Below are 144179 nucleotides of genomic sequence, written 5' to 3' on the forward strand. Positions count from 1 at the left end.
TCTGCCTTTTTTTGCCATTGTTCTATACTAGAACAGCTGATTACTTTATACAATAGTGATTCTATTTGCCCAAATCTCCTTTCCCTGAGGCAGCATTTCTATTTACTTCTTTCAGACTTCGTTTTTTCTGTTTCTTGCCCTGTAGTCTGGCTTAAAATCTTCTATTTTCCATATAGCTCTTCTTTCCGCTGTATACCAATGAGCATGGAGTTTGACCTTTATTCCTGCCCTCGCAAGTCTCTTGACTGCTAGTAGATTGTTCCCCTCTCCTCCTTTTTCTGCAGCAGATGAAATCAAATTCCTCCTCTCTCATTCCTATATCCCCTCTCCCCTACAAAAGTCTAATTTTCAGTTCATGCAGTAATTACTACTGCATTAAATTTAAAATGTAGGAGCATGTCCCTCATGGGGAAAAAAAAAGTATTCTGCAAAGGAAAACTCTTACAATCCTCCTTGCACATTTCTTTGGGATCAGTGGAATTCATTTTTTCCTCAAATGAGCATTGGCTTCGACTCCAGGCAGTGGGAATCCCCTGAGAGGTAGGGAACTGAATATGCAGGCATGTGACCTCAGAGGCAGTCCTCATCACAAAATAGAAGTAGCACATGGTAAGAATTAACTAACTGCTGAATCTCAGAAAGTTATTGTACATTCAGAATTATTATCCTTTGGGGATATTTCTAATCTCTCCTAGGCATCTTTTCTTGTATAATTAAACACTGAAGTATCTTCTATGTGTGATGTGCAGTCCATCCCGACGTTTTTAAATCACGTTCTCTAAAATACATATTTTCATTCAAACAACATATGGAGCTGATGCAGAAACTCTTTGGCCTGGGTTGCTACCATCATCGTAAGTGTCTCCTTTGAACATAAATCTAAAAGACTTTATTCTCTCCACTCAGCTCCTCTGCTTGTTCCCTTATTCTGGAACATGAAATGCCCAAGCAGGAGAAAGAATTCCTATATTTTTATGTTGTTTACTGAGACTCAAAATATTCTATAGAATGTCTACATAGAATAAATAAATGACAATTTATGACATTTACAATGACATAAGATTTCCGGACAACAACTCTGGAGAAAGTGTTTCTATGTGACAAACAACAGTGAATGTATGCTGATGGTGGTAGGGGAAACACTGGATACAAACAGAAGCAGCTTAGTTTATCCAAACATGCTCAGAAACAGAGGAGAGCTTTGTGGGTGAAGGAAATGCAGAAAAAAACTCAGAGGAAGAAAGAAAGAGTTACAAGCCCCAGGGGATCTCTAACGAAAGCTGCCCTTCAGCCTCCCCCATAGCAATACGCTCCCCATCTCTGCAGTGCCCCCGCTCGCTGCCTTCTCCCCCATGCCTACGGCCTGGCTCCGTCCGATGTCCAGAAACACGCACACCGGCTGCGTGGGCACGTCAGCATGCTGTGACTGCCCACCAGAAGGTGCAGGTGCTCTAGCTGCCCTCTCCTGCCCTCTTAGTTGCCTGACAGCCAAATGGGGGACAAATCGATTTTTGAACACTGGCAAGCTGAAGGAAGGGCTTTGTGGACTCTGAACTTTTTAGGGTCAGGCTAGACACCAGACTGTTGATTAAACAAGACAGAGAGACCCAAGTGTTGATCGTAAAACAGGTGTTAATGTATGCGGCTTATTGTGGCTACATGCTGAATGTTTCCCCCTGAATGGGAGGCAAGTCCAACGGCTCATTCAGCATCCTGCAAGTAGACACTCTTGGGGGGCAAATGCTTGTCAAGAGAGCACAATCTGCTACAACCTTCCAGCTTGACATATCCGTGACTCACTTTACTCCAGCCCTCGTTTAAGGCCAGAGACCCTGGCTCCAACGTAAATGCAAGGCTCCATATAATGGACGCATTGTACGCCGTTGACGAGCTGCCAGGTTAATTCACCAGCTACGTCCAGAGAAGTGCTCCGCCTTGTTTGTGAAAAGAGGGGACAAACAGAGGCTGTTATCAAACGTAATTACCACAACCATTCAGCACTATCCGTTCCTGTTCTAAGTGACCCTACTTTCTAATAATACTTCGTATTAATTTTGTGTTTACCCGTAACATCTCCTTTATTCTCTGTGCTGGAAGGCATAGCCCCAGTGCAGACAAACAGGCGGTGAGGCCGCCCGAACTCACAGTGTGCCCCCACAGACACACAGCCTCTGCGGGAATAAAACAGCAGCAACTGCTGCTGTTCGGCTCTCAAGGACAGGAAAGGAAAACAAGGGTGTTTACAGAGGCAGCACAGGCCAGGTGGCAGCAGCCTGGTGAGGTCTCAGGAGGTTCCTGGCTCTGTTACTGACCTTGGAGAAATTACTTTGGCATTCTGTTTTTTCTCCCACCCTTTATCTGTGCTTTGTATTTAAACCATGATTCTTCACTTCAGGTTTGGGGTTTTTTTTTCTAGTTCAGGGGGAAAAAAAAGTCCTAGGTAGTCCAGGAGCATTTTGAAGAGGGAGGGGAAGTAAAGAGTAGCGGAGAAAAGAAACTTAACTGCTCTCAGTCCTAAAGTACATTGGGAAAAAGGAGCAGCGCAGATAAATTAACACGCATTGAGGCAGAGCTGGGCTGAGATGATATCTAGTGCAATATCAAAAAGCAAAAGGGAAAGACTTGTGTCAGTAAGTGGTGAGATTGTAAAGCTGCTCAGTGTGGTAGGAAGCTGTGGTGCACTGAGATGAGTTTGCCTGGCAGTGGGCGCTTTGGGGCTAATGTGCAGCACACCACACTCCTCACTGTGGCCTTGCTTATAAAGTAGCTTCTTTTAAACCCTTTGCCGAGCTTCAGGGGTGGAGGAGGAGTAGGTGGGGGAAATGCCATGACCTTGGTAGGAGCTGGGGCCGTGACACGCCCAGCCGCGTGGGCTTTGCTACCCATCAAAACAGATCTGACAGACGTCAGCGTGCAGCCACTGGGAAACTGCAACCAAGTAAATATCCCAATGACACACAAGCTGCAGTAGCTTCTCCAGCCAACCAGGTCCTCCTCCCAAGGGACACGGCAGTCGCTGAGGCACGTGAATGACCGCCCTGCGCTGAGGTTACTAGCAGGGCAGCCAGGAGGGACACTTGGCTACAGCCCTCCAGCTGCAGCTGACAAACTCCAAGTTAGACAGCTGGTCCATGGGATAGATGCTACCACTTAACATGTGCAACACTGGACACAATGAAATCTGGTTTGGGATTCTTAAATACATCTATTAAAATTGTAATAAAACCTGTACCTTCAAGGCAAGCTGCAGATACAGACTGATACTGTATCCACAATACTGCCTGGTCATGCTGGTAATTTCTGTATATTAAAAAAATGAACTGACAATAGGCCAAAGGTTCTCAAACTGTGGCCTACAGACCACCGGTGCTCCACCAACCACTCACCGGTGTTCTGTGACACTAGGTTCCTCCTGATTGCTAGCTGTTTGAATTAAAAGATTGCTAGACAGAATGAAAGTGCTTTTCAATGTGCTTTTACAGCAAAACTCTAGGAGGTATAAAAGATAATTCCATCTAATTAAATCAGCTGTACCTACTAAGTCATTTAATGTGCAAAATAAACTGCAGATATTTTCAAAGGAATAACTAGTCTGCTAAAATATTTATTTTCATGATACTGATTCCTTAAGAAGTCTGATTTTTTCAATAAGATAGTATGCAATTAATCATAAAAATGAAAGGGATTTTACAGACTGTTTTGCTATTTTTGCTGCTATCTCTGCGCATATCACTTTGACAATTCTCCTAGGATGGTATATTCTACAACACAGGAATTTATTTCTTACAGTGTTCACACAAAATGAACATATGCTACACATGAATTGAAAGGCATCATTACCAAATTATGGTCTTTGTTGTTTTCTAAATATAACCCAAGTACAAAATACATATAAAAGAAGGAAAACGGAATGGTGTTTTAATAAAGTTAATTAAACTCACTGAAAATATTTTAATTCTGCTATTTTTCAATTATTATATTGGTTTGACAACACACAAGTATGTGGAGAAGGAAGAGTCAGACTTGTATCCAAATCTTGTAACAAAGAACCAAGCTGTCTCATAATCACATAAAAAACAGTAGCTAACACACAATAGCAAATCCAGAAATATCAAACAAACCAGTATATATACCGTAAGAATACATATCATTTCATAATCCTGTCCCTAGTGTCATACTTCCTCATCCATCTTCCATGAGATGCAAGGATGTGGATAACCAGAACATGCCATTTGGGCTAGTACTAACAAACCCAGCCTAAAAATGACCAGCACACTTCCCAGCTGCCCGCACAAGCCATGAAAACCTTAGTTTCTTGAGCCTCCTCATGCAAAAAATGTTCACTCAGTCTCACAGATGTCCTGTGTACCATAATACAGAGATACTGCAATAAACATTTTGACATCATCTGCAATTGTCTGCTGGCTCAGACACCTCAAGCACTTTTTCTGACATCTTTAGTACTTTAGAAGTGTTAGAAAATAACAAATGGCACTCATATGCATCTGTACTCTCCAAAAGGAGTCCAGAAAGCAGCCAAATAATTCAGTAATCTTTTCAGCAGTTTAGGAGATTTTTCTTGCCAATTTCCTATTGCACAGCACAGCCAGCCACTGTCAGTTTGACGCGCGAATGTCTGAGCTCAATGTAGTTCCTGAAGTATCTCTTTGCTAAACATTTTTATTTGCACCTCATGGTCCCAGCAATCCACAGCAGTGAGAATGAGGGACGTTTTTGTCACTACTTGCTTGCAGTATACTATAGCACATTTTTACTCACCATTTGCATATTTTGGCGAAGTATGTGTTTTTTTTCCTGAAATACAGAAGCACAGAAGGAGACTTTGGCTGTTATTTTTCTCCCCACAGTGCTTAAATTTTTTTACATTTTTTGCAGATCACTGTCCCTTCTGCATTTGCCTTTATTTTGTGTTGCATATGTTCTACCATTTTTAAAAGTTTGGTTTTATAGCAGCTTCTTTCTTTATTCCTGGCAGTATTAATACTAATCCAACTGCAACATACTTACTCTGCCTTATCTTTGATTCAGAAAGCTATCTCTTTTCCACTTCATTTGTTGTGCTCACCTTTGATGAAGCTCCTTTGAACAGCAGCCTATCATTTCAATTTCATTTTCTAATACCACTAAAACGGTTTTAAAATTATAGTTGTACCAGCATTAAAAGCTTCTGCTAATGCAGCTGCATTAAGAGACTACATCCTGAACAACTGCACTGGACAGTCTGAACGTGCATTTGAATCGCATGCTGTGCTTGAGGGACACAGAAGCACTGTTGGTTTTATTACTATTATTTTTCAGTGCAACTAATAATAAAGCAGAGGAAAAGCTATAAAATGATTATCAGTTTGCAGCACCACTTTAGTTAATCATACCAAAATAAGAACTGACACAAGCTCAAGCGGTGGGTCAGTCACAAAGGCGTAGCCTTCTTCTGTGAACTGTGGAGTCCATAGATTACATTCGCCTTGACATTTTACCTCCAAATAAGTGTTGAATACCATTTCTTTTTTTTTTTTTTTTAACCCGTATACCCCCCAGGAATGTATTTTAAAGTGCATTTAAGTAATGTTAACAGTATGTGTTGGTCAGCAGCAAGCACTGGCCAAGCAACTTCAGCGTTTCACTCTTTAGTCTTCTCCCATAGCAGAACAGCACGATACGCATGAAGCGTAATGCCAGTGTCATTGATCAGTTTATTAACTTTCATTATTTTTGGAAATAATTACTGGTTGGTCAATTATCAACTAAGAGTCCTGCCACGCCATGGCTCTTCCAGGTGCCTAAAGCGCTCTGACTACTAAAGCGCTCTGAGTACGCAGCACCACCGCTCCTGTCCCCAGCAGCGTGTCCACCACCCGGCACGTCCCCCGGCGGGGAGACATGGCCCCACGCCGGGCTCCTCGCCCGGGTGGCCGCAGGGCTGGACGCGGCTGCGGCCTGGCTCATCCCCGCCATCCACTCCAGAGCAGTGACCACAGCCAAGAGACGCCACGAGAAACTACAGCAGCGACAGGAGCAGGAGAGAGGGGAATGCCTTAAAAAGAAACGCCAGAAATGATCAGACTTTCGACGATGAAGCGGCAAGGGGAACCGGTGCCCAGCTCTGGCGTGAAAGTTAGGGGTCTGCCAGCTTGGAGGCACGGGCTGTGCCCCCACCCCGGCAAGCTGCCCGGCAGCACTGCCCACCCTCCTCTCGTGCCAGTCCATTCATGCCAGCATGTGCATATATGTACCCACGAGCGAGCCGCTCCCGCAAGTAACTCGTGTCCGTGCACACCCCAACGTGCCCTCCAGCCCCCAGGAAACCCCCCCAGCCCCGGGGCGGCGCCCGGCCCCCGCCAAGGGCGGGAAACCGCCTTGCACAGGGAGCCGCCGACCCCCGGCAACGTTTCCAAAGCAGGAGCCCGGGCGCTAACCGAAACGCCACCAAATAAGGCGATGAAGGCTGGCACGGAACGGGGAGGGAAGGGGGGGACGATAAAAACCCCAAAAGAGGGCGCAGCGCCCTCCCCCAGAGCCGCGGGCGGAGCGGACCGCCCGGCGGCGCGGCGCTGCTGAGGGAGCGCGGCCGGCGGCGGCGCGGGCTCGGCGCGGCCCCCCTTCGCCAGGCAGAGCCCGTCCCTCCTTCCCTCCTTCCCTGCCGCCAGCCGCAGCCGAGGGCGCCTCCCCCGCTCCCCCGCCCGAGGCTTGACGGCAGCGGGGAGGAATGTGTTTCCGGGGCGGGGAAACAGCGGCCGAGTGCGGCGCGGCGCCTCCCCTTCTCCGCTCCGCTCCCCGCGGCCCCGCGCGTCCCGCTCTCCGCGAGCAACTCCAAGGCGAGGGAGCGGCGCCGGCGCCGGAGCGGCCCGGGGCGGACGGACACACGGACGGGCAGCCGCGCCGCGCCCAGCCCGCGCTCCCGGGACAGAGCCGGGCAGAGGAGGCGCCGCAGCCGGGCGGGCCGGAGCGCGCCCCCTGTCAGGAGCAGGCAGCGCCGCGGCCATGGCCGAGGTAGCGGGAGGACGGGGCGGGGCGGGGGTGGGAGCGGGCGCAGCGGTGCCGCCGCGGTGCCTCCGGGCGGGCGGTGGGGGAGCGGCACGAGGCGGCTCCCGCCTGCCGGGAGCGGCGAGCTGCCGCCGCCCGCCCGCCTCGGCCCGCGGCGCCGTGCATGGCCGGGCGGGACGGCGGCCGCGCCGCGCCTTTGTCCGCGGCCCCTTCGGCCGCTGCTGGCGGCGGGAGCGGCCGCGCGGGCCGCCGGTGCCGCGCCGCCCTGGCGCCCTGCCCGGGACGCGGGTCGCGGGCTCCGTCCGCCCGGCCGAAGTTTGAAGCAACTCGCGCGCGTGCCGGGGCGCGCGGGGCGCTCCGCGGTGCTGGCGAGCAGCGGCAGGGCTGGCGTCGGGGCGAGGGGCGAGCTGCAGCGGTAAGAGCGTGCAGCGACTGGGTGCAGGAGCTCGCTGCCGCCCGTCCGTCTGTCCCTCGGCTTTGCGGACCTGGACGCCTCTGTCAAACCCCGCCGTTAAGAGCGGGCTCGTGAGGCGTGTGAATGACGGCGTGACCGTCGTGCGGCGCTTCGCCCGCCCCTGGGTCCGTGCGGGTTGCTGTGAGCCGGCACTGAGCTTTTACGGCTTGCTGCGGGCTTGCTGCGGGGTGGAGGTGCGGCTGTGGGGATGCGAGGCCTCTTCGTTCAGTCCAGTTCCAGTGGTGGTTTCTGGAGTAACTTACAGCGATAGGAAAGCAGAATTTTGACTAATAGCATTACCATCACATACACAATGATTGGAAGAAAAGATGAAGTGACAGAAAATTCTTTCCTGACTCACTGTTTAGGTCATGTTTTGACCCAAAGTCAGACTGATTTGTCTTATGGAGTGAGTGTCCGACTGCCGGTTGGACTCATTAAGTAGTCTTTGAGAATATTTTTCATTATGGGGAGAAAAAAAAGAAAAGAACAGCCTGGTTGTTTTATTTCTGGATTGGCCTTTACTATAATACAGCAGTCCATTCATGCCAGCCTGTGCATATGTACTTGTCAGGTGAGAATGATGATTTTTCTGCTAGATCTGCCCTTGTACTGTTACAGTCCTGTTCATGCCAACACACGTGTGTCTCTAGGAGGAAGGACTGTCTCCGTTCAGACCAGCGAAACCACTCATGGCTAATGCTGAGCATGTGCTTGAGCGTTGGAGCAGATTAGGACTTTACATGCATGCAAATAGTTGTAGATAATCTGTGCTCACGGTACATTAGTCATTCAATAAATGATGGTGGTAGTGTAATAAAACCAGTTTGCTGCTGCAACGTGAGATGACTTAGTAACAACTCATTTTTTTAAAGATGTAAATTAGAGTAAATTAAACTAGATTTTCAAGTGAAGACATCCTAACAGGGGCACAGAGTTCACAGCCGCTCTCATAATGAAACCAATGATGCAGTCGCTTGTCAGAAAAAATATTACTTGCCTCTGGCAAGTGATTAAATAGCATTTTGCAAGCTTGCCTAAGGCTATATTGTAAGAGTTGCAAAAACAATGAGCCGTTGGCAATAATGTAGGCAGGATGAGGCAAGTTTGCGATGAAGACGTTTTAAACTTCTGTCCTTTTCAGATATGTTTAATAAAGTGAAAGGTGCAAGCATGACAACCATGGAGAGTAGAGTCCTATCTTTATCAGATTTAGAGTTGGTAAGTGCCATATATCTGTTTGCCATCCATGTGGTAAATCAGTCCTATTTTAAAATGAAATTTGAACGTCAAACTGCTATTCTTCTTATTGCTGCTGGGGATTTCCTCTATGCAGCCAGGGAGAGCAGTCTGCTTTTTTGTACATTTGATAATCTGATCTGCATAATGTTCCTAGTTAGGCCCACTTCTATGAAGAACTGATTCAGAAGGATGCAAGTTTCTCTAGTATATTCATGAATTTCTGATACAAGGGCATAATTTTAGTGTTTGTCTTGTCTCGTTCTAAGTGACTCAAGTGGGTTAATCTTCCACCACTTCCTTTGGGAAGTGATTCCCACAGCTGAATACAAACTGTCCGGAAGCTTTTCCTGCTGTTCTTCCCGATTCATGATTTCATCCCTCTGCTCTTAGCTATCCCAGCTGTACTTCTCTTAGGGTAAATCTGCTATGATGCAGATTTAAAAGGAGCGCAGTGCTCTAGCAAGCAGCTCAGGCAGTAGATAACCGAGGTAGCAAAAGGGCAAGATCAGAGGGAGCCGTGCAAACACAGAGTTGATGTGTGCTCTGTTTTGTGCTGACCTGAATATAATTCGCTTGTTGCCTTTGGTATGAATGCTCCTCAGTTGTCTGTAAATAGCTGTCGTGCCTACCTTTCCACCAGTCTTGATTTAGTCAACTAATGTGATGCACGCTTAGCTCTTAGGTCTTCGCCAGGAAGGCAGTTCTTCCAGCCCTGTGCTCAGCCGGTTGCAGGCTTCCTGGCTGGCAACACCTCTCGGTAATGTGGCCTTTAGAAATAGTTCTGCTGAAACATCTGCTCTGCGACCGGACCCTTTCTGTAAGGCACGAAAGACTGTCGTTTTGAGCAGGATCTTCTGTTTTTTCTTTCTCTCTTTCAGACAGACCAACAGATTCCCTGGTGTCCCTTCTCTCCCTGCCACCCTGAGCTTCCTCAGGAAAGGCAGAGGCAGGTCTGCTGGTGATGCCTGGTGCAGCTTTTGCCCATGTCACCACTGCAAATAGGGAGTGGGGGCTGAACCGCACTGCCTCTTTTCCCTGTTAGTTCAGCAAAGTGTCACGCTCCTCACGTGGTTTGGGAAGTGGGGTGTTTTAGGGAGGAGCGGGGGCTGAAGGAAGCTTTGTTGCCAGTGGGTATACCCTTCCCTTCTTCCCTCCACCGCATACTTCCCAGGTGCATTTTGTGCCCCTTCCATGTGTGCACCACTGTTAGAAACAGTCCCGCACTGCAGAATTCGTGTTAAAACAAGCACTTTTTTTTTATTGTCAGTATTAAGTGTGGCAAGCTAACTAGCTTTAGGATGCATCGTTCCTTCTCGCGTGGCACTTGGAAGGGGCATTGGTTAGACGGACCCAGAAAAAAAGAGAAACCAGGTTTGGTGGTGGTGGAGCCTCTTATTCTGTTATTTTCTTTTCTGGAACTTCAAGTGTTTATTTATTTATTTAATTTAACGGTGGCCAATTCTCCCAGGCTTGGGCATCCTCTTAGGACATGCAGTCTGTGTTCCCTCTGATAGAGAATAAATGCTTTTTATATATATGTGTATACCCACACGAGCTTCTCAGAACCTATTGGCAGAGCTCATAAAGCAATTACAAAAATTAAATAAATCTTAAAAATGTTATTAAGGCAGCATGTAATCAGATTTTTTGTTGTTTTTTGGAAGTGTCATTAAAAAGTACTTGTCAGTATGTGTAGTGTTGCCCTATAACTAGACTTTTATGCCATCCACCACATTTTCTGCCCTTTAGAAATTTGCTTGTCTCTCAGCAGAAAGCTCAGAGTTAAGCAGTTACAGAGTTTTTTGGTGCATCCTTCGGCCTCACCTTTGTCAGGAACTTAAAAAAATTGCTGTTTGCAAATAAAGGAATTGGATCCTAGACCTTACACCATCCTTTCCTTCTGCTCCTCTCCCACCTGTGTTTGTGTTGCTGGTTCTAGGGTTCGTTTCCACCTCCTGCCCTGTCCTGCATCGTGCTGCAGCTGCGGCGTTCTCGTCAGCAGTTCTGGCATTGCCAGATAGACAGTTGATCAGCTTCTTCCAGGCTTTTGCTCAGGCTTCTGCTACTGTCTCTACGTGTGTGTACTTTTTACACAAACACCTGTTTGTGTAAAGGCTTTACAGGGAAATGAGGCTTTATTGTAAGGGAATGTAACTTATTTCTGAAGAGAGTACTTATTATTTTTCAAGAATGAGTGTCACATCATGATCTTCCAAGAGAGCGGTACTTAAACAAATTCTGCAGCATGGTCTTTTGGACAGATGTTGGCAATATCTCTGTCTGATGTAAGACACCCTTTGCGACAAAAAGCTGAAATTACTTGGCTTGTTTTTATGCTGGATAACGTCTCGTAAGTGGCCAATGTTGTCTCCTTGCTTCTCTCTAGTTCTTCCTCTCTCTGTGTTACTCCTTTTTGTTATGTGTTCTGTTGTCAACTTTCTGAAAAAAGGATGGTGTTACTTGCTATGTAGTAACCACAGCCGACCACAGTATCGATCACTGTTGTCTCTCAAATACAGTGGTTATGGAGATGATGGGGTGGCCTGCAGAGTCGTCTGCATGTTTACCCAGAAATGGGAAGACAAACTCAGCCCCCCCCCCCCCCCCCAAGTTATCCTCCATGGGCATGATTGGTAACCTGAACTGTTACAGTTGTAAGTCAGGATATATCTGTGACGAGAGAGGTCTCAACTTTCTTTCCATCCCCAATGGATAGCAGTGTGAGTCCCAATAAAAAGTATATACAACTTCATTGTGAGGAAACATCGTGAGCTTTAGCTGTGTTCCTAATGGACTGTATGCCTTTCTAGCCTGATTTAATATGTCTATGTAGGCATGTTTAAGCTCATATTGAAAATGTCATGCAGAGAAAATGAAAATTCTGAATTCTGTAAATGCGACAATAGACATTTCATTATGCATCGCTAAATAGTACGGATGTATTTTTTAGTACTGTAGGTGTTCTGTTAAACAGCATATTGTTATTTAACAAACTGCACTTATGTAATAGCCACTTCATTTTATTTTTCTATTTCTAAACTGATGAGAGTGGTTTTTGTAGACTTGCTAGACTATTCTGTTCTCCCATTAACAAGTTGAAGATGTTTTAAATCCACGGAGATGGAGAAGCCACCAATTTAGTGGAAAATTGAAAATTTGCAGTTATCCAAGCAGACGGTAGGGAAATTGGCCTGGTGAGACTATAATATTAATGTTTGCTATTGGGAAAGGTAATAGGATTCCTGCCTGATTCTGTAATCCTGTTTGGGATGTCACCAAGTAGAGGCAATTTAATACGTTAGAATAATCTTTTGTCTATATCTTTCTCAAATTCTCTTTAGTTGGGTGCAAAAAGGAATATGAAATATGTTTTCTATCTTAAAAGCAGTTTTGTTTTCTTTCTTTTCCAACAGCAGCGGCCAAATACTGTTAGTATTCTTGTGTTTTTTGTTAAAGGAGGAAGTTTTAAATAACAAAACTGGAGACTGGAACCTTAGCTTTGGTACTGCCGAGAACAGCTATGGCAGCAATTGGCTGTTCTGTAAAGATTGGTGGCTTCTTACTATCCTTTTCCTCCTTTTCTTTCTCCCAAAGAAAAATATCTATGTATCATTGATGAATGAATGCAGTTCTCAAATTTTGCTGAAATTCAATAGTTTTCTGTATACAGTCATTTTCCCTAAACTGTTGTGATTTGTGAGACTGTGTTTAAAAACAGATTCTTCTTAAAATGCTCAAACATTTGTGAACTGTAACATATTCAATATCCAGTCCAGTATTTTAAAGAAAAATAGTGAAAAGATCAACATATCTTAAGCTTATTTTTTTTCTGGTTTGTGCACAAGATTTTTTTCATGCTCAACTTAGTCCTAGTTTTGACTTAGCTAGCTGAGATTTAATTTCTGCTCTTGATAGTTTCTACTGCATAAGCAGGAAGGAGACCATTGTTCATATGGAGACATAATGTATTAAACTGTAAATTTCTGTGTGGCATACATATTAAGTACATGTAGTTACATTACTCACATGTAGTTATTTTTTTGTTATGGCTATTAACAAAAGTTTTTTTTGCTTTGGGGTTTTTTTTACGTACAGAGCTGTGCAAATAATAGCACTTTTGATGTGGGATCTGAACTGAAAGAGTGAAAGCTTTCTTTCTCTTTTCTATTTTTTATTTTTGTGGTAAAATGAAAAACAGAAATTATATGTTGGACAGAACTGAAACATTGAACTTGCCCTCAAGCAAAAATGACTGATCTGTGGTTATTTAAAAGAGAAGAAAAATATTTCTAATAAATCAATTTAGAAAGAGTTGGTACTTAATTTAGAGAATTGTGGTATTGTGAGTCAAAGGTAGTATCTCGGGTATTCTGCATACTTTTTCCTTGAGAATGTGGTTTTGAGAAACAAACCTGAGCCTGAGATGTCTGGTTTGCAAGCTCCTTAGCCTCCAAGTAAATACTGAGATCAGGATGTAAAGCCAATTCTTGTGGAAAAAGAAGAAGGATAAACTGCCATTCCATAGTTCATTAATTTTCTTTGATAGAATTGTAGTTAAATGGGTCTTAACACAATGTTAATCTAAGGCATTGGCACCAAGATTAAAATCTTTCCATGCAGCTAGCCCCACTGTAAAGCTGCTTGGTTTGTCCTCAGCTCTTGTGTGTCGTTGTCTATGGTCAGGATTTCTGGGGGGATATTTTGCGGTCATGGACTCTCCTGAGCTAGGTTATTGTATCCCAAGGAGACTTATGAGATAACGTCAGTGTCGTGAGCGTACTGGGCGCTATAGGAAGTCACTTGAAGGACCTGGCATTCAAATAGTTTGGCCTGCGCCTCTGCAGATTCAGTTGCTCAAGTATTAAATTGGGCAACATCCAAGCTCTGCCGGGGCCCTCAGCTGTCTAGTTTTATTGATCTTAGGTAAAAGGATTTTTTGTGAAGACAGGAGTACAGGTGAAAAGGAAAGCTTATTTCTGAAATGAAGATAGCTACAAAATAAAATAAAAATAAAAAATAAAAAAGCACTCTCCCAAGGATCTGAAAATCACATCTCAGCAGTTGGTTATCATTAATTTGGATTAAATTCTGCAGCAAGATGAATTCTCTTATTATTACCAGGTCTTCGATGGTGAGATGGCTGCAGACTTTTCCCTTGTCCAGCGGACAAGTGATATACTGCTGCTTTTGATGATAAAATGGGGGAATAAAGAAGTTTTTGTTAATGTGATCTACAAGATTAACTAGGGTAAGCAATGTTGATTACTAGCTGCCTTTGGAATAGTGTGTTTTGGAGGGGAGGGTTAGACAAATAGTCTGGTTTTCAGTGTATTAGCAAATTGCTTGTGGTGAGCCGTGGCGTAGTATCAAGTCAGAATGATCTTCTCTGAGGTTCTTCTTACATAGGAACATAATTTCGTAGAATTTAAGATGCTAAAGAAATACTGAAAAAACATTTGTAGAATTAATTTTCGCAAAGATGTATTTAGTATAAGGTAATGTTCTCAGTTTGTAGTGTTTGTTGAAGATTGTCCAGATACTGAGGTAAGTAATGTAGCTCATCTCCATAAAATACAGTAATTGACCACTTTTAAAATGTCAATTTGCTGTTTTTGAGGTAGAAATCTGCCCTTCAGCTGCGCATGAATGTAACGAATATGCATTTGCAAAGCATGATAATCTGCAAGTATGATATTCTGAAAGATAACACTTGTTCTTTGCTTTTATTGCACAGTTCAGAAATGGGACATAATTTTTGTGTTAATCATTGTTAATTAATCACTAATTAATCACTAACTCATTAATCACTGTTTTAGTTGGTTCTGTGCAAATGCGAATCTGCTGTGGAAGAAATGGGTGCTCAAGGATTTCAGTGTTTAATTTTTCTTGGGTGTGGACTTCACACCCAAGAGTGTACGTAGAAAGGAAATGAGTGTAAAAGGGAAATAGCAAATTTCCTTTTTCAGAAGAATGTACTATACATATCAGCTTTAGGTTGTTTATCAATTTTTATAATGCAGTTTGAACAGTGATGAACATATTTTTTCCTGCGTGTTCCCTCCTGCTGCTACAGGTGTGTGGTGGCCAGCTGCTCACGTAACTTTTTGAAGGTAGGCTAAAATGGTACACATGATGTTGCTGATATCAGCAGGTTTTGTGGAAAAACATTAATGAAGAACTGTAGTGTGCAGGATTGCTGCCAGCATTTTTTTCACTGCCAGCTGACCAATTTGGAGACTGTTTAAAAAGATAGCACAGATACTGGCTCTTTTTGGCGCATAATTCACAATGCGGTTTCACTTTCTAAATGAATAATACCTATATTTAATATGATTAACATTTAGTTGTAGCTGGAAGCAGTTTTAACAGTTTGTCTCTGCAGAGATTAAAAAAATATCTTGCTTGTTAGCGATATCTCAAAACAACGCAGTTGACAAGTAGTTTTGAAATTTTCAAATTTCATATTTCTTAAAATGTTTCGGTGGTCACTGAACCATGAATTCAATGAAAAATATGTTTTCTTTTCTTCGGAGCATGGCTCTGCAGCAGTTTATGCCAACATAAGTCATGGCTGGTGTGGTCCTATGCTGCCTCCCAGTCTTGCCATCCTCCTTCCATCAGCGGGGGAAATGACAGTATTGTGCAGTAAGTCAGGGATACATTTGATCTGGTTGAAAAATAGCTTGGCCAAAAAGACTGGCAACAGTTGGTGCTCGATAGAGAAGGGTGGGCAGCGGGGCCTGGAGGAGCGGAAGCGTCTCTGTTCAGTAGCAGCAGTCTGGTAGATCTGCTCAGCTCCTTCGAGAAACTTCATCCTTGGGAAGTCCATCTTTGGAAGATCCCTTAGAAGCAGTTTGTGAACCCCAGGCTTAAAACCCTGCCCTAGCCACCAGCGTAAGTATATGAATGAAGAGCTGGTTTGGGCAAGGGCGACTTTTTTGTTTTTTACAAAGCACCTTGTGGTGCAAAAATTGTTGTAAAAATTACTTATTTTAAGGCTGAAGCTGGTTTTCCCTGGGACTGAATTTTTTTGCAAGTGCTCAAATTGTGCAGGATTGAAATCTGGGAAGAGTCTGCTGTTTTACTGCGTATCAAAACTAGCCAGTTGCCACTAGTGCATTCATTACCATCATTAGTCATTACTTTTAGAATATGAGCAGTGGTTTTACGTCCTGCTTATGATTAGGAAGCCAAGTGTTGCTTACTGGCAAGGATATTCTGAGGTTTATATATATATGTGCTGTATAGGTCTGAATCTATCTATGTATGTTTATATGTAGACTACTTTTCTGTTATATTTCTGCATGTTCATCTTTCGGGCAGTTTGCTTGATGACTGTGTTGGGAACGAGCATTCTTTCGGTACAGGCCTCATTCTAAATGATGCTAGAACGGTGGCTCTTTAAAAACTAGCAATTAAAAATTTAGATTGTACCTATGAACCTTATGCTACGTACTAGTCATTATAATCCTAAATTAAGAAATAATGGATTAAATAACCAGTGCTTTATTCTTCAATTGTCTTAATTTTTTGACCAGCTAATTTAGTCTAATAGCTGATTAAGAAAATCAGTTTACTGTTTGACAGAGCCCAACCCTTGCATAATAAAATATGCTTTTTCGTAACATCCCTCATTGTACCTTGCTCCTTGCTCAGAGGCTGCCTGTGCTGTGCTGGATGCTGTGCAAATACACAGTGGAGCAGGCTTGCTATATTATGAGCTTCAGGTAGTTGTACTCTAGAATGAAAACCTTCGTAGACCTTTTTCTATGAAGACCTTTCTCTGATTTGAAAGATAGATATATTTGCTAGTTAGGGTTTAAGAATCACTTGAAGACTGCTAATTTAAAAATATTTAAAATAGATTTTCAGTTCCAGAAGTTCCTGTTAATGTCTTATGCTTTGTAATTTTAGGACTAAAGTTTGGTAGAGATGGTAGTCAGGTGCCCTCTTAAAATTAAATGGCGTTTCTGCAAGTTGTAGCTGAACTCACTGACTGCCATCAGTGGAATTTGTGGTTTGCATCGTGTGTATTTTTAAGTTTAAAAGTTGGTTAAAATCTGGTACCTTACGTGAGCTAGAAGGAGAGAGAATATGGATTCTGCAGCAGATTGAATCAGCCTAAATTGGGCTGTTCATGTCGTGCCCTGCTTGCACATTTTCTTTTCCTTCCGTTTTGCATTAATGCTGGTGCTTGTGCAGGTGTATGGTAACCAGCCAGCTCTAGGAGCTGATCTGTCTGAAAATGAATTGCTGTTTTTTCAGCTTGCTTTTGAACCAGACTAGCTCTGCAAACTGGGTCACTATGTTACAGGGCAATCACAAGCAATTCATCTGAGGACAGCAGAGGACGAAGGCGGGCCCACGGCAGCCGGGATTTAGATTGCTTTAGCAGCGCTAACAGAGAAGGTTGAATTTTGTAAGTCTGAAAACCAGCTGTGACTTTTAAAAAATTGTTTCTTTACCACTCGCCTGCCCCTTTGGAGGTCTGGTTCAGCTCACCGAGGCTTACATAAAATTGGTTTAGGTTATGAGGGGGAAAGAACAGCTTAAGGTTATCCTTTCACCAGCCCCGCAAGCTGCATAAGCTTATGGTGGCGTTGGGTGAGTTCCAAGAGCGGGAGCACAGGGCAGAGGTTGCTTTTAGAGATGGAGATACATAGCAGTCCCATGGCTTTCGGCAGCAGTTAGCTTTTTAGTTTGGTTTTAGCTGTTGAAACTACACCTTGAGAGGTCACGTAAGTGTAAATGGTAGTTACTGGTGGGTGAACGCTGCCATGTAAAAACTTAAGTTTCTGTTGGGTTTGCCCTTTGTGATATGCCAGCCTGTGGCTTCCTGTAGTATCTGTAGTAATACTGAGTGAAGGGTTTTCAAATATTTTCTCTTAAAGAAATAGCTGATAAATGATATTAACTGAAATTCTCTAACTTTTTACGTAAGAATGTACATACCCCTGTCCTGCTTTTCCTTTAAATCAAAAGCTTGGATTAATGTAAGCGTAGCCAGTCGTTATGACAGTTGTGGAATATCACTAAGGCAATACGATCTCAGAAGTACTAGTTATAGTCAGCTGTATAAGAGCTATATTTATATGCTTAACTAAACTTTTCTTTTCCCCATGTTTATGGATAAATGTGAGGTTCAAGTTGCACAAAATTAAATAACTTCTTTATGGGAGAAGTAAGTGGTACAGAGTATATGGGGATTTAATATTACCACAAAGAACAGACACCCATGTTCTTTACTAGAATGACATAAATTGTTATGTAGCATTCCTAATTTTAATCCATCTGAGATAGAAATGCTAAATTTAGCGGAGAAGTCTTGCAGACTAGCAAGACCTATGTAAACAAGCTAAGTATTAAATTCAGATACGCCACCACCAGAAAAAGAGTGCCATATTTAAGCAACAACATAGCTTACCATTTTGGAACATTTCCTTAGGAAAAGCGAGTAATGTTACAATGAATGGATGTGGTTTAAATTCACATAGCAAGTTCCCTTCTGAACTGCAATTGGGTATATAGTAGTCCTAGAGAAGAGATTATTATGGCAAAAAAGACCGATGGGTCTAAAAGCATTTGAAAAGTGATGCAACAGCAAATTTTTTGTCTTTTTTAATTGCAGTGTGTGTATAAGTACTTGTAAGAGTGAAATTTTAAAGTATATTATGGAAAAATGGCTACTGATAACAGTGGAAATGTGTACAGTGAGATTCTTGTAAAACAGAGTGCATGCTTTGAGTCATCCAAGCTATGATGGGCTTGAACTATTGGAAACTTCTGTTGGCAAGAGTATGGAAAACATGTTTTTGGCAGTGAAGATTTTAAAGAAAAAATCAGTATTTGGGGGAAAAAAATGAAGCGTGTTTTGGTTCTTAACACCTTAATGTCCTCATTACTAATGAGGCTATATATATTATATATATTTATCCTTTCTTTATCCTATCTAGGTGTGCATGTATACAACTGCTGTTGATATAGAAAATATTAGTTTCACCTGCAGTGCCTGTGCAAGTAGTCCAGATGATAGTGTTTAGCACTAAAGAAGCGCTGTTTTTGTGGTGTGCTTGCATGCCCCAGAAGAAGCATACAAAGGGGTTTTATTTTTTTGTCTGTGCTTAAAATTTGAGGCGATTCAAAATGTCCTTGTCATGATCCCATTTTTTGCAGACAGAATTCACCAACACAGGGTTTTTTAGAGAAGGGGAGGAGAAGGGAGAGAGGGGAATTCAGTGTTTTTATTCCATATTTTAGTAAACACAATAGTTTGAGAGTTGTAGAATAGCACAATAAAGTTATAAACTGGCTTTTCAGAAAGAAGTGCAAATGTTCGTGATGAAGCTAGGCATAAGCCATAAGTAAGGAAGAGTAAAAGTATATCACTAGTGTTTTAATTAAATATAGCTGCAGGTCTCTGCGTGCTATGCTTAAGAATATGAGGAGCTGTATTTCTCTCAGTTTAATACTGAACATTAAGCACAATGCACATACGTTAGCCTGATTTTTCCAAGATGCAGTTGTCAGAGTTTATCCTATAAACTGCCATCTGTGGTAATTTCTTTGTAAAAATGTCTGAGTAAGGAGTAAGTGTATGTGGAAAAAACAACATTCTCATGAGGAGGAGCACCTCTTGGCACTTAACAAACTATTTTCTGTATGTGGTGACCATGCACAGGTTGTTTGTTCACATGAGCTGTGTCTAAGTAGTACTTACCTTACTAACATCAAGATGCTTTCCAAAACACCTCTTAAATTGTGGAATCTTGGCTTAAAAGTGTGTCCCAGCTGTGCAAGAGAACGTTATACAAACAGGCTCTCTGTCTACATTAGGTCAAAGCTAAGGCCAAGGCTGGTTAACACAGTGAAAATGTTCTTATTAAACTAGCAGTTAGTAGTAGTACAGCAGTACCAGCAAGGTCTGCCTAGTCATGACTGGGAATCCTCCTGTGCCTGGCACTACATACACACACTATTTAAAAAAGCACCCCACTTCAAAGATGGTGCCGACTGACCACCCTTAGTCCTGCCACTACTTCGGTGCTCTACAAAGGGCATTAGAGCAAAGGGAAGAGATCGAGGTTGGTGTTTGGCTTTGCCCATTTCACAGGTGAAGTCTCTTTGTCAGTGGCAGCATCTTACCTTGTCCCTCTGCTCCTTTGCTCCTTCTTTTACTTTCTAGCACCGTCCCCAGCAGGAAATCTAGATTCCTGTGACTTCTTAATTTGTCTTTTCATAACATATTTCTATTTAAGTAGGCTTCGGCTGCACTAGAAATATCCTTTTCAATTATTATAGTGCTACACAACTTTAAAAGTTTGGTTTGCGGTGAATATTATTTAGTTTTGCAGCTGGTTGTGGGAGTTTTCATCATTAAGTGAAAGCATCAATGGGCCTTGTTAGTGAAAAGATGTATGGAAATACAGTGCAAATACAAGCAAAACATGTCATCTGATCTATCCTGCCTAGATAGGACTGCCATGCCTCATAGGAGTCTCCTTCAGTAGATCCCAGGGAGCTTTTGGTAAGCAGGAGGGGTATCTTTAGTTGCTTGTTACGATCGGAAGATGGAAGATGAGTATTCACCTTAACTTGCTTTAGTCCGCAGAGAAATCCATACAGTTTGCTATAGTTAGGTCTACAGTTAGTGATTTCAAGTTAAACTCAAGCTGTTAGAGGCATCATGCATGATGTGGGAGGTTCAAAGCTTAGGCTTTCTTCTGTGTCAAAGAGTGCATGGTTTTTCCCTCCGCTTTCCTACTGGTTAGGGCATTTGGTGGGAAAGGGATAAAGCTGGTACTCTAAGCAGTGACCTCAAGATTCATTTTGCTTTTATCCTTTGACAATGTATTGTAAAATATATACGTGTTACACGGAACAGGATCTGCAACTCCACTTTTACGTCTTTCGTCCACCTCCCACCATTCAAGTGCTTCAATAGATAAACTAGAGTTAAACCATTATCTGCTCATTTTCTGTCTCAGTGCCTTTCCTGGCTGTGTACCAGCTTTAGTTTGATGTGAACTGGGGCGAGTGCTTACTAGAATCTGCTATAGAGTGATAGGGCATTCCCTGGAAATGTGAAGTCAAACCCTTTGAGACTGAAGAGAAACTAGAAGCCAGCTGTCTTACTGCCTGGGTATACTTTACTACCATTAAAAATTATGGGAACTGTTACCGGCCCTTTGTGATAAAAGCAGCACCACAGGTGGACCTACCACCCCCTCTTGTTTTCATCTTTCTCAAGTTGGAGAGATGTCAAATATAAGAAAACTGAACTATCACCTGCTGTTGTTCTGAAATATGTACCTCCTTTTCCTGCTTGTAGAGGAAATGTAGGTGTTGTGTCAAGAAAAATCCACCCAACCCACCCCTCTACAGCCAGGCACCTGATTTAGGCAGATTTGTCTCCACTCAATGATTCAAAGTCAAGACCAACAAATAATTTTCAGTAAAATACTTAATTGCTGTTTCACTATTTAGAACCTTCATTAAGTTGAAGGCTGCCTTGAAATCAGGGAACAAATATCAATAAATACTATATAATAGGAATAATATGCTCAAACTGCAAGTGCCTGCAAGTTAGCTGTTCTGTTTTGTAGTAGCTGTGTCCTTTATAAACTAACAAAAAAAACCCCCAGTACTCGAGGAGCATAAGCAGACATTTCTGAACAGAGTTCTAAATCTCTTCTCATAAGCTGTGGTCTCAGCCTGCTCGTGTTTGTATGTGGCTGTTTCTTTACGTATTCAACCGAGGACAGTGTGACACAGGTACCCATACTTGGTTTTCAAAAGTGATTTAGGACCCGCAAGTGTTTTATTGGGACTTAACACCTATTGATTTCCCATTGAATCTGATCCTTGTTGGTGAATCTTAAGCCACTTGCTCTCTTGGGAACTTTCTACAGTTGTTAGGTATGAATAAGCTATGGAGAACAGCACTGTAAAACAATGCTGAGAGTCTTTTCAAACCAGTCATGCTATCGTGTGTGTTTGCCTGCCTTGCTGAGCCTAGGATGTGGATGTAACGGTTCCCTAGCAGGATCTGCCGCTCTGTGGTCTGTTTCCCCATGGTTCTGGCATGCAGAAAAACCTAGGCAGTGTATTCTTGTCTTTTTTTGGACTCCTCACTCTGCAGAGGGATTTTCTGAACTAAACATTGACATATGCTCGTTCGGATCCCTCAGATAACCATGCTGGAGGGCTTGTCTCCCTAACCTGAGCGGAAGATAAAAATCTACAGGAAACTAATCTCTTTGTAGCTAAAATTTAAGTCCTAACTGTTTCACTTTATATTATTTTAGTGTATTATGCCCTACAAAAATTAAGTGGTTATCCATGATAGTTTGGTTGACTATGCTTGTTTTATTCCATTGATACAGAGATAAGAGCTGATAGAAATGAAGTCCAGTGTGAACTGTTGCTAATCATTTTATCCTGTAGTTTCACAGCAGCTGCAGCAGTTGTACCCTAACTTACAGCTTTTGCAGGAGACATCTTGAGTAAGCATCCCTGATGTGATGAAATTTTCTTTAAAAGCTGTTTCAGTGCAAAAGAATGTGTTATTTTGCAAATTAATCTGGGGTAATGTCCCATTCTTTCCATATTACTACAAACAGCTCAAAACCTGCTCTGTTAATGTCTATTAAACTGCCAGGGAAAGAACATCTTGGTCTTTATGAAGCATACACTAGGCTATGTGAAAGCAGATGTGCTTCTAGATTTCCATTTGGATTATGTTGCTGTGAAGTCCTGCTCTTGAGACTGCACTTTCATTGTCCACCTCAAGGAGTTAGTTCATTACCTGGACGCTGTGTTAGCTAATCTCTGGTGCAAGGTCAGGATTTGTGAAAGGGGGCACTAACAGCGTTGTGCAAAAAGTGAACTCTGCATCCAGAAAAAAAATAGTTTTGCAGGGTGAGTTAAGATTTTGGTTCCTTGCTTAAGGATTTCCTGCTTTTCAACTGTTAGTGCTCACCTCAAATCTCCACTTCTGTGAAGAAGAATACATCTTTAGCCTGGCAGTCTTGAGTTTGTTCTGCAAACAAAGTTGGTAACTCCCAACTAGGATTCAGTATCTTTGTAATGTTTATATTGATCTAGGGTTCAGCATCTTAGTAACATTTGTATTGATTAAGTAAATAAGATAGCTGCTAAGGTCTCAAATGGAGATTTACCTATTTAAGAAACATCGACAAACCTACATCACAAACTTTGAATTTTTAATCAAAAGTAACTCCTTGATGTGAAACGCTTCAATTCTTGTACGTGTGCCTTTCTGAGTAACATAATTCTCTGAAGACAAAGCAGGAAGATGCCTTTTTTCCACTTAATTGGACTTGCTGTTTTATAGTGAATTTTTATACAAGCCAAGTGGTGCGCACTTAGAGTTGTTGCAAATCCAGGCAAATAAGGGTTTGTAGCTAATGTCTGTTGCAGGAGTTTGGGCCATCAGGAGTGCCGACAGAGGTGAGAATCGTCAGTGTTAGAGGTTTGTAGCATCTGTGTAATGGCTGTCCCTTGTCATTAAGGTCGTTTGATTTTTCCAGTTAAGAAAATTGCCGTGATGCTGTGTTCTCTTCTTCCCCCTGCAAATTATGAATGGGATTCATCTTGCCAGTCTCTAAAACTCACCGTGAAAGTTGAGGTCTCTAGTTAAAGCAAGCTGTCTAAAACTTCTTCTGGAGTGAATGAAGAAGGATAGACCACTTCTATCAGGGGATCCATCAAATCCTGAAATAGGCATCTCCAGAGAGTTTAATACTGCTTATTTTAGGAACCTTTCTCTTTCTGCTCTTTATAGCTGTGAGGACCAGAGGAGGGGCTGAGGATGTGGCCACTGCAGCCCAGCGTGTAGGCATGGGCTGTGGCTGAAAAGCAGCATCCTGCTCTTTTTCCCAGTTCTCTTCTCCTCCCTCCCCAGCTGATCTTTCCCACCGCCTCCCTTGTGGGAGATGGCTGAAACTAACCACTTTGCGGGGTTATTTTTTCAGGCAGAGCAGTTCCCCGCTCCGGCTCTCCTCGGTGGCTGCATTAACACTAGCAGTTGACGTAGAGGCAAGCAGCGCAAATAACCAGCCAGGGAGAGGAGGAGGGGGCAGCTCTTCTCTGTGGCTTCCCATCCTTATGCTAGATTCAAGTGGCTGTGTAGACATAATCTGAACGCTAGAAAGGATTAGTTCTGGACAGCATTTCTGAGTCCAGCTTTACACCCATAAAAGCACAGCTGATGTAAGGAGGTCTGGGTCTGCAGGAAGCACAGACACTAGTCCGAAAGTGTGTTGCTTATTCATTTCTAGGCACATACGTTTAATTAGTGTGGTCTGTGGGGATATGAATAAGCAGGCTGTCTGGTTATCGTCTCAAAATGTGGCTGCTGCCCAACAGTTCAACTTTTACTCAACGTCTGACCTCTAAATATTTCCCCTGTGTTCTGGATATTCAGTCTAAAGCTTTGCAGCAAGGCACAATTCAGTGCGGAGCAGAGACAGACCCCCTGTAGCCCTTCCTCTGCTCCGCGTTGGCTCGATCGATGCTGGAATACCAGGTCAGGTGAGGAGTTGCAGCGGGGGCGGTGCAGGGGGAGGCAGGCCGGCTCTCCTGCTCCTCCGGCAGCCGGGCGCGCGGTAGCGGGCAGCGCGGGGGCCTGCGCTCTCCTGATGTTGGTCTGAAACGGTGGTGTGAGCTAGAGGGGAGGAAAGTGGTGGGAGGCGAGCAGCTCAGCCCCGGATGTTTGATTTCAAAGCAATAACATTTTCATAACTTCCGTCTTTTTTGATCTTGCTTGCTCAGATAATTTTCTATATAGATGCTATTACTGTTATAATAATAATTAAAAAAAAAAACCCTTTAAATGGCTTTAGTGTTTTGGAGCAACAAACTTAGTTTCTAAACTTCTGATGATTAGCACGATACATAGGCGCTGATACTTGATTTGCAAATTCAAAATTAGTCTGACTAGAGAGGAGACTTGATCCCTCCTTTGCTTGCTGTCAGTTAGTCAGTCTCTTGCTTCAAATTAGAAGCTTCCATCAGGCTGCTTTTTATAATAAAAAAGTCTTTTCAGTTCGTAGTGACAGTTAGCAAAAAAAACCTTGGAAAGCAGTGAGTCCAAACGTTCAAGGTTATGTCCATATTTGTCTTCATAAAATATTTAAGAAAGATAGATTATAGTTAATGAACATGCAGAAATAATGCTTTTTTTTCTTTTCACAAGCACACCATTTGCAGTCTTTTAATAAAAAGGATCAAACCAGTGATTTAGAAGTTAAATAAAGGTATTTCAGTTCCTGGCAAGCTTATATTTTGTAAGCTGCTTCTTCAGGGGGAAAAAACACAATATTTTTCAATATTTCTGTTTTAATTAAAATGGGGAGGAGACTGTAATAGAAAATCCGTAAATGTTGCGCAAAAAGCTTCATTTATTTCCTGTAGCGTAGGTTATTTTCTGATCTCACACTGTGTGGGTGAGTACCGACACAGGATTTAGGTACCCCTCCCCAAATGGTTTCCAAAGGATTCCTTCGGCTCTCTAATGTAGTGAGGCATTTTTTTGTTTCGCTTTGTGTTTTCCCCTTCATATAAAAATCTGCAATAGGACAACCTAAAACACCAACCAGTGGCTTGCAGGGAAAACGTATTTGACATTGTGGTGCCCGCTTTGTGGCCGGGGTTAGGAGGGGTCTGCAGTGCGGGAGCCCACCTTGCTTCGCTTGCTAAAGAACATGCAGAAGCGAACTCAAATTAGCAAATCTTCACTGAGGTTTCTCAAAACCTCAGCAGACGGAAAAGCTATTAAGCAGTGGAGGTGAAGGAAGTGAGCAGCGTGTCCTGGCGGGCGGGCTCCTTGTTTTAGGAGAGGCCTTGGCTTCGCCATATATGGAAGAGGACGTTTCGGTTGTTAACTTTACGGGGAATCTGTGCCCAGAACTATATTCATCATGCGGATGCATTTCCACAGGAACGTTTCTTTTCCAAGTTGCCTTAGTCATAGTTTTAGCGCTGTGTCACATCTTTGCTGACTTATTTATATAGTCTGCACGGGCTTGCTGTGCATCCACTGTTAGCCTGCCCTAAAAAGGTGAACTGCTTATAATTTTCTCATTTTGGCTAGCAGAAGATACAGTCCTAAACCAACACCAGCGTACTGAAAAGAAGACCCCTTTCTGGGCTGCGCTTAACGTGAAACTTTTTGTAAAGCGATAAAATAATGCCTTCATTTGGGGGAAATAAAGATTGATTGTTTCTGCAGCCATGGGCAGAAGGAGAAATCAAAGTTGGATGCATGCAATAGGTAATGTTCAGAAGTTATAGAAAGGTATCATTTACGATACAGTTTTATTTCTTCGAGGTTCTTTTTGTCAGTAATTTCTTATGTGCTTATGCATAACATCTAGCCAGCTGTTCCACAACAGATTCTCTTATGTCCAGGCTTCCCTCCTTCCCTCCTTCCCTCCTTCCCTCCTTCCCTCCTTCCCTCCTTCCCTCCTTCCCTCCTTCCCTCCTTCCCTCCTTCCCTCCTTCCCTCCTTCCCTCCTTCCCTCCCCTGGGTACAGGGTCCACTGGAGCTACAAGCAGTCTGAAGTGATTTGACAGAAAAATGTGACATATCTAACGTTATTGCTGGATAAAATTTCTTAGCGAAGGGTTGGGCTCTGCTTGAAGCCTTCTCTGTGAGGTTTTAGAGGACCTATTGCCTCTATGTTAGGTCTGGATGTGGAAAATGACACTTATGAATGACCCTAAATCAATGTGGGCAAACCAAAGCTCAACTGCAGTGCTGATTTAAGGATTGCTGTCTTTGCTACTAGTTTATATGAATAATAATCTGTTTTCTAGAAGATGACAGGCTCTTTTTAAATGAGGTATTACTATCTCACTTATTATATGGGAAAAGATTCTACTGCCAAATTTACTTTTCCTTGGCTAAATTCCAAAATATTTTTCACAACATAAATGTATTAATTTTGATATTTTCAGGATACCTGGAAAGGCTTTAATTTGCAGTAACAGTTTAGGACTACCAAGGAAATTGGCAGTCTGAGTCCAAGGTCTCAGGATTCTTACATTGAGTAAAAGAGAGGTGGAATTTAAAATAACACCAAAGTCTCAAAGAAGTTGTGCAAACTGACGCTGGTTCACTACCTACTGCTAGAGTTGAAGAAAAACTAAAAGGAGGAGTAATGGTCTATTTGAAATCTATTCTCGGACGACAATCCCAACGCTGGAGTACTCGGGGAAGTTTCAGCAATAAATAGGGAAAATAACAATTCAGTAACCCGATGTTATGGTTCATAAGCGTTCATCTCTTGTCTCCATAAAATATATTGATTATATAGTTTGCAAGTATTTCTTTTTCATTAAGATCTAGAATGTTTAAAAAGATGGAAGTGTTTTAACGTCCTTTTTATAAGGAAGATATTAGTTCTTTGTTTAAAGAAGAAAAAAAATTGGCTGTCTTTATATCAGCTGGCTTTAGGTTTGGGGGGAAGGGAGAGGCTTTCTGGTTTGGAGACAAGACCCAAAAGTAGGCTGTAAAATTCTCCTTTGCAGATTCCTAGGAAAAGATTTTGGAAAGGGCCTTCAAATTTTTTGTACTTTGAAACAGAGACTTGTGTAGAGAAGCTCCATTTCTGACTTGCGTATCTATGATATCTTTTATTTTGAAGTCTCTGATAACATTCAGAGCATACACATTTTTGGACAGGATGTTAATAGATTGTGCCTTTTTTATTTTTTCTTTTTTTTTTCTCCCCATGATTGAACAGTATTTTAAATTTCTTGTGGCATGATAGTTTACCTAACCTAAGAGTATTTCAAAAGAGTTTAAGAAGAAACTACCCCCTGTGATGCCCTCTAAATACAAAATTTAGTCTACAAATATGGTTATATTAGATAAAAACACATCTGTCCAATGGGCAAGAATAAGAGCATATCGTCAATGTGGTGTATCTACACCATATTCCTTGTCTTCTCTGAAATATAGTTACATGTCTGTACTTTCATGCCTTTTTTTTCTTTTGCTTATTAATTACAGTAAATCATACAATTTGGTATTCTATTTTTATTTTTCAGGCTAATTTAAAATTGCTCACCTGGGCTGGATGCCTGTATTGCTTGATATGGAGTGCATTTGCTCAGCAAGGTAAATGAGCTGATTTTTTTGCATTACTTTAATGTTGCTTTAAAATGATGTATATTTAGCAGCTATTTGTGTAGTTAAATATATCGTTATTAGACAAGTGCTAGTAGCAATATATCACTCATTTCTATTAATAACATGTTTGTAGTTAGAACCTGATTTACAAGGCCAGAATGAAACAAACTAAAATTATATTGTTATTAGCACCCTTTTTAAAAATGAAGTGACTGACCTGTGTTCCTTGGTAGGTGGTAGTGACTGCATAAAAGCTAATGCAAAATCATGTGGTGAATGTATACAAGCAGGACCAAACTGTGGTTGGTGTAAAAAAACAGTAAGTATTACTGCAAAATTCTTTTTATAGTTTGTTTTTTCCTTAGTTTCAAATTTAAACAAATACTCTGAATGTATGGAAATGTGTTTTCACCAGTAATTGTTTCTTGTAGCTCTTCAATTTAATGTGTGTACTTAAAAATTCAGATACCATGGATTTAATGAAGAGCTGATTTTAGTAGATCTGCCATTCATAATGTGGTTACTTTTCTGTTGCTAAATGTTAAGTCTATACAGACCCTAAAGGCTGTCTCATAGTTATTTAAAATCATTCCAGCATGGAGTCTGTCTGGGTACATTTAATTATATTCTTACAGTGACATAAGAGTAGAGGTAATTTTAGACAGACATAGGTGGGGTAGGGGAAGAGATTGAAGGTTTGCTTTTAAAATGGAAAGATGTTCAAATTTTAGTATTCTCTTGTTGGTAGCTGAGGTGTGATAGGTTGGTTCGTGGAGGTGGGTTGTTGTTTTAGTCTGAAACACAAAGAGAATGGCAGCTTGGGTAATTAAAGATTAAATTTGGGAAATACAATATTGAAGACAGACTGCAACATAATCGGTATGTGCTGAACTGTTTTCTTTAGAAACAGAAGAAAATCTTTAGAATGTGTTCATTTATAAGCAAATATTTATTGGAAAAATATTTTTTCAGAATTTGACGTTTCTCTCATAGAAGCCTTATTTATTCATATTTGAGGTTAAAGTTTTCTGTGGGTTTGAGGTAATGGTAATTTGTGTTCAGGGCAAAGTAATCCTTTTTTTATGTATGGATCTTGCTTTTGTACTGAACTTTCCCAAAATAAGAGTTGTTGTCTGTCTTTTCCCTGCCTTGTCAGCACGCTGCCCTTTTTTGATGTATACTACCCATGTACTCTTATGTAATCTTTAATTAAAGCCTTTCAAAAAAAAAAGTTAAAAGGAAGGGTAGTTGCAAAGTAGGCTGAAGAAATAGGTTCACGTTATTGGTGACTGCTTGAAGATACAAGCTTTTTCCATCTGCTGGCACTTCTAGAGTAGCTGATTTAAAAGGACGTCCTGCTTCTGTCAGAGATGACATTGGGCATATTTTTTCATTTCTCCTACATATATCTTGTGCACAGATCAGCATAAGTAAACGCAAACTGCTGGACTGGTAGTCACTACTTCATTTAGTAAAATTTAACATATTTCAGGACTATGTTTTATTATGGGACTTCAAAAAAAAAAAGGGGGATGTGGTCAATGTAGGAAGTGTTATAGTGTGTAGGGTGTAACAAATTGCAAATAGCTGTAAACTTGATACTCTTGCCCCTGTTTTCTAGGACTTTTTGCAAGAAGGAGAACCAACGTCTGCCCGATGTGATGACTTGGCAGCACTAAAGAGTAAAGGCTGCCCTACAGAAGATATAGAAAATCCCAGAGGTAGTAAACAGGTGCTTGAAGATAGAGAGGTAACAAATCGTAAGATAGGTGCTGCAGAGAAGCTGAAACCAGAGGCCATTACACAGATCCAGCCACAAAAATTAGTACTGAAGCTAAGAGTTGGTAAGGAAGGTTTGATTCTAGTCTTCATATGATTTTTTTTTTTTTTTGGTCACATCTGCATTTTATGTTTTGATTGTTTTATTCATTTTGTTTCAGAAATTATTATTGTTCAGACAGCTGAATGAGAGCAGAGCTGTTCAGGTTAACCCCATATGTTCAGATAGTCCAACGTCTGATTTTTATAAAAGCTTGGGTACAGATTTTTATCACTTGTATAGATTCAGCTTATAAAAGTGTGAGCATGGATTGGTAGATATATTGGAAAGCTAAAATGATTTTGTTTCCAAATATTTTGCAGTTGATTTTCTGTAGTATGGCTTCTTGGAATGAGAGTAAAAGAGCCTGCAAAACCTTAAAGAAGTTTTTTAGGATTTCCTATTTCTTGAAGTACCGCTGTTCCCCAAAGTCTGCAAGTCTGAGAACTGAACGGTTTTGCAATCATGCAACTAGATTGTCAGATTGCTATATAAAGTATTTTGTTTTCAGAGGTTAAAGGTGTGGAGACAGGACTGTAGTAGTGAGAGCAAGATAGTTGTCTACCATTTCCCATGCATAAAGGCAATTTAATTTCATTCAGCTGGGGAGGATAAGACATAGGAACAGGAGAGATCAAGAAAAACTGTCTGTGAGTCCTGTTTTGGGGATGTATTGAAAAATATATCATAGCTTGCTAATACTCAGAGTTTAATGTTTCATGTTCTGAGCCTGAGAGAGGGTCAGATTTTTACCAGTTGCAATGAAGCTGTGAAGTAGAGTAGAGAAACTTTGTGGAAGTTTTAAAAGTGGTTGTATGGGATCCCGCCCTTGGAGGGGAATGTTGTGTGAGGCTTCAGGTCCAACATAGCTCCTGGGCAAAATGGAAGGTGATGCAGTGAAAAGGATGTTCCGGCCAGGTCAGAGCCCCAAAAACTGGTGGTTAGCTTGTGATTAATGAATTAAAATAGCCAAAAACTCTTCTTCTCATGTTTTATTTAAGTTTTTCAAGCTGAATTACTCTCTTGAAATTGGAAGTAATTCAGGTTTTTCCATGTGGTTCTAGGTGATTTCAGGGCAGAATCTTAAAAGCTTTCTTAATTACAAACCCTAGAGTAGACATTAGCTGTGGTTATCAGTTTTTCAGTTCAGGGCAGAAATATTCACACTGGCATGAACTAGGCAGGAGACTGCTAAAGCCTGTTTACAGAAACCAGTGAGGATTACTACTGGGACCAAGCTGCCACCTGTGACAGTGCTTGGAATGAGTATTTCCACCTCCAGGGCATGGAAAGCTGTTGGGAGGATTTCAAAGGCAATAGTATTCTTCAGCCACGTGTCCTGCAATGAGACAGGCTTCTCTGAGGGCTGCTTTTGCTTTTTTAAGAGTTTTGGTGGGGGGGTTATGGTATTTTCATCCAGCGTCTGATTATATTAAAGCATATCACAGCAGAGGGAGATGAGTGTAAGGGTCAGTTGCATGTTGTGTTTTTTGTTTTGTTTTTTGGGTTTTGGGGTAGTGGGTTAAGTTTTTGTTTCTTAACTCTGGTGTTTATAACAGGTCATACATTACTTGAGCATGATGGAGATTTTATCCTTGAGTAGAGTTGCTAGGGACTGCATCAAAAAAACTACTTTGCATTTACCTGGTTGAAGAGCCTGCACTAGGAGTCAGCTGCTTGGTGGTGGCTGCTTTAATAAATGCAAAATGATCTGAGGCAGCTTAGCGCACTGAGGAGAGGGAAGGAAAGGAATGAAAGTTATTTTGCAATTTTGATGTTATCTCAGTTCTAATGGGAACGTTTCAGCTTCTGGAGACCATATTCTTGTCCTTCTGTCGAGGCAGAGGTTTATTCAGCAGAACATATGAGGGATCTGAGCAGCCAAAACATAATTTCCCAAAAGATCATTGCCCTGTTTATAAGCACTTCTTTTGGTCACAAGCTCTCTGCACCCTTGAGTAGTTGTGGACCATGTATGTGTCAAGGGGATGTTTGTTTTCCATGAAGAGTTTTTGAAACACAGCTCAGGAGAATACAAAGCTTTGGGCTTTTAATATAACAGCCAGACTGCTACTGCATAGCTGGATCCTTATGGTTTCCCCTGCTTGCTATTTTGTTGAGTATTAAGGAAATATTTTCTAAATATTAAGCAGACTTAAGCAACAGCAATATCACTATTTAGCACCCAGAAGGAAGGAGGGGAAACAAACCTTATAATTCCACTCCTTTTTTCAGACATAATAGGCAAAAGAGTACTTTCTTCATTTCACATAGAAGTAATTCTTCTGCAGTCTCTTTCCATGTAGTTTCAGTGGGTAAGACTACATATTTCTGTGATCAAGCTCAGGGTTTAGTCCTGCAGTTCAGACACATACTAACTCATCTCACTGTTGTGTTCTCACCCCATACTTGATGCAAAGTAACTTGAAATATCCTATCCAGAATTGATTTTTCTTTTTTACAACTGATTCAACACTATTTTTCCTACACTAACCCCTGAGAATTTCTGGAGTCATCTTGGATGCAAGTAAATATAGAAAACTGCTATTATTATAGGAACCTTTCTAAAATTACTGCATACATCCAGATTTCAAATTGAGGCAACTGAAAGGCTTGAGTTTAACAGGCTAGAATTTTATATGGAGAAATCAAATATGTTAAGTGTGCAGCTGGACATCGGAAAGAAATAATTGCTTCTTGACACTTTTTCATCATACTTTAATGCTAATCGTTTCAGTTAATAGGAGAAAAATTCACTCAACATTAGTTTAGATCTTGCATCTTTATGGAAAGTCGTCGAGATACTGATGATTTTTTTCTTACCAGTGCAGTTATTCTGGAATGTCTAATGGCTTCTGTGTAATCTCTGAAACAGGGGAACCCCAAACATTTTCATTAAAATTCAAGAGAGCTGAAGATTACCCTATAGATCTTTATTATCTTATGGACCTCTCCTATTCCATGAAAGATGATTTAGAGAATGTGAAAAGTCTTGGAACTGCTCTGATGTTTGAAATGGAAAAAATAACTTCAGACTTTCGAATTGGTAAGAAAGATATACATATTCCAAACAAATGAAGTTTCTTTCCTGATGTTTTTCATGTGATTACATATGAAGAACTTTTTTTTCGCTAACAGTGTTATGGCAGGTATTCTTCTGACAAATAGATCCTGTTGAGGAATATAACAATACTTGGTGTTGATGGAGAAAGTGGAATGTAAACAAGAATGAGGAGTATTTTTGAAGTCAGTTCAGCTATAATGAATTCGTATTCTTTTATATCAGGATATAAATAAGAGTTCCGTTCTTCAACTTACAGGGTTTTTGTTGTTCTGTCTTAGGCTTTGGCTCTTTTGTGGAGAAAACTGTGATGCCATATATAAGTACAACACCAGCCAAACTCAGAAATCCCTGTACAGGTGACCAGAACTGTACAAGTCCATTTAGCTATAAAAATGTGCTCAGCCTTACCAGTGAAGGAAATAAATTCAATGAACTTGTAGGTAAACAACACATTTCTGGCAATTTGGATTCTCCTGAAGGTGGATTTGATGCAATAATGCAAGTTGCAGTTTGTGGAGTAAGTGTGTATCAATTTTCTTTGCTGCACTATTAAATAAAATTGCTTTAGTACAACCTTATTGTTTTATAGTGGCTGACTTCAAGATTAATATCAAATCTTCAATGCTTCATTTCATTACTCGAGACTGTGGGACACATCCCTGTGCTTGCAAGACAAGGTAGACTAGACAGACTGCATAAATGCATGAATTTGTCTTTCATAGGGACCTTTAGTGAGTAAAATATGTATATACAACCGGGAAATGTAAAATGCTGATTACAGATCATGTTCAGAGCAGATGGATGCATTCCAAAGACAATATTTTTAAAGATTGCTGTAAAAAAAGAAAAGAAGTCAAATTCTGCTCACAAGTGTCTAGAATTTTAAATAGTTAGGCAGCTCTTCTCAAATGATTTCTAAACTTCATATATTTTTATAGCTCTTGTTTCACTGTTTAAAATGGCCAGAATAGTTTATTGAATTGTAATTTCTACTACGTTCTCAGATAGAAGTAGATGAAAAGCTGATTTGGGGTCGTTTTTGGGAGATCTGATCTAGGTCAGTGAATTCTTTGATTTTTTTCTGTAGTCCAATAGACCCTTCTATGCACCTGCATGACATAGGCTCCTCTAAAAATATACAAGTTTACTGCTTTGCTACTGTATTACTATTTTGTTGATCAATGGAGTCAGGACTCTCTGAAAAATAATCTACAGTCTTCATTTAGAAGAGCAGTGTCAATCAAACCTTCTGAAAAAAAATGAGGGTTACCTGATTTTTATGCAAGATTCTTGTATTGCGTTCTCCCCTTAAATTAATTAGGGCTTCAATTCTGGATGAGTTTCTAAAAATAGGAAAGGACAACTTGCAGAATTAGGCCCAGCAATTACAGGCCAGAATACAAGCGGAACAGTGAAAAAGGCTGATTCTCTTGCAGATACTGCGCGGAGGGTATGAACCTCGACCAAACTGGCAAAGCCTGATGGTTCTTCAAAGCCTAACTCTGGGCAAGCCATTATTTTTCATTTGAAAATTGCTGCAGTGCTTTATACATTGTTTTCCTATATACTTGAGCTGTATGGTAGTGACAGAAATGGGCTTGGGGAAATTAGAGAGCTGGACTGATGTGCGTGATTTCTAAAGCCCTGTCACTCTTCAGATATTGTAAAGAGAACTGAGCAGACCAAAGTAACTCTCAAAAAGAATGTTACTTGCCTTTGGTGAAACTCCTGCAACAAACATTTTGGAACAGACATTTAAATGCAAGTGCTTTTAAGGTTTGAGCAAATTATATAATTTCAAAGGTGATGTTTTTGCAGTATTGTTTCTTCTAAGTGTGTCCGATTTTTTGTGCGTTTATCTGTTGGTCTCCATTACTTTAAAGTAAGTTGGTGCAAAATACTGAAAATTTGTGTGTTTGTGTCCTAAGGAACAAATTGGATGGAGAAATGTTACAAGACTATTAGTGTTTTCCACGGATGCTGGATTTCACTTTGCAGGAGATGGTAAACTTGGTGGAATTGTTTTGCCAAATGATGGGAAATGTCATCTGGAAAATAATATGTACACGATGAGCCACTATTATGTAAGTCTTTACATCAGCTTCTAGGGAAATGAATATTTTGTGGTGCTTAAGCTGAGAGAAATCATTAAGTCATCTAGTGTAGTTTCAGCACTCTACATCTTTTGAACTTAACCTTTACTACTTTTTTAAGATTAATTACCCTTTTTGTTCACTGGCAAACTGTGGTGGCTCTGTCTTCTTCTTTTTTTTTTTTATCATTTCATCGGTCTTTGTCATACCTAGTTCTTTTCTTTCTTTGGGACTTAAGAGGTAGAAGTACCTTTAAGTAGTCTCCATCCATGAGTACTTTTTGAGTCTGTTAGCCATTTTGAACCATTTTACCATGAGTTCTGTTGAGAGTGTGTTGGGGGTTTTTTTTTCAATTTGATATTAATTTTTAATTAAAATGTCTTACAGTCCTGAGTTCACCCGTGCAACTAAATGACAAAGTAGGAAAGCATGAAACCACAGTTACTGCCATTAGTTTGATTAGTCATAGCTTATTTCTACTCCCTAGCTATTTGCTTTTTTTTTTAAATAAATAATTATGAGGATCATCCCACTTCTGCTTTTTGAATATTGACATGGTATTAGCATTCTTGAAGTCTTCTGAAAAGTTCTCAGTATTTCAGGGTTTATTGAAGAACATCACTCAGTTAGAGAGCTCCCCAGCCAGGTCTTTGAAGACTGCTTGAAATTTTATGATGCAAAGTTTTTGATAAAAGTGTGCTTAACAACTTTGCCTTTATGGTTATTGGTAAGTAGATAGGTGTAAAGAAATACATTCAGTGGATGGGGTAAATACAATAAGCTTTGCAAAGTTTGTGTGTTCATGTATTCCTAAAATTAAGAGTATTATTCAATAAAAAACAAATAAATTCAGCTTTTCTTTATGAAACAGTGCAAAAGGTAGTAGTTTTGTTTGAAGTAAGTTTTATGGAAAACTATTAAAAGTTATTTTCTGAGAACACTGAGGCTAGGAATTTTAGCTGGAAACTTTAAATGGCAGGGAATTTTACTTCCTTCTTTAAAATAAAATATATATATCTTTTCATATAGGTATATATGGATCGTTTTCAGTGCCTAATTGTTTACAGGGGTTGTTTTGTCTTAGATTTGATTTTCTAAACATAAGACTTCTAACTAGTCAGCTTATGCCATATGTGTTTATAAAGATGATTTGTATTTATAATGTCAGAATCTTTCTCATTGTTTTCTAATGTGTGTCCCAAATTTGAATTGTATTTTATGCTTGATTTTTATAGGATTATCCCTCTATTGCTCATCTGGTACAGAAGCTTAGCGAGAACAATATTCAGACAATTTTTGCTGTTACTGAAGAGTTTCAAGCAGTTTACAAGGTAAAGCTAAATAATACATCCCTCTGTTCTCTGTACTTCTCCCCCCTGCCCCATCTTCTGTCCAAACTGATCCTCAGTGTGCATGTGCTTTCCAAGGAGAAAGTGACCTTGTCCTTCTTAGGTTCTCTGCAGGGTTTATAGGTAGGAGGGATTGGAGAGCAGATTTGCAGTGCTACTTTTCATGGACACTTATGGCAGAATAGCTGAGGGGAATGCGGACACTGAAACAAAAGAGACAGTTTTGTCCTTTGTGCTCTATTTATACTCCTGATATTTAAAGTCAGCTAGACTGCTGGATGTGATTGTGAAATAGGAAATGACTGAGTAAAGGAGGTGGATATTTTTTCCCTCTTTTATCCAAACAAGCTGTTTTTCTATTTTAGCTATATTGAAATTGTAAAGTGGTGATGGGGGCGGGTTGTTTGTTTTTCCACCCACTGGAAATCATCTTTCACCTGCCTCTTTCTAATACACTAGAAGCACTGTGCTTTTACTTGTGCGAGAGAAGGTTTTGGTGTTCTATTACCATAACATGAATGGCTTCCTTAATTACTAAATATAAAGTGAAAATGCAGAGGGGGTGGAAAAAAAGGCTAGATATTTGTCTTTATTCTAGTAATGCTTTGTGTGACTTCAAAAATCGTGAAGACCACTGGCAACATTTTAGCCTTGTTTTTGAAGCAGTTAATCCTGACTCCACTATAGCATTACATCGCCATACAGTTATTTATAGTACAGTTTATAGTTTCTTTTGTAGAAAGATTGTAATTTTCCTTTTCTTTTTGTAAATATTGAAAGGAACTGAAAAATCTAATACCAAAATCAGCGGTGGGAACATTGTCTTCAAACTCTAGCAATGTTATTCAGCTGATCATAGATGCATACAATGTAAGTTCAGATTTTATTTGTGTAGTATTTTGTTTTTCTTGTTTTTAAGTTATTGTGAGTTTTCAGGCAGATACTCCAAGGTGGATTTTAAATTTTTCTACCAAATAGGAAGTTAGTATACTAAACTATAAATATATAGCAGTTGTAATAAAACCACATTTGTTGACATAGCATCTGAATGCCTAGAGATTAGACAAATAAAAAGACATATTTTTAGCGCCACTTAGGACACAATTACAAAGGAAATGGTAGCAGCCATGTTTTTTTTAAAACAAAAACACTGTTTCTTCAGTACCTTCAGTTCATTACCTTCCTTCCATGTGGAAGAGTAAAGAGTCGTTTTCCAGGCTCTTGTCCCCAGTGAAAACATCTCCATCAACCTCAGGGGCTCTTGGATTTGGCCCCAGATCTCTCTCTTCAGATCTGTGTCGTGTAAATGAGCAGCCGTTCTCCTTGGGAAAACACGAGGCTAACTAGTCTCTGCCAGTGCCCTGCTGCGCTTTCCCTGCGTCACAGTGCTCCGTTGTAAGACGGGGTCACCACGACGCCATGACCATGTCGAGCCCTGAGCTCGCGTTTCTTGGCACATTGGAGCTGCCCAGAGGGGCAAACTCCACAGCGTTTGACTCCATTCAAAACACAGCTGGAGGAGAGCACCTCGCCCAGACCGTGTTGAGTTCAGAGCCAGAGACCACTTGTGTTTCCCACGTGAGAGTCGCTGGGCAGCACACGCAGTCAGGACGGCGAGCAGGTCCCAGAGGCTCTCCTTCACTCATTCTCCTGCATGTCTTGCCTTATCTGCTGTGCGGTGGCAGTAGGAGGGAGGGAGACGCTCCTTGCCTCAGACTGTCCTGCAGGCCAGCAGCGAAGGCACTGGCCTAGGAAGCAGTAGATGTTTCTGAGCAAGTACCCTAATTCCAAGGCATCCTCACTTCTGCTTGTAGCAGAACTGGTGTTCTTAGTTCTAGTATGCGCTTGGGATTGGTGCCTAGAGTGTGTATAGTTTTAAAATGTCTTTTTTCAGCAAAATACTTTTATAACTCCATTCTAAGTTAGTTAATAACTAGCCTTTGTTTTAGTCCCTTTCTTCAGAGGTTATCCTGGAGAACAGTAAGCTACCAAAAGGAGTGACAATCAGTTATAAATCTTACTGCAAGAATGGTGTGAATGACACACAAGAAGATGGAAGAAAATGTTCTAACATTTCAATTGGAGATGAGGTAACTTAAAGTATATGTGCTGCTCTCAAATAAAAAATTCATAGAAAATATGCAACACTTTTTTTTAATTATATAGACAAAACTCCTTTTAGTAATATGGCGGTCTATTAATTTTGTTTGCAGGTTAAATTTGAGATTAGTGTAACAGCTAATGAATGTCCAAAGAAAGGACAAAATGAAACAATTAAAATTAAACCACTAGGTTTCACTGAAGAAGTGGAAATTAATCTCCAGTTTGTCTGTGAATGTCAGTGTCAAAGTGAAGGAGAAGCTAATAGTCCAGCCTGCCATGAGGGAAATGGCACATTTGAATGTGGTGCATGCAGGTAAGTAAGTGGACATTTTGTTTATTTTTGGAAAGGGGAAATACGAGCAAGACCTTTGTTTCCTTTGTTTGTTTTAATATTTATGAGTGAAGGGGCAGGAATTAATGTTATGGTTCTATTTATGTTAGGATGTTTTGCCCATAGTGTCTTAGTTCTGCAAGGAATCCATATATTGGAACTGATAGGATTGTTCATTAGTTTGGTACTATTGTACAAGTTAGAATTAGAATGTGGCTTTTGAGTGTGTCCTTTAAAGGATATAGGTCTTACTGCTTTTTCTGTTCCCTCATTTAATTTTAAGATCCATGTAGTATGGAAAAACTATGGAATTATGAATGGATGTAATTCGTGATATTTTTGCAAGCGTTAATGCTGATCTAATTTTGTCCTTCAAATATGAAGTCTGCTGATCTCAAGAAAATCCAAGGCTTCCTAGTTTTTTGTAGGAGCTCCTATTCAGACTCTGAACAATTGTTTAATAGCAGGGAGAAGTCAACAGTTGTAAAAGAAGACCCTTTTAATTTGAATGACTTCCCCAATCTCTTCTCCCTACTTTATTTGTAGCCTTTTGAGGCCGTGTTGCAATGTTCCTTGTAATTGTATACATCTTTAAATCCTTCAGAATATATATAATTTTTGTATACTTACGCGTTTGAAATTTCCAACCAAGAATTAGAATTATTTCCATTACTGCCTATCACAGGCAGTAGATTAGAAATGTACTCCTCATCACATATTTGAAAATCAAGTAAAATGATACTGGATTTCTGGAATAACACACAAAGGTAAAGCAAAATCTTAGAATTTCAGAAGACTGGCTGAAGATCAGTCTAGTAAGTCCAGGTTTAAGCCTTTATTTTTCAAGAAACCTACAGCAAAAACAAAAACTGCTTCTTCTTGGAAACCCTTGAGATGAGAATGGTAAGAGCAGAATGAAATATAGTACTTCTCTAAGAAAACTAAATCCAGGTCTTTAGAAAGCAGTATTGGTCCCTGCTCAGTGAACTGTACCTGAAGTAAAATATATAGATCTTGTTCCTCATGCTTTTAATATGTGGCTGCTTATTAAATATAGAGGAAAAGATACTGACTTTAAACTTATAGGATTTCTAGGACAGGACTGACTAACATCTGTCTAGTGAAGTTGATGGCAGAAGTTAATTGAATATTGGAAGGATTTGAGAGTATGGCTCCCTACCTACTTAGTATTCAGTATATTGAGGAGTAAGCCACTTTAGGCCATAAATACTGGTTAAATTGCTTCATTTTGCAGTCACTTTCTTGTGCTTGCTTGAAATAAAGAAAGCAGATTTCTCATCTTTGCCTATAGAAAGAATTATTGAGCTCTGTATTACTGTCCCTAGTGTCCCTCTGGTTTCACATAGGGCATAACAGACTTGTGGATAAGAATAGCTTTTTGCAACAGTAGCAGCTTCCTGATGGAAGCATTATCTCTGATTGATGCCTGACAACAACTTCAGTCAGTCATTTCTGATGATGCCAAGAACCTCTGTTTGTTTATTAATATTTTAGCCTTGAGGCTCTGCATGTCGCATTATCAAAGATGCCAGCTGAATTTGCTGGTGCTCAGCAGCTCTGAAAATCATCACCTCCCATGCCTAATGGCTGCTCATGAGGAAATTCTTTCACTGAGAGATGACCGCAGCTACAGTGCACAGTCACTGTCACTTAAAAGTAATTATGGTTTTGTCACATTAGAGAGGGTTTAATAGTGGCAGTTTATTATATTATTATTATGTGGCAATTTAGTTAGAGGTGGTGGCACTTAGCTTCTCACCTGGAACAAGTAATCAGCATAGGAACAACTTAGTCCAGTTATCTCCAGCAGCTCCAAGAACTGCTAGGTAGGTATCAGCTGGGAATCTCCTTTGAAATTGAACTCAAAGTTCCTTGAAAAAATAGTCACTATTACTCCTGTTACCTGTGCTGTTTTTTGCAGTCTTATTGTATGAGTTTTAATTGCGTTTACAATTTAGGTCATGTTTTTACTTTGCAGATGTAATGAAGGACGTATTGGAAGACTTTGCGAATGTAGTACGGATGAAGTAAATAGTGAGGATATGGATGCTTACTGTAGGAGGGAGAACAGCACAGAAATATGTAGTAACAATGGAGAATGCATTTGTGGACAATGTGTATGCAAGAAAAGAGAAAACACCAATGAAGTGTATTCTGGCAAATATTGTGAATGTGATAACTTCAACTGTGATCGATCAAATGGTTTGATTTGCGGAGGTAAGAAGTTATTTCAGAGTTTTCAGCAGGAAAAAAGTGGCTAACAGTTTACAAATCTATCAACTCCACCCTGTAAAGTAGTGATACGTAGCTTAAAAATATATAGCTAGTTGATAACAGAGAAATGAGAATATGCCCAAATTTATAGTTACTGAAAACATTTGCCTATTAGTAGAACACCCATTTGTCTGTGATCATGAGAATATAGTATGTTAATTCAAATTGCATCTTTCTTGAATCACAACTCTAAGAAATGACATAAATTACCTTGACTTCTGCTGTTTATTACAAAATTTACTTTAATAACATGAAGTTTGGTAGGATGAATGAGGTCGTAGTAGTTACAGCAGCAGAATGGTAGTGTTCTAGGGAGACAAAGGTGCTTCATTTTTCTGTGTTGTGAAGCTAAGTTGGTAGTGCATTCATCACCTTTTTGGAGCTTGTTTTAAAAGCTTATGTAGTGATATGTGCAAAGATATTGGCAATCAGGGCCTCTATATGAACATAAAGTTGTGAACTGAAGCTGTGCTTTGGCGCTCTCCACTCCCAGGGAATGGCCATCACGTTATACTGTTCTTGATCAGCTTTCCCTAATCTTCCCTAATCTTTTTCCCCTGTATCTATCCTAAAACAGTAAACGTTTTTTTCTTACTGTCACCAATTGCATGTTTTATATTAGGCTTCATTTCACTGAAATACCTTTTTAATACACAGGAAATGGTATCTGCAAATGTAGAGTGTGTGAGTGTTTCCCCAACTTCACTGGCAGTGCTTGTGATTGCTCTTTGGATACTCTTCCATGTATGGCATCTAATGGGCAGATTTGCAACGGAAGAGGAACCTGTGAATGTGGAACTTGTAACTGTACAGATCCCAAATTCCAAGGCCCCACATGTGAAATGTGTCAGACTTGCCTTGGTGTCTGTGCAGAGCACAAGTAAGTACCTGTAAAGTCAAATCTCTAGTTTCCGAAATGCTTTATATTGGGGCTTGTGATACTTATGTGCACAGTTTTGAAAATGAGGGCCTTGATACTGTGCTTTATTCTGCTCTGAAATGTAGAGATATCATATCATACCTTCGGAGAACAGAAGTGACTGGATGAGAACTAAGAATTACAAATTCTTCCCCCTGCCCTTTTTTACGTTACACATGGAAATGTGTACTTTAGGTTATATCACTTTTATCCATTCAGATTGACTGGCGCAGGTTTCAGCCTTCCCCTGTTTCATATATGATTGTCAGCAACCAACCTTCTGCAGGGTTTGAGGGCACATTGGTCTGTAATGTGACAGACTGTAAAGTCTTATCATCTTGGCCTTTTGAAATGAATGCAGCAAGAGTAAGCAAGCTATGCTGCCTGATTTTTTTCAGACTATTTAAGATTTCAACTAAGCTTTTTTTAAAACTTCTGTTCTATATTGCTTCAAAACTTATGTTCTACAAACCTATTGAAAGAAGTCAGATTATTGTGAAAGTCGAACAGTAAATCTAGATGTGGGCCAAAAAAGTTTGCATATCTGTCTGTGGAAAACCAGGCTTTTGGAAACCAGGGATATTCTGCATGGAAAAGTTTTGAAATACATTTATGATTAGCATTTATGATTAGGTGACTACTGGCTTTGTGCAGCTGCCTTTCAGGGTCCTTTTCTTTTTACTGTAAAAATCCTGCTCAGTCTGCTTTACTTCAGTGAGTTATTCAGTCATATCTCATTGTAAGGCTTGTCACTCAGTTTGTTCTTAACCCGCCAGTCTCTCAGATATCTTTTCATTGTGTCTCCTGTTCCTATACTGCCTTCTTTGAGAGAGTGTTCATATTCCAGGTGGGGATATTTAGAAAGTTTTAGTATTCTTTGCTTTAGAGATTTAGGTCTATCCTTGGAAGTTTGTGGGTTATTCAGTGAAAGAGCAATTTAGTAAAAAGGTTTGTTTTTGTTTTGTTTTGTTTTTTGTTAATCTTAAGGTGCGTAAACATTCCAGCTTGTAAAAAGCTGTGTGTTGCTTTATTTTTTTTTCCTGACCTTTACGGCAATAGAATTTTTATTTCTTTAGATTAAGTGCTACACATCCATTGTGCACATATTTAAAAGCATTGCTCTGATTTTTATTTCCATAGGGACTGTGTTCAATGCAGAGCCTTCAATAAAGGAGAAAAGAAGGAAACATGTTCTCAGGAATGTATGTATTTCAACATGACGCGGGTAGAAAGCCGAGACAAGTTGCCGCAGCCTGGACAGCCTGATCCGTTGTCTCACTGCAAAGAGAAGGATGTTGATGACTGCTGGTTCTACTTCACGTACTCCGTCAACTCCAACGGTGAAGCCAATGTCCATGTGGTGGAGACGCCAGGTATAAATGTGATGTTTGTCTATGCTCCCTTCACCATTGTTAATTCTTCCTGTCACTTGTGTTCTACAAAGTAGCTCTGATTGATTTGGTTGGATGCATTCAAAAATAGTACCTCACCTGAACCACAGGTTGTGGACGTCTGAAACTGGAGTAGCTTTATAAAAACTTTCAGATTCAGTTTTTAAAAATTTTTTAGATCCAGTTTTTTTCAAGTCTGCTAGACTGACAGAAACAGGTTTTGTTTAAAATAAACTAAAAAAAATCAGATATGTAAATTTGTTCAAGTATTTCATGTTTCCATTTGGTGTATACTTTTGCTTGTTTTACATATCCTGTAACAAGTCCTAGATACCTAAATTTTGGTACCATTTTTTGACTGGGCTTCTCTTACAGGTTTAAAACAATGGCGTGTGGGGTTTGTTGTTGTTTTGGTTTGGTTTTTTCAATTTTTTTTTTCCCTTCCTTAATAAAATGGGAGCAGCCTTGCACAGAAAGCCAAAACTGTGTTCTGTGTTGCAAACTGCTTGAGTTACTTCATCCCAGGAGCCTTTGCTTTTACTTAGCCCAGTTACCTTCAAGAATAGATCTGAAAAGCCTTTTGCTTAGTTGATCCTTAATATTCAGCCCTCTTTGAGTATATTGTATTAAAAGACTGAACAAGAGACAACAAATCTATAGTTTAAGCAACCATTTCCCATTTATTTACCAGGAATTTTGCTAATTCAGATCCCTGGACATTGCATCTAATGATGCAAAAACTCTGTTCTTGCACATTAGCAGTGTGTGCTTTCCTGGTTTTTATAAGCCTGATATGAAATATATACCTTATTTGTGTGTGAAAGGTTTAGAGCTGTATTCTAGTCAGGGGATTTTAGGAATTGGTCACTGGGTGATCAGCTTAGTACAGTCTGCTGGTTAGTACCTCTTAAAAATAGCTATGGCTTCTGTTAAGAATGTTTTAAATTCTGAAAAAATGTAGTCCAAAACATAAAAAGTGGACAGGGCTCTAGGTCTTCTGGACAAGCCAGCACATACATTATCCATCTGGAGTCTGATTCTTTTTCACGTATTCATGTCTGTTGGCTTAGTTAAGAGTTGAATCAAGCCTTTATGCACCAGGAGGCGCCATAATTTTGTGCGATACAGATGCTCATCAAAGAGGTGGAGCTGTTAATACAGCGGTGGAGCAGGTCTTTGCCCCTTGCTGGCTCCCCAGGGATTGCAGTCGGGGCCCTTCCCCGCTTGCCTTGCTCCTGCAGAGGCAGCTTGCCAGCATTAGGCATCTACGGTTTGCGTGGCAGCAGTGTTCGTATTGACAGTACAGGAGGTGCATTTATTTGCTTCCAATTGCTTCATTTTATGCATTGAGCTCTACAAAAGTCCTCGCTCAGTTTGTGATTATTGAGAATTTTATATTAATAAAAGCATTGGGCTGTATTTTAGAGAACTATCACTTTTATCTGCCAGTCACCTTAAATCACTTTTCCTCTGTATTATTATTTTCAAACACATACTTCATTTATTTTGAAAGTATATGATACTTTTACCACAAAAAAGTGTGGGTTTTTTTTCCAAATTCAGCAGAGATCAATTTCCAGGATGAGGAAATATCATAAAAATCTGTCTCAAAGGAGCAAAGTGCTAGGTGCTAATGTATAGAGATAAGTAATAAATATAGCTGTCAGAGGTAAAACTAAGCTCCCTTTTTCTGTAAAGCTATTAATATGGCATGTGAAGACTATTTTGTTAATCTGCATTTGTAGTCTAACTAGTTTATCCCTTCAGCACCATCCTGACTTAGAGTTGTTGCTTGTTGAAAATATAATTGCTAGTTATTTTACCCAGAAATAACCTAGATCAATAGCTTAAGGGGTTAGCTGTGTGTAGACTTAATCATCAGAATACGAATTGCTTTGTTGGTAAGGTAAAACATTAGAAGAATAAAAAATAAGGTGGAAAAATGTTACAGGACATATACATTCCAGAACTTATGCTAATATCAAGCCTCTCTGATGCTTCAAATACTGGCTTCAGTACAAAATACAATTTTAAAAGTATCTGGATATGTATTGCCTTTACCATTTTGTAAAATCATGTTTCACTTGCTTTTCTGCCTAGAATGCCCCAGTGGCCCTGACATCATTCCCATCGTAGCTGGTGTGGTTGCTGGAATTGTTCTCATTGGACTTGCATTATTATTGATTTGGAAACTACTAATGATCATTCACGACAGAAGAGAGTTTGCTAAATTTGAAAAGGAGAAGATGAATGCCAAGTGGGACACGGTAAGTCAAGAGGCTTTTACTTGTATAAAAGTTACAGTAGTTAAGGAAAAATAAAAACTTTTGTTCATGTGCTTTAAATATTTCAATTGTTTCTCTATAGGGGAAAAAGCTGGAATACAGAAATAACCTTATTTTAAGTTGTTTTTAAACATATGTCATTTGTTACCAATAGCAAAAAATCCTCCTCTTTGAGAAGTACATCTTTGATTAGAAAAGTGAGTAGTAACTTAGGCTGAAATAAAACTCCAGGGAGAAAATGTGATGAAGACAGAATAGTTCAGCTTTGCAGTTGCATCACACTCTACAACATACAATTAAAATGCATACAGCTTCTGTCAGAAGATGAGAGTTACTCTTGTTTAAAAAAAAAAAAGGAAAATTTCATGCTTATGAAAGAGATCTTGTAAATATTCATATAAATTTGGTTGAGAGATTTCAGTAATTGGTCACAAAACATAGATGATAATGGTGTATTGAAATCTTCCCAACCCCTTGTCAATAGAAAATTATCTAAGAAAAACAAGCCTATGGTCTGCAGGCTTACATATGCTTATAGGGTCTCTCCTCCCTGGGCAAATTTTAAAAATCTACTAATCAAAACCCTTCACTACTGTTCTATAGAAATCAAAGCCCATATACACTTCATAAAAAGATTTTTTATTATTATTATTCTCTTAAGTTTAAATTAATTCATTCTACACTGGGAAGAAATTACTAACTTTTCTTTACATATAGCATGATTTTTTGGTGATAGTTGAGAATGTTTCCTTCTTTCTTTCTATTGAATTATTCGACACTGACCATTTCTTTTACTTCAGCAAGAAAATCCAATATACAAGAGCCCTATTAACAATTTCAAGAATCCAAACTATGGACGTAAAGCTGGTCTCTAAGTCTCAGTTTGTATTTTCTTTCATTTTCTTCCTTTTTTTCCTTTGCATGTCACTTTTCAAACTCACTGTGTGTCACAGTCGGTTAATCACAGTTTGAGTCTTGCTCAGTTGATCTACTGCTGCTTTGATTCTGGGGTTTTACAGAATGCAGCTTGAAAATCTTTCATTTGTTTTGACAGCAAGATTGCTTACTTACTAATACCACAAGTATCATCTTAAAAATTATTCTACAAGTGATTAAAAATTATTCTACAAGGAGCTACCTGTGGATAAATACATGGAGATATATATATATAATGGAACAGCTCTTTGAATTAAAGCTCTTTAGATTGTGGAGAAGCCCAGAGCTGGGGGGGGCAGGGGGAGGTTGTCTGTGACTTCCTCTAATCGGCAGTCAGTTTGCTTGAAGTTGCTGTGTTTGCAAAGCTGCTTTAGATGCTCCTCAGATTTCCCAGCCTATATATAAATTCATTAGCATAACTTTGGAAACACTCAGAGCAGCATTACAGATTTTTATTAACTGCTTTGTCATATTAACCTAGCACAGAACTAGCCTATATTTAAAGTGTGAAGTGCATATACTCTGTTGGATTGATAATTCGATATGCATCTTACTTTTCCATCCAGTTCTAGTGAAACTGGCAATATCATAGTCCTTGTATCTCGGTCAGCTTGGGGTCCTCCACAGGATGTGAGAGGAGGAAATATTCCTGTCCCCTCCAGTTATATTTTCCTCTGATTTCTTTGTCCCCTCTAAACTCTGACTGAACACCTCACATTTTTTGAGGAAATGCTGGCTTCAGTTGTCTTCACACACAAGGAGAAACCACAACACGCAGAGGAGCAAGTCTGTAAAGCAGAGGGAATGGATATCTTCAATGGACTTGGCGAGTGCTTTCTTGTATGCTTTAGGTTAGGTGTTCTCCCCCTGCCCTGGGCTTCTCAGTTGATGGGGAAGGAGTGAGAAAGGGAGGATGAGTTGGGGAATAGATGTCAGAAGAGTATCAAGAGATACAGAAGATCAGGTCAGAGGAAGGGAGTGGGATCTGAGAAAGTGAGGAAGGCAACACATCCATTTGAATTTCAACGGGATTTTGCAGGGGCCAGTGGAAGGGAAGGATCTGTACCTCTAATTTTATTCTGTCTGCTATCTCCCTATTTCAGTGTTGCACTCAAAATTTGATTTTGAAAAGGAAAAATCAGTGGAGAAAGCAGGAGATAAGGATATTTAAACTCATTATCTGTCCTCACTGTGATTAACATTTTCAAATACTTTGTCAAGCATTCTGAGCTCTTGCTTAATGAATTATCTTTCCTTTTTTTCCTACAGTCACCTCACTTTCCGTTGTCTCCAAAACTGATTGTAAAAATGTTTATTTTGCTTGCCACTTGGACCACATTCAGCTCCTTTCCATTTTTCTTCTCAGAGTTGATTATTCTGGAGAGGAAATTAAGTTTTTTCCATCCTAACATTTTACACAGTCCATCTGGTTAAGGCTCTGTTACCTTTTTTTGTGCTTTTCGCTTGCATATTCTCTGCTGCATGTAGGACCAGCATCTAACAACCCAGCTCGTGTGTAACTTCCATTCTGTGTTCTCTCCCCTTTCCTCATGACTCTCCCAGGGTCTAATGTCCTCAGTGCTGCCATTTCACCTCAAAACGTACTTTTTCAAGAAAGGTTTCCCCCCCTTCCTTCTGTTTCATTCACTCTGAAGATCAAAAGAAGTCTGAGGTGTGTCAGTTTTTAAATAGGATTTTATCCTCTTTAGTAATCACAGGAATTTCTGAACCTGGGCAGGGGGAGAAAGTGAAGAGGAGACGGTTCTAACTCTATTAGCTACCAAAAAAGCAGGAGATCAGTACTGTTAGAATGGGTCAGTCATAGGAAGGAAAAGGAGAAAGTCCTCTTTCCCCTGTAACTAAGATTTCTGGGCATGTTGGATTGTTGAAGTAAGCTTCCGTTTACTGCAAGGTGAAGATAGTTGCCTGTGTTACCAAAGCAAGGAAGCAATCTGCTATCCTCATTACAAGAAAAATCCACTGGAAGAGATTGCATCCAGGTTTGTATGTATACACAAAACCCGACTGCAGTTTCTATAACCCTCCCCGTGCCTGGTTGCAGTTATACATGTATGCAGCTTGATTATTGCCATGAGTAGAACTGCTGCGGCACGGAGCACGCCACGGACGAGGTGCCCGAATACTTTGCCAGTGTTGGGTGTGCCATGGGGAGGGAGCTATCACCAGGGCTTCTTTGCAGTTGATGCTCAAGCTAGGTAGCTTCAACTGGGTTCAGTTTGTCCTAGGCCTGCAGCATAGATACTCTCTTAGTGTCATTCCACTGCTGTCTGACCTTACGGTCTTCACTGCCTGCCTGGTTTAGATTTGAACTATTAATATACCATTAAACTTGCTTAATAGTGGGTTAGCTGCTCACCTGCAGTCTTCCAGTAGAGCAGTAGATGACACCCTGTCATTTCTGTTGCCCTTAAGCTAGGTCTTCGTTTTTTGCAATTGCCATTTTACAGGTTGACAGATGACTTGTATTATATTGATGAAAAATAATGATCATTTATGAGAGCTGAAAATAGTAAGACACGGCTCTTGAACAATGTATTTGGACAAGTTTTGAATATTCAAGAGTTCAGTTTCTTATGGTGACATAGGATTTAAACCCACTATATAGGTAGTTTAGGTGACTGTTGAAATAGCAAGTTCATCGAGAAAAATGGTAAGCAAAAATCCTATGTAGTAGTCTTTATAGTATGTCTTTTTCCAGCAGTAGGGTAAACTTACCCTCTGAGCAGCCCAGTCTAGTTAAAATAAATATTTCTTTATTCTTTATTCTCTGTAGGTACTTTTTTTTTTTTTTAATAACTCTAGCTTTATTCTAATATATTCGACTCTTTGTATCTTGCATATAGCTATGGCTTGTCAATTCCATTTCGGTTCAAGTGTGCATGATATTTTCATTTCTAAGGGCATGTGGCAAAAGTGTTTTCTCTAACTTTGCATGCTTAAACCAGTATATTTTCTGCATTGATGTACAGCAAACAAATATATTTAAAAAACAATAGTATTTGTCTATGACAGGAGGTTTGGAACACCATGTTTTAATGTCCAATTAAAAATCTAGAAGGTTGTTTTTTCTCTAAAAGCTCTTAACATGTGATAGCTGTGAGGTGACCTAAGAGAAGTGAGATCAGTGTTAGACTAGTAGACATTTACATACTATGTCCTTATTAGTTTTAATGATACGCTATCTGTAGATGACCTCTCCAAGCCAGAGCTGAGACCCAGTGACCGACTTCTACTACCATGTAAAAGGAAATATCCAAGTAAAGGGAAACATAACCAAGATGTTTGTATTGGTATAAAAACGTACCTATGAATAAGGCACTTCCTTAGAGCAACACTATTTATTCTAAGTCATGAGATACCAAGGTCACGCTTATGTCTTGCAGTTTTAGCTGTGTTAAATTTAAGCAGAAGGCATTATAATACTTACACTCTGAAGGACTACCCAACACCTCTCTCTTTAAGTAAGAAAAGTGAATGGAAAGCTTTCTCATCTGGTATTCAGATGAGAATACTCCTTTCAGCTGTCCCAGCACTGAATCCTCAAGTGAGTTCCAGACACACTCCTCTGGTTAAGCAACAGAGTCCCAAGTAGAAAATGTTATATTGAGCTTTCTTAAATAGCAACATAATACGAAAGGAAAAAAAACACCACAAAGTTCTGTATTTTCATTAACCTCTCTTCTACTAATGCTGTTGTTACAAAATATGGTATCTCCATTTATCACTTAGGAAAGGTGGATGACTTTTTTTAAAATAATCTGTCTTGGTTTAAAATTTGACCTTAGTTCCCAATAAAAGTCCTTCTTGAAGATTCAGTCTGCTGACTCTTGCAAGAAGAACAAGGAACAAAATTATTGCAATTCTATTTTATTAAAGCTGCAAGTTCAACAGACCCACTTTGCTCTACACCCAAAACAGACTATCAAAAACTGGCATCCCAAGTTGGGGGATAGAGGAGGAAGAGGATATCCTTTAATTCACTGTACGAAAAAATTGTTTCAACCTGAAATATTTAAAATGCTTTGTAATTTCATAGAGTAGAATTAAATTAATATGCTACAAGCTGTATCAACTGGATAGTACTTCAAAGGCACAAGTGTTCCCTTACTGCTGATGATGGCGAGATACGGTTCTGGCCAGAACTACATTCAGGCTGACATTTGCACTGTACTGAATTTCCTCAAGAAATATTCCTTGTATTCACTGAAGAACTTTTATGTTGGTAAACAACATTTATTTAGGTTGAAGTTTAGGTTGTGATAGGAGTACAGCACTGAAGATCCACACTGTATCAACAGAAATGTAGCAGTAGCTCTCTTTCTAATAGGATTTATCTATTTGAGTTCAAGCCATTCATCTTAGGCATACAAGGACTTGCCATAAATTGAGTAAGATTTACTGAGGTAAAAGTCATACAGAAAACTTTGGAACAAAGGAAGCTTAAAATAAGCTTATTTTAGAGGTTTTCAAATGTCAGTAAGGAAGAAATAAGCAATTATTCAGTAGGCATATCTTACATCAGTAGAAATAATGTTTTTACTACAGCATTTGCACCAGTCTTAGTTTTAACTGTGCATTTTATGCATATCAGAAAAAAAATGCAGGAACAAAGTGAGAATGACAAGTGCTAAACACTCAACATCAATACTGAATGTGTATTATTAAAATACCTCAAGCCTTTGTGCTTTATTTCTAGAATTAAATTATTGTAATATGAAGTAGGTTATTTAAATGTCTGTTAGAGTAGCATGTGGTCTGTAACTGTCAGTCATGGTTTCCAACAAGGTTGTTTGCAATTCTTTTCCTCTCTAAAAGGTATCGTGGGCTGCAGCCTTGTGCTGACTGCTCAGCCCTCTGATGAGCACACACGGCTCATCAGCTCTGAGGGAACCTGTGGCATAAGCTGAGTAGGATCATGCCCTAACCCTTTGCTTTAGCAGCTGAGCATGCCTTTGTTAGAGTTGCTAGAGGGAAATCTGGTTTGACTTAAGCTGTTTGTGTGTAAAAGCAAAACATTAATGGGTAATTTTCTAAGCTATTTTTTACACTTTTCACAAATGCCATGCTTTTTTCATCTCTTCAAATGCTAATATAAATATTTTTCTTTTTCTAGGGTGAAAATCCTATTTACAAGAGTGCAGTGACAACTGTGGTCAATCCTAAATATGAGGGAAAATGAGCACTGCTTGTATAACTTCACAACACTGTATGCAGCATAGCAATTTTTGTAGTCACAGTAAGATAGATTTAGGGCAAACTGCAGTGATTTTACTAATTCATTACATATAGGTTTGTTTTCCTGTGCAGGTTTTGAAAATGTACCATATGTAATTTTTTTATTTTTATTTTTTTGCAAATAAAAATAATCAGTGCCAGGGTCTGACAAAAAAACTTGAGACTGCATAGCTTAGTCAGCTAAGGTCACATGGTGCCTTTTTGATGTTTTTTTCCTCCTGTGCTGTGAATCTAGGTCTTCTACAGGATGTGATACTGCTATGACATGACTGGGAGGGAAATGGTTAAAGCAATCAGTATGAGGGCTCTGCCTAGCCATTTAGTATTAAAATTTTAAGCTTTACAGGGAAATCAGGGCTTGAGTTTGCAGACATAATTAAACTCACTTAGTACGGAGCTGATGAATAACTGGTCTTCTACTTGCTAGATGTGATTAAGTATATAGTAAGTTGAGTAAGCTGGAAATGAGCAGTGTAAATGACTGAAAAGTGTGTGCATACTTAAATTCCTTAATGCCAGATTATGGTTAAGATGAAAGGTGTTGGGAAGAATCTTAAGAAAGAGAAAACAGCTTTAAAACACATGCCATTACTGAAAAAGTTGCTGACTGGTAACTTGCTTAGTTTTTCTTTGTAAATTCAAGTCCTGGGTGGCAGTATCATGAAGTACTTTTTACCAAGACATCCTCAAAACACATAAGAGCCTTCTGTCATACGGTGTCTTTCTTCTGTAATGTTTCCTTGGTTTAAAGCCTGGTGCTTTGTCACCTTTCTAATCTTTTAACCTATGTGGTTGCAATTCTTTTTGTAATATTTTTGTATCGACACAAGCGCTCTTTTTTTTTGGCAGTCTTAGCTGTAAATTTGCCTTTACCTTGTAGCTAAGATTGCATAGTTTGTCATGTGACATGAGTCACACATCATTTTTGACATGTGCCATGTATATTTGCCTTTGACCATTCGAATTGCCTCATAGTCATATCCTTGTTTTAAGTGCCTTTTTATTTTAACAGATGTTCACTTTTTACAGTGCTATTACTGAAGTTATTTATTAAATAAAAGTATCTTAAAATATATGAATGTCATCTCTTTATCTTGTACAGTGATACTATTCAACAAACTGAGATGGGCAAGATGCAAGACATGGTAATAGTACCGTATGTGTCCCTTTAGATGAGGTTTGAGAAATGAGTTAAATAAAAGTGATCTTGGCAACAAATGGTAGCTGTTGTATAAAATGCACAAAAGTCAGGGTGCAGCACAGTGCTTCATATTCCATATTAAGTGGTAACTTACCTAAAGCTATTGCCTTTCATGTACTGCATTTGTGCTAAATAAGTCACGTGAAGTATTTTGATTAATCTGCCCTACCAAATAGACCATTTGTTTACAACACCACACAGAGCAATTGAGAAAAATACTGTATTTTGTAAGAAAAGTGTCTTATGAATTTTTTGTTATGGGTATGGTGTTCTACATTGAGTACACTTGATTACAAAGTGGTTTTGATAATCTGAAGCATGTTCATGGTATCTACCATCTACAACTTTTTTTTTTTCTCTGAACTAAATTCTAACTTTCTTCTGATTTTTTCCAAATTATCCTGTGGAGTTGGGGGGGCTGTTCCTCTTCTCTAAATACAGGCAGGAGGAGCCCAATTGTTTTAATAGAGTCTAAAATCAACAGCACTCATAAAAGCATAGAGGTGCATTAAAAAGACTTTCTTGCACTCATGCCCCCTACCCCCCCCCCCCCCCAAATGAGCACAGAGCCATGGAGGGGGGAACCTCAGTAATGCTGTTGGAGAACTGACCTCCAGGGCTGTCCCAGGAGAGGGATCAAGACCCATCACCCTAAGTCAAGAGGAGGAGCTCCCTGGAGCACCATTCCCACTGTGTGTGTTGAGGGGGTGTCACAGCCTAGGGCTACAGGCAGGACTCATTATGGGATGCAGGGGAAGAGCAGCATGACACTGTACAAGACTCACTATGGGCTGTTCAGGGTGGAAGCGAAGGGGGGGGTCAAGGTGGTTTAGGAAGGAACAAGCAGAGGGAAAAATGCAGGGATAGGGGGATAAAAGGGTTCAGTCACATAAAAACAGCTTGCTGGTCAGAATGCTTCTCTGGTCCTTCCCTGTGCCTAATCAACGCAGTTTGGCAGGTCTTCTTATTAAACTGCATTTTGAACTACTTTCCTGGGTGAGAGGCTGCAGCGAACAGCTAAAGGAGCAAGAACAGCTGTCTTACAGTCTCAGACTCAAGACACATGGTTCACAGAAATCTTCAATTTACTTTAAATCAGGACTGGATGATTTAGCAAAGAAAGGAAAAACCATACAGTGCACCTATTTCTCAGTCCACTGTTGACTCCAGTGTATGTTTTCCCATCTCTCCAGCAGATGCTGTGGTTTACAGTTCACCTGTCAGAGACATAGGGTAGTTGCAACCAACAGACAAAAAATTTCCCCCAAAAAGATACTATTTTAACTAGTTTGTACAATGTGTATATGTAGCGAGGGCTGGTCAGATATGCTTATGTGTTTAGCCTTAGTCCTAAAGATGCCTAGATCTTTCTCCAAAAAAAGAAAGCCATTCCCTTAAGTCAGCCCCTTTCAGTCTCCTGCCCGTGCTTTCTTTAATGAAGACTCCTTTATTTTATGTTCTTCCCACAAACCTGCGTCCCCTACATGACAGAGCGTGCTACTGCCTGTTACATCAGTTTGTTTGATTTGGCTGCATCCTCCAGTCTACCTTGTAATGCCTATGTTGCCTTTTCAGAGGTCAACAATTTGTCATAGTCCATTCAATGCAAACACACCTCCGTAAAACATACTAACACATTTCATGATTTTTTTTGGGGGGGGGGGAGGGGGAGGGGGCAGGGGATGGGTGTAGAGGCATTTGTCAGAAGTTACTACTCTGAGGTCTGATAAAAAGTGTAAAACTAAGCACATAATCATTATTCATGAAAGGACCGACTTCCAGAGCTTTTGCAGCATAGCAGGAATGAGCAGTACAGTCCAAGTGGTCTGACTGTAATTATCCTACACCACTTATATACCCAAATATAGACTGGATATAAAATATGAAGTGTCCAGGCTATAGGAGAGTGACAGAGTGGTATTTTATTAATGCTGTAAGTCTACCATCACAACTATTCTAATAAGAGGAATATGAGAGAATCTTGTCAGAGATGTTTCACCTCCTTTTTGCTTCTTGACTCTTTGAGCTCAGCAAAGGGTAACTCTTCCCACAAATATACAGTGCACCCTGGAAATTAAAGATATATATATATTTGCTGTGCATTATAGGACTGGATACTGTATAAAATATCCACTTACACCTCTTAAATTCCATTGTTTGGTTACTCACAGAAAAAACCTTATAGCAAAAGTTTTTGTAGCAAATAATGGTATAATGATACAAGACAGACACTTGTAATGCAAGGAATTATTAGCAGTAATAGCAGTGGAAATAATTAACCTTGAACATACCAAAAAGAACATACACATGCAATGTTTATCTTCAGAGTCTAGACACTACTTAGATAAATAGCTGTGTATGTGGATGCAAGGTAAGTAATATGGAGTGAGATTCATTTGGTTTATTCTAAGACATTTCTAAGTTAAATATCTAAGCCTAAGCTGGTCATTCTTTGTCCTTTTCAGTTAATGAAGAAAAAAAAAAAGGATGAAGTAAACCACATTTTGGACGCAACAGTTTTAGGATGAATTATAATCTCTGTCATCTACTTCTTTCAACTGATATTAAAAGCATTTAGGATGACAAGCACAAATTTAGGCATCTAAAGGTTAGGTACCTAAAGTTAGGGCAAATTAATCCCATGGTAGAAACTCCATTTAAACAGAGCTTCCATCAAGCAAAATCTGGAAGCTCTGCCTAACAAATATCATCTTGTAAATGCAGGTACATGTCTACTCAGCTTCCCTAGAAGTTAAAGAGACAGGACAATTCCTCCTACAGGCTCAAAAAAGTGTAAGACTGTAAAATACATTTCTGAAATACTACCACTACAGAGTGAGAAAATAATTGCTTATTTGCAAATCTTGCTGCTTCATGGGTCCTTGTGGAACTAAAAGAAAAAAAATATACATTATTGCAAGGCTAATATGAGATCCTACCCAACCTGAAAAATTCTCCGATTATTTAAACAGCTGATGCTAAAGTACTGAAACACAGAACCCAGTCAATTTTCTAAACTGAAGATCAAGGTGAAACTTTACCACTTGGAAGCAGAATAGTTTTTAATAAATTACTCAGATTAAGTAAGTGAAACAAGACAGTCAGCATCCTGACAGTTAAAAGTTCTGGTATGTCCAGGTTAACATCTGACCATTGCTCTTGAAGATGGTTAAGCAGAAGAAACTGGATTTAAGAGAATTCTCAAACACCATTATAGCTTGTGTCATGCTGGTAACAATAATCAGTTAAATTTTACTTTTTCTAAAATCACTGTAAGGAGAGAAGGTGACAGCTACTACAGGGAATTGTGTCTCACTGCTAGGAGTAGCTATAATGAATTGGTAATTTCGGGTTCGCCATGCCATAGATGAAGAACAGAAGACTTATCCAGGGAAAAGTCATGATCTCCATAAATTACTGCTAGCAAAGAACTGCCTCACCCAGTAGGGGCACATGAATATCATGTTACCCCAGGAATATCACTCAAACCTACAACAAATTTAACCTTGATCTCGAAAGAATTTTCTGTAAACAAAAGCAGGCATATTGTGGTTTACATGCAGAAAATGTTTAAACTTTCATTTCCACATTCTGACAGAGAGGGAAAACAAGTGTTTCCCATTACTTGCTAATGCTAGAACTACAAGGGAGCTGAGAGTTGAAGAGAAACAATGTTTACACGTATTCCTGGTTATCAGGAATAATTTTGCTCAAGTCCAAAGATATTTAGAAAGGAAACATTTTAACATTTAAGTCTTTTTTTATGCCATTTCAGTTTCTCCAGAAGGACTCTTGATGCAGTCCTTTGTTTATGAGACCAGTTCACAGCTCTTATCCACCCAGGCCATGTTCCCTAGTAGGTAGTGAGCTCTCCATTATCATGTCTGTGTACGTCTGTGTGTGTACACAACCTGGACATTACTTCCAGCTCCACAGAAGCTGCCATAAAGGAAGCACTGCGATTCTATACAGCTCATAATTAGGGCTAGTTATACTTCGTAAAACACTCGTAAACTTCATAAAGCACCTACTCGAGTGACTCAGTCTGTTCTTCAAGAATGTAATTTCAATTCAGTTAATTTGTTTGAGAGCACTGCTGGAAATAGTTGAAGTGAATGATGGTATGTTTTCAAAAAAGTTGTATTTACCTACCCATTCTGTCTGGTAAGGAGTTGAGGCATCAAAGTCTCCTAAAACCAAAACCAATACTTCCATGAGATCCAGCATGAAAGCTTATTTAGACTTTTTGATATTTAACATAATAAAGGTAACATGGTAAAATATAATAGTTTTGTATAATATACATTTTAAGATACTCTAATACACTAAAATATATTTACATTAGTTACATAATCTGCTACATATTTTAATTTTCTGGAATGAAAATTGTACAATATAGCCAACTGCAAAGGTCCTATCCTATCCTGTTATCCAGAGTACATGCATGCTACTTGACTTCCGGTGACTACACCTCCCTGTGGAGAAGGAAAGATATTTGTGTCTTCTGAGCCCACTTCTTATCTCACACTCAACATGGGTCTTTCCCTCATTATCTTCATTCATTCCAGATGCTCTTTTCACTTCTTTTAGACTTACGGTCATACAGCAGTGAGGCATGGAAGAAGACACAGCCAGCCAGGCTCACAGGAGAACAATCAGATTCCCTCTTCCTCCAAAAAAGCCCTGACAAACAGAGATCCTGCCAGTTCATCAAACAGCTGTTTTCACAAAATATTCTGATTTTGACAAATCAGCCTTTTTGACCAATTTTCCTGGAAAATTCCTAGCTCAACCTAGGAACAGTCCTTTGGGCAGCAGGTGAAACCAATGCTACTAAGAACTTAAACTCTCCATGTCATATCATGCAAATGCATAACTGATTGAGATCAGCACCACTAAATTCTAACACTGATGTTAGTAATTTAGTATATAGTATTCTGACAAGTGAGCTCTGACACATGAACTGACAGGATTAGCAGCCACAGTCTAAGACTGTTGATCCAGCTTCCCTCTTAATTCTCTTACCAGAAGTTAAAACCTCCAGAGACACCAGTAATAACCTCTTACTAGCTCCCCAGCCATAATTCACGAACTCTTGTGTATTAAATCATCCTCAATAGTTTAGGTAATAAACTAGGCTTTGCATTGCAGTTAAGGAGCTGACCTGTGCTGCTGTCTTGTGCTACCCCCCAGTCCTCAAGGAACAAACCTATAGGTGGGAACAATAACTTCTTAAACCTCCATAGCAAAAGTCAGCAGTACAGTTTCATGGTGGTACAAGAAAAGGAAGTAAAACATCTTCAGGTAAGTATGAATAGTGAGCTGAAATGCTGCATTTTTTCTGACTAAAACACTGGGTAGATTTAGATTTTTTGTAAGTATGTTAGAATGTATATATATCAATAACAATTTTGTAAATACAAATAAAAATGTTACTTTTATTCTCAGAAATGTCTGGGGGTTTTTTCATCAGCTTTCTCTTCTGAGGAAGTTCAATTTCTGATGCCTTCTGAACTCTCCCTTCTGAACAGAGTATGTAAAAGCATATAATCAGAATACAGTTTATGGCAAGTCATTTAATATATAAAAAAAGTAAATTCTCAATTCTTTAAGTTTCGTTTTAATAGTCATAAAATTCAGTTTAAGAACAGAAAAGATGAATACTGTTTCAAGAATATGTGGATTCCCATTATTAAAAATATATATGAAATTTAAAAAATCACAAAAATGTAAAATCTGCCCAAAACTAGTATTATTTCATATCAGTGATCCAGTTTGCCCAGGACTAGTGAACACAGGGCCTGAAACAGTATCAATCCTACATCAAGCCATATGGTATTCACAAGAAACTTCTCCTATTTAGTCTAGAGGCCCACCTTCCGCTGCAGACTGAAAGGGTACAGTACCACTGCAGCCTTTTGAACCCACAGAATTGATCCTGACAACCACTGTTTTCAGCAGACAAATGCTGAATTACTTTATATTTTATAACTCTTTCATACATAGTACTGGCTTTCCGAGTTACCTGGTACTAAGCTTGGAAGTGTAGAAAAGTCAAAATGTATTTTGGATACAACTTTGCTTGGCATCATTTGATGTGATGTGGTCTCGTTGTCATAGGTTGGCTGTGCAGGTGCTTCCGAAATAAAAGATAATATACAAGATTTTTTTAAAAAAGTTTTCAGAGGCAAAAAATTGGTCATTTAAAATCACACTATTTCTACTAAGAAAAAAAATCAAGACAACAGCATCTCTATGTAAAAAAGACAACGAACGGAAGCAATGGTAACTAGCAATAATAAGCACAGAGATTGCAAGCAATTATAAATTAGCTCTGTTGGTTAATTTCAAAGAACTTGTGCCTCATACTGCTCAGAGTGCATGCAACTTAAATGTTATAACAACTCCAAAATCCTTAATGATCAGTGTTTGTTTTGCTCAATTTCAATAACATTACTAAGAAATGTGTTAAGTAAGAAAAATGTTCTTTTGGATCCGAACTGTAAGCAAAATATATAAAACAGGTGATTTTGTGATGGGGCAATCTCTAGCAGTATCTGCATTAGCTACCAAATGTGTTTTCAGAAAAATAGGCTTGACAAGAAATTTTATTTAATCAGAAAATCTATTCATGGATATATCTATTTGAATTCTGGTACATTCTTCTTTACAAACTGAGTGCTGCTCATCACTATGATTCAGAAACACTATCAGCATTTACGACGGGATAAATGGATAAGTGCAAAAGCAAAAGTATACAACTGACTGAAGTCTTGAATGCATCACGTGTTTTAAAAACTACAAATACAGAATATGTCCACTGTTTTTTGTTCTCATATACATACACACATATCAGCATCTGAAAAGGATATAAAATATAGAAAGATAAGAACCTGTATTTGCCTAAGTGATGAAATTGCATTTTTTCCTTTCAGGAATCATACTGAATTCTACATTCAGTACAACACTGACTACTAAGTCGGCTTTTAAATAAATCACTAAAACTGTAAAATTCTTTATTTAATAAGATATAATTGAAATAATTATTTCAATATTTGGCTTTTTAAGGATAATATTGCATATGTATAGCAAAGAACAATACAGCTTAAAAAGTGGAATGAGGAGGGCCGGGAGTCTCAATTTCACCTCGTACATGCATTTGTAACTGTTGATATAAATAGTTAAGAGTAACAAGAAAGAATAAACATGAAATAGCACTATTTGGTTAAGTGGTGACATAAATGATTGTGCTGAATTCACTGTGTGGAAAATATATAGAAAGATGGAGTTCTCTGTGCCAATTCTCTATTGCCAATTGCTCAACTGTTCCCTGCTGAGACGATTTGCTAAATTGTTCTGAGTACCTTCAAGATGCATAGTAACAGGAATAATTTAAGACTGGATATTCCCATGGCTGTACTATAAAATACGAAAACCTGCTGCAGATAAGGGAACAAAGACTGCAAGGGTATGATGGTGCAGGGACACCGTGGTCTAAGCACGAGTGGGTAATGTAACAGCAATAGTTAACAGCAAAACTTACTGGAAACAATTTTGCACCTTTTTGTTTGACAGTAGAGAATGACAGCTTGCAGTAGTAAAAATGTTCAGAGGTTCACAGAACATAGTAATTTGTGGTTACCAGTCTACCGCCTGGTCTGTTAACTTTTTAAACAAGCTCTGCCATGGTTTGGACTTCTCAACAGAGAAACCCTGGCTGACTTCAGAATCATTCTGAAGAATGACATCTCCCAAGTAGGAAGAAAGGTTCAGTCTCCAGTTAGCATGATTGTAAATTTGAAGTTGAAAATTATCCTTTTGAAGATAGTCATTTGGTAATGAGACTTGCGTTGGATTAGCTGACTGCTGACACACTGAAGGATGGGAAGATAGCCTTCCCTTAAGTGACAGGAACTCAGTATACATTCACAACACCCTGAAATGTCCAAAGAATTTCTGCATTTCTTGCCACAGAGTAACATGGATCTTGAAAGTCAAGAGGCACAAGCCAACCTTGGGAAAAAAGGAATCTAGGGTGACTATACTGAATTTAAAATTAAATTACCATATATCAAACCTAAGGATAACTGCTTAGTTTACCATGGGCTAAACATAGATAAACTGTCAGTCACTAAAGCTTAACTGTTATGAAGTTACTCGTTAATCTTCAATAATTTAGTCACGTGTCTAGGTTCTCAGCCATCAATTAGTCTTGTGAGAGAACAGTCCCAAATTCATCTTGCACACCCTGTCGTAGTTCATCCATCATTTGGAGGCTTTGCACAGAACTGTTTTGCACAAAATTGTACTTGGCTAGCAATGCTTTCTCATTCATGCTAATATGACTAGCAATTAACTGAAATTTACATCAAGACTGTTTAGGATTGCAGTTGTGATTGAGCAGCAGCAGCTGTCTCATTTAGATATGGAAGAAACAAAGAGTTGTATCAGCCAGTTAAAGGTTCAAGGATTGCCAGTGAGGCTGGTGGTGTTGCTGCAAAATATTAACCAACATATGGAATTTCTTTTGAACTATGCCTTAAGGGCATAACCATACTGCTAAGTATTTCAGAAGGAGTTCAAACATCTTAAATGTAAGAGTGGAATTAACACGCTTTTGGGGTGAAACTGGTAATCACCATGAGCTATGGATAATCTATTACTTTCCACTACTTGGACTTTTATGAAGTTCCAAATTACATTAAGATATTCAAAAGGACCGATCTGTGTTATCACATAAATAACATATGCTACATCCAGGAAAGACAGAGAACGACTATCAAGTTTGGTCAACACTGGTCTCCCTCAACTATTACTGAGAAGGTAATCTGTGTTCTCCTTCTGGCAGTCACAAGAATACAGAAGGCAGCAACAGGGAACATCTCTTTATTCAGGTATGACAGGAGAGAAAGAAAAGGCACTAACGCTCTTCAAAGAGTAAAACTGTTCTATCGTCAAGTCATCTACCATAGAGTACCTCATAGGATGATTTTCAGTTTAGTAACATGCATTTCAGTACCAGTAGGTTAAGACTGTCTGCCTGGCAGCAAATGACGTACTTGTTTTTTTAGTTTTAATTTAGTCATACAGTCTGCAAATATCATAAATCTGAAAGGCTGGCAATAAGGCTACTCAGAGCTAAGGATACCAAACCCAACAACACAGAGTAAAAAATGAGGAGAAGCAATTACTCCAGGCGTGTAGTTGCTCTTGAACATCACAGAGTTTAATCTTTGGAGTCATTTCAGCTGTAGTGGAGCTGGAATTCTGACTTGTTGGCCTCTTTTTCTGGCATCAGGGATGAAAACTATCAAAGTTTCTTTAGTCCTTCCTGTAATGATCACTATACAATACATGCTAATCTGTCACTTAGGTTCTTTGCCAGAAATAAACTTTGGATCTAAGTATTCTTTACAGACATATTTCAAATACAGATTTTAAAAATATAAGGTACATGGCAGGAACCTTTGCTTACAACTCAAGAAGCAATTAGACTCAGAGTATGCAGCATGATATTCCTCCACTTCTCTGTTTTTACATTCAATGACTTTGGTCAGCTACATAATTTAGCCAAGTGCCTTTCCTTTCCTTCTGTACAGTCCAATGCATTCTGTGCAAGTCTTACTCAAACATTACTGCCTTACAGACCCCTCTTGTAGCACCTGGACCTCACACATTCACTAGCTATTGCATTAGGGCCCCTTTCTCCTCATCATACCAGCTGTGCTGGCTGTACAGGACCTGAACAGGGAAAATGGCTGTGACATGCCACAGTATGCAGGGAACATATGACTAAATAGAGCCACAGAAGTTGCTTGTAAGATTTAAAAGGTGAATTAATGTCCAAAAACACCAAAAACACCAAAAACACCAAAAACACCAAAAACACCAAAAACACCAAAAACACCAAAAACACCAAAAACACCAAAAACACCAAAAACACCAAAAACACCAAAAACACCAAAAACACCGACAAAGAACATAGAAACCTACACCATTCATTACCCGGAACCACCCCTTTCTTACCAATGGATCTGTCTGCACTTTGAACAGATGACAGGGCTGATGGAAGACTTGGAAGCAGGATTCTTTTTTTCGTTAACAATTCATTCTCTGCAAAATCAGGTTACATAACACACAACTAATGGAGTGAATAACAATTAAATAGTATCTTGCCAAATGAGAGTTTAAAATCAACAAATAGTATTATAACTCAGTTATTTTGTATATTTGTATGCATTATCACAGGTCATCACCTAGATTAAGAAACATTCTTTGGGATTCTGTTCTTTTTCTTTCTTTTTCTGTACAAAATGCAGTATTGCACAACCTGACTTTTTTTTTCTTTGCCATCGCAAATAAATATCCATTATCACAGAATCACAGAGTAGTTGAGGTTGGAAGAGACCTCTGGAGAATGTCTAATCCAACCACTTGCGCAAAGCAGTATCAACCAGAGCAGGTAGCCTGGGGCCATGTGCAGCTAGAATATGAATATCTCCAAGTATAGAGACTCCACAGCCTCTCTGGCAGTGTTTCACTACCCTCACAGTAAAAAACAACTTTTATGTTTAAGATGAGTTTCTTGTATTTCAATCTGTGCCCACTGACTCTTATCCTTTCACTGGATACAACTGAGAAGAGTCCAGCTCCATTTTCTTTACATCCTCCCAGCAGGTATTTTTATGCACTCATAAGAGAGTATAAATGCCCAAGCCTTCTCTTCTCAATGCTAAACCCCAGCTCCCTGGGATTAGTAAAAAATACTAGAAACAGTAAAATTTGTATTACTGTTTCTTATTTCTCATTACTAATATGAAGGAGAGACTAAAGAAAAATATACATAAAAAGCAGATAGAGTGGGGCAAAGGAGAGCATTTGAAAAGTGCTATTAATCAGATGGATTTTGGAAAAAACTATCGTCTATGGTCAAAAGGTTGGTATCTCTCCATTTTTACCCATTTCTCCTAAACAGAATATGTCAACGTGTGACAGCTCAACTCAGTCATTAACTAATGCTTTCATTTTTTTCTTAGTTAAGTAGCACTCTTTTCTCTTATCTAAAAGGATTACAGTAACCAATCCTGTCCAAAACACATCATTATCTTAGTTTTCTAAAATGTGAAAAGAACAAATAAATAATTACGTATTTTTAAAGTAACACTCTTTATTTACCAAAGCTTCTGTCTTGATCAAGTGGAAGTGCTGAAAGACTACATTCTACCTGCAAAGTTCTACTATTTAGAGGCTGTTTTCCAGGCACTTCTGATTTTCTTTCAAAAAAATCAGAATTGCTGCCAAAGCAATTATCTAGCAGAAAGAAAATATTTAGAAGCAGCCATCAATGTACCAGAACGCTAAGTACTGGTAAGTAACTCAAGTGAATGCTCACTGATGATAATAAATACATCAGCACCATGGGATTATCTCATTAGAAAGGATAAATTACAACTAGAAAAAAACCTGTAGGGCAGAATTTTAAATAATTTAAGAATATCTGGGTTAAATATTAAACAGAAATATTAAAGGTAAGATTTTTTTAAGACAGATTAACAATAAATCAAAGAGTTTGATACAAAGCAGTGTAAGAAATAATTTTTAAAGTATTGAGAACTCAAAAAAGTAAGTCTCAAATATTCTATCAACAGAAAAGGATCAAAAATATTGTTTTTATTTTAAAATATTTATTTGTTGATTCTTCACAGGAAGGTTATATCATCTGTCACATCTTGCTTTAACACTGCATTACGCAAAACAAAACAGGTTAATTATTTTGATTCACAATAGACATTTGAAAGTACTATACTGTAGATTCTCTGCTATGTTAAAGTCTCAAGTACACACCAAGAGAACATCTTTCAAACTCTTGCTTCTATGCCTCATTTTACATACGTGATTAGGATTGCCAAAACAGACAGTCATACACATGCTTAAAATTTATTCTCATTCTTAAGTGATTTAAAGAGCAAAATCCTTCTTATGTCTTGCATTGCAAACTATTGAATTTTCTTTTACATAATAAAGATTTTTACTTGCTATTTGAAAATTTCAAGAGATATCTTCTCATCAGAATATTCATTATCAGCTAAAGACATCTTATTGCGAAGAATGAGCCAACACTGCAGATGAAAGTGTAGACTATTTTCCACATATACTAGATCTTGTGGTCAGCCTCTATCCATTTCTATGCACCAACTCGTACTACTAATCACAACCTGCTTTTTTCCTTTGCTCTATGCTTACTGAAGACATGAAGTACCAAGGGGAAGGATAGAGCTAGCAGAGGTCATTTTTGGCAGCCTCTTGCTGCCAAAAGTGGTTGTAAAGGAGTCAGTGTTGAAAGAGTGAGAGTTTCAGAATCAGGGATGAATGTGAGTAATCAGGGGAATGCCTGAGGTATGGAAGCAGTGTACAGAATGAAAGGGTATATAGGAAGAGAAAGAGTTGGAGCAATTGGAAAAGTAGAGGGAAATCCAGCTGTTTCCAGTAAGCCACCATATTCAGCTATCTACATGTTTTCTTTCAATCCACTTTTATTAAGTTATTTACTTTGGACTTACCACTGAATCTGTCTGTGATTAAATGGCTTGTTACCACATTCTCAACTTCCTGCAGGCTCTTTAGATTTTCTTCTATTTCAGCAACCAAAGTCTCTCTTTCCTTGATGAGTTCCTTTGCTTTGTTTCCTACTGAAAGGGGATGATTTTAGTGTATTTATTCGAGAAAATTCGAGAAAAAGGATAACTAGAGTAATGAAATAGGAGAATATGTAAATTCATTCTTTCCCTCTATATTCACTCTGGAGAAGTTTCAGGAGGCTGTCAACTTAAAATACCAGAGAATTTATTCAAAATCAAATGTCAAAAGAAAATACTTTAGAGATAATCAACAAAAGGAATAGCAACGAACTGCCAGGAGGCAATGACATTCATTTGAGAAGGCTACAGAAACTCAGAGATGAATACTAGATCTCTGTACCAAGACAAGAGAACACAGCTAACATAGTCTCAATTTCTGGGAGGTTTAAAAGGGTTTTCTGGGAGGTTTAAAAAAATTACAGATGAGTTAGCCAGATGTTTGCGCTGCTAATTGGTAGAAACAGTAAGATCTAGTGGTACATGGATAAGTATGATGTATTGGGGAAGAGTCAACATGGGCAAAGGGAAGTAATGCCTCACAAATCTACCGGACGTCTTTGAGGCAGATAATAAACATGTAAAAAAAGATCATTTCATACAGATGGATTTCCAAAGGCTTTCAACAATGCCTTTCATCAAAGACCTTTAAGAAACTTGCAGACAATATTAGGAAGGTCTTCAAACGAATAACTAACTATTTAAAGATGGAAGACAGGGAACAAATCATAGGAATTAATTATCAGTTTTCTAGTTTGAGAGAGGTCATGGATGGAGTCGAAGAGTGATCCACGGTAGGGCCTGTACTGTTCAACATACTTATAAGTATTCTGGAAAAGGGGTGAATAATGGGGTGACAATAATGTTGATAATCAAACTTTTCAAGTCAATGTTCAGGAACTTGATGAGAAGGCAGATAAATTTAATATTTATAAATGAAAACCAAGTGAAATGTACAAATCAGTCATAGTTGTACATAGTGGTGATCTCTGAACTACCTGTTGCCTACTCAGGAAGGAAAGCACAGGGTCAGCTTAATACTCAGCATCAGTCAATAAAACATACAGAATACTAGGAATAACTGGAAAAACAATAGAAAACAACATCACAAAGACTGTCATGTGTGTGTGTATATATATATACACACATACACACACACACACATACATATACATATGTATGTATAAATAAGTAGTTTTTATATATATATATGTTTATTTATATATGTATAAAAAGAATAAGACTGGCATGCCCACATTTTGAATATCGCTTTGGTCCCAGCCATCTCAGAAAAGATGCAATAAAACTAGAAAAGACACTGAGAAGGATGACACAGATTACCAGATTTGCCTACCAGTTTCTGTACAGAGAATGCCTAAATACAAAGAGATTTTCAGCCTGAAAAAAGGCCTCTCAATGGGGATACAATAGTGACTTATCACAACAGACAATGGAGAAGGTGAATAGGGGAAGAACTAGGAGCTATCAGACAAAAATGGTGCCAGGCTCAAAACAAACAAAAGAGACTTCTTCCCTAAATACACAGTTAGGTGGAAAAAAAAACTCTGATATCCTGCGGACACTGTGGATTTAAATTTGTTTAATGTATGGTTGAAAAAAAATCAATAGACAAATTCATGGAAAGAGAATTAATCACAGGATATTAACTACAGGACACACCAGCCATGACTCAGATAGAAACTGGACAATATTCTGGAAAGAATCATATACTGTTCCCTAAACATCTGCTTTTGAACACAGCTGGAGACAGGACACTGGGCTATATGGAACTTTAATCTGCCCCAGGATAGCCAGAAGATGATGTTCTTTAATACTTACCATTCATGCCATGAAGTTGGCTAGCAGCCAGAGCCTGAGTCTGTTGCAGATCTTTCCAATTCGATTCCAGGCTGGTAAGCAAAAGCTTTCTTTTTTCTGTTAGGTCCTTCATTTTTTTCTCTGCCACAAGAGAAATACTTAGTAACAATACTTGGAAGTAAATTATATTTACTATTTTAAAATATGATTCAAAAAAGATAATAGACTTATTTCAGTATGTTTGTTTGGCCTGCTACTTTGTGTCACACTAATGGGTCCATTGAAACCTCATACTGCCTGGAGCAGAAGCCACAAATCCTATTTCAAGGTCGCCACTGATATAAAATCTCACCACAAATCTCTCAAAGAGCAATAGTAAAAGAGTGTACATCAAGAGTTCTGGGAGCTACAGCAAGAGGAGACAGGCCTGGCAGAAAAGAGCTGAAAGAGTCACAAACTTGACTTCACTCTAATACATTAGAAAAAAAAATATGCTTGCAATTAGCAGTACATGACTAGGGAGATACCACCAGTCACCTCCTTCATGTTCTATTCTTTCACTTGGTGAATGAACTTTTACCAGTACAGAAAATCTAGCTCGTCTGGATACGGCATATAGAATCTGAGATTTTCAAAACCACCTAAAACTTTGAAGTATCCAAATTCATCTGCATTTCTATAAGAACTGGTGTTTTGGAGTGAAATGAAGAAGTGCCAAGCCATTTAATCTGAAAACTAAAATGTGATGAATTAGTGCTCCTGTGTAAAGCATAATCTACAGTCAGCAAATAGGAAATATTAAAAATAAAACTGTGTGTAAATTGGTGCCTTTTATTGGCCCACAGGCATCCTCTGTCATTCGGGATCCAGAGCACTGAATCCTCCCCTGGGCATGAAAAGACATAATACAGTTTAGTAGCTGGAGCGAACAATCCAGTAGCAGAGTTTTACTGGACTCCATTCCTTGTTGAAACAGGCTGTGCAGTCAGTAACTTGAAAATCCTATGGACAGTTGACAAACAAAGAATGCATAATACTCTATAACAAGGTAGTTTAATTCATCCAGCTTCCGCTGAACTGCTCTTTGACTTCGGCACTTCAGTTCTTCTATGGATGTCCCAATTTAAGTGCCAGAGCAGGTAGGGTCTGACTTTGGCAATGAATTCAGTCTCCTGTACAACACCACTAGTCATCAGTTTTTCCTCAAATAATTTCTGTTTGAACTAGAAAATTAAAATGACCCATTTTCATTTTATACTGGTCAGAAATGGATCATAAATCCTGTAAAACTGGCCCAATCTTCATTTCTCATTCCTTCTCAGAATTTTTCTGGTTTTAACTTTACTGACATCAAGGCCTTTCTTTCTCTCTAGACGTCCCCTCCTAGAAGATGGTGTGCTTGTTCTTGAAGGAACGACTTTATATTTGGCTACCTAAGAGAACAAAGCTGTTTGCTCTCACTCAGTTTTCTAAAAACTAAAGGCTTTTCTGCTTAAGCAGCTTGTTCTTCTTATTACTTACTATTTACTCTATTTTATTCAGTGAATCTGCAAATGGTCACCTATCATTTTGCGGCTTTTCCCAAGTCACTGTGGAAAACATTAATCAGCCAAAACTCAAGTATTAATCTCTGCAGGAAATCACTTGATTATGTTCCCCGTTTACATCAGCATTTTGAAAGCCACCAGGTATTCAGCTGCAGTCTGTCTGACAGGACAGATGATTTCGTATGTATCTAATTTCGTATTTATCTAATTTCTTAATAAAAATATCTTTCCGTAGAACTCTTTTAGAAGTCTGTTATGTCAACATTATAATTGCTATTAATCAACAGGGTAATTTTAACACCCCTGGGGGAAAAAAAAAAAAAAAGATTTGGCTTGCATGGATCTTCCATAAAAGAGTATTGACCGACATCATTATTTCCTTCCTTTAGTTTTCTATTAATACATTCCTGTTAAATTATTCTATCCAAGATCACTGTCAAACTGATACCGCTCCATACATCCTTTGAAAATATCAGCACATCATTAGCCTCATTACAGCTTTCTGGAAACTTGCCAGTTTAAAGAATTACTATCACTTAACATTAACCATCCAGACAACTCCTTAATTACTTCATTTATTAAGTATCTTTATTAGACAGTTTTCAGCTCACACATATGTAATCAGCTAATGCATAGGCAGACTAGAACACTGCCTATGCCCCTATGGTGCAAAATTCTAATAAAAAGTTTACTATTTCTCTCCCTTATACAGCACCTTTTCTGAAATATCGCATCAGTTCCATTAAAGTTTAATAAAATCTGAAATTCTGACACAAATTGGTAAAAATACCTTTCTGAACAAAGCTATTCCTGTTCCCAGAAAAGCTTTTAAAATTAAAAAAATTTCCAAGGATATTCTGAATTTAAAGTCTATAAACATGTTTATACTAAAATGGTTTCTTATAATTACAATATTAGGGCATTACATTTTCTTGTTAAAGCTATAAAAATGCAACTATCCACATAAGAATAGTGGTAAGTAGTTATTAAACTATGATTTGTACATAGATTCAGAACACATTCAAGCTAACACCTCAAACCATGGTACTGCTCTTCAGATTCCTGTATAAACAAGATAGAATCCTATTAGGCAGCTGAGTAGAAAAGAGAACTACAACCTGTAGTAAGTATTTTAACATATACCGAGAATTTTAAAGGTAAATTTGCCTATTGTTAGTATTACTTAAAAACATATTTGGACCTTTAACTATATTCTTCAGTTCTATTAAGCACTGAATTGAGAAGAAAAGTTAGAATCTTCCAAAAATATTTTACACATGACCCTTCCTTTAATTCCAGATAAATTTTTTTTACTGATTAAAACATAATTAACTACAAAGTTTCAGCTTTCCATAGAGATTAATTTTTCCTTTAAAGTATAGACTCAAAAACTTTTAACATTACAGTACTTCTAGCTTTTTGAACTTTGACCATGTATTTGTTGTTTGCAGTTATCCTTCTTCTCTGATGCCTCCAAAGTATTCTGTATTATAAACTATTATATCTATACTATGCTTCATATTCATAGAAAATGGTAGATTCTTCCCAGTTCATATAACAAATCTTAATTCAGAATTTTAAGAAAAGTAAGCAGAAAGGAGACAGAGACAAACAAGGAGAATGAGCACAGTCATAGAGACAAATCTATCTGTAGAAACCTACTGGACAGTCAATAGGGAGTAAGCAAAACTCTCTGTATTCATATGATATAAAATCTGCACTCACCATAAAATCTGTAATTGTCTTCTTGGTCTACTACAATAGTCTGTGCTTGTTGCAAATCTTGTGAATTTTCTTCCAGACTTGACAGCAAAATATTTTTTTGGTTGATTAATTCTTTCAGTCTGTCCTCTACAGAGAGACATTTTAGTAAAGAAAAAGTATTTATATTTTGCTAGACTTTTAGCATGAAATAGAGGAAAATATTCAACACAGAAAATCACCTTAACATAACTTCATTAACAACATTAAATACATTTGTTCAACATCTTCAGTAGATGTTTGGAAAGAACATTCAGGTTACAAACTGATACTGCTTCAGAAAAACCGCTGTGTTCTACCACACTTACAATATGGTATTTAAAGAATTTCTCCAATATAACTATAATTTAAAAAAAAATATTTTGTGTGTGTGTGTGTGTGTGTGTGCACGCATGTGCATGTGTGTGATTATTTCATCACTGTTTGACAGAGGCAGTAAATGATCCAAAGCATATTAATTATCCAGCTAGCTGCTGCTTGTTGTCATCACAGAATGTCTTACCTCATTTTCAGTCACTTGCAGGAACATGTACCTGGAAAACTAAAACACCTAATCGTTGTCAGTCTGCTTTTTCAAAAAGACCAAGCTGTCTCCCAACCAACAGTGCAATCTCTTAGTGCCTGATATATTGTCTCCATTTCAGATTATCCTATTTTCTTTCACAGTTACTGCCATTACAATCCTCATCATCTGGGCTCATAAAAAACTGCAGCCTATTTACACAGTGACAGCTTGTTTTGTATTAGCTAGAAGTAATCTACTCTTAAGGTATGGAATTCTACATAGCTAGCGAGAACATCTGCCTGAATTTAACTCACTTAAAACTCATTTGGAACCTCAAAAACACAACAGTAAAATCATCCAGAACAGAAACTTCCATTACTATGCATATCACAGCTTAGGAAACCAAAAATAAAACCTAAGTTTTGAGTTTTCTACTGCAATGTACATATCAGCCTAAATATCTTCATTTATGCTTGACAAATGACTAAAATCATGCAAGTTAGTAACATCTAACTTATCAGATGACCCCATGATCATCATCTGGTAAGGAAATAATTTCTGGTTTTGAAAGGTCTCACACACGCTTCTTTTCTGTAAGTTCTTTCTTGAAAACCAGATGAATAGTAGTGGTCTCCTCTTTCTGTCATCTTTAATAACACTTTAATAAAAATGTCATGACACTAAGATATTAAAGATTAGATTCAAATGAGTGATTTGCTGACAGCTGACCAAATTGTGTCTACATCAGCAAGAAACACAGCATAATAGAAGCAGATACGTAAGACTTAAATGGTGGTAATGACCAGACTTCCACACTATACATATTCCAGTGGGTTTAATTCAGATGAGCTCAAGTCTGATTCCACGGCTTAAAAGTCTATTAGCAGTTGGAATACATTAGGTGCACTCCTGCAACACATCTTTTAGCTTAGTTTCTTCTGGAAAGAATCAAGTTTACACTCTGAGATCATTTGATGATGTGAAGCAAAGCACAGTAAATTGGGGATGACTGGAAGATTCACTTTAACGGCACACTCCTGATCTGAACTTAAATGCAAACATAAGTATGCCTGCTATTAGCAATAGGGACCCGATTAGGCCAAACCAAGCCATGTATCATCAGATTCCAAACTGCAGTAAGAGAAAATGAAGCATGCAATCCTTCTAATTCTACATATATAAAGAAACATTACTGAACCTGTAATTGTATCATTATGTTTCTTCACATAAACTTAGATAACCATACAGCTTTGTTTATTCCAGACAGGTAAAATGAGACAGAACAGGAGGCAGTTGCTTGTTGCTTCTGTGAAAACCAGTATTACTCATTAAGAGTGTTAACTGTAGAGTTAGCACAGAAATATTTAAGTATTCTCCTGTAAGAAATTATACAAGTCTTGGAGACGCATTTAAATCAAAGATCTCAGCTCAGTAAATTATCTCATATGTAGAAAGTTTCAACTGTACTGAGAATATCAAAAACCCAAAGTGGAGAAGTCCATGATTTTTAAGAGAAAGTTAATTTAGATTTTCAGTTTGAAAGTTAAATTAATCAATTTTATGACTAAATTATTAACTTTGTACTTGCTAGAAAATCTGATTTTTTTCTATTTGGCTTGCTGCAAGACTCTACTGCAAGATTTGTAGATTTGGCTTCAGATTCACTGCTAAGTTCCTTCTTAACTCATTTAATGCAAAGTTTATTTTCTTCAGAAAGAGAAATATTTAATTGCTCTCTTTAATAGGCAATGCAGAAAAAAATAACAAAACAGATTTTGCTTATATGCTAATTACACTACATACACTTTTACAAAAAAATGTCTGAAAGATCAGTTGGTTTATAGAATTAAGTAACTCCCCAGAAATTCCTGTGGTGTGTCAGATAAAAACTTCACATACAGCATATCAAAGATTTAATGCATCTTCAGAAATTTAAAAATAAATCCTATTCTTATTTTTGCTTTTGTGTTCTAATGATACTATGGCAAGACAAACAATGAACAAGGCAATGCAATGAATTGTGACTAAATAATCTTGAACCTGAAAAAGCTTATTAATAAAGGGGTTCCCTGCATTTAAAATAAATTCTTTCATTTTATTTTCAAGTAAAGTATATGTAGTTGTAATCAATTATAATGAGGAAAGTCCGTTACCAGTATTTGTAACTTCATATCCAAGTGAGAAAAAATAGAGGTATTATTTTCATACAATTTATTACAGAAGACATTTAAAGAAACAATTCCAGAAATGGAATTTTGGATTAATAGATCTTTAACATTACAGAAGTCCGATTCTCTCATTCTGTTACTAAACTCCTCAGTAGAAAGAGCAATTTCTAACTAGACCTCAGAAGTTTACCCAAATTACAAACGCAGGCTCAAGTTCTAACTCTATCCTCACCATTTATGCTGTCTGGCAGGCTAATTATATTAGCCTCTACAATTTGCAGGTCTTTCAGAGTTAGTTCCAAACTCGACAATAGAAGTCGTCTTGTTTGTCGGATGTCGTATACTTGCTTTTCTATGCAAATGAAAGTATTTTATAATCAGCCATACACAAAAATGTTAATTCCAGCTTTCAAAATACATAAGATAAACACTTAAATTCAGAACACTAGTTATTTATGCTATTTTTACAGTAAATAATCATTTCTTTTACTACGTAGGATACAATTTTAATCTCTAGTGTAAGGAGAGGAGGAAAACAGCATGTAAACTTCCAGGCTCTCAGTGTAGTACCTAAGCGAGGTCAATTTTCTTATGCCTTCCCATACGCACAGTTCTTCTGAGAAACTACTGAAAGGCTTTTCTTGTTGTTGTTGTTGTTTAATTTTGCCTTGGTACTTGTATTGCAGTATTTCCATATCCTCCATTTGTTTTCCATCTCTCCCTCCCGTTATTTTCTACTCCTTTTTGTAACACCTTAAGATCCTCTTATTTTTGTCCACATTCTGCTGAATTTCTTTTCTCACACCTTTATTTTCTCTGTTCACTATGCTGTTCTACAGAAATTCCTTTGCTAACACAAACACCAAAACATCTGGAAAATCTTCATCCCCTAAAGACTGCTATCTCAAATCCTTTGTATCATATTCATTTTCCTTTTATTCTTAGTGTATTGAACTTTGAATGATCTCTTACCTTTCACTAGGCTTTGCCTTGTTTGTAACTCTTCTTTGATGGCTACAGAATCCTTTCTTTCTCTACAATCCCACAATTTTCCAATTATTCCCCTTTAGCTCTCTGCCAATTTCTAATCCCTCTACTTATGAAGAGCAAAAGCAGCAGCTTTGCAAAAAACAAGCCAGGGAACCTCCCTCCTTGCTTAAGTGCAGCAGAAAGTCAGAAGTAAAACTTCAGAGATGCTTCCTCTTGGTTATCAGGAATACGTTACATGTATATCCAAATGACAGCTCTTCAGATATGAGTGGCTCAGAAAGAGGAAGAATTACTTGCAGGGAATGCAGATGCTACTTTTTACAGCAAGCTGATCTGACATCTAAACTCTATCATCTGGCTAGTTGGGCCAGTAGCAGTTTAGAAAGCTTCAGAAGCATAACATCAGCAGACATAAGCAGTCCTCCTTAAGGCAAGGTGTTCTGTTTTCTGAATTGATTGTAGCTGAGGTATCGAGTTCAAATGAAGGTACACTTCCCGCTACACGCTATCGGACCAAACAAGCCAATGTGATATTGCCAAGCAGAACAGCAGTATGGCTGACTGTGATTATTACAGTGTTGTTAACTATTTTTTTTTCTTCTTGAAGTTATGTGGAAAGTGAAAGCCCTTTGCAAGCTATATGAAAGCATGCAAAAGTCAATTACAGCCAATTACAACTAGTGTATGTTATGCCTCCCTCATGAATGCTTGGGTTCCACTAACAAAAGGTCACATCAGCAGCGTATAGAAGTGGTCCAGACAACCTCAGAGGTAAGGAAGATGATGACACCACCAAGAGATCATCATCAAGAAATCAACACCTCCTGATGAGAACTTAGCATACTGCCATGACATCTCACCCAAGGAAGACCAGTTATTGACCTTGAGAATCTACAAGTACTTGAAAACAGGTAAGGGGTTGGAATAGCTTTCTTGTTGTTTGTATATTGCTGCATTCTCAGTGAATTCTTGGATCCTCATAGCATGCGAGTTCCTTTGGGCTTGGTGAGTATCCTGTTAGGTGTCTTACTCTGCAGACAAATCTGTGCCCTTTATCGGCTTCCCTTGTGCCATATGATAGAAAATAAGACACATTTTACTTTCAGTGACTAGACCAGATTGTCTGTTAAAGTTATGATTTGCTCAACAGTGAGCATGTGTGTTTGTATGTGTGGGAGACAGAAATAGGTTGAGGGATTTATCAAGAAATAATTTATAGTTTTTTCTGATTTTTTTTTCTTTTGCCTATCTTTGTATGCTTGGATAGAGCAGAAAATTCTTAAGGCTAATTCTCCTTTCTGGTGCATAGGTCAGTTCAGAATATTTGCTCACATACCTTCCATGACTAGGAAAATACGATCATTTAATATATTCCGAATCAGACTACTCTTCTCAATTTATAGATACAAATGATAACATATATTAGTTTTCAGTAAAAAATTAGTACAAATTTTCAGTACAAAAACCATAAAGATCCATCCTAGGACTGCCTACCAAAGTTATATCTACATACAGATAAAATTTCCTCTCACCATCAAGCCCACGTATGCCTAGCTGATCTGCTATGAAAGCCTCCACTTGCTGCAGGTCTTTCAGTTTTGCTTCCAGACTTGTAGCTAAAATCCTTTTTAGCTCATATCCATGTCCTTCTATAGAAAAAGGATGATTTTAAACTCATAAAATAGAGAAAAATATATTATGTATTTTAAAGTTTTACAAGTTATTGTAATTCAAAAATTTAAGCTATAGTATTTACTGTTGAAAAGTTGCCTTTGCATTCTCATAGTAAATACATTATACTAAATATCACACACAGCAACTACTCACACTATTTTAAAAAATATATAAACTGAAGAATTAAACCATTCTGTAAACTGCTATGGACTATCACATATGAAATAATGCATGTATATTAAAACCCTGTCTTTGTACAGCTTAGGAAATAACACCAAATAACTTCTGTCTGATAAAACATTTATAAGATCTTTGATAACATTTAACAATTATAGTGACAATGGCAGACCTAGATTAGAAGAATATTTCTTATGCATATTCAACCACTGTGCTCCTAAGTTAACAATCACTTAAAATGTGTTTTCTTTAACAGTACCAAAGTAGCATTCAGTCAGCCTAAAACATTACGCACCAATGTGAGACCAGCCCTCTCCTTTGGTTGATGATCTTTTTCACATAAGTAAGAAGAAATATTGCTTTCAATTCCTTAGGTTTTGGGGTTTTTTTTTGTTTTGTTTTGTTTTTTGTTTTTTTTTTTTACACAGGTCTCAAAAGAATTCCAAACATTAAAATTGGCTAAAATCATTTCCATGTTTATAAAAATCCAATCCTGCACTGTTACTGCAGAAAGATTCCTAGTAAGACTGTCCCAATGATTCTACAATATGGACATACAAAAACTGTTACTGAATAAACAATTTGGTATCGGACTTCAGCTCTGTACTTACCACTTATATTGCCTGTTTGGTCATCTGCCAGAGCCAGTGCTTCCTGCAGGTCTTTCAGATTTGACTCCAAGCTTGCAAGAAGTTTTGGTAGCTTATTTAATCTATCCTCTGCAATAACTGCAAAATATCAATCATCAGCTGGAAAACTACATTTAGGTATTTCTTTTAAAAATTATATCCTTTCAGATGAATCTTGAACTTAAAAGTACTAAAAATAATAGTGATGTAATAAATTATTAGCCTGTATGTCAGTAATATTTAAAAGATGTTTCTAAACCTTGAACATAAAGTGTCATCTGTTCATATGTAAGAAACATCAAAATTGTGTGTAATGTATAAAAACAATGATACTTTACTATCTTCTTTTTCAATACTGTCCTCCTAAATGTGTTACATTTTAAAATTTTAGACCTTCAGAACAAAGATTATCTTTTTGTTTGTAGCACAATGTAACTGTGATTCTCATTCCAGTCTCTGGATCATATAATTAAATCACATAATTAAACCAACTGCAGAAGTCTCATTAACTGCAGTGCAGTCCATTTTTAGTCTAGTCATTGACCAGCATGAATCATCTGGGCCCTGGGTCCCCCTCTTCTGGGTTCAGCTACCTGTGCTCAAGGACAGCTCTGATGTGGTGCAGCTGGGTAACCCGGGCATGAGACTACTGTAAGGAGACCTGTGTGAGAAAGTGCTGCGAGAAGCCTCTTTGGGGGTCTCCCTGCTTAGCTTGGGAGTTGTATGAGCCTTCAGACCCTTGCCCTTGGATCTTTGCCTGAGCCACATTGCAGGCATGCCTCTGACCATGAATATCACTAATCCTGACCTGCTGACTTGATTTCCTAGCTTGACCTTGGACTTGCCTTGTCATTATAAATTTGCCTGGCAATCACTGAACTGCTAGTTGACCCTGGTTGCTGTCACCAGACCCGATTTCAGCCCTGAGGTGCTGACTTGACTTGCTGACTTGACTTCCAGCCCCGTCTCATTGGTTTGGATTTGTCTTGTGATCTGGACTGTTAGCTGACCATAATTATCATCATCAGACCTGCTTTGCTTGCCTTGCTCAGCAGCTGCAGGATTGTGCCCTTGTCAGTGAGGACATTGCCCCTGCTTGCCTTGCTGTCACCCTCATCTCCCACTAGCTTTCCTTTGTCGGGCAACCCACTCTTGCTGCCTGACATAAATAATCTCACTGCTTTTCATCTCCCATCTTCTCTTTCGCCTTCTTCCTATTTTTGATGATATTTGTCATTCTTGCTTCCTGGCATTTTACACCTACTATACTTTGAAGATCCTTTTTTCTGCTCCAGAACTTTCCAGACAGTTCTTTTCCAGATTGTTCTTTTAGCTCATTTTTGGATGAGTCTTTTTACTCTCTCCCCACTCTCTCATTTTTCCATTCTCTCCTCAGGGCTGTGCCCAAAGCCTTTGGCTCATCTTCCATTAAGTTCTGTCTCTAAGCGAAATCATCAGCTGACACATCTTCGGTTTTCATTTCCATGCTGATGACTAACAAATCAAGCTCAACACCATTAATTGCTCCTCTTGTAAAATTCTCCATCTGTCCTTCTCTCATTTCAAGGTTTTATTAGCTTAAACTAAACTTGCGAAAAAGAGCTAATACCTTTTTTTCCAAAAACTCTCTGCACTTCTACTTTTCACTACTAGCTTTCCTGATACTCAGGCCCACAAGCTCAGGATAATTTTTAAGTTTTCCCCCACAGTGTTAAAAAAACAAAAAACAATCAAACAAAACCCTTGGGATCCTGCTGTTTTCTTTTTTCAACATTTTTCCATTTTATCTTTCATCTCCAAAGCCTAATCTCCACTCAACGTCCTCCTTCCCTGTTCATCCAAACGCAGAAGTTGCCTCTTTTCAGTCCTTATAAAATGCAACCTTTTGCTTTGTTCATGTAACACCCTTGCCTCAACACTGTCCCATCTGAGTTCTTCCACCAACTTCCAGTTCTCTTTTACATCAAATGTAAAGTTTTCAGTATTGCTTTTGTCTATGCGATATATAAATCTACATCTTACTTAAAAAAAAAAAAAAAATCTCTATTATGTAGAATGTTTACACTAGTTACCAAGCTGAAGAGGTATCTGAGCTAGTTTTAAACTAGCCAGGTATTCAAGAAGCAACAGTGAAGTAGCAACAGTGGTACTGAGCTTCTTGGCAGGATATATTATCCCACACTCAACTTTATGCAGTTGTGCATACATATTCTTCCTATTCTTCCATATAGCTCTACAGTTCCCTATATATTCTCTCATTAAACTTCATGGTGATTTATGTGCTGTACATTCTTCCAGTATTCCCATCTTGTTTAATTTGACAGTCTGTCATCTATATAGCAAATAATTTAAAGTCTTTTAGCCTATTTGTATTTAAGTTCCTCTTAAAATAATTGTGCTTTTCATGACGTCTCCAGGAATTCTCTCTAATCTACTTTCTTGTCCTTAGACTTGGAGTTGCTAGAGTAGTAACATTTCTTAAATATGAGTGCATATGAGATGTTATAGTAAAATAAACATGTACCTAAGTAATAAAACACAGATCTCTACATTATTCTGTATTTACCAGTAATGCTGTCTATTTCACTGTCTTCAAAAGCTTCCATGTCTTGCAGATCTTCTACACCTGGTGACAGCTTAGCAAGCATGCTGTGCAAAAGCTCTGTTGTTTTCCTCCCTAGATAAAGATGAAAGCTATTCAGAAAGACATTCAAAAGACAAAACTTCTAGACAGTATCTAATGGGTTTCCTCTAGAAACTGACATAGAGTACTTTCTAAAGAGAGCAAGTGTAAACTTTCTATAACTCTAAGAATCAGCTATTATCACATTTCTTTCTGCAGGAATGTCCTGTGAGACCTTGGTGAAAAAAAGAGAGAAGAAGAAGAGACTGAAATACGTAATTTTTATTTACCAGCAATCAACATAAGTAAAGTGGGATGACCATGTGCAGCCAATGCTGGGATCCAAAAAATAATTATTGCCTATTTCACACATACCATGCCCTGAACAGCATGGTTGTAACTACAGAGGTGCAGCTAAGGAATAGTGAAGGTATTCACAGCTTCCCAGCACAAGCAATCAATACCCCATGCTCTCTCATTTCTCAAGTGAGGTCTCTTGAGTTGTCTTGTGTAGCCAACAATATTTGAAGCGACCTTCTGGACTCTACATCTCCGAATTGCTGTTGGGTAGGTAAACACTCCAAACAGTTTCATTCGGCAAGGAAGACAACGTATATACCAATATGGACAGGACATTTTGACCCATTTTGGAAAGCACACGTGGCACAGATTTTGTTCAAGTAATTAGGTTGTTCTAACAACATATGTCATTTCTTCCCCACATGAAAATTTTAGATTTTGCATCCTTTATTATATCATCCTTATTAGCCATATTATACAGATAGATGAGGAAATAGCACAAACTCAATGGTGCTTGGGATTTTTTGAAGTTGGTCAAGCTTTACTAAGTTATTAAAAAAACAAACAAAAACAGAAGAAAAAACACTTCACTGGGGGTGAAGTGTCAACGTCATTAGGAAATATATAAGTTTTCTTACCAGATCCCTAAATTATCAGCTTTCCACTTACTAGTGTTCAGGTCAGCTTCTGCCAGAGAAAGTGTTGACGCTTGTTGCATTTTATTCATTTGAGTTAATAATAGAAGTCTTTCTGCATTTGAAAAAAGTTCTATCGCATTGGGAATGTAACAAAAAGCATAAAGTTATTTAATGAAAACACATAGTTCTTAATCTAGGACAGAGAAACAGAGTAACACATTTTACTTTAAAACTATGTTCTATATTTAATAGTATGATCTTTTTGGAGTAGAGTGTTTTGTATACAAATGCATAATATACTGTAGCCTTGATTATCTTTCATATTAAATTCATTGCATACTCTCCTGTTAATGTAATGAAGCTTTGAAACAACTGAAGCACCTTTAGTATAAAACATGTTCAGTCTTATGTTTATCCTTAGTCTGAAGATCAAAATCACTAATAAAATCAATGATATTTCTGTTCTTACTCATTTACCTAAAAATGAGTGTTTAATTTATATTACTTCATATCTTGCAACTTATTTGCATGATGAGAATAAGTTCAAAAGACAATGCAAAATTTGCTCTTATCAGAACACACACCAGCTCAATTAATTATGGTTCTTCTCTAACTCTTTTATAACAGCTTATCTAAATACTGTCCATCTACGTGCAAGGGCTGTTACAGATATAAATGCCCAGGATGTTGCTGGGCAAGATCAACATCCTTGATGGCATTAAATTGCCTGTGTTTACCCGTATCTTCTATAAATACTCAATTCAGTTAAAAATACATTCATTGATGTAAGAACGTCCCAGTGTTTCAGAGAAAAATGCTTCTCAATACACTTAAAATAGTGAATTTGGGACATCTCTGGTAATACATTCCAGCTTGATGGCACTAGGATCAGACATAGCCTATCTTCTTTCTTTCAAAAGAGAAGAAAATATTTACCTTTGACATCTACTACTTCTTTTTGAGTCCACGGAAGATTTTTTTTCTCAAGTGAGTGAGTTTCCAAAGTTACATTCTATAAATAAAAATAACAGCATTATGTTATATTGTCTGCTAATAATTTTCAAAAATTTACAGGACATATGTTATCTTTATATGGAGTCTTAGAACACGTATAAAAGTGAAACATTCTACAGTGCTAATAGGAATAAAACAAAACTGGAAAAATAGGTCAGTTAAGAAAATAAGGGAATTTTTTCTACTGCAATCAATTTCTCCATGTTTAAACAGCTACAGTTCAGATGACAAACAAGATGGTTTTCCCCACAGAATGAAGCTATGCTAAGTGTCAATTGTTAACATAGGGAGAGTACTGACACAGCAATACTGTATCAATAAAAAAAAATTATTAAATTCACCTGTATGGTGTACAAGAGAAATGAATAAACTGTCCTTCTCATTTGCCTCTGCTTCTTCTCAAATATATCACTACTATACAAAGTTCACAAAACAGACTTCAGATTAAGACAGACAAAATGTATATGTAAATTTGCAGGGACTGTGGTTACCAATATCTTGGAAAATAAACAGTTAAGAGTATTTAGTTATTTCTTCTCAAAATCATCTTTTGTTATCTTGGGACTGCAGTTCAGTGGAACATTTTTTTTGGCAAAAAAATCAGTCTTAAAAGTTTCTACCATCCCATACTCCCAGCCACTATTCTCTCCACAGCACAACAGTTTGCTGCCTTCTCAGCTGTACTAATTGAATGTTTTGCAAGACTGTAGTCTAAAATGATCTATATTAAAGATGAAGTTTGCTGGTTATACTTTTTAATACTGCACTGAACTGCAACTAGTCCCCAGGCACACTGCAGAAACCCTAGAATCTGGCTCCTTCAGACTTGAACACCAGACTGAATGTCTTTAAATCAAAAAAATAACAGTATCAAAATGTAACATGGAACATTCTATTACAAAAAGAAAGAGTTAAATTCAAAAGTCTATTGCTACTGAGCTAAGTACTACTAATTCAATGAAAACAGAACATCAGGGTACATGAATTCCATCTAAGTTTCGCCATAAGCAGTATTCAACCGACCAACTCTGAGATGAGTTAAAATAGCCTTATTGTCCAGCATCTCTCAGCACTAGAGACATCTCAAATTGAGAAGAGCTTCCATATCGACTCAGAAAGTTTTCTGTACACATGAAGCTTCTGGAAATCTGATTACCCGAATTCTATCCAAGTACCATCATTAAAAGGAGACAACAAAATGCTGCTGTCCCAGGAGGATTATCTCACATGTGCATTATAGGATGCCTGGAATAATGATACTTTTAACCCTCCTGCTAATGCTGGGTTTTCTTCAGAATGGTATGAAAGATTTAAACTGTCAGAAAGAAAACAAATAGCTAAAATAACAAAACCCAGAGAAGTCTCAGATCAGACAGCCAAGTTAGGACAGTGACTAAACCACATAGTTGGGGAAGTTTTCTTTCAATTTTCTTAATGCAAATGAGAATGCTTGATAGTTTTTAGTGGAGCTGTGCATATCTGAAAGACACATCCATTGGAAAAAGAAAAAAGAGAAAATAAAGAGAGAGGAAAAGAAAAAGAAACCAAAAAACCCACTTTTTGAACACAATGGTAGCTAGAGAGAACCTGAAACTTTGAACCAAAAAAAACCAGCTTCCTTCCTTTCTTTTAATTTCTTACTGTGTGCAGGGGCAGGCTATTTTGTGTATTTATTTTTGTTAAAAAATTCCACATTGTATCAAAGGAATACTTAACTATCATCAGTAATTGTGCATAGTACATTGGGGATTAACTCTCAGGGCTAATGATGATCCAGTTATTCAATTGTTGATTAATAAATCAAAAGAAATATATAAATATCTACTCACTAGTATTGGAGTTACAAAATCTAACTCAAAATCACCAGAAAGTATATAAAATGAAAATAAATAATACTTTACTGTAGCGTGTGTGACAGGAAGAACTGGCATAGGTGCCTTTTTGTCTTCTTGAGTAGTAAGTGCAGGCATTTTTTCTTGGGTCTCCAAAGTGGGTATCTTTTCAACAGGGAAAACAGAAACTTCTTCAGCATCCTGAGATTCAGAAGATGTTTTATGACTGGACAGGGAGCTTTTAAGAGGAGCCACATCTTGATATATGGGAGGTAAAACTGATGGTAACATATTGTTTTCATACAATGGTAAAGAATGCCCTTGACCTTGGACACTGGGTTTAGCAGGCATAGCAGTCTTCTGTCTTTCTGATATTAGTTGGGGTGAATCTTCATGTACATTTAAAGACTTGGGCAATAATTGATCTTGATAATTTAAGGAGAAATGTGACTCCGACTCTCCTTGGATTTTTGGAAGGTTCACAAAATCTGAATCGGTGGTGCCACATGCCTCTTTCTGTGTGCTGCAGGGTTTTAAAATAGTCAGCATTAACTAAAAGGTCAAAGAAGGTATGCTCTTATTTGAGAGAAACATATCAGTGTGAAATGCATTAAGCTTTAAGTTGCTCTACATGTAAAATTAAGATTTCTTTTGCAATACCATTTAAGTTTTCCTTCCTCTTACTTACCTGCCTCTACAATCAGGATTACCAGGAAAGGGCCGAGCCCTGCTCTTACCAGGAAAAGATGGTAAGAGACATAAAAGCGCACCTACTCTAGAGTGCAGGAGTTTTGACTCCTGTTGTCTCAGAGTGGCAGGAGCACAGGTAACAGACTCTGCTTCAGAGATGGTCCTTAAGAGCTTCCTGACCATCTCTCTGCAACAACAGTTGTCTTCAATTAGAAGACAAGGATCATTTGTTTAATCTAGAAGATGTAATTCCTATCTTGAGCTGTATAACTAAATATGCTCAACTCCCACTGCTTCTATCTCCCTTTCTTTCCATAAGGCTATTCTCACTTCCTTGCCACTAACCCATATAGATCAGAAATACGTAACACTACCTCATGCCACGTAACAGCCCTTTGGAGGACTGTGGGGTTCCTGTGACTAGCTAATCTCAGAAAGACGTTCCCAGGAAGAGATAAAGGAAGGTACAAGCTATAGAAATCTTGTTACAACACTATGTACCATTTTTCCTAGCACAAGTAATATAGTTTAATACAAAAATCCTTCTAAACTACATTACAGAGATTAGTTTCACCATCAAAGGCTGCAAGGAGAATAGGGTTAGCAGTGAGGGCTGCATAACACTTTATACCAAATACATGGAAGAATAAGGATACTCTGGATTCACGTGCACCCTAACAGGAGCCTGCCAGAAAGATGACTCCAGTCTCAAGCACAAGTACCAAAGGTAGACTACATTTATATGAATAGCTCTCCACATGCACAAAAAATCTCCATATATACATCCCCATATATAAACATATCTATTAAATATCTATATATAGATATCTATAGCTCTCTCTATATCTAGATATAGAAAGAGAGGGAGATGAAGCAGCACTAAAACATAATGCTTTTTTCTATAACAAAATGTTTCAAAGATGCCTAGAACCCTTGAACTCTGGATTTGCATAGGGACTGCTATGAAATAAAAAGAATATGAACATCTGAGATCTGAAACTAATGACGACGTGATTGCATTATATTTACAGAAATATTTAAAACTTCAACAAATTTTTATCAATTTAGCTGTAAGCCACTGTAACCTTGCTCATCTTCTACCTTGTGAATAAAATACTAAAGATTTTCCCCACTCTAAGCCTCTAAAATTGTTTTATGCAAATTAAAATTTCTGAATCTTTATATTGGCAACTTCAGACCCATTCAAGAAATACTGAAGAATTAAAATACTATAGGCCATAAAGCTATACTTTTCATTCTCTAAACTATTCCTACCTGTTATCCAGGGAAATGCCTTCATTTGCTTCTGTGGTTTTCTTAGCTGTAACCAGTCCTTTGGGGTCTAATTTCAAAGGCTGCAGGAAAACGATATACTTAAATAACAGGAAAATAATTGACAAGTTTTCTGTATTAAGACAATTGGGAAACTGTATTAGCTAATTTTTACAGGCATTACTTTGTGAAAAGAGTGAAAAAGAAAACTGATACGTGGCTTGCACAAAGCTATTTCAGGGCCTATGTCAGGTAAATTTAAACAGACAAAAAGGAAATCAGTGAAACAATACAATCTGAGTAATCGATATGGCTCAACTATTTTGAACAGCTTGGAAAGGAATGGTATTTTTAAAGTTACACTGCTAATGCAAGAGTCAATAAAGTCATGGCTATAGTCATTTAGAGTATTTTGGTACTACTTTTGTCCACAGCAAGGAATGAAACATGGTCCCTGGACTAACTGAGACAAACCAGTTTAAGCTTAGGATCCTGCAGAGCACACTAGCTGCTTTCAATACTTCCTTGGAAACAGAGCACACTCTGCGCCCATACACCTATGAATATGCACTACAGTCACCATGCATTTACCTCATGCACAACAGAACACCATGCCAGTACTCTCAATACAAGGAATTTATGCTTGACACATGCCCTCAGTTATTGTTTCTCACCTGTGAGTACACCCTACTTCATCAGGTCTACCCAGGGGCCAGACTAATCCTCCAGGAAAAGACCATCTAAGTGATTACTAAGTGGACAATTAGGGACATCCTGGAAGAACTAGTGCTACTAAACCTGCGGAAATTGGAAGAGATGCTATCAGGGCATTTCACAGCACTCTGTTTCTGGCATCACCCTGAGAAATGAATATGAACCTACGGTCAGCTTCCCTCTGTTTACAGGAGACTTTGAATCCCAAAAGAATGGCATCCCCTTGCCAACACTATAGCATGCTATATCTCTCATACGACCTAGGAGAAAGTATAATTTGGTGCAAAGAACACATTTAGAGAGAGAAGAGAAGCCCCACGGAGCTTCAAAATCCTTGACTTCCACCAGCTGGCAGATTACCTGGGCAAGACCCTTATAAGCTAGCTGGTGACTTCCAAAAATCAGCAGAATGTCCAACTCTGCATTCACTAGCAACACCAGTTAGGCTGTGTGGGAATGCCCAGCGTGGACTGAAGACAGCTGCAGAGAGAGAGACAGTCTATGATTCACACCTCCCACTGAGAAGCAAGCTCACACTTCAGTTGTCTTCAGGGTGAAGACTGAGCTAGAATTGAATTAACTGACAGACAAGTAGAAAGATAATCAAGGATTAACAAAGATAAACAGGATGTCAAATGTGGAACACTTCAGCCTGTCTCACCTCATAAAGCTCATGCCACGAGAATGGTGAACCAGCACTTTCAGAATAGGATCTCTATGCCCTGCCCACTACTGCTATTACAAACACCCCAGTCTCCTGCACAAGCAGGTAGGAACACAATGTCTCCTGTGCATCTCCAGATCAGAACTAGTTCTGCCCAAATAACAGACAGGTCTCCAAAGGTAAATAATATGCTTATTCTTGACACTGTAATTTATAATTATCATTCCTGAAAAGTAAATCTTAACTGTAAATGGAGTAGAATTTTCTATCAATTCATCCTGTTTTTAAGGGAAAAAAATAAACAAACATAGAAGATACAAAAATGTTCTTACAGACTCTGATTTTCTGTTTGCTCTGGTTGCTGTTGACATTTGCTGGGTTTTACCAGATAACAGTGATGTTGGCTTCTCATCAGTATGTTTAGAAGAATACTGTATGTTTTCTTGTCCAGATGGATAAGCAGGAAGTCTTGGAGTCTCTCCCATGCTAGAAAGTAATTCTTTAGGTTTATATGACTCTCCTTGCTCCTGAAAAAGGTATTTTCCTTTTAGCTCGCTTGCTGAAACACCATGATCTTCAGACTTCTTTCCCTCCGTTAATCCTTTTTTTCCTAGTTTAACATCCTTCTTTTGAGACAGTATTGCAACTTCTTCAGTTTCCTCCATTTCTCCAGGACTTTTCGTTATTGCTTGTTTCGCTTGATTCTTTGCTAGCGATTTGTGTACTAATTCATCAGCTTCACTAATGGACTTGGATGGTGACACTTTATGATCCTCTCTGCTGCCTTCATTTTTAGTTGGTTTTTGGCCTTTTTTAGATGCATCTTCAGCACATTTTTTCATATCAATGTCAGAATCATCATTTTTACCCTTTTCTGCATTTTTGTAACTGATGTGTGCATCTTGAACAATTTCTGTGTCTTGAATAGGGACAGATGTTGCTAAGTTTGTAAGTTGCTTATTAGCATTTTCAGCTTCCTATATGATAAAAATATTTGCATTAAAATTAGTGTTGCTGTTTGGGCTCATTTCAATGCATGTAAATACTTCCCTAAATCCTTTTCAACTCAAGCATGTTCTCCAATACATTAAATTTAAAAAATAAGTTTCCAGTCAAATATACACTTATATAATATCTGTAACACAGCTATAGCAAAGCATCTTTTAAAATAGAAGTAATACGTAACAAGTGATTAAACCATTATTTAAAGCTTTTCATGCTGGAATAAGCTGAAAATATAACAGCCGAATTAAGTTTTCACAAGAAACTACTGAAAAATTCACCAAGAGCTCAAGGGCACATTCCAGTTAAAACTTCTTTCATACAATAAATTGTAGCATCTTCCCTATTATTATTACACAATATTAAATATTATTATACAATATTAAAGTCATGAAACAGACTTTTAAAATAAAAGCTAGAAAACACAGATTAATGTCCCAGTAGTTAAATACTTTTTCGATTCTCATGAAATTTGTTAATTTCTATATTGTTAAACTTACACCATTAAGTACAGAGGATAAAGTCTGATCAAATCAATTTCCTATTTCTTGCTTTTTTTTTAGGCTGCTACATTTTAGTGTCTCATCATTGTTTTCAGTATGCAGGGTTTTTTGTTTGTTTTTGTTTTTAACCAATGTACCAAATCATAATATAGGCAAGTTATAATCTTGTGTAAGATGACAGAATGCCTACATTTGAATTATTCTCAAATTAACCTTGCTCATCCTTTTAATCAATGGAAATATATGGACACTTCTAGAACACAATCTTATCAGAAGATAAACATCTAAAACAGTTTCATATAAACTGTTCATTAGAAGAGCCCAATTCTCTCTGCTAACTATAAAAAGAGCCTAGTAGACTAACTACCTCAGATGCAAACATCTGTGATAGATCATTAACATTAGGAGAAACTAATCTCATGCTAGTTTTCCCTTTTCTCTGAAAGGAGACAAAAAAGATCACTACAGTGATTTTAGTACCTTCTAGGAATTTCTCTTCTTCATTTCTCAACTTAAAAAAAAAAAAAAAAAAAAAAAAAAAAAAAAAAAAAAGTTGTTCCTTATAAGGAACACATTAAAGCAAGAAGCCCAAACTAAAAATAGGACAAATTAAAGGGAAAATAAAGAAGGTTAAACTCCTTTCCTCAAGTACTACTTCTCCAGAAATGTGTCTCTTTTCCATTGCCTTATCCTAGACATACTCAATATCTACCCATTAAAGAATATTATGGGAAAAATTCTCTTTTCTTTCCTGGAAGCATCTGGTGTTACTATAATTTCTTAAGGATACAAGATTAACAGAAGACTGATGTGAACTAACATGGCAGTTGTTAAGTTCCCTTTAGAATCTGTTAGCAAATGCTTTTAAAATTAAGTATGTTGTAATTCATAGTCCTGGGGATGCTGACATGCACAGAAGAGAGCTTTTTAAAGCAAAAAGCTAATTATACATTTCTATCTGAAACAGACATTATGAGTTGATTATTTTCCTGACATAATGGAACCTAAAAAACAAAAAACCCACAAAGTATGTTTTCTAAATCAGTACCTGTAAAGCTCTTTTCAGCTTTTCCTCAAGGATTATCTTCTCTCTTTGAAGAACATGCAGATGTTCCTGTGATGTATGAAAAGGATCTGTCAGACACTAATTCTTTCATGTTTATCTTTTGAATCTAAGACACTAACCTCAGAATTTTTTAATAATTAGCAAACATAAGTTAAAAAAAATTTTTTTCAATCTGATATGATGCTTCTATAAGTAAAAATCATTCTGTAGGTGTACCAATTACAACATTTTGACACACAAATTTATTTTGAAATATCTAGATTAGGGCTTGCAGCAATATAAGCAGGCCGTTTTATCTGATGCACTGAGACATTTTAATTTGGCTTGAATAGTTTTGCAGTGAAATATATCAACAGAGATTAATATCTCAACACGTACTGGCACTAATCTATACTTGTCCTCACATAAAAGTAACAGCTATGCTGCTGCAGAGACACACAGTGATCCTGTATTCTCAGATCTCCTAAGTCACCTTAGGTAATTCATAAAAACTCTCCATGCCTCAGTCTCCCCATCTGTAAAATGAGTATACTATTCTCCTACTTCACCAAGATGTAGAAGCATTTAATTAATATTTGTAAGGCACTCAAATACTACATAAGCCATAAAATACACTATATTCTAGTTTAATTTTACAGTGTTCTTAAACTGACGAGAATGAAAAAATATGCTGCATTCACGGATAAATAGTAAAAAACAGTGAATGATTTATTAACAAGCTCACTATGCAAAATCATCTATGCTACTATACAAATGTAATACAAGAAAATTGCTACATATATAAATCACAATGATAAACACAATTACACACTATAAATTAAAAGCATACTTAAAATATACAGAACATCAACAGATGGAATGAGAGGATCTACTAGCTATGTGAACACCCTTTTTCATAGAAAGGGAGTGATTCTGAAAAGAACTTAACAGTAACCGGAGAATCTTCAACCTGTGCTGCTTCTATCTAACAGCCATACAGCAGGTGTCTAGGCACAAAAAAAAAATCACACACTTCGTCCTAGCAGGAATCAGACAATACCCACTTTTTCCTCTTTCTGTGCTTCACGCATATGGTATAATGGGAGAGCGCACCAAATTTTTGGTGTGTTTCTACCTTGGGATTCTCTTGTTTGAGCAAAACTTTACTATATATTGTCACAAATGGCTACATAAAGGGAAGAAAGGTATGAAGGTTGTGAACATGCATACGTGAACAATACATATGAGGATATTCTAGATGCTGAAAGATAACCCTTCCTTCTTCCTCAAGTGATTGCCCATATGCTTATTAACAACGTGGATGATTCCAAGTACCACCTTCATAATACATGCAAGTTACCAGGAAGAAGGGCTCAAATTCTTAGGGAAAATGCAAGCAGAGAACCTCTATGATGATAGTTGGCTCACCCTCCAAAAGGCTCAGTTATGGCTTAGTCTGACTAGAGCTTTGAGTACTAGCTCTACGGATCTCAGAGACAGGAACCTTCCATCAGAAGGAGAATCTAAATAAAAAATTCCATTAGGCTGGCTAAATTTCAAAAAGGGTCTACAGAGTAAGTCAAATACCAGAATTTTCCCAGGCCTCTGTTTTCTGGCTAAAGAGACAGGAACTGAGGAAGCCCTCTGAAGTTTTCTAACATTTCTATAAAATAAACCTGTGATAGGTAGAGGCACAGAACTGGTGAGAGAGATTACAAGAATGCCCATTTATTTCTGAGTAATAATAAAGCCCCCACTCAGAGGCAGAAGACAGTCTCAAGACAGATTATTCCTGATTAAACTATAAGACACTGTCCTGTGTATCCGAAGGAATCATTTACTATTCTTCTTGTCTTTGCTCATCTTCTTCAGATTACATATTCAGACTGGGGTTGGAATCCTTGAAGCCAGTCAGGAGCCTCCAAAACTCTCTCCACTCTCCTTCAGACTAGAAGATCTCAGTCTCCAAGATCTTCTAATTCTAACACACGTTCATGGCTATACTACACAAGACATACAGTTACATACCCATTCAGCAAATGTATTTCTTTGCAACGCATCATATTTCATTTTCAATGCGTGCAGCCAGCTCCTATACTCATTAACAGTGTCCTTTTGGAGAGGTATATGTGCTGCTAACATCTCCACATCAGTAGCCCAGTTTATAAGGGCTGCAAGCACTTCAGTCCACCCTTAGTTCATCTGACACTGAAAATGAAGATGCCAGCCTCTGGAGTAATAGGAAAGGAGGCAAGTCACAGAATACATAAATGCTTAAAACATTGAAGAACTACATCTGTTGTACAGGGTAAGCAATGGTTTGTTGGTACTTCTTATCCATCTTTTAGGTATTTTTTTGTGATTTGACTTTTAATTTTAGTGCCTGGTCCTTGGATATGACTCTTTGTCCTGGACAGTGGGCTACACTGCCCATCTCCCCACACACACTTTTTTTTTTTTTTCTTCAACGTAGTACTTGGTACGGATTTACCTGAGCTTTAAGTAAATCTTCTCGCATTTTCAATTTTTCATTTTCTTTTTTAGTCTGACCTGAAGAAACTTTCTTTGATTGCCTGCAATTAACAAGGTATTTTTATATAATCACTGTTTAATGTTGAACCTCGCTAATATAAATAATGCAAGAACTTTAATAACAAAGTCCTCAATGAGAAGAACCAATTCCAATTCCACTATCTTTTATTTCAAATGCCGTTACTTAAATAGGGATGTGGTGAACATGTAATATTCATGAGACATGAGGCTACTATAATGATGGGAAATGAAACATCTTACGAGACAATTAGTTCTGTATTCATAGCAGTGTTTGAATAACATACACTAAATAGGGTCTAAGACCACCATGATCAATAAAGAAAAAATACTATATACCTATTCATGAATCTGAATCCATTTTATGCAGAGGCAGATATTCTAAGAAAATGTATATAAATAAAGTTGTATGATCATGTAATTAAAGATGAGGTCATAATACACACACCCACATAGAGGTCAAATTACAATCTGAAATGCAGTCTTATTTCACTTTTTCCCCAATTCTGAATGCTTGTAAACTTTAATCTTTTTAACAAAATTTAATATAATTTCTGCGTAACAACATTCAACTGACAGATTTTTTTTTCCTCAGCCTTCTACCAACCTATACACCTTCAGTGGCTAGGCAAAGCATCCGTCCCTCCCCACCGCAAGCTATTGGTAAACTATTATCCCAGAATTCAACAGCGCTATTTGGAAAATCTGCCCCAGTACTGTGCAGAAGTTTTGAGTATATGAATATTCTTAATACAGAGCTCCTTAACAGTTTGCTAACCTAATTAATCTACTTTTGTAAGGTATCTATCTTCACAACGTCAGTTCAGTGTTACTTGCTGTTCCTTGTCCACTTAAACAAAAAGATGTAAATACAGTCAAGAATGTTCAGCAGTTCCACAAAGGACGTTACTTCCTGATGCCCAAGATCTTCCTTAAAAAGATTCTGTCCTGATATATCCTACTTTCAGCCCAGCTGCAGATCACTGACTGAAATTGTGTGGACTAGTAAAGCCTAGCTTTGTAGGAAAGCAGCCTATTGTGAGACGACCAACATTAGAGGGAGAACTTCAAGATAAGGATAAAAATTTTCATGGAAATTTGTGCCTTAGTAATTCTGGCCACTTAGACCACTAACATGAGACACACTTTAAGTGCATCTACATTAGCATTTTACTTTGGATCAGAAGTGTGTTTTTGAAGCTAATCTCCTGCTTCTGCTAATTTACTGCACTTCAGTTCACACCATTTAAATGTTTCAAAGAACACAGGTTTGATTCTTTTTCAAGAAAAATAAATCAAAACATGAACTCTAGGAGCATACATAATGCACTCAGAACACTAATGGTCATTCAGACCACGGAACCAGACTACAGTCCAAATAAAAGCCTTCAAATTGCATATGGAGTCAGACCCTTTGCACAAATTATTTTGTTTTACAGATCCAAATCTACTCTGTAGCATTAGTATTACTCACAAGTGTAGACACAGCTTTTGAGTTTATTTTAGAAAGTAGCATTATGGACTTGAACAATGCCTCTTCCAGTTCTTCAACAGTCAGCCTGTCATAAACACGTCAACAGACTGTGCCTTCTAAGATTAAGATCTCCCCTTAAATATCATGGACAGCTTTGTATGAAAAGCTTCTCTGCCAAATAAAGGCGACAGATGAACCATGCATTTCTATTCCTTATCACCTTTTCTCACTCTCCATTAAGAGAAAAAGGATGGGGGGGAAGGGTCTTAGTTAATCTTCACGGAGTTACAAAAGAGCCCTCCACTTCAGAACCGGATGATCCAGAAACAAAAGAATAAACATGAGTGTTCCACAACTCAATCTTGATATTCTTAATGATGTTCATAATCTTTGTCACTCAGAACACAGAAATTAATAGGGTCAACAGAAAAGAATGCATTACTGACATGCAGCAATTCTACTCAACTGTCACTGCTGAGAGTTTTATAATTATGAGCTTCATATCTTAATCATCACAAGAGTCTATCCAAGTATTTACTGAGGAGTTGCAGAATGAGTACTGAAGGACTGAAGGGTCTAGCTTACAATCAGTGAAGAGTAACGCTGATTACCAACCGCATCTTGTACAGTATCTGGAGAACTAACAGTGAGTGCTTAATGAATGGCTGCACAAAGAAAGTAGAGACTTTTTTGATATCCTGAATAGCTTGAGCCTTTATCCAGTAGCAAAAAATTGTCAGAATATCTTGTCTGAATATTTTGAGAAATGTATTTCACTGTCCATCAGTCTGTATAGACACAGAGTGCCAGCATCTACAGTCCCCTCTGCGGAAGTTTTATGGAATTCTCTTATGTGGCAGTAAACTGCTACTGCTTAGTCTTCACAAAGAACGTGGCAAAAAAAGGGGCGGGGGGGAGGACAGCAATCAAATGTTGAGTTCAAAAATTGTACAATTCCAAGCCTCCAGCCAAATCAGTAAGAGGTAACAAAGAAATGGTCAGAATAAAACGTCTAGAAAATACTCAATGATATCCAAAAAAGCACTTGCTTCTCCCCAAGAATTCAGGTTGATTCTCAGTCTTAATTCTCCCAGCCTGAGATTCCCTGTGCCAGGAGCTAGGTTCTGCCACGCAGCTATCTCTGTGCCCAAGTCCGCTAAGATGAGATATATCTCAGGGATCGTGGTGCTAATAGAAGGACGTGAAATCACCTGCACAGCTCTGGGTTTAGCAGACATTTTCAGGAGAACTAAACTTTCTCAACTTTCTCCTCAATGACATTACATTAATGTAACCGAGGTGAGTGGTCTTAGAAGATTAATTCAATGCAAGGATGAAGTCTGTAAATGCCTTGGTCAGAAAGCTTTAGACCACATAAGTCTTCTTGTGCTAACCTGTACCCTTTTCTTGAAGCAAGCTTTCTATGGGAAGCCATTTTCAATCTCTAAAATTATATTTTACTATAATGTAAAAATAAATTTTCATAGTCTAATTTAAATCTGGAAAAGTGAGAACTACTGGATGAGACAGATTCAATCTTCCCGTCCAGCAACTTTCAGTAGCTTATTGAGAATAAAAACCACAGTCCCCTCTGTCTTCCTAGAAAAGTGACTTTCTTCTATCGCCTTTGAGGCTTGTTGAAAGTCAAACCTCTTCTTCCCTGTTGCAAGCAGAACTCTTGCTCTTCTTGGGCATTCCCAGCTTTCACTCTTGCTACAAGCTCTGTATCTGGTATATCCTTCTGTCTGCTGCAACATGAATTGCATTGGCTCTCACAGAAGGACTAGTCTCCCACATCTCTAAGGGTTCAGTTTTTATCCAGAGTGTAGAAGCCTTAACAAAGTAAACAGACTGTCTTCTTCCCTGCTGTCCAGCAATCTTCTTTTTAACAAAATATATAAACACACACTACTTATGATAAACAAGTTTAATAACTTCATTATCTATTATGATGTATCATTGCCAGTACACCAACTTGTACTAAAATTCAATAAATAAAAGGATGAACTGAAAAATAAGCTAGTCTATGTGAATGGTTTCCCAGATACAAATGAATCCTCACACTACTGCTACATGTATTTCTGTAGTAGCTGAATGGTAAGCAATCCTTTATTCAGGTGCATCTCCAGTGAAGAACAAGAATGTCAACCAGAGAAACAGGCTCTGAAAGAGCCATTAATTTCTTCTCATATCCTTAGCAGTCTGTCCTTAACAGAGCTATTGTTTTTTCTCAGCTCCTAGTCTTACCTTTTCTCTTCTGTCTTCCAGCATCTGCTCCATCCCTCTTTCTGTTTGGCCAACCAAAGAAAGGTACACTATTACTGGGGCCAGACTTCAGCTTCTTTTAGCTCAACTGGTAACAAGTAGTCCCCTACAAGGATTCACAAATCTGCCCAAGCATCATATAGAAAGAAATTACTTCCTCTGTCTTCCCTGATAACAGATTTCAGAACACTGTATGAAAGAAAGTTCAGCAAAACAAGCCAAACCTGCTGTAACAGTTATCTGCCTTTTGACATATGCAAATGATGGAGGGTTTTAAAACAGATGGTGCCAGAAATTTCCTGGGCAGCAGGACTAGGCTTCAGAGCATTTTCTAAGAAAATCAGAAGCAACTCAGAGAAGACAGCTCAGGACTAATTTAAATTTCTTACTGTTATTTCAGCAACAGCTATCAACTATAGCTAAATTGCAGGACAGGAACTTGAAATACATGTTTCTGAGCTTAGGGCAGGGATGCTCCCCATTCAGAAACTGCCATGATACTAACTAATTACAAAGGCTTTTTCATTTATTTGCTTTCTTCATATTGATTTAGGCTAAACTATGAGTACAGTCAGATTAAGCTATGTTCATCAGACTTTGTGTTATAACTTGACTTAGGAGCTTGGCTCTTACCATTTAGACCGCCCTTTTGGAGCAGGGGCGGCAGCAGCAGGGGCGGCAGCAGCAGGGGCGGCAGCAGCAGGGGCGGCAGCAGCAGGGGCGGCAGCAGCAGGGGCGGCAGCAGCAGGGGCGGCAGCAGCAGGGGCGGCAGCAGCAGGGGCGGCAGCAGCAGGGGCGGCAGCAGCAGGGGCGGCAGCAGCAGGGGCGGCAGCAGCAGGGGCGGCAGCAGCAGGGGCGGCAGCAGCAGGGGCGGCAGCAGCAGGGGCGGCAGCAGCAGGGGCGGCAGCAGCAGGGGCGGCAGCAGCAGGGGCGGCAGCAGCAGGGGCGGCAGCAGCAGGGGCGGCAGCAGCAGGGGCGGCAGCAGCAGGGGCGGCAGCAGCAGGGGCGGCAGCAGCAGGGGCGGCAGCAGCAGGGGCGGCAGCAGCAGGGGCGGCAGCAGCAGGGGCGTCCTCTTTCTCACTAGCACTTTTTTCTTCCAACTTCACTGAAAATGTATTCCTGTATGCCGGTACTAGTTCTTCTTGCTGTAAAATTATATATAATTAAGTCTATTTTTAAATATAAAAAAATACATTAAAAATTGTATGTAATTAAATCGTCACATTATGGCAATAAAGAACAATGTATTGTTTATCCTACTAACTGACATATTTGTAGTACATACAAATAGAAAATAGAAGGAAATAGAGAAATGGAATAGCAAAATATTTCTATCACATCTCCCAGTGAAAGAACGATTGGTTCACGCAGTCTGAATTTCTTTTCTTGCTCTATTGGTCTTTATTTAAGAATAAAAATTGCTGTCATTCTAAATCCACCTCTAACAAAGAGCACGCTCCTTATCTTTTGTCCACATTCTCTCACTCTTGTTCCTACTTCTGTTCACCTGAACAAATTCTAAATGAAAATCTCAGTATTTCTCCGTTTCCTCCAATTTTGTGTCCTGTAATTCAGAGGTTCAGTCCCATTCATGCTCCAGTTGCAGAACTGTTTCCAGTTTGACAGATCGTAACTATCTGCATTGTGACCAATCTGGATATTTGACATCAGTCAGGTCTTGACTAAGCATTTGCTAAAAAAGGCCCGTTCTTAAAAATCTTGGAAGTTGCATATTAAGTTCTTTGATCTAAACAAAAACTACGGGCTACTACATAGTCCAGGCTACAGACAGTCAAATATACACTGCTTTGTCAGGCCACCGTAGTGATGATACACCCTAACATAGAGAGCATTACCTGGTCACATGCGGTAAACAAAACGAATCAGAACTTATTTTTTGGCTTGTAGCATACAAAACCTGCACAGTACGCAATCTTTAACCTGAAAGTGGGAACAGGACCGCATGTAGGAGAAAAACACCTTTCCTTTTCAGAAGGTCTGCGTATATTGCAGGAAGTCCTGAGCTTCAATAATAGACTTCTCCAACTCATTTGTGTCAGACATAAGAGGCAAGACACCCAACAGTAAAGAATTCTGAAGAATACAGAACCTAAAACATCCCCAAATCTGATAAACCCATTCTGAACGACAGCCTATTCCAATAAGACATAAAATCTTTTCTTCTTCTACTACATTTGCCTCTTAATTTTCTCAGGTCAGGATTATGACACACACAGTGTTCACCAGCCATCAAAACTTCAAATGGCTTCATATAAAAATGCCTATACTGGGTCAGATCAAGGGTCTGTTTAACTCAGTATCCTGTCTGGATAAATGAGTACCAAGGAAAGAGTAAGAACAGGCTAAGCATGCACACACACACACGTATATGTATTTCTTCCAAGTACTTCTGATTTTCTCTGGAACACACCTATTTTGATTATTCTCATATGATTAAAACAATTTCAGTTATACTTACCCCTAGGTTTTCTCCCTCTTTCTTTTTTTTAAATTCATCCTCCATTATCTGTTTCTCTTCTGCTAGCAACTGATATTCATTTTTTATCTTCTCATATTTCTAAACATAGATACGGTGAATTATTTCATGACAAGAAACAAAGTGACCTGATTTCAGCTTAAAATTTACACAAATAGATTTCCAAATATTTAAATGCTTAGCAAACTGGAAAAATTCAAACATTTTGGAAAAATTGCTGTGCTCTCCGAAACTAGGGAAAAGAGACACAGCACTTGTATGGAGATAGTCAGCACTCAATGAGTTCAAGGCCTTAATTCTGTCCCAGAAAGGATTTATTTCGAGACTGCCATCTGTTGGATTTAAGAACTCTGTTCTATATTTTCATGTGGAATTTTTTGCCTTATAATGGAAGAAAGTTTCACCTTAGTCTGTGAAATGAATCCTGCCCCTAATCTAAAACATCTGAGTGCAGGTGTCTACATTTGATAAAGTCTGAAGTTAAGCTGTTAACAATATAGTATACTTACAGCTTCCAGGAGATCTTGTTCATTTGAAATTCTGAGAAAGAAAAGCATAACATTATTCTGACTCTTTTTACATTATATTTCATCATTACTTGTTGACTGAGAAGGTACTGCATGTGATCTAAACTATTAAAAATAGTATTTTATAAAATACTGCATAGGTATTTGCTTACGTTTTCACATTAGAAATATTGCATTTCCTGGTCAGACAGCTTATGTGAGTTTTAACTCAGCAAAACTGTTTTAAAGAGCAACTTTCCAAGCCAATGTTTTCTGTATACAAACAGCTTTTTTCTGGGATGACATGGGGGAGTGTTAAGTACTACAATGAGAAAACCCAGGACCTTTTGATACAAGATATCCACAAAAGAAAAAAAAAAAACACATTTAAAATTTTCATTTTTCACATTTTAATTTCAATTCAAAGCAGCAAATAACATCAAAATATGTTCTCTCTTAGTCACTGAGACTGTCATTCTTTTCATTCTATGTTTGTAAATCAATATTAAGATATCTGCCTTCTTATGGTTTCTTCACCTAAAGGTAAGTTTGAGTAAGTTTTCCCAAGGTTTGATGCAGAATGTTCAGAAACAATGAGTTAAGTAACAGTACATAAAGTAACACTGAAGTTCTCATTCTCCCCTACTCTCTCCCTCTCTCTCCCCCCTACACCCACACACCCCCTTAAGAAAAATCTTTGATAACTGATCTTAGAACTGGCTAAATCTCATCACAGGCCAGCTGTCCATCAGGAAATAAGCTGATGCAATCAGGGTATTCCAAAACAACCTTCTAATTTTTATAGAAATTCAAATCAACAAAGAGAAACTATTAAAATGTAGAGTTATGAAAGTAAAATCTTTTTAACTAGGCTAAAACAACGAGATCACATGAAATTTTAACACTTCAATTCCACAGAACAGAAACCTCAGTTTTTTGCCATTTCTATTTCCTATAAACTAGATAAAATATCTCAGGTTCTGTACCATTGCTTTGGAAACTTCTATAAACTGTCATCAGCAGTCTTTGGAATCTTAAATAGTAAGCCCTACTAAGACTTTCAGATCTGAAAAATATCCAGGGTATAAAATATAATAAAATAACTACAATGATTTGGAACAAATAATGCACTTCTACTACCATTCTAAGGCCCAGTAACACTCATAACCATCTGCTTAGAAACAATTCTTACCTCTGTAATTTGTTTGTTTGTCTTTCAAATACTTTCACTATTTCTAATATGCGCGTATTCATTGATTCAGAAGTTTCTGCACAGAAAAAACAGATGTATCAAGGACATATATACATATATATATGTATGTATATAAAAAGACTATTGAAATTTAAGTCAAATCAGATTGCAGCGTGTGTGTCAGAGATGCCTTGTAGCAACCATATTGCCAGAGATTTTCTTGGCATACCCCGATATCAGTTTAGTGAGGTTTGGGAGCAGAAGGCTCCACAGAGGTGGCAGTTCCTGCAGCCTTTCCATCCCTCTCTAGAGCTGCCAAACTATGCTCCCAGGCAGCAACTGATGGATCAGACAAGGAAAAGGAGAGTTGGCCCAGTCCTCAGGAAGACCTCTGCCCTTGACCACTGCCATACGTTTCAGGTATGAAGCGACTCTCTCCAGGTCACACTGGGAGAACATGCTGTGGCAGCAGGTTCTAGCTCCCATTATCCCAGTCATTGTGCTTGCCCTTTTAACAAAATTTGGCCAGTACTGCCTGTCTAAGGCAGTTATTCCTGGCTCGAAACTGTCATCATGCTAGTCATCCTAGTCATCCTATGCCTCTACCTGTTCATCTCCTTACAAGTTGAAAGCCATACAGTTCTGTTTAGTTGAAGCTATTCCCCCCATTCAGATTACTTGTCTTTGCCTAAATCTAAATGCCTTCCTAACTGCTCACTCTCTTGAATTGGAAGAGAATCTGGGTCATGTGGCACTGGTGGCCCACAGTAAGGCTGGAAGGGTACAGGCCATTTCTGAAAAGCTAATTTTAGCCTTTGTGCTATGAAAACACAAGCACAGAACATGGTCCCCGAGCACTTCAAGTGCAGAGGCAGAGAGTGTTTCTAGGACCATGACACATGATATTCTGGGCTACAGTCCATGGCTCATTGCTGGCCCAAAATAAGGCTGGAAAGGTATGGTCACTGAACAGTTTCAAGCAAAAACTGTTTTCCTAGGCACAGGAAAATATGGAGGATTTCACCTGAAAGCTAAAAATGAGGAGGAATGAACAGGATCTAAGTTCTTGTCTCACTGAGGTAGAGGCAGGAGAGAAGATTTCTTGGTGAGGGAGCTCCTTTGGGCCTAATCAGCTGACTCTGTCCTTGTCCATCTGGCCTTTATCAAGTCTAACACACCCAAGCTGTGGCAACTGCTTACACAGCCCTTATCAAGCTTCTATTCCTATTGTCATTCCCTAGAAAACCAGAAAGCAAGCAAAATCTCCAACTCCCCCTTCCTGTCCTTCCTCAGCTGCCTGTCAGCTTCATTCTAATGTTCTCATGCCAAGGCCTGTGAGCTTTCCAGGGAGCTCGGCAGCAGCAGGCAAAGCTGCACATTAAAACAATACAGATCTCCCCCCTCCCCCCAAAAAAATAGACAAAAACAAACAAACAGGCAGAGAGGGCCAGGGAATTGTACTTGCCCAAAAGTGGGAAAATAGTCTACGTGGATCGAGCACTGCTGGGTTTGAGCACGTGAAGTTGGCAAGCCTCACAAGCCATGGTAAAGCACAAAGATGTTCCCACTGGGGTATAAAGAAATGGCACAGACACTGGGAATCAATTCTTTCTAAATCCTTTCTATTCTCCCACTACAGTCCCACACTGGAAAAAGGCATTCCCAGTTAATCCATATTCCTCCATTTCACTCAGTCCATTCCTGGAACTTCAAAGTGTGCACAGCCCTCAGCAATAAGAGACAGCATCCCAGAAAGGAGCTCCTTAAACATTTGCAGAGGATGCAAGTCAAAGAATGTGTTCCTCACTATTTGCGACTGGAGGGAAGGGCTCATCTTACATCCTTGCAGAGGTTATACAGAACACAGCAGACATCCATAATCTGAAGCGCAGTGAGAATATTTGTATCCACACAGGGCCCACTGTCTTACAGTCAAACAACCCCTGACTCTACTGCCACACTGATAAGAATACAGTGAAATCTGTGGTGGGCTCCATCATTGCTTTGAGCTTCATGACCCAGCAGCACAGTAGATACACAACATCTCCCACAATAGACAATGCCACCTGAACACTGTAGATGATTCTGACCCTCACTGCAAAGAAGATACCAGCATCCCTTTTGATTAGGGGGCCAGAGTGGCAGATGACATAGGCATCATGAATCCTTCAGGCAAAGCTTGCTGAGATATCGGGAAGTCTGCCTTGGAGGCCCACCAAGCCCTTCTTGACAACTTAGTGGGTGCCCTTGTGAAACGGGCACAAGGTGAGAATGTGGATTCCATCAACAGCCTACAGTCATTCTGAGAATCTATGAGGAATAAGGACCCGGATGATCTCCTACATGCTCTGTGCAAAGGAAATGGGTTTGGAAAATGTTCTCAAAGACCTTCTTCACCAACTAACCCATGACAGACTTACCCATCTCAAACTGTTTAGCCACTGACTACTAGTTGTCAAAGGCCAAAAGGCCTCAAAAAGTCATAGCTAATCTCTTGAACCTACTTCTTTTGAGATATATGGTCCCAAAATGTTAACAGATTATAGTACATAACATCTAAGAAGCAACAGCAATCTGCTTCTTGTGCATCAAGTTACTTTCTAATGTAGACATAGCTACGGTGTCCAGAATTATTCCAATTAATGAACTGTACAGAATGAACTGATATTTCTAATTATTCGAGTACTAGAAAGAAGAGTTAGAGCACTGCGTCCAGGAACTAAGCATCTTGCTTTGTGAAGAATCTCAATACTACCCAGTAATACAGATAATGACAAGGGAGACGCTTCTGCCTGAAATAACTTCTCCTACCAATGACACTTTCTTAAAAATTTTAAGTGCAGTTGGGCAAACACTATACTGGTACTAGTTTTGGCCTACCTTTTCATGTTGATCACATGTTTTCTGTGTCATGTCACTTTCAGGGCAAAGTGTCCAAACAGTTAAAAAACATGAACAAATTTTCCTCATGAACTCAGTGTAAGTGTTACTAGATTCACCTAGATCACCCACATTTCCTGAGTTGAGAATAGGTCACCAATCACCTTTCTTAAAGAACTCCTGACTAACGAACCCTCCTGAAAAACTGTTCTTGAAACAAAGCCGCAGGGGAAGGGGGGGGGGGGGGAAAGAGAGAGAGAGAGAGAAAGAAAGGAAAAAGAAAAAAAAGTACAGGATAGCCAAGTCAGCTCTATCAAAGAAACTTCTTAAAAATTCCAAATTAAAATGGAACAATCCCAGTGGAAACAGAGCACGCGTGCCTGTGAAGCATGTATTGGCAGTAGAGAGGAAAGAAAGGTGAGGTATTTTAAGGAGAACAGTTAATAAACTTCAAATAAACCCTCAAAGATGCTCCTACGAGGATGAGCCATATGTCCTGAGATCTTTGGAACAACTAAAATGCTGATACTTCCTTTGATTTGAGGTATCTAACAAATGAAAACAAAGCAACAAGGGAAAACAAAGGAAAAAGGGACTGCAGGAATTATTATTCTTTTGACTGAAATCTGGTGAAGAATTATTGCCAACCCAGGGGCCAAACTCAATCTCAAAAGGCATGACAGTCTCCAAAAGAGGTTTTAAAGGCAAAACCTGCAGTTGGTTATATATATTTTGCCGTTTCATCTTGTCCACCCCCTTCTCTGTCTCTTCTCTCTTCAGCTAAAAAGATCTAAAACCTTCTGCCTTGAACTTTACTTATCTCTTTGGGATTCAGCAGAACGGTAAATAGCATGACAGGACAGAACTTCAATTTTCATGATATAAACTAGTTTGACTGACATGTACATGTCAGCAAAGCTTCAGCAGATTTAGCCCTTACGTGTTGGTGCATCCTCATCAAAGAGCTGTGTCATACTAATCACATCCTCAGTTCCATGCTTCATTACAAGATCTGAAAAACAGTATTTTTATCACTGTCCATTTTGTTTTTAAAAGAAATTTGGTATCAATTCTTCATAATTCAGAGAAAATAAAAGAAGATCTGGCATTTAATTTATATCACTAACTCACAAAACTGAGAACAAGTTTGGTAATGCTATCTGTGACAGACAAACTGGCAGCATTACGTGATTGTTCCACCTTCTTGCAGAAATTTAGGATCTGGCATTAAGCTTTTGAGTAAATTCTGCTCACTGGTTGTGACAGATTAGTTTATGCAGCTTCAGACAACTGTAAGGAGCCTCATGTTCCCAGACCCTGGTCCACATGTGGGACTTTAGCCACCCCGATATCTACTGGAAAGGCATCATAGAGCACAAGCAGTCCAAGAAGTTTCTGGAGTGAATTGATGACAGCTTCCTGACACAGGCAGCCGAAGAGGGGGCACAGCCAAAGGGGGCTGTGCTGGACCTGGTAATTGTAAACAGGGAAAAGCTGGTCAGGATGTTAAGGTGAGGGCAGCTCTGCCTGCAGGAACCATGAGACAGTGCAGTTCAGGATTCTGAGAGAAGGGAACAATATCAGGATCACAACCCCAGACTTCAGGAGAGTTGACTTCAGCCTGTTCAGTGATCTGCTTGGAAAAATCCCATGAGATCTGATCCCAGAGAGAAGGAGGGCCCAGAAAAGCTGACTGATTGTCAAGGATATCTCCTCCAAGCTCAAGACTGGCCAATAGCCAGGAAGTCAAGCAAAGGTGGCAGGAGGCCTGAACGGATGAACAAGGAGCTCCTGACAAAAGTCAAACATAGAAAGAAAATATAAAAAGGTGGAAGCTGGGTCAGGTGATCCGGGAGGAACAGAGACAGTGTCTGAGTATGCAGGGTCAGGAAAGCCAAAGCCTACCTAGAGTTGAATGTGTCAAGAAATGAACAGCAAAAAGAAGGGCTTCTACAGATATATCAGCAGCAAAAGAAAGACTAGGGAAAATGTGAGCCTGCTGCTAACTGAGGTGGGGGATCTGGTGACAAAGGACAAAAAAGGCAGAGGTACTAAATGCCTTTTTCACTTCAGTCTTTACTAGCAAGATTTACCTTCAGGAATCCCAACGGGGGGCTTCTGAGGTCTGGCAGAAAGCAAGTGCTACCCCTATCTTCAAGAATCACAAAGAGGAGGCTCTGGGGAACTAGAGGCTAGTCAGCCTCACCTCAATCCCTGGGAAGGTGATAGTGCAAATCATCCTATTTCCAAACATATTAAGGACAAGAAGGTGATTCGGAGTAGTTAGCATGGATTTACAAAGAGGAAGTCATACCTGACCAACCTGGTAGCCTTCCACAGTGAAGTGACTAGCTTGGTGAATGAGGGGAGAACAGTGAATGTTGTTTACCCTGTCTTCAGTAAGGCTTTTGACACTATCTCCCCTAACATCCTCATAGACAGGCCAATGAAGTACGGGCTAGATAAGTGGCCAGTGAAGTGGACTGAAAATTGTCTGAACTACTGAGCTCAGAAGGTTGCTGTTAAAGGCAAGAGTCCAGCTGGAGGCCAGTCACTAGCCATGTATGCCAGAGACTGATACAGATGCAAATACTGTTTAGTATCTTCATTAATGATCTGGATGATGGGACAGTGCATCCTCAGCAGGTTTGCAGATGGCACATAACTGAGAAGAATTGTTGATACACCAGATGGTTGTACTGCCATTCAGAGGGACCTCGACAAGCTGGAGAAATAGGTCAACAGTAGTCTCATGAAGGTCAACAAAAAGTGCAGAGTTCTGCCCCTGGAGAGGAATAACCCTGTGCACCAGCACAGGCTGAAGGCTGACTGGCTGAAAAGCAGCTTTGCAGAAAAAGACTTGGAGGGTCCTGGGGCTGAACATGAACCAGCCACGTGCCCTTGCAAAGATGATGAATGGCATCCTGGGCTGCATTAGGAAGAGCATCACCAGCAGGTCAAGGAAGGTTATTATCCCCCCTCTACTCTGCACTGCTGAGACCACATCTGGAGCACTGGGTCCAATTCTGGGCTCTCTAGTACAAGACAGACATGGACATACTGGAGCAAGTCCAGTGAAGGGCCATGTAGATGATTAAGGGCTTGGAGCATCTGACGTATAAGGAGAGGCTGAGAGAGCTGGGATTCTTCAGCCTTGAGAAGAGAAGGCTCAGGAGGGATCTTATCAAGGTGCATAAATACACATGGGAGGGAGTAAAGAAGATGGAGCCAGACTCTTCTCAGCAGTATCCAGTGAAAGAAGAAGAGACAAGGAGCAAAAACTGAAGTGCAAGAAATTCCATTTTAAACTTAAGAAAAAACTTTTTCACTGCAAGGGTGGTCAAACACAGGAACAAGTTGCCAAGACAGACTGTGGAGTCTCCAACCTTGGAAATATTCAAAACCCAGCTGGACCTGGCCCTGGGCAACCTGTTCTCATTGACCCTGCTTTGAACACGGGGGTTGGGACTAGACAGACTCCAGATGCCCCTTCCAAACTCAACAATTCTGTGATTAACTTCAGATAAAAACACTGGTCCCAAGAAGTTAGTGTTGGGACAGAAGTTTGCATAAGAAGCGCCTGCTAAAAATACCGAATCTGGGATAATGGCTTTTTATGGATATCAGTGCTACAGTTCAACCTACCATTATGGTCAAATCTGAAGATTTGTGCACATATACCATGACTTTGTATATTTTGCATTTTTTTCAAATAACAATACAGACATCTCATTATATTTGTTATTATCAGCATCTTATGTGAATAAAATCACTGCCTTAAAATGTACTGCCTTTCAAAAATTCAGAGATAACATTCTCACCTTCTAAAACAGTCCTCGGGTCTTTATGACTTGACACGACAGTACTCAATTTTCTTCTCTTTTCCCTGTTAAAATGTACATTACTTCAAATTGAGTACTGAGGGGACAGTTATCTTGCAAGGAACATAATGAGGAACTTCTAGAGATAAAAGCATGAGCTGTTACACCATAAGCTAAAAAACACAATGCTCTAAGAACTTGCAGTGTTTTCTATTCCCTGCTGACTCTCTGGATAATCACAATCTTTCGTTTACATGCAGAACCTTCCAAACCCATGCTAAAATTAATAGCGTTGGGTCTGTGTGGCTCAGACTTCCAGGGTAGCCTATGCACTCTCACTTCCTCCATTTTATCTGTTTCCTTATCTATTACCCTGCATTTGTTCACAGGACCCCCAGGAAACCAGTCAGAAGCTAAGAGATTTCCAACAAATGTGGTTAACCCATCCCTTCCCATATAAATAACTAAGTCTGAAGTCTAATTATGTTAAATCCTCCTCATTCCTGCCTATCACAATATTTTTAATAGCCAGAAGCAGTCAGGACTTTGTTTTTACTTCAAAGAGGGTATCTCAAACACTTTGATAGCCAGATCTACACACTATTCACTGCAATTAAGTAGCATTCTTCAAAGTATTTAATTTCCACTTCAATTTCTCCTCTATACAAATATCATTAATTACATAATTCTGAAGTGTTCTTACTATTTCTGCTTTTTATATAAGCTAAAACTAATACACTCTCTCTCAGACTTTCAAAATGCAGTTCTATCATTTCTCTGGATTCCAGAAAAAAATGGGTTTTTTTTCCCCTCTGTATTTGTACATTCTCTATTGCATAATCTTATTACAATCTTTCTTTTTAACTTACATCACACACACACATTTTAGATTTGGATTTAATCTAAATGTGATCTTACTGGTCTTTCTTAACTTCTTGCTTTACTACAGAAGGAGGAGCATGCCCTGGAAGATTCTGAATAAAACTCTTCAGTCTTTCAAGCCTCTGGATGCATAGAGTCAGTTTAGAAATGCCTTCCAGTATATTTTTGTCAGCCATAGGAAGTACAGAATCTGCAGCATGTTCTTCTTCTCCTAGCTAAAATATAATCAGACAGTGAAATACTCAAGTACTTATATATCTATTGACTATTCAGTAAAGCTGCAGCATCAAGTGTATGTTTTTCTCACATCCACCAAAGGTATAAATTTTTGGAATACCAGCATTTTATTGCAAAACTATTTAGACAACTTCCATCAGCTTTCAAGGGGTTTTTGTAATTAGCAGTAAATAATCACAAATCCTCTGACTTCTGCTCATGTTTACCATGAAGGTAAATAGATTAATGAATGTTCTCCAGTGTTGTTGATAAAATATCATGAAAGTAAATTACAAATTATGCAAAAGATTAAGTTAATATAGAACTTTTTGCATAAAACATGGTTTTATAATCTTTTCATAGAAAGGTTCAACATCTAGTAAAACACATGATCTATCAATAGCATTAACAAGTAAATATGAAAAAAAATCATTTAGACTCTCATTGTCTTCCAGTTACTACTTATCAAAACAGAGACAAAGCCAACAACTGTCACGGTTTGACTTACTTCTTCCATCAGTTGGGCTTCTTTTCCAAACCACTTAAAAACAAAAACAAAAAATGTGATTATCAGTCACTAACAAATTAAGCTCCTAGTCTGAAACAAAAGGATAATTTTTTTTTTTTTAACATAGCAAACCAAACAAATTCTTACCTTAGCCAAAGATTCCAGTATCTGAAAGGGGGGGTGGGGGAGGGAAAGGAATGAAAAAAAAAAAGAACCAAGAATTGATAGTAAGTACTTTAAATAAACCTTATATAGTTACATATTTACACATTATACAGTTTTAGGGATAATCTATCATTAGACAATGTCCTCATTTCTGTTAGAATCGGACATCTGTGCTACTACAACAACTAAAGACAGAATTCAATGTCAGCTTACTGCAACATATGAAAAGAAAAGCTGTTTTTCTAAAACACAAAACCCACCAAAAAAGCCAAACCAACACACTGCTTTGCTCTAAAGGAGCAAAGTACATATTATAGATAATATTTCAATCAATGTTTTAATCCACATCTTCATGCCCAAGCTTTTGATACCAAGTTTTGTGTGTTTTTAAATTAATGAAAAAAGAATACAGAATACAGCCCTAGGGCGGGGGAAGTGTAAGATAGTATCTAGTTAGATAATTAAAAAAAAAAAAAAAAAACACACAGAGGAAAGTAAAGAATACTGAAAACTCAAAGATTTTTTTTTTTTTTTTTTTTTTTTAAGGGAAAGCGTATTCTCACACTTTTTTTAATAGTTGAATATGAAGCATGCCCTAGATCCCCCAATCTCCCAATTATTATTAATCAAAACACAGACATAAGGCAAATACCTTTACCGGTATTAGACTTACCACTTCCATCAACCTATGTATTATGAGAAGAAAGTGAGACAAGTTCATCAAAAACCCCACCTCTAAATCCAAAACCTTTCATCACTCAGAAAGGACAAAAGGTGAAATTCATCCCTGTATAAAGCTGTGGAAAGGTTTATGAAGCTGTGAAGATCAGTGTTAACTCTACGTTTTTATTTCAGAATGTACCATGGTGTCACTGCCTTGACAGCATTAATAAGAACTGTCTCAGTCCATCAACCACAGGATTTTGTAGTGGGATACCCCAACCAAGGCAACGTAACACGGAGTGCTGAGTGACAGGTAGGGCCACCAGATCAGGTTGGGCTGTGAAAATAAACCACTTGGGCCATATCCAGGCTCCCTAGCTGAGAGGAGGGTTGAATTCAAGCTTATTCCACATGCTGACCCAAAACACGTGCTCCAGAATAAAACCAGAAAATAAGTAAAACCATGAGCCGCATGGACAATCACTCAATTTGTATTTCATATGACTGTGACAGGCCCCCAAGGCAGACAGTTTTGAGACAGAACTGCTTTTATCTTTTTTCTTACAATAATAATCCCAAAAACACAAAAGGACCTGTTAAACTCCAGATGCAAGCTTTACATGAACAAAAATAAGAAGAGGTAACAAAAAAGAAAAAAAAGAAAGAAAAGGCTTAGAGCAAGACATAATAGAAATGAGAGATTTATTAGAAAATATCCCTCATACTCTTTACCCATGTGGAACAGGTCTTTTCTCCTAGGCTTAGGGCAGTGGCTTTCTGGGTTATAAAAACTCCATATAATTCTCACTGTGCCCCTAGAAAATGTCTGCCTTTCTGCCCCTTCTGAGGTCTGGCTGTGCAAATAGTTCCTGTACCCCTCAAAAATCTCCCAGAGTAAGTGTATTGACAAAAGAACATATATGAACAAAAATATGACATTCTGTCTGTATTTTGATGTCTTAGATTAGGAACAATGTCTTTCTGTAAGGTACACAATAGTCAAAGATTATGGATTCAACAGAGAGTAACTGGAGGAAAATCTTAGGTCTGCATTTTCAAGAAAGTCAGGCTAGAATAAATAATGATCTCTTCCCTTTTGCTATGACTGTGGAAAAACAGCTATATCAAGGAAAAAAAAGAAAGTAGTAGTAAACATTTTCTTTTAAGTTAGATAACTCTTTTAAGTTAGATAACTCTTATAGCTCATAGGAAACTGGATGATAGAAAAGTAAAAATTACACATAAGAAATTTCTGCTTTTCTGAATGTTATTTCTGCTATGAATTTTCACTCTTTCAAAATACTTGGCATAAAAAACATCCTGACTGCAGAACTGTAAACACTTTCCACAAGTAGAAACCTGTAGACACAGTTCTTTAAATCTCGTTACAAAGTAATGAAGATAAATTTAAGAAACAAGTTTCACATTACATACTTCTCTTTCTTCATCAAATGATGCTTCTAACTGAGATGAGATTGTTGAGAAACACAGCAGTGACTCCGTCATATCCTCACAACCTTTCTGCTGTTAAAAGAAAAAAGCATTACTTTTTTTCTGTACATTTTAACTAGACTCTCCCCAATTCAGTGTGTGTCCACACTTCTTAATTTTGTTCACTCCCTCTGGCATTCCAAGTTCCTCTGATCATCCATGCCACCTGCAAGTTTGGTCCATTTCATCCATGTCCCTTCTGCCAAATCCTGGAAACAGCACAGAGACTATAATTTCAATTTCCTGTCCTCCTGTCCAGCTCAGGCCCTACAACTTATTGACCATCCAGATTACTTTCAAGCAGATACAAATGGTCCTAACAATGAGCTCAAAAGTCAGAACAGCACTCTCTCCTCCACAGAAGATCCCATGTAGAAGTTCTTGACGTTGCCTCTTGCTGGTCACTTTGCCATTATAAAACACTCTCTCTTGTCTCCCAGAAATTTTATTAGTCACATAAATTATTGTATACATTAAACCTGGTAACATACACACAGTTAAGGTAAGCTAAGCTATATCAAACTTCTTATCTACCATTCCAGTCCAGCCATGGCCACCAGCTGCTACTGACTTCACTGTAGAATAGCCTGAATCTGCATATAACACAGCTATTCTTGCGACTAGAGACCAAATCACTGTATTCCATATAAAAACACTCTATGATGAATACACCTTTTCAATAGAATAAAGACCACAGACCACTATCAGTATTACCTAAGACTTGCAATTTATGCCTCACTTCTGGTGAGATCTTTCATCCCGTTCCTGGCTTCTTCTATTCATCTTCCACACACAGATCAATGGCCAAGCCAAGTAATGAATCAAATTCTGGAACAATTCCTTGATTTATCAATTACTATAAAGAGGACTGGGCATTGACTCTGCCTTCGGCACAGTTTGTCATCAACAAATCTAATCTCATATCCACAAACTATTTCTATGTTGTTTTCTCTTATAGCTACTATTTCCTATCATAGCTACTATTTCTGTGTCTTTTTCTGATATTTATTTCTATAGATTTTATATTTTTCACATTAACAAAGACCTAAAAATTCATCACAGAAACTCCTAACACATTTCTCTGGGTTACCTAAGTAAAAGTGTGACTTCTGGCACAAAACCCTTCTATTGCTTGGCTTGATCACTACTACCTGAAACCACTGGTTTCTCCCTTCGCAAACTTATATTAATTAACATGTGTGTTATTTTATTTACTGAATCAGGAAACACCAACTGAAGTAAACTTCCTGGTATCTGAATCTGTAGTTCCAGGGGCATTAAATATTTCAAACATGAGATCTGAATCTATTTTCACTACTCCATACTTAGATGTGGAAGAATATATGTATAAAGAATTCAGGGCCAATGACAATGACTTCAACAATATAATGAATAATGCTACAGCTCCTAGCAAGCATACATCTGGATTCAAGAATGGAATTCATAATACTGACTTAAGTGTCTAAACTTCTTAAATAAGAAATTGGGCAGAATTAGGTGTTCAATCTGTGATTCCCAAAAGTGAATACTCTAAGTGCTAGAATGACTAAATAAGCCAATCAGACATGTTTTCTTTGGCGCTTTGGCATCTATTTCAGGTGCAATAAGAGGTATCTATAAAACAGATAGTTACATCAGTGCAAAAACTGTATTTAGAAACCAACTGTAGTTTCAGTGAGAAAGTATTAACGGTCAGAACCATGTAGAATTACATCCTCAATACCTGGTGAATCAATTTCTAGGGCACACAATTCTATTAATTATATCAGCATTTACCCCTTCCTGTTACTAAAGATCTACCCATGATGGTAATTTTATCAAAAAAAATTATTTCTATTAATAGATGTAGAATAGTTTTGTGAGCTATGAATAGTATTAAAACTGTCACTTAAAGTGGTATCACAATTCTAAGTAATATGTTACAAAATCTCTCGTTTATCAAAACATTATTACACATACACTTGAGTCTTCTTGTACATCTTCTTCCTCTTTCACTTCAACATCTTTTTTATAGATATTTTCCAATGTGTTTATAATCTGCAAGAAAATAGTAACTATATTAGGGGAAAAATCTCTTAAACTAAGAAGTATCTTTAAAAAGTACAAATATTTTAATTAGAATTTTAAAATTATAATTTGGTGAAAAATACTACCTGATTTAGATGTTTAGTGATATCACCTAGCATCTGCAGTTCATCCAGCATACCATCTTTGTTTAGAGATGAAATCTGTAAGGACTGATCTAAGTAAGATTCCACTAGAGTTACTGGTTTTAAAACCATAGGTTCATTAACATTTTCTGAGAACTGTTTTTTACTTTTTCTCTTCACATGACTAGAAGATAAACCTGGTAATGAAACTGAACCCTTCTGGATAACAGATGATTCTTTCTTTGTTTCTACAGTAGTGTTGGATTTCATTTCCTTTCTCGCTTTCCTGCTGGTATTGGTGCTTTCCAAACCTACAGGAAACAAGCCGGATGTGGCCCTAAGAGTCAAAGAACAGGACAATTAGGGAAAAAATATATGCAATTGCTAATTAAGATTTATCTATAGTTATTTATACAAACAATTATTTTGCTTAAAGGCAAATAGTTAATTTACAACAAAAATTACAGAATGCACATGACATTTAACAGATCTGATCACTGATCTAGCAACATGCATATAGCTACTCTCTACTGTGTCATTTGCTGTTCTAGTAAAAAGCAACAAGGTAAGAACCTGAGGCTTTTATTGAAGCATTCTAAAAATGATACAGTGAACAGCATGTAATAATTGCTTTTAGAGGCAATTATGATAAAATATTCAATCAAAACAGGGATCAAAAACAATCAATCAAAACTTGTGCAATACTGGTCACCAGACTTCAAGAGGTTCTACAAATAGACTCCTGAAATTCTGCTGAGCCTCAGGAAATTTCCACAAGTATAAAATTGCTTATGTTTAAATTCACTTCCTTTTTTGTTTTTCCAATATAATTTAAAGACATAAATATTTTCTTTAATTGGTATGATCTTCCAGCGTTCTTCTATTGTTAATTAAACTTTCCTTAGTTCCTTACATTTGCCCAATCAAAATAAATGTGCCTGTGAATCTCAAACTAAAAAAATATAAAGAGAAAACAGTTCTTGTTGACCTTGCAATAAAAGAATAAAAAGTTTTTCTAAGGAAGAGGAAAAAACTACAACAAAAATTTAACTGTGATTTGTAAAACTGTCATTTTTCACAATGGCAATTGAAATATTACACTGCAAATAGTGAATATATACTGTCAGCTGCCTTTGATCCAAAAGATAGATCTGATTTAAGTTACAGATGTGCCAACTACAGTTTTTCAGGTTCAAGGCATGAAATAATTAAGCCTTTATTTCCCGAAAAAAATTTAGATAGCTCTCAGCTACCATCTGAAGCCTTAAAATTGCATTGTCAGGACTCACAAGTAAATAAAACTAGCTGGAGAAGGGTTTTTTTTTCTTCTTTTTTTTGCAAGGGATATGATGTTCATTTTATAGTCTGTATTTAAGGCAGAAAGTCAGGCAGCAAAGCAAAACACAAAACTCACTAGCATAGGCAAACAAAAACATTACCTTTTGTTTTTTCTCCTGCATTTAGCCAGACGGGAGTACTGTTTTCACAAACAAGATTACAATGAAACTATAACTTAGTAGTATTGGTTTGCAAGAAGACATAATCATTTGAGGAAGGCTAGAGATGCAGTAAGAATGGTAACTTTCTTGGTAATTTTCTCCTAAAGGAGTACCACACACCAGAAGTACTACAGTAAAGCACACTGATATAACCACTAATACATTAATTCTGTGCTGTTGAGAATTGCCCAAAGCAGACATAAAAAGCAGCCGTTAATGAAAAACATGTAGAAAATGAAGGAAAACCAAGGAAGGAAAGATGTGACTACAGTCACATTTCCTACAGTAGCAGCCAGCTCTTTCCTGTTACCATCACAGTGTAAAATGCACATATAAAGGACCTCTCCTGTGACTCGCTGAAATGCTTACTGTAGTATAAAAACTTCATATGCAAATATGACAAAACTGCTTCTGATCTCTGCTATTAGAGTATATTGCAATTTTTGCCATTTTTATCACAGACAAATCTCTTCATTTTTATTTTGGTTTCACTCAAATCTGTCTAAAGAGGTATATATTCTGCAAATCTACCAAGCCTTCCAAAATTAGATCGTAACTGCTATACCGTATATAATCACTACTATGCTGCACCTTCAATAATGGCTAGTAAAAAATAAATGAGGAAGAATACAAAACTGGTATATATAGAATTTCTTCTGACACATATTTCCACCCCCTAGCAATCCAGAATCAAAAGTTCTACTAAAAACCACTGTGTTCAAAAGCAACTCATGGATCTATCCTACAACATACATAACCCCACCCAGTTGCTGATATCCCATATGAACAACTAAACTAGGCTGACTCAGTGTGGTATCTGTACTACAAATGCCTGCATATAAGCTGGTGACACTAGACTTCCTTTTTATTCGATACAAATTAAGTCAATAGTCAATGGACGTGAGTCAGTCTCTGCTAGTGCAGACACCTACATTCAGTCATATGAACTGCCTTTCAAGGCTCCCTATAAAAATAATGGAAAGAAATAAGGTTGGTACATATCCTTACAGTAAGCTGATACATTTTTTAGTCTGAATTCTAAGAAAACACTGAAGAGAGATTAAACAGAGAAAATCTAACGAAGAGGCATTTCATTATGTACATAATAAAAATTATGTCACGTTCTGATCTTTCCCACCACAGTCTGGTCAGATTTATGATGCTGAAAAAGTTAAATCCAGCTCCTGATACAGTATTAAAGAAATCAAATCAGTATGATGAATGTGATGCTGTGGTGTTACTTTTAAACCCCACAAAAATAAAGAAAAACAGGTAAGCAAGAAAATACAATGTTTCCTTTTAAGAGTATCAGTTTTGTAATAACAATATATCTGTAATAATTGAATACAAAAGACAAAACATAAAACATTTCAGAAGAAAGTTATTGCATAGTGTACATATATGTATTTACATATAAAATAAAGCAAAGAACACAGGAGGATTATATACTTTTACTTTGGTTCAAAATAACTTCTGGCACGTTCAAAAGCAAATTTTTTCACAGCCCTAGGTAAGAAAAAATAATAATGCTATGACAGTAGTAAAAAAGGGTTCAGTACACTTGAGGATACATATAGATCTTTTTCTATAACCAAGTCAAAAATTAGAAGCTAAAATACAACTCTAGAATGATTAAAGACAAAATGTCGTAAGATGATCACATTTCCTAAAGTGCTAAAAATGAGCACTTAGGCTTTTCTAACTTGGTTGGACAACACTGGCTTTAAGCTATCTCTATGATCACCATAACTTAACACACAGCATAAAAACACCTTTGGGCTTATGTCAGGATGCAACTTGTAGAGTATTAAGTTTTCTATCCCTATTCTTTGTCTTTTTCAGAAGATCAGACTTTTTTTTTTAAAACCTCAATTTTATTCAACACTTATAATGACTTTTAAACTAAAAATCACAATATAGCTTAAAGAAACCAAAGGAATGTGATAGGAAAGAAGGGGTTAGTCCTTTTATACTGTACTAGCATGAATCAGGGTCTTTAGTGTGAATATAATGCCACTATTGCATTCACAATTTCTGTACTTGTGGAAAACCTTCCTGTAAGTTGTAAGCATTCATGAATTTTAAAATACAATTCTATTAACGGAAGGCTGGAGACACCTTGACATTACAGTGCAAAAAAATACTTATGACAAAAAATATGTATTTTAAAACTTTCATTTTACATGACCATTTCTCAGCAGATGGAAACTCCTTCCTACTTAAAAAATTAACAAATACACTCAAATATTAAATAAAATGAGGTAGTGGTTGAACTAACTAAATCAACTGCTACCTTTCTGTAGTTTATAAGAATTCCCTTTAATTTAATCTGAATGTTGAACTTTCAGTTGTGACATTTTCAGTCTGGCTCCTGTGACAATCACACCACAGTCAAAAACTATCACCCTTCACTCCAATTGTTTTAATAAAGTATTAATAATACAACCTCAGTCAGTAAAGACAATATTGACCCATAATTGAAAAAGGCCTCTTTCAGTATTTTTAAGGGTGGGCAAGATGAGAAAACATCTATTTTCTGATCTTTCACAAAACGAGTTCCACACATCACACCCAATGCATATTCAGGCACATTCCCATGAGTAATTAACAAAATACCTTTTAACTGCTGTAGTTTACACAAATATCGAAATATTTCGAAACTAAGAGAGGTTGTCCTTGTCCTGTCTCATAGTAGTACCTGCATCAGGAAAGCTTCTTAAATGTTTCTCAGTGGCTCCTCAGGTGGTATCTGATCCAGAACTAAAAAACAAAAAGAGCAGATGAACATAGTACTCATTTGAGAGCCCTGACATAGCACCTGCTCTGGGGCAGTCACCAACCCTCAGACGAGGTCAACAACCACCTTCCCAATACTTCTGGTTAGACAACCCTGCAACACTTGTTTTTGTAACTTACTGGTGGGGTCTATCTTCCCTCTGATGTCTGTACAACACCAGGAGCAGCAGACTCCCCCACCATGCCTGGGGTTCTAATTATGGCTTTATCAGCATAATAATTATCGCTGAAAAAGCCCTTAGAGGTTTTGACGATACCCCCACCTACAGCAGCAAGGCAACTCAACGTGGCCCGGCAGCACTGTAAAGGTTTTATGGGTGGTTACAAGTGCTGCATGAGCAGCCGCTGGGGGGGACTCCCAGCCGGCCAGAGCAGGGAGGGGAGGAACACGCTCCCACAAGCCGCTGTCACTCCATGAGGACGCAGCGGAGGGAAAGGTCGGGAGGAAGCCCCACCTCTGCAGCGCGGCAGCCTCGGCGGGGTCTCCGAGAGGAGGCGCGGGCTGTTTACTTTGGGGGCCGCGCCATCTTGTCCCCGCCCGCCGCTGCGTCTGGCTCTGCGCGGGGGTGGGGGAGGGGAGGGGGGCGCGCGGCCGCGCCCCACAACGGCCCCCGGGCTGTTCGAACGGGCGCGCGCCCCGCCGGCTCCGCCCAACGGTCGTCGCCTGGCGGGCGGGCCGTGACGGGCCGGGAGACTGCGGCGCGGCTCCCTTAGCTGGGGGCTGGCTTATCGCCTGCGACGGTTAGAAAGAAAGTGTCGTTAACAAAGTAACTAGCGTGCTAATTAGGGCGGCAAGTAAACCTGAAACGAGATTTCTCTACGGAGGATGTGCCTATTTATCTATTTAGTACTACAATAAAAGAACAACGTGCTAAAGTATTATATTGATATTATGTGGTGCTGTATTTTTAAATGTAGTGTAACAAAATACAGACAACCCAGATACTACAATGTTGTACTCGTTATTTGTTGAGCACTCATATATGTGTGCTTACAGTCAAAGCAGCAGCAAGCAATCTGGGCACCAGCATCAGACAACTCTAGTTTATGCTATGTAATTACTGGAGATTCAGGCTTTAATTAAAATAATCCAAGATCAAAGTGCAATTGTATGTGGGTTCCAATGCTGATACTACCAGTTTTTATACTGGCAACAGGTGGTGATTAATACTGAATAAAAGCAAAACCCAGAAATGTTCCTTTTAAGCCATTTCCATTTTCTTTCTTTCTTTTTTTTTTTTTTAACAGGTGAAAGAAGAATCTCCTCCCCTTCTTGTGAGAAGAGGAAATTTTTCAATACACTGGACTTAAGACAGAATTCTCTTTTGGAGCTTTATTAAAACGTGTGCGTGTGTGGGAAAGGTGTTAAGCACACAAGGGAGCTTCTATAATGGAAAATTCTCCAGTTACAAAGAACCTGCTTAGATCAAACATAAATTCAAGGAGAAGCTTAAGATGCAACAATATAGTGCAATGAATTTACTAACTGAAACAAAATTAAATTTGTGTTCCTTGATAGTACATGTAATTTTCACTAGAGTGCACAACTCCAGTAGGACAAATTCATCCTTGAATAAACAGACAACCTATCCCTATTATAATATCTATAATAAAACAGAGTAAAATTTACACAATAAATTGGGTAAGAATTTGCAAAGAAGGGTAGCTAATTTTTAAAAATAAAACATATGTAAACATCTACAGTGGTATATGTTTATTTCACCCATCCTCTTTTTGTTATACTATATCTTTCCTTAAGACGCAGATCGTGCAACCAGGCAAATGGATGATTGTGATTATTCAGTTTAAGAAAAGATACTTGTGCCGAACAGCTTGTAATAATACATGGAATATGGACTATAGTATAAGTATTGAACTTGCATGTAAAATATATCTCAATATTTATTGTTGCACAGTCAAGTACTTACAGGTTAGGAAAGGCCGTAACTAAGTCCAACATGAGTTAGTAAAGGTGTGAGTGTTCTAGCATTTTTCTACCTCATTCACTGCACAGTTTACATCTTCTGAAAACTAATGAACTGGGAATATCAGAGACAACTTCATTCCCTGAGGATCATCTGTTTCATGCACTGAAGTGGGGATCTTGTAGAAAAAGTACCAAGTGACTTTATATTTAAGACCCACACTCCAATGTGTGCGCAGAAGTTCCCCAGGTGAAGGTTGCACAGACAACACTTTTTTAGAATATGAATCCTTAGCTTTACAACTTCAGCATTCCATTAAAATAGGGCTTTGGGATTTTTATCTGTTTGCCTTCATATGAGTGTAACTTCTCAAACATTTAGAAAGAGAGAGACAAACATGATGAAATTTCTGGAGAGCTGAAACAGAGAGAGAATATATTTACATCTCATAGTTTCTGAACAATACTGGAACATTTAGATCTGCAGCACAAAAAATTGCCCAGTAATTTGTTTCTGTCTCCTTTGCAGAGAAGTCAGAGAAGTCATACAGAGTAGCCATTGGTTTCAAAGCTATTTGCTGGTGGCAGATGCACACATTGACTCCAAGAATTATGGGTTTAATTCCACGCTCTCAGAGGAGTTTCTCCTCCTTTCTTAGCCATTCTACATTTGTTTTCTCCTCCTAATCAAGTTCCCTTTGTCTTCTTTAATATGCAGCTGCCCAGCAGATTTGTATTGCAGTCAGACTGCATCTGAAAACCGTCCACGTGCTCATGGTTGAAGAACGAAAACCTCAGTGAGGCATTATTCTTAGTCTCGGTTTTATGTTAGCCAGCAGTGAGGAGCAGTAAGAGCACAGCTATAGAAGCAGTTGTAAGGATTGGATGACTACACCACCTGCAAGATACAGCAGAATAAGAATCTAATTAATATACAGAAACTATGTGGCAATAGAGAATTCTATTCTATTCTACATGTAAATGGAATCTTTGTAAAATTTAAAAGCCATACAAGATTCGTATGTAAAAGTAACAATAATCAAATAGGACACCTTACAGATAGAAGCAAGAGAAATCTAACTATTTACTGAGCAGATGGAAATTGTTCTTTGGAGGCTTACTTGGCCAAAATTTGATGGTTTTCATAGAACTAGCAAATTCACAGCATTAATATCAGAGGGGTTCTGCTGCCAAATTGCAGGTCTGTGCTCCAAAATATCGTGATACTGGACCTGATAGCTCTAAAAGAGTCTTAGGGAAGTTAAACGTGACAATTTTACAGTTCTTTCATAACAGCTCTCAAGATGATCCCGGGGACTACAAACCACCAAGACTGATGTTCATATTGGGAAAACTGGTAGAAACTATTATAATATTGCAAGATAGATGGATAAATATGGTATAGTAGGGAAGAGTCACCATTGCCTAAGTACAAAATAACAAATGTTGGGAAAAGTAAATGCAATTACACATATACAGAAATTGATTCTAAGCAGCTATTAATTCTTCTCCTGAAAAAAAAAAAGAGACCTGAAAGTCATTATAATTAGTTCTCTAAAAAGAACTAACTCTCAGTGAGCCATTAAGTAAATATGTTAAACATTTTTGGGAAAGGAAAATAAAAATAAGCAGAGGACAATAAGCAAAAAAAAAAAGGATCAGCAGAAAATATCATTATCCTACTGTATGCACAGATGATATGCCCACATCTTGATGACCACATCTACTTCGGGCAATCCTACTTGAGAAAGAATAAAGAAGTAGTAGAAAAGGTACAGAGAAAGGCAACAAAGATAAACTGAGTCATGGAACTACTTCAATTAAAGTAAAGAACTTACCGCCAAGTTTCCGCCAAAATACAGTAGACTCCTCCTTATTAAACAGATATAAGAAAGCTACAGAATTATGAATGATTGGATAATGTGAGTTGGAAATTATTATTTGTTATTTCTCAAAGAAAACAGGGCATGATGTTAGATGATCAATCAGCCATTTACAAATAAAGTTGCAGTGGAAATCATTGGATATTATAGACAGTAAAAATATGAATGGATTTAAAAAATACTGATCAAAATCATGGAGTATATGTCCACTGGTAGCTAATAAGCATCATGAACCAGATGCAGACACAAGCTTAAGAAATCCCTAGATCACCAGCTGTCAGAAGCTAAGGATGTATAATAACAGAAGGATCACTCTATATTTGACCTACTTATATTCTTCCCTAGGTACCTGCTATGGTTAGCAGCAGCAGCCTGACATTTGGTTTCACTCTATGGCTGTTCTTGCTTTCTCACATTATTAAGCAAGGTTAGAATAGCCAGCCTACATCAAATAAACAAGAAAAAGCATTCACCCATCTGCATGTAGCCTAGATTTCTGTGCTTTTTTCAGCTTCTACCAGTCATACGTTTGCTAAAATATTTTTGCAGAGAATATTTCACTTATAACATGAAAACTCTCCTTTTCCCAACCACCTGGAACTCCCCATTTTTTGAGGTGCAATATCTGTTTAAATTCTACTTTCTTTTCCTATGTTATTTTAAATTATAAATAGTTGAAATAGTAAGATTACTTTTGTCAGAAAATAGTCTTTATTTCTCCAAGTAATAGAACTGGGCTTTTGCTAAGTACATGCAGGTCCGACTAAATCCTCTAAGTGCTGATTTGTCTAATTCCACAAATCAGGTGAAATGCATATGAAAAAGCATTCATTTTATGCAAACCCTTTAGTAGCCCAAAATACAATCCTAACCAGACAAATGAACTGTAAACATAGTGGAGGAGCCAGAAAACAATCCCAAAAAATTGCTGGCACTTAGTTAAAAAATAATTTAAATAATAAAACTTTGGAGTCCTGAAATAGCGGAACGATAGAAGCCTAGTCTCCACTGTGCATTCTTTGTGCATTTATTTTTTAAGCTTTTCTTTAGCAGGACACTAACATGGTTTCTCTCTGTTTTAATGAAAGCAGTAGGAGTTTAATATATTTAAAAACACAAGTATCACTTGTAGTTGGCAGAACTCTGACTGTGGTTAGACATTAATTATACATACAGAAGCAGACTGACATAAACACATTTTGTTCCTCTGTCAAGTATGATTGAAACTGGTCATCAGGTTCAAAAATTTTTAGAGGAGGAGTCACATACATGATTGTACAAACTCAGTTTCCTTATGAAACCTGCTACAAAGCCCTATGAGAACTTTAAAGGGAGAGCTGTACCCAAGGAAAGGAATTCTGGAATTTACTGTAGTAGAGATGAGCTGAAGTAAAGGGAATGAAAAGGCAGTATGAACTAAGTAAAGAAAAATTCACAGCAGTATTTTAAGAAACTTAATGTTGAGGGATATCTCAAAATGGCATTACTCTGAAGGGAGAAAGAAATGCTGAAATCATGCATGTCTCTGAAATTCAGAAGAGAGCTAAGCTGCTTTGTTTCATTGTGACAGAAACATTTATAACTATCCTCTTTGACAAATTTCTTAAATCTACCTGAAATAAAGGTCTACCCTAAAGTTTGATAAAGAGTAACCAAAAAGAGCATGTGGGAGCATGTGGGATCTACCTTGTGTAAAATAACTGAGTTCAACTCAGTTGTGAGTTCACAATGCTTGTGAAGTACTTTGCATAAAAGTATTAACAGTCTTATAAAGTACTTTCCAAACAATATGAACTATCTTAGTTCATAGCTCAGTTGAATACTTTACAAGAATTTTGAAGAGATATAAATGGTGATGCAACTGCCTAACATTTTTGTGCAAAGTTTCACCATCATTATTTCTTCATGCCTAAACAAAAGTGGCTGAGTCTTTACTTGTATTAATTCATTTAACTTGTTAGCTAACAACAGACACTACAGCTTCACTGCTGATTCTCCCCATACTTCCCATAACCACATAGACATTGTCACGCTGTACATAAATGTTCTGGTGTTAGTCTTGGATATCCCACGTGGCAAATACACAGAAGGTACTTCACTGTTTTTTAACGTTTTATTGTCAAATCAAGTAACTGTACTATGCACCTGGCTACCATCATCCGCTTCCACAAGGCTGCAAAGCTTTCATATGCAAGTTTTCTGTATCATTCAAATTTGAAATACTGCTGCTGTGCCTCTGCTGCTACATACAACAGAATGGACATTAGGGCTCACGTTAAAATCTGAGAAGATAAGAAAGCTCCAGTCCAGTTACAACTCAATGGTCAAAACCTTGGCAGAGAGGGGTAGAACAACGACTGTATAAACAGGGGTGAGGAATTGAAGTTTCAAACCTGTTACTCATGACTAGGACCACACATACTGCACCAAACCATCCTTCAACAACAGCAGTATCGGTTTGGGGTCAGTACTGTACAAATGGAATGGGGGTGGGGGGGAACACAACATGACAAAAAGCGGGACATAACACAAAGCCACAAGTCCTTATCCTTGACCCACATGGTTCTTTTGTTACGGTCAGCTGCCAGAAAAGACTGGAAAGTTATGGTATTTTTAATAACTCCATCAAGGGGGTTTCACTATGTGAAACACATTAATTACATCAAGCATGCATTGTGGGCTGAAAATACTGTATTATAGTTTAGAAAACATATTCAGCAATCACAAGTTTCTTTGTGACTTTGGATTAATAAGACGATATTATTACAGTAAAGTAGATGTTCTTTTCATAGTTTTTTTACAAGGCAAGTATCACACAGACTTTGTAACCAGTTTTCTCTAATACCTAAAGCCAGTCCTTGACACTGTGAAACACTGTGAAGTAGAAGTGAATAATGACTTTAGAGCTATTAGGCAATGAAATAGTCTAAAACATATGTAATACATTTAAATGGTTTAAAAAGGATCATCATGAACTATATTTACACTACAGGATTAAATCCAAACCTTACTGAGATACACTTTGGAAAAAAATCTCAAGGCAGACTTGTTTTGTACATGTTTTACATGCCTACAGACATGGGAGAATTTTGGCCTATTTTTGCCAGGGTTATTGATTTAAAGAGCCTGTAGCAGAATGAACAGATAACACATATAACATCGTGTCTGTTTTCAGGACTGGTTTTTGATCTATTGTGGTTCAGGCGATGACTTTTTAAAACAAAATAAAAAACACAGACCCCTGCTGCTAGATAGTTTTAATTTTGATTCTTGCCTTGATATTTTTTAGAAAATGCCGTTCTTGGACCCTTCCCTAGATTGCCAGTACTATTCCTCACCTCTTCAGTTTGAGTTGTACAAACAGCTTATTTTCATGTTTGTTTCTTCTTTCCATTAAAACCAGTAGTCACAAAGACAAATTTTCACTGTCAGAAAAACTCATTTTCCTTCAAGTTTTGGTGCAGCAGTGAAAAATTAGTAAGCACTTGAAGGAGTTACAAGACTTGGCCTTTAAAACACCAACTCTGTGGAAAGCTACTATATGTAAAATAGTACAAGAAGAAGGTTCCATACTAAAGACACTAACCTTGTGCTTTTTGAGTTGCTCCTAAGGCAAGAGCCGAGGTGAAGGGGAGATATGACTGTTAAGGCCCAATTCAAAGAAATAAGTTAAGGTAACTTCAGGGTGGCTCTAGCTGGTTGGCAAAGGTTGCAATTATGCTGCTGTGCCACCTAGGGATCACGAGAGTGCAATATTCATGGGCTTGTTGCAAGAAATCAGGGCCTGGAAAAGCCTGGTACTATTTTGCGCAAGCCTGGACTACCTTTATTTCCAGGATAACTCTAGCCAACAGTCACATTTACCTTTCTTCCTCCAACTCTGAGTAACACAAAGAAGGCCCCAACTCTGACCCAAAAGATGTTGTTGATTTATGGAGTATCATTACCTACCATTTGAGAGCTGTACTCCAGAACAAATGAGAATCCTTCAGAGTTAGGCTGAAATACCACACTACTATTTATTTCTCCTTCGCCCTACAACTTGAAGCACCAAACATAACATTATCTTACATTTTAGGTCTGCTGATCTGCCAAATACAGTTTTGAAATTCTGGTATTCTGAAAGTCTTATCTTTTGGATGGAAGGAAAAGAAATAAGAGTGGCGAGGGAATAAAAGGTACAGGCATAGAGTTGCAAATAGGGAAAAAGAAAACTGTCCTGGGGAGAGAACAGAAGGCACACAGTGCCTGTGGAATGGGGAGAAAGAGAGGAATGAAGGTCATGGCAGGAAGAGAAAAATAAAAAGCTATGTAAGAGAGAAAAAGAATGGCAAACCTTGATACAAGGACAAGCAAGGGGCATGGTAGCCTTGCGAAGGACTAAGAGCACCAAGAGAATCTGGGTGACAACAGAAGTTGTTAGGTACCATAGGAGAAATAAGGGACACCTGCATCATCTGATGGCTGGCAAATGGAGGAATAAGTACCAAAGAAACCTTGGCATGTAAAAAGGGCTGTAAGATTCCTGAGAGAAATAAATATGGAGCTCGCTCGAGTGAGGACTGGGAAAATGCATTCAGTCGTTTGCATGCACACTGGGCTCAACTCACAGAGCAGCAAACGATCTTCCATGAGGCAAGCCAGCTTAAATTAACATTGCCCAGCTGGAGTCCTGGCCCAGGAGACAGCATCTCAGTCAAAGTAACCCAAGATTAGAAGCAAATGGATGAAGAACAGGGTAAGAATATAGTCCAATGCAAACCCAAAAGTCAGGAAGGAAGGGCGCCCTTAATATTAAGCATAGCAGAGCGTCAGGTCAAGATAGATAGACCTGTCGAGTAACAGAAAACAAACTTTAGGAGCATAAATATAGCCCAGAAGTACATCAAACCCTAAAGGACAGCTATTGCCTTACACTAACTTGAGGAAAATGCTAAATCACTGGCCAGTTCCTAGTTAATGGGGCTTATATAATGGGGCTCCCCTTAGCCACTGGGCAGACAGATTGCAGCTAGTATTTCAGAATTTGCCTCAGCAAAATCAATAGTCAGCTGCATGATCTTGTGATGCTATATATTTCAGTATATGCCTAGGCCTCATCTATAGAAGGTTCAGGTGCAGTGGGAACCTAGTTACATTATATATTTCACTATTTTAGTTTAAGAGTTGAATAACAAAAACTGGAATGATTTTAAGACAAGGAACTTCAATATCTAATGAACATTCACAAGAATAGACACGTTTGCTGGACTGTCAATATCTTGTCATTTGCTCCCCTTAAAAAAACTCTAGTGATAAAGCAGCATATATGGTTGCAAATAACTTTTAAACTATAAACTATTGGGACTACTAAAAGATTTTTAAAACTGAACTATTAGGTCTTCCAGGTTTCAATAGTATTCAACCACAACTGATTGGCTTCTCTTTTCAGAAAATACACATTGCTAAAAATACACATTTTCATTTTCAAAAATTAATTATAAACTAAAAACTTTTAAAGAAAGTTACATTGGGAGAAATGTGAACGGCTATTAATAAGATAAAAGCTAAAGTTACAAAAAGTAAAGCTATAGCATCACAAAATAAATTCCATGCTAGTTTTAAAAGTGAAAAGGAACCTTACATGGAAAGGAAGTAAGCAGCTATGAAAATAAAGTATGTATTTATGAACTGTTAATTGCCCTGTTCTTCCATTTGTTGACTAACAACATACCTATATTAAGTTAGCCTTTGTGTGCAGGCAAAACTAGAGGCTTTTTCCTGCATTGTACCAGACCAAATCAGGTTTCTATAACATTTAATGATCAATGTTACAAGTCATAACTGACCACTTACAATGGCAGGTGTGTGATCTGCAAACCACCTGGAAACTATTCTACTAAGATTTTTGTGCAGCAACCCTGGATGCTGTGCATATTCTCCATCTTTGAACAAAAGGGCTTTGGTAATATTTCTTGGAAATTTACTGTGTGAATAAATATGGTGATCCAGGTGGCAATACATATACTGGATCTAGTCAGTAGAATTTTCTTTTCGTTTCTATCAAAAAAACATAGTTTCCACAAAGAAAAAATAACAGATCGAAAGAACTCTTCTTGCCTCTTGCTAAGAGATGTTGCTGCCGTTAGGTCCATGTGAGTGGAAGCAGCAGGGCAAGAGGCACACTTCTTCCCCTGCCTTTTCAGCACAGGCATGAATTTTCCCACCATCTCTGCAGTACCTGTGGGAGGGTGGGGAGCCTGAGGAAGGCAGAACTAGGACGAGCATGACAGAAGATATACAAGTCATCATATGAAAAGGCTGCATCCATGGGACATGATGCGTTTACTCATATATACTTTCTTTTGCCAATTTACATTTATTAATCAACAAGCTAGTTAAGTTTGGCCAGCTTAGCCTTCAGAACTTTTCCTAACAATAAGAAAAAAGCTAAGAGTAGACCTATTGTTTAAACAGAACAACAGGGAAAGTGGTAATAAATCTATATGAGGAGCTAAAATCTCTAGAAAATTGACAAGGATGTGAAAAAGCAAACAATACTTTATCAGCAGAATTAAGGCTACAAAGAGGAATCTAAGTAAATTTAGGTAAAAAACTCCTAAGTATTGTATTTGTCCCTGAGCGATTTGAAATGTAGCAGCTGATAATAACAACAAAGAACAGGGACGTCAAATAGATAGTTCCAGATCTGAGCACTGTGATGTAATAATACCAGAAGTGGTATATGAACTAGATTGTTTTCCAACAGTAATTAATAATTATTTGAAACAACAGCCGTTATATTCTGATATCTTAAAATAATTAATCCCTTATCATTTGCATTCTGGAATTTTTGATGAGCTGACCAATGAATGCATTGAGCTTGCTGGCCAGAATTCATCCTCTCTGATTCTTCAGTGAAAAGTACCCAAGCTGAACTAGCATCATCTATAAAAGGGTAAATGTTGTAAGAAACAAGGAGAAAAAGCTAAAGCTCTTATGACTGCAGTTCACAGTCTTGCTGACTCTGGAATCATAAAGGACTTTGGTTCAGTCATCGCAGACCTAAATATTCTCAAAGTTGTATGCAACTGTGGGCTTTTCTTAAATTCCCCTTGCTGTACTCATACTGTGTTCATCAAACTTCTGCTGACTAAACTGGCTTCCATTCAGTATGTCATCAGCATCAGAACATTTCAAAAAAGAAAACCGAATTGTGACACTGTTGCCTTTGCCAACAGATGATGCATTTGTTTGCAGCAGCAGTGAAAATGAACACTGTGAGTGACTCTGAACAGTTCTGAGATGTTTTCAACAGTGGTCCTTTATTCCAAATGACAAATGTGAATTCAGAAAGGAACAGATAAAATCTGCTGAACACATAAACCAGTCAACAGGCAAGTCAGCTGAATGCAGATGGGCCGGAGCCATTATTCACCTTATCTGAATCCATGACATTTCTGCTGAAATTTCCTAGGTATAATAAATCATCTGAGAAAATTATCTGCAATACAGCTCATCTAATAAAATCCATAAGAGATCCCCTTAATTGTCAGAAGATGAAAACCTGAGAGAGAAGACAACAAAACACATTTAATAAAGCAGAAGAACCACTCGCGTGTTCCCTTGTTTTGGCACAGCACACTGTAAACAATTCAAGAGCAGTAGCAACAGCTGTATCTTACAGTTCAGGAACAATACTCACAGAAAAAGCATTGCAGACAAAAAAAAAAAAGAAAAAAGGAATACATTCAAGTGAAAAAAAGGTGCTTTAACAGTTACTTGTGCTTGCAAACATCTCAATGAATATTTATTCAGCTTCAGTTTTAATAAAAGGATGAGAACAAGGCCTTTGTGCCTTACTGGATTCAAAAGCACTAAATAACCTCCCACCTACAATTCCAAGACCTAGAAAAAGGCTAATGTGATTCTCTTTCAAACATGAGCACAGAACAGAGAAAGTATGCAGAACAATCCCAATCAAGCCATTGCCAAAGTTAAAAGTTTCACAGAAAGCTTTATTTTTTTTTTCTGAATTTGTTCTGAAATCAAACTCAGTATTTCCCCATCAGCTTCAACATTAATAAAAATTAATTACAGACAACTAAAGATTAAATACAGGCAGCTAGAGGACCAGGAGGTTTTGAAATACATTTGTGCCAACACAGTGTGGCCAAAATATTCTTTTAATAGGTATATTACCATATAGGACCTTTCCTAGGAACAATGCGTTAATTCTGAAGGGATGGTGCATGTTGACTCCCACAATAATTCAACACAAGACACTTTCCAAAAGTCATGGAGGTTGTTAAGGTATACACAGGTGTAGATCACAAGCAGAACAATGTGTCCATTGGATCTGAGTAAGTACTTTCAGACCCTCATAGGAATAACAGGGCAGGGGGTGGAGGAAAGCTATCTTTAGGGCTGTGTGGCAGACTTTGGCAACCAACAGCAACAGATGTTTTGGAGGTTTACTTTTGTTTTTTCTAAAGACTCCCATGCATTTTTGCAAACAATTACTTTTCCACGTGTATTTACTTGGCTCTTGTTCCGCAGCTTTCATCACTGAATATTATCCTAAAACCATCTGAACGATCGCTGGCCAAACTTCTGATGTGAAAAAGAAAAGTGACGCATCTACCTGTGACACTTCTGTAATTTAAATCAAACTGGAGTAATCACAAAGTATTTGAAAACATGGTCCTGGCAAAAAGAAAGAAATTCAGCATTGGAACTTCAGCATTTGATACTAAGCAAAAACACTGTCTGAAGTGAGATTAATGAGAAAATAAATCCTTACTGATGCAGCTCACATTACTTAAGAGTGTGGAAGAGAGGAAAATAGTGGAGGATGGGTCACTGATAAGAAACAACGTGGATCACTTTGTTAAGGTGGACACAAGTAAGAGGCATAAATCTGTGTACAGGCAAAAAGCAAAGTTCCAAGAACAATGTTACATCATATTGGCAGAAGTGAGAAGCCGTAGCTGAAAAGGAGCGACTCTGCAAAGGATACAGAAATTAACAGGATAGTTTGCTGAACATGAGTACCCATGATGATAATGCAGCTAGAAAGCTAATAAAACTTTAGGATATGCAGAAATTAGATCAGGAGTAACTTTACTTCAGTATTTGGCAAATAGTATGACAGTTTAACAGGCGTGTTGCGCCTGTTTCTGATGTCCATGATTCACAAATCACAATGGTTACTGAAACTGGAGACAAATCAGAGAAGCACCATGATCAAATCTGTTTAACAAAGAGAGACATTTTATGAGTTGTACACTCACATAAAAACAAAATTTGGACAGAGAGAGATGGATAAAGAGGTTTAAAAAGTTACAAAGCCATAAGTTAAAGTTAAATTTTGAGTGAGTCAAGTAATCACTGCAACAATTTACTGAAGATTAGAGTGGATTTTTCATCACCATAAATTATCAGTCAAGACAGGATGCTTTGAAAAACTGTCTGACCTGGGTCACATAAGAATTAAGCCAGGGAAGTCTTCCATCTTTTGCTACGATACAGGCAGGCATCAGTGATCTATTCTTATGCTGTAATCTGTGAATTTTCCATACTACAGCACATCAGTCTTCAAGAGCAATTATGCAGCTATGTGAATCTTATCTACTGAATTAAAATGCAAAATATTTATACATTCGGTGATCTTTCAACTGAAAAGCATTTCATGTAACTTTTTTCAAAAGGAAAACAAATGATCATTTAAATTACCAGCTGTAAAAGCTCTTTGATATCCTTCAGCTATTGCTGTCTATCTAATGATTTACTGACTGAAAAGGACTGATAATCTAGTTCCTAAAGACATCAAGAAGTGGTTGTCAAAAGGATACGTATATAATTTCTTTATTGCAAGTGTAGAGACAGAGACCTACTTGGAAACTATGCAATTAGAGTTAAATCTTTATGGTCAAGAAAGAGATGAATAAAAATAAAAGACAAAGAATAATCAAAATAATTATACAATAAGCAGACTATAAAATTAAATTCATTAATGAGTAAGAAGATGCTATTTGAATTTTATCACTTTTTGGCCACTTTCAGTGCTAGTCTAAATCCTAACATAGAGCTAGTTTGTTTCATGCTTTCATACAGGTATTTTATGGTCAGGCTTTTGAGTAAAGTCCCAAGATGAACATTCCTGCTGAACGTTGGACAAAACATTAAAAAAAAAGGAGGGGGCAGAATGGATACAGCATGGTAGTGCTCTTTGGAGTTACTCTCAGCAACAAGAAATTTGACTTAAGTAAGGGCAGTTCTCAAAGCATGAGAACATATTGTTCAGGTTTTCTTAGAAAATGTATTCAGAAAGAAAACCCAAAGCTGAAAGGTAAATTTCATTCATCTTCTCAGTTCTCAACTCTTAGCACTTGATACACACTGTTTTCAGTTAAATCTGGATATCAAACCTAAGAGAAAATTACCAGGGCATAACAGTGACTACATATCAGGTGATTTACAGCAGCAGTAAGCTTTAAATCAGGAGGAAATTTGTGATAGCTCAGTTTAATTTAGCTTGTAACAAAAGAGCCCAATCAAATTATTTCACATTTTCCACATCATAATACTCACAGACATTTACCAAGGCCTAGCTCATTTACTGAGTTGCATTAACTTGATACACCTAGCCCCCAAAATACGTAACGACTAGCCAACACACTTAGGAGCTCCTCATGTAATTGCTGTAGTAAACATAATCATATCTAAGGTATTTAATGCAAAAGAATTACAAAAAAATGCAAATGTATAGCTGCTACTACTGCAATACAGCTACTAAATGTGGATAAGAAAGAAAAAAGAAAAGTTTAGAAACCTAAAACAACGTTACATAAGAAAGAATTCACTGGGAAGGGTATGAGCCTATGGACCATACCTCTCCTCCAAACCGTGGCTTGCTCTCCCAACATAGTTGCCCTTCCCTATGCTATAGGACAGGGCTGTAGGGCCCTTCCCACATCCCCACCATTCAGATTAGTTAGTTTAGGGCAAAGGGTGACAAATGTTTAATTTACAAGAAACCACAAGGAGATAAGAGCTTCTTGAAAGACAGGTAACTAGAAAAGGAACTTTGCCAGTATGCCTGGCCATTGTGGTCCCCATCACCTGTGTGCTTATCTACTTGTACTAACTAGTTTCAGGTGACACTTTAGTGAGCAGGTGTTCATATAATAAACACTGCTGCCATACATAGTACTAAGAACAATTTTATGAATCCACTAAACATGATTTAGGAGGGAAGTTCAGATAATCAACGCGTAGTCCTCAAACTAATGCTTAAGAACAACACCTTCATTCCTATAAAGAGCATGCTGAGTTTTTAAATAAAATAATTAATCTCAGCATCTACATCTCCATAGGCCCAGGCAATTTAAAGGGCTGAATATCCTTTTTTTCCAGGACTTGTTAACTGTTAACAGGCCTGGCTTATGCTTTTTTCATGTCACTCTGCCTTTTGGATCCTCTCATTGCTTCCTCTTCTTTCTTATATCAAACATAAGCTTTACATCTTTATTTTCCAGGCTTTCATAGTCTAATTCCCCCTTATCAATTTTCTGTCATTTAAAAAAAAGGATAACGCCAATTTTTTTAGACGTCTGTCGTTCATCTGCTGCTTTTTCCAACAAACATCTTTGTGCTGTCTTCTGCGCTGTCCCTCTTGTCTAAGTTTTCTTTAAACAACCACAAAAACAATTAATTTTCTTCATCAAATCCCACCTTCAGCTGTCTTTGCCGTGATGTGCACGCAGAAGCAAGTGTTAGGCTGATGGCGTGCTGGAAACGGTGCCTTTCCTGCTGATCAATACAGTCTCATTGTCTCCCTCATCTGCCTGTAGCCATCTGTTGTCTTTTGTCTTATACTTTTGAGCTCTTCAGGGCAGGAATTATCTTTTTGCCCTATATTTCTATATGGTATACCATTGTAACCATAGTCCAGTATTAAGACTGCTAGATACAACGATGATGCAAACAAGCAATAACAGTGACAAAATTTGCTTGAAGTTCATTGCAGATAAATGTTTGGAATTTAAGACCCGGAAGGAGGAGGTGGTTCAGGAAAAAAACCATCCATTTCCCTGCTTTTTCAGTGCCTCTGAAAAAGGTTTAGAACAGCAGTGGATGGGAATATTAATTCATATCTTTTTATATAGCAATGGATCAGGCTCAGCAGGTCTGACAGCCTGTCTCCATTGTAACTCCTACAAAAGGCAGTAAAAAGACTCCCTTGAGAAATGAATCAGGCCCTGTGGAGCCCGGGAAGCTGTATGCTGGAGGAGCTGTGCTGCTGCCTCGCAGGATTTAGGTGGCTCAGACAGAGGAGCACATATTGACATTTTTATGATCAACTCTGATTTAAATATGCCATATTTTCCTGTTTATTTTTTAAAGAATGAATGTCAGAAAAGTTAACGGCTGCCAAACTGCACAAGGTCATAAAAAATACGAGACAATCCAAGATTGTTTCCACAGAAACAGTAATTCAGCCAGTTTACTTGGGACGACAAACGCAAAAATATAAATATTACAAAATGACTGTTTACGTGCAGGAGGCCTAAAGGGCAGTTTCTGCCGAGGGTCCTCGTTTGAATGCCCTGTCCGTGCCTACAGGTTCATTTGCAACGCTGTAACACGTTACGGGGGTAATTTTATCTTGCACCGAGCACTGTAAGTGTGAGGATTTGCCCGTATTTCCACAGCGCAGCTACAGCAGCGACTACCTGACTCAGCTCACAACCCAGAGGCACAGCATCAAATTTCCCAACCCACTTAATTTGAAAGCCTGCCAAGATAGGTGAAAGACCTTATAAATATGTAAAGCAGGAAGTTCAGATTACACAGGGATGTAAATTTGCAGCGATGGATGCCCTTTTAAAAACAATAAAAGCCCCCGGGGCTGCCCGGCCGGCCGGCGCGGAGTCGGACCGCGGCATTGTACTTTTCGTGCTGATTTTATTTTGGATTTCTACCACTTCCTGGAGGCCAGGGGGAGGCACGGTGGGAGGAACCGAAAAACTCGGTGCCACAGCCATTTTGTTTGTGGGCAGCATGGTAGAATTCTGTCAGTCAGTATGAGGAGGGGTTTTTAAACCAGTATTTATAGAAAAACTATTCCTGCCGTAACGGATGTATCTGTTGAATTTAGTATTAATTTAGTTCTTTCGTAAGGTAGGTATTTATCTTTGTAAGTAAATGGAGTATCGGCTGGGATTCAAGGCTCCCCGTCTCAGGGAACCCCGGATTCCGTCTGGGCATGACTGGCGCTTCTGGCTGCCGCGAGGCTGCAGAGGGCTGGTGTGTGCTGGCGGGGGGCGCCCGGGGCCGCGGGGGGGCCGGGATGCGCTCGTCGGGGGAAACTTGCTTCAGGGCTTGGAGCGGGGGAGGGGGCAGGGCGAGCGGCGAAGTCTCCGAATTATTTTCTCCAGCTGTCTTTATTTATTCATTCTCAGGAGGCGGCTGCTCTCGTTGAAGGCGGGGGGGTGAACCGAGCCGTAGTTTTGCAGTGTCACCGAAAACCAGCGCTAGACTTTGGTCCTGTGCGTTTGAAAGGCGGGTGTAAAATGGCACACTGCATTTTTCCAGGCGGCGGCGGTGGGGGGAGCGGCGGGGCCGCCGCCCGCGGAGCCCATCGCTGCCGGCCCCGGCAAAGTTGTGACCCCGGCGGCGCTCGGCCCTCCCCCGGCCCGGCCCCCCCGGCCCGGCCGCCGCGGGCAGCGCCCGCAGCCCCGGGGGAAGCCGCCGCCTCCACCCGGCCATCCTGGGGGGCGAGGGGGAGGGGAGCGGGAGGGAAGAAAAAAAGTCTCACTTTTTGTATTTGCGAAATATTTTAAGGATGTTCGGCGAGCCCTTTGCAGCATGGAGGTGGCTGGCTGCCGGAGAGCGGGTATGCAGCCCATATTGTCACCGCCGTTTTGCAAGGACTGCCTTCTTCTCCAAAGGTAAGTTTGCGATTTTGACCAGAAATATCCGTGGCTGCGTTTTTTTGCCGTGTGTTCGTGCTGGAGAAGGTTTTCGTTGTGTTGGCGAACAAAACAGCCTTGTATTTTCCCTAGCTTTGCTCTCGTGTGTATTCCACCCAGCGATGTCTCCTTAATTTCGACGATTGCCGAAGTCAGTTTTGTTTCCTCTTTAAAATTTAATACACGCGAAGGTTAACAACAATTTAAGTTCAATTTAAGAGTGTAAGAACTCGGATATTTTCGAGAAGGACTTGCTTTTCGCATCTGGCTTTTTCTTTCGGGTTTTCCTTTACCGAGTAACAAACGTGCTCATGACCGAATATTTTGCTGTCTTTATAAATATAATGCAGCTCTAAGATACAAAGAAGCGTATTACGTTGCTATATAGTCAGCTCGTGGCTGAAAGAGTTTACAATGCTATTTGTGATGGCTCTTGATGGTTTACTTTAGTCTAAAGTAAGGAGGAAAAACTGCCCTTGCTGTGATGAAGGTGGAGATTGGCATAACAGGGTTTATATTAAGTTATGTCTATTACTAAACAGTGACCTTTTTATTTGCAAATTAGTGCTCTTATGGCAATTAGCTTAAAGCATTAGTTATATAAAGGTCCTTATTTCACCACGCTTCAGTTAGGTGTCTTGTTGGGGGGGGTGGAAGGGAGGTGTTTTGTTTGTTTGTTCTTTTTTCCTCCAAGAAGGTACATTTGGGAGACATTTTGTAATTTTGGGCATTTTTCTAGGCGCATTTTTTTTTTCACACGGTGGGAGATCTTTTTTGTTTTGCATTGATCTGTGTTGGTGGCGCTGTGGCGCTCGGAGGCGCCTGCTGGCCGCGGCCCCGGCGGGGGAGGGGGCGGCGGGGGGGCGCGGGGAAGGTGGGGCGCGATCTCGGCTATTGTAGCTTTGCCTTCCCTCTTTATGCAAAGTCGCCGCAGATCGGTTAGAGCAGATGGTTAAACTGTATCTTTGAAAAAAATCGTAATATTGCGTGAACTATGGCCCGGAATAGGCATGACCTCACCCTTTTGCTGTTTTGTGTAATGAAGCAGATTTCTTTTTTTTTTCTTTCTTTTTTTTTTTTTCCCAATCCTGTACCTAGAGATCAGTTTTCTTCGGTAATGAGATTTTCCAGCCCCACCCCCGAAATGATTTTGCAGTGGCTGCAAATGAAATGTTCCTAAATGATTTTTACACACAATATGGAAGGCTTTGGGATACGTTTGTTGTGCAATTAGTCCATTGTTTGCTCGTGGGGAAGTTAAATGTTATATCCATTGTGGCTGGTGAAATGTTCAGGTCCCCGATTTTGGTGCGCTTGCGTATGCAGCTTTCCTGCTGAGGTCTCGGGGAGTTTAGCTCGTGTGTAAAGATGGGGTTGGAAAGAATGTGGAAGCCAGCATGTTCCTTCAGACTGTAAATAGGATTTGTTTGAGGTGGGTGGGTTTCTTCTTTCCTGTTTCTAATTGGAGTGTGTGTGTGTGTGTGTGTGTATATATATGTATGTATGTATATACATTTTTTTTTCATATGTGTTGTTTTCCTTGTCGCATCTCGGCTCGTTACTGATTACCTCAGTTGGAAGTGCAAATGTTTTGGAAGGCTTTCTGCTGACATCCATATTAGGTATTTAAGAAAACCGAACTGATTAACGTTCTAAGATGATGGGTGGGAAGACATAGTCAAGCAGATCAGGATCAGAGCATATATTAGAAAACTCAACAGGTTTAGGAATAAATTTTAACGTTAGATTTAACATATTTTTGGTGAATTAGTGTGCTTGTTATTTTGGAGTGAGGTGAAGCTGGCAATTTCACAAACTTTGGCACCTATTTTATGTTTTAATACTTTTTATTACTTTTAAAGAACACATTTAACAAGGATTGTACTATTTGAAAATTGTCTCTAAACTTTTCATGAGTATTTTGACCATCAAAAATGCATTTAGATTTTGTTTTAAAGAAAGCTTGCTGATTGTTCAGTTGCAGTTGTTTAGTTTTATGGAAACTGATACAGTAGTTCTGTGTAATGGCCATGTAAAAAAGAAAAAGGAAGGTTAAATCTACTTCTGTCTTGGATAAATACGTTCTGTAACCTCCATCCAGTAAGAGGCATTGGTATCCAAGAGAGCAGTCAGCTCTTCCAGCATCTCTCCTCTCTGAGACAAGAACTGCTTTTATGAAGTCCCATCTGCTGCATAGTCTCGTTGGCCCAGGAAGGTGCAATATGACCATTACATCTTCAGTGCCCTGGTGCAAGGCTTAGGTCTGAAGAAACTCTCAAGACTTGGGCCTTCTGAGAAAGGGAGGATTTTGTGATGTGGAGATCAGATCTCAGTGAGGGAAACTGTACAAGGTTGGCAATTTGGGTTATGCCAGTGGAAGTGGAGAGAATTTTTGTTGAATCTATTAAAATAATTCTAAATCTTAGAGAATCAGTGGGATATTTACATGTTAGTAATTGTGATGCAGCTTTCATTGGCTTCTTTGCATTGTGTAGACTGATGAATGGTCAGCCTGCTGGTCTGTGGACGACAACATTGAGCAAATGAGAAACTGCAGGCAGTTTCATGCTTCTGCTCTTGTCTTCCTGGGCTATGAAAGTGGTGAATTCCTGCGACTGCAGCCTGCTGGCCGTGAATGAACTGATTCCTAGTGATCCTGCTTTCACACGTAGCTTCTAGCTCAGGAAAGGCAGCAAGCACATGGATTATAAGTAGAAATCTGCTCCCCATTAGCTCTTCTTTCTCCCATTCTGTAGGGGCTATTCTTTAATATTTGTTAAGTTTTTTAGCTTTAATATTGCATCTCATGAACGTGACTATTCTCACTCTTACCGAAAAATCTGAGGTGAGAGGAGTGGAGTGCTGATATTGTACAATTCAGCTGTTTCCTCACTTCTCTCCAATTTCTTTCTTGAACCCTTATTGAACAAGAAGAAGCAGTTACCAGCAGATGTGGTGCCAGCAAGGAATAAGAGTTGATTCTGAGCTCTCTCAGAGCTAAAATTTATCTTCTGCAGTGGGGTGGGTGGGATTACGGAGGTATGGCTTTGTCTTATGGCTGTGTTTCTCCATCCCCTCCTTCTGAAACGTCTGTATGCCCATGTATGCAATACCAGGATCTAAATCATAAGAGATTTTCTTTCTTTTTTTTCCTCCTCTTTTTTTTTTTACTGTGGGTTTCTTCCTTTCCTTCCCTATACATCATTTCTAAGATAGCAAAGCTAATCCGTTTTTCTACTAATACACTTTCCATCTTATGTAGAAGTTCTATATAGGCTCTATAAACCCTTTCAAGCTATTTGGCTTTCCTGGCCTAAAACTGTTTAAAGTGTAGCACCCTACTGTAAACCAAATAGTGTTTGCCAAGACATTAACACATCCTGAATGATTTATTGGACCAAAAAGAACTGTGTGCCTCCATAACATAGCTATCATATTGGTCTTTTACTACCAATACTACCAAGTACTATATTCTCAATTAGGAGCCACAGGGTGCAGATGGCTCTCTTTCTAAAGCTGTCATAGAGATGTAGATGTACAGATTCCAGTCAAATTTTGAAATTTAACCAGTTTTCAACATTATCCAATAAAAATATGGGGATTTTTCCTCAGATATATGCTAGTGGCATAAAAGAACATAGTTTGGGATTCAGTTCAAATAAAAACTATACCCCCTGTTCTAGTCACTCCTATTACTGTGTTCTCCCCCCGCCCCTCATGTGTGTTACTGTGCGCTGGCAGCTAGGATTCCTATCTCTTCCTTTCTGAGGGCTCCAAACTATCCATTGATTCCTCGATGCAACACTCAACTCAAGGTTTCAGGAGGGGAAGAAAGTCACTTTATTCTATAACACCATTTGACATAAAATCTGTTTTTTCACCTTTCTTATTTCATGACTTTGTTATCTGTTGTTCTCCACATCATACACATCAGCATCAATTTATAATGATGAATCATTGGAAGTAAAAACTTCCTTCAAGGGCAATGTTTTCCAGCTGTGAATAAAGGATGTGTATTTCTCTCTTCCTTTGGATTTTCATATATGCTAGGGAGTTAGGTTCTTCCACATCTCTTCCAAACTGGCATTTGCATGGATCTTGAGTCTTCAGAAATAATCTTAAACTTTCATATGCCAGAGGATAATGCTATGGCTAAAGCATCCTACCATCTTTTAGCATTCTTCAGGTTTTCCTCTTTTATCAAATATCTCAGAAAGCTAAATTATGTTGTAGTGAAGAGATTCAAATCTGAGACAATCCTAGATTTTAAGTGCTTTAGTAAATATATGGAAAAACAAAATCAGTGCTTTGAAACAGAATTTCTCTGGTTTGCTGATGTGATCAATTGAGAACTCACATGCTTTTGACATGTATGACCACATACCAGGAGTCTCCATTAAGTCATGTTTCCAACATATTGTGTTACCACTGGGTTGTCGCCTCCTCCCTAGGAGGAGGACGATATTGGTACTGCATATTTCCTTAATAGGCTGTTTTGTTCGTAAGTCTAGTCTCCCTAATAAGATACTAGCTAAAGCCTAAAATTGGTGGTCAGAATTTGATCATTAAAGTAGGCATTGCAGTGCTTAAAAAGTAAGTAAACTTGTGAAAATGATTCTTGCTACCTAATTTAAATATTCCCTATAAAAACAGTGGAGAGAGATGGGAACAGTCAATGAACATGAGTGCTAATCTTCACTAGCCATGCAGGGAGTTGAGATACTGTTACAGAGGTCCTAGATGATAAATGAAAGTTGCTGAGAGCTGTATACTGCCAGACAGTAGAAAGCAATAGTTACAGAAGTCATTGCCTGTTGGTTTGAGCACCAGCACAGATACGAAGAGCTCCAAGTGTTGGGCTTTTCCGTAGTCTTGAGGGAATTCAAACTGGGAACAACGGTCTCAAATGAGGGGATGTGGCCTCTCCAAAGCTCTGGGCTGCTCTGCAGAGGAAGGGGATGGGAAGGAGTTGGATTTCACAGTGTGTTAAGCACTGGAATTCCCATGGGAAGAGGGAAAGAAAGGATGGGGTGGAACTCATTCCTGCTCCTGCGGCTGCTTTATAGATTTTGTTCAATAACATTTAAATGCACAATGTAGGAAGTCCCAAGAACACTAACCAGAACCCAGAACTTGTTCCTCCCAGAGGAGTCCCATTTTGTCAGGTTTCATCTTGCTTCTTCTCTTGGACCTACGCCTACAAGTGTATGGTTAGATACATAGATAACAAGGCTGTAAAATGAAGGGGCCAATTAACTGGTGCTTCAACAGATTAACAGTAAGTTATGCTTCCGAGTAAATTGAAATCACCGTATCTTAAGCACTCAATGTGCAACTCACTCCTCCTAACTTTAGATATTGTTAAATCTGTCACCCTGCCCATTGGAGAGAGTCAAACAAATTGCGTATTTAAAAAATCCAATTTGGGATATCTACTTTGAGATGAACTGTATTTTAAACTTTATTGATTATCCTGATGGGGATCTCCACATACCTAGTATGACTAGCTCAGATGTGAATGTCCTCACTTGATGAGATCCCACTCCTTAGAGTTTTTTTACACTGTGACTTGTGCACAATCTAAGTAATGAAAGGTTAGTTCTTAATCCTTTTTCCCCATTCAGAGTTTTAAGAAACTTAGTAAATGTAAGCAAGAGCTCCCTGGCCCTGTCATATCTCATGCAGCTATATGCATTAATGCAAATAAGAGACTTTTTGATATTCATCCAAACAGGCTAAAAAGCAGGTGATTCAGATCTGGGCCTCTCAGAGTTACAGATATCCATTAGGACCCCTGTATGTCTACTAGGAGTCTTGGTGTTGCCATGATGGATGAAAACTTAATTTCCTCAAAGGGTCTTTTTACTTCACCACTTGTAATGCTTGGCGGAGACACAGTATCCTGAGGAATCACTTTGGACAGTTTTTCCTTGAGAAAAACTAAAGTTTTATTTCAAAATGCTCTAATGCAGAGCAGTTATGTTATCTCTGATGACCTTAAAGGTGTCTGCCCAAGGTAGTATATTTTGATGCCATTGGGCAATGTGATTGTGGCACTTTCTTTGAATTGTGAATAAGCCACCAGCATCTTTTAAAGAGAGGCCATGATGAACAACAAACAGGAAACAACTTTGTATCTCAGACTGTTATGTATGCACGTTCTGCTTGGCCCGTTTCCATTTAGAAATCACTCAAGGAACGAGAATTCCCTGAGAAAATGTTTGAATTTCTTTTGTCAGCTCTGAAGCAGTTTCCCACCTAACAATCTGCTATTGCAGCGGTTTGTGGGACTTGCATGTTGTAGTCAAGGAGGCTTTCAGATCAGCTGCTTTAAAGTGGGAGACTGTTTCCCTTCCTATCTTCTATGTTCTCCCCTGAAAAGAACCCCCCCCCCTTTTTTTTAATTAGGCTATGTTCTTTTAACACCCTTCTTGAGTTGCTTACAAATCAGGTGAATTTCTGCAAGCTCAGTACCTGTGATCAGTACCTGACTTGTGAATAGGCCTCTGCATCAATGACTGTGACCTGTCTTCTCCTCTTGGAAAGATCAACAGAGAGATGGCCAAACAACAGTAAAATGAAAACATTATTCAGTAAGAATATGACAATGGAGTATCTGTATCTGAAAAAAAATAAGCCACAACTACTTGTACTCTACCTGATTTAAGAAAACTACTCTCCTTTTGGTTGTGTTTCTCAGGATGGCCTTACACCAGACTTATGGATTTGACATGATATGTATGTGGTTTCCTAGTCTGTGTCTGAAGACCTTGTATTACCCAGCCTGTAAATTCAGGACAGTACTTCTCATTTTGGGGCAGGGGGCAGCCACTTAGCCAGGATATTGGCGCATCAGCTTGGTTTCATGAGCTCACCTATCTTTCTTCTCGGGGCAACTTCATTTTTCCCATCTAAACCAGAACACTTCTCTCAACATCTGTCCCATTCACTCAAGTCTTTTGCATTCTTTAAATGTCAAAAATGACTTATTCTGATTCTAAATGCTATCAAAGTTTTTCTTTTTTTTATGCCTCTGTTAATGCTAATATTGAAAGAAAATCAAAACAGTCTTACAGGTTCTGCATTCGGATCTAGCCTCCTCTGCTGGATATATATTCAAACTTAGTTCTACAGCTTTTTCTCACTAATACAGTGGTATTGAGTCTTTTGAAGTGTGTGAATAAGTGTTTGCATATAAATGTGATCATGGTTAGTTTGTATCCCAGAAGACAAATGATATCTCTATAATGTTCTATCTTATGCTTAATTTAGAAGTACAAATCAAACTGCAGTGTGTAGTGTAAGGCCGAAAGAATTTTTGCATTTTCAAAAACTAATAAAATTCAGAAGAGCTATTATACAAATCTTCCATTCTGAGACTGAGGAGACAAAGGCTAGTCAAGGTACATAACAGTTTAAAATGACTTCTATGTGCTGTACGATTCTATGTTGGTATGTGAAACATCCCTCACTTTACAAATATTTCAATGTGTTATTTTGTGACTTCAGACTTTTTAAATCTAAAACTTGAGTTATTTGGGGTGTTCTGTTTTTTCCTCTTTGTTCTGAAATACTCAAAAATGATTTTAATACTGACTTGCAAGACAGGATGTCTTATCAACAGGAGTGTAAGGTAGTGAAGTAAATGATTTATATTAAAAAACAAGTTTAAAATCATGCTTTATCTGGATTAATGAATATTTGCTGTATCTTGGCACATACTGAACCATTAAAATTAAAACAGCAGATTTTCTGAAGTTATGCAGAGAAACATGGCCTGGCCCCAGTATACTCACCTATCCCAGGTCATTCTCTGAACCCTATGACAGCCTAAGCTTTAATGTAGCATGTGTTTCTTAATGGTTAAATAAAGGGTTCAAGACAGTGTGCATCACCACATCTACCATTAGACCTGTCTATAATCATAATTTCTACCTATCTGCACCTGTTCTACCTTTTTAGCCTTTTGCCTTACCTGGTGTAGAATGTCAGTCTAATCTATACTCTTAATTTCTCGTAGCTGTTTGATTAATAGATTAGGTTCTCTTGCCAACACAGCTGCATTTTTTGCAAGTCCGATCCTCTGCATTTTCAGGAAAAGATAGGATTTTTGCCCTTTTACTGGCAATACATAATTATGAGATTAAGTTCATTTGACTCAGGAATTATTCATGTGTTATAAACCAATGTTTGCAAAAGCCCATGCCTAAATAAAGGGTGGGTAGCCTGTCTGCCAACTTCAGATTTTATTTATTGTCATGTTTCAGGGTAATTGGCATGACAGAAGAATGAACAGTGATTTTAATATTATTAGTATTATTATGTTTTGTACTTCAGAATAAAAATTTTTTTTTAATAAAGTCCTACTAAAGCACACAATCTTTTTGCCTCTATGACAGTGTTAGTACCTGAACAAATGTGTACTTAGTTGGAGAAAAGTACCGATTTTTTTCCTGTTTCTTCACACCTGTAGAAACCTAATTCATGGATGATAATCATGTATTGTAAATGCCCAAACGATTGAGGAAGTTCACTGACTGCTGTGATAGAGCCTTTAATTAGAAGCTTCTCAAAACTTCCTAAAAATGGTGGTTTTCTTTTTTTTTTAATGACTGCATAAATTTTTTTAAATGGCTGTACTTTGGAACTTTGTCACTGCTTAAAATGAACTGCTAGTGGAATATGAGGAATTAAAGTGAAAAATAAACTCATTTTTGTGCTACAAGATTTAAGAATACCAGGAATGTGCCAAAAACCAAGCTGGAGAGCTGTCAGAAACTAACCATGAAACCAACCATAAAAACCCATACCAGTAGTTCTTTTAAGTCTGCAAGTAATTCCAGAATAATTATTTAAAAATATAATTAGAGTTGGACAGAGATGGATACCTAGAAGCAGTTATCATCTAAGCAAAGGGACTGGTGTTAAAGAGATTTAAAATAAGCTTACTTTGGGTAAGACCTCTCAGTCCTTATTCACTACAGTAACTGTTAAAACAGTAAGGGAGCTGTATGTGAGGCAGTAATACAGGGTATTAAACAAAGCAGTCTGGCAAGAAAGATACTGTGTAGTCACAGTCAAGACTTTAAAGGCTATAGGTGTTAACAGTAGAAAACACTGGACTGCATGCTATTCATAAACATGTTTCTATTTATGCTATAAATTGTTACTGAAATTAAGTGTTTGTGCTGAGTGCTAAGCAAATACTGTGAGGCAATGAACCAGCTTCAACAGCTGAGGTTTTGATCTGCTGGTCCAGTCACTAATTAAGTTTTATATTCAGCACTGGCCTCATTAGTACTCCAAAAAAGGGAAAATAATCATTTAGCTTACTGATAAAAATTGTGAATAATTATAGGAGAGTATTAACAAATTTTAGGTTAGCCTACACCTTCAGCGAAGAAAGAAACAAAGTGTTAGAGTGAGGGGGAGTAAGTAAAACATCAAATAATTCTTATTGGGAATTACATATTTCATGTAGGCAGTCCTGTTCATTATAGAATTAATAAATCATAGTATTGGTATTCTTAGCAAATCACCTAGATGGTCACTAGAAAAGAAAATGAATGTAATGAATAGACATTTTTCAAATTATGGAACAGAGCATTAAAAAGTCAGACATTCAGGAATTGTTTTTGTCCTTAAAAATGTAACCCTTTTGCAAAATTAAATGAATTGTTTTCTTTCTTTCCTCCTTTAGTATATAGGAAACTACTTAATCCTAGAGATTCGTTTATGAAGTGAGTTGCTATAGAAGATGAC

The 144179-nt window shown here is 38.4% G+C and overlaps 3 protein-coding genes across 7 annotated transcripts in view; 2 read left to right on the forward strand and 1 right to left on the reverse strand.

Moving 5' to 3' along the window:
* Window positions 1–6703: 6703 nt before the first annotated feature.
* Window positions 6704–52773, forward strand: ITGB1 (integrin subunit beta 1). Of its 4 annotated transcripts, none has more exons than XM_064505811.1 (16): window positions 6704–7011; window positions 27776–27845; window positions 28091–28176; window positions 29479–29701; window positions 32552–32722; window positions 33019–33257; window positions 34669–34824; window positions 36069–36164; window positions 36963–37052; window positions 38132–38272; window positions 38396–38598; window positions 40616–40854; window positions 41569–41791; window positions 42971–43203; window positions 45322–45488; window positions 46307–49256. In XM_064505811.1, exons 1-16 carry the CDS (start codon window positions 7003–7005, stop codon window positions 46379–46381), a joined length of 2421 nt encoding a protein of 806 aa, XP_064361881.1. In that variant the 5' UTR covers window positions 6704–7002; the 3' UTR covers window positions 46382–49256. The 4 variants fall into 4 exon arrangements, with proteins under 4 accessions (XP_064361881.1, XP_064361879.1, XP_064361878.1 ...); XM_064505809.1 differs by lacking the exons at window positions 6704–7011; window positions 46307–49256 and adding exons at window positions 7154–7420; window positions 51577–52773; XM_064505808.1 differs by lacking the exon at window positions 6704–7011 and adding an exon at window positions 7154–7420.
* CCDC7 (coiled-coil domain containing 7) lies at window positions 45489–117277 on the reverse strand. 2 transcript variants are annotated; one of them, XM_064505805.1, is made up of 34 exons: window positions 117111–117277; window positions 116476–116619; window positions 112364–112697; window positions 112170–112247; window positions 110154–110243; window positions 108039–108059; window positions 107892–107924; window positions 107204–107382; window positions 106286–106350; window positions 103405–103476; window positions 99585–99660; window positions 98396–98426; window positions 97869–97967; window positions 96023–96534; window positions 91592–91673; window positions 89104–89169; window positions 86883–87527; window positions 85176–85255; window positions 83280–83733; window positions 81301–81376; window positions 80396–80494; window positions 79370–79480; window positions 76786–76902; window positions 75856–75972; window positions 73566–73685; window positions 70625–70750; window positions 67374–67493; window positions 65460–65588; window positions 62926–63012; window positions 58925–59035; window positions 58336–58422; window positions 57052–57089; window positions 54899–54966; window positions 45489–54116 (listed from the first exon to the last, which is right to left on the reverse strand). In XM_064505805.1, the coding sequence occupies exons 3-34, from the start codon at window positions 112628–112630 to the stop codon at window positions 54113–54115; spliced, it is 4260 nt and encodes a 1419-aa protein (XP_064361875.1). In that variant the 5' UTR covers window positions 112631–112697; window positions 116476–116619; window positions 117111–117277; the 3' UTR covers window positions 45489–54112. The 2 variants fall into 2 exon arrangements, with proteins under 2 accessions (XP_064361875.1, XP_064361877.1); XM_064505807.1 differs by lacking the exons at window positions 45489–54116; window positions 91592–91673; window positions 96023–96534 and having other exon boundaries at window positions 54802–54966; window positions 117111–117274.
* A 16119-nt stretch (window positions 117278–133396) lies between these two features.
* The window catches only part of EPC1 (enhancer of polycomb homolog 1), a 69188-nt gene continuing 58405 nt past the window's right edge, over window positions 133397–144179 (forward strand). Inside the window, exons 1-2 of the mRNA XM_026101535.2 lie at window positions 133397–133626; window positions 134290–134396. The gene's annotated coding sequence lies outside the window, so the exon portion shown is untranslated. The remainder of the gene's footprint in view (window positions 133627–134289; window positions 134397–144179) is intronic.

The sequence above is a fragment of the Dromaius novaehollandiae genome, chromosome 2, assembly GCF_036370855.1.
Source record: "Dromaius novaehollandiae isolate bDroNov1 chromosome 2, bDroNov1.hap1, whole genome shotgun sequence".
Taxonomy (NCBI): domain Eukaryota; kingdom Metazoa; phylum Chordata; class Aves; order Casuariiformes; family Dromaiidae; genus Dromaius; species Dromaius novaehollandiae.

Coding starts and splice junctions, on each gene's coding strand:
- CCDC7 (XM_064505805.1), bottom strand. CDS start 112,630: ATGAAATCCAACACTACTGTAGAAACAAAGAAAGAATCATCTGTTATC. Junction 85,256..86,882: donor CAAACAGAAAATCAGAGTCT/GTAAGAACATTT, acceptor GTTTTCCTGCAG/CCTTTGAAATTAGACCCCAA. Junction 54,967..57,051: donor CTCCTTACCAGACAGAATGG/GTAGGTAAATAC, acceptor TTTAATTTCCAG/GGTGCACTGTATATTTGTGG.
- ITGB1 (XM_064505808.1), top strand. CDS start 7,169: ATGGCCGGGCGGGACGGCGGCCGCGCCGCGCCTTTGTCCGCGGCCCCT. Junction 34,825..36,068: donor ACACGATGAGCCACTATTAT/GTAAGTCTTTAC, acceptor TGATTTTTATAG/GATTATCCCTCTATTGCTCA. Junction 45,489..46,306: donor TGAATGCCAAGTGGGACACG/GTAAGTCAAGAG, acceptor CTTTTACTTCAG/CAAGAAAATCCAATATACAA.